The sequence below is a fragment of the Barbus barbus genome (genome assembly GCF_936440315.1).
Source record: "Barbus barbus genome assembly, chromosome: 15".
Taxonomy (NCBI): Eukaryota; Metazoa; Chordata; class Actinopteri; order Cypriniformes; family Cyprinidae; genus Barbus; species Barbus barbus.
This window is the reverse complement of record NC_136743.1, coordinates 4818554-4959853: the sequence shown is the minus strand read 5'-3', so window position 1 is coordinate 4959853 and position 141300 is coordinate 4818554. Positions and strand designations below refer to the sequence as shown.

Below are 141300 nucleotides of genomic sequence, written 5' to 3'. Positions count from 1 at the left end.
GTATGATTACCATCATACTAGAAGCTTTCAGAATTTGTCTTTTTAATGGATTTTTAATTTTTTTTAAATGATGTCAAATGGTGTCAAGTTAACACTTTTTGCAGTGTGTTTTTTTGGGCAAACAAAAAGGGTCAGTCTGCTTACATTAGTTAATGTTTTATTTTATTTTATTTTATTTTATCCAAGACAACACACATTAATTGTACATGTCAATATGTAAAATGTGCCAAAGATTTAGTCAAATTAGCTCATTTTCATCCATAGTCCTTAGGCAGGTTGATTAGAAATCATGAATTAACAATTATTTTCCTGCATTTATTAATAATGTTGTTTTTTTATATTTACTAATACATATTTAACATTTCAAGTTATAAATGAACACATGTATATTGTCAGTGTATTCTGAATAAACAATGAGACTGTTAATAAGAACTGTAAATCAGTTCATGCATTAAAACATTACAATAAATCATTATTTCATATTTTCTAATGGTACAATAGAGTTTCAGTTGTATGCCAACTATTATATATATATTATGAACAATCCGAGGCATTTAAAAAATAGTATTATTATTATTAATTATATTTAAGTACTACAAAAAGGACTAAACCAGCGATGTACAATATGCTGATGCTTGCTGAAACGATAAACAGGACCTAAAAAAAAACCGACAAATCTCTCCATGAGGCAGTATCTTCCTGAGAAAGACAGAATTGTTCTACACCAAGATGTTATAAAAACTAGCTGGCCTGTAACTGCCTGTTGTTTTTCTTTCTGCTGACGTGTTGTCTTTGCCCTCTTAGGCACTGCATGATTTATTTATATTATTTATTTATTTTTACCCATAGGTTCCATGACTTTGAAAAATAAATCATATGTAAGGACAGTCTGGAGACGTGCAGGGGAGAACAGAATGTTTAGATAGACGATAACATCTACAGATAACAGTGGAAACGTACACTAGATGCATGTTGTACAGATGACGTGAGCTAAAATGTTTGTGTTTGAATACAGTGCACAGTAAATAACAACTAGATTTATGCGTTTTGTTGCTTGTCTGTGCAAAACTCACCGCCACGATGCTAAAGTGTTCTGGGTGCTTGCCAAGGTGTAGATATACAGTTATGAAAGTTGCGTCCCCAATATACACTATGCACTTATACACTATATACTTATGCACAATGTACTCATATCTCATAAAATCGTAACTCTGATCACATAGAAAAGTAATACCACACCACTTATAGCAAAATGAAGGGCTGTATGAAAATGGTTACACTAATAATCACAATTATTTAGCTAAAAATGATTATTAATCACAATCATTTTTATTTGAAAAATTTCTATTATGTTTTATTAGAATTATTGCACTTTCACGTGAACACAAATTAAGAAAACGTCAACTCATATGCAGGGTTTATTTTACCTTATCTAGTTTCCAGATTTATTTTGTACATTAATGCACTCTTTCCATTAAGAAAACTGGTATAACCTTTCTCTCAAAAGCTAAAACAGTGAAATTCCTAATATTAATCGCAGTAATTCAAAATTGTTAATGTATTTCTTATAAAACACTAAAAAAGTCTTTTGCAGCCTTTATGCTACCATACAACAACTACAATCGCAAACAATATAGTCGAGATTTATGTTTGTGTATATCGCAAGTTTTGCAGAGGATTATGCCTAAATAATTGAGAGAAGCAGAAATCATGATCACAATTAAAATGCGATTAATCGTGCAGCAGTAATTGGTATCATTTATATCATAATGCATGACAAAGTTTAATGCTCAGAGTTGTTGGTTTTATTCAACGCTATCTCACGACCAATTCGTCGTGGTCACACCTCACTTGTACCATTTTGTATGATTTGCATAGACCCCAGTGACGGGTAGGTTTAGGGGCCGGTTAGGTGTAGGTCATTTGTACAAATTCATACGAATTGTGCAACTCGTAAAATACGTACGATTTAGCAAAAATCGTATGAATTTGTACAAGTGAGGTCGTACGAATTAGCCACCTCATAAAATATGTATGAATTGCTGTGAGATTAGATTGGCTGTTTTATAAAATCACTAACCCAATGGATGAGCAATATTAGTGTTAGTTCCCTCTAACAAGTATCACTAATGTAATTCTATAGTGCTGAGTGGAGTCTACAACAAATATAATTTTTGCGTTCCCATTTGCCCCAATAGCAACAGAAAACATCCACGAGTCATATATCAGAAGTCATATTTCTGTGACTTTTCAGAAGAGGAAAAAATGTCAAGAGATTGCATTGGTCAGAAGAGAGAAAAAGAGAAAGCGGTGTTAACTATTTTTTTTTTTTGGTAATTTAATGCCAAGATACCATAGTGCCATAAATGTACATTCATTTCTTTTTAAATGAAACCATAAAATGTGTGGGAATGTGGAAATGCACCATCAAGGTCTGTGAAAAGAGTCCATAGAGAAATAGAGTGAACAATGAACCCTAGAGAGACGTTGGATGTGGTCTATATATAATTTTGAATCCAATTACATGTTTGTTGCTTGCCGATTGCGAGATGTTTTGTTAGAGTGACTGTTATTCACAAAGCTGGAAATGATAACAAGATTTTCAGACAAAATGCTTTTCCAAGATCAGCAGACAGACTGAATGTGTGTGTGTGTGTGTGTTTGTGTGCGTTTATATATGTGTGTGTTTGCAAAAGTAAGATTGAGCCAGAATTGCTTGAGAAGGATTGATAGTGCATTTGTGTAAGAGTTGTGTCAGTATCTATGTGTTTGTTGGACAGAAAGGGAGGGTAAACAGAGCAGGTCTCGATGTGTGTGAGAGAGTAAGACACACACACACACACTCACACACACACACACACATAGTGAGACAGGGCTTGACTCTCTCCGACTGACTAGTTGTGAATAGCCCCCCTGTTATCTCTGCAGTGCACACAGACAGCAGCGCAGCAGGCCAGCCAGGCAGGTGCTGCACAAAAATAGCAGGTGTCTGTTCGGTTAATACACATCGTCCCCCCTTCCCGTCTCTCCCGGGGGCCAAGCACCCATCACTGGGGTGCGGCAGTGTCGAGGAGGCCCTCCTCCTCCTCTTCATGCATCGCAAGCTCGAGTGACCAAGGGTGACGTCTCGCCGTTGTCCGCAACTTGTTGCATGTGACGACCGGCCTTGTCCCCTTTCGTGGTCCGCGGACCGAAGGATTGCTCTCGTCTTTCAACAATAAGGGAGGATTTAGAGCTTGAGTTGTTATTGGAATGTGTGTGCATCTGTGTTTGTGTGTGTAACTCAGCCAGAGGATGTCTGTTTATTGCTCAATAAATTGCTGTTTCATCACTCAGAAGAGTTAATTGAGTTCTCAGTTATGTGTCGTTTAGGTTTCAAGTAGCTTTTGAAAGGAATCCCAATAGAAGTAGACACAAATGAGATGTCGTGTAATATTAACTGAGGTAGTATAGCTCAAATCATTTCATTTTAGAAGAATTAAAAAAAAATTGAGTTTTAATTGTTTAATCATCTCTTTTGAAAGTTTAGTTGAAAGTTGAGTTTTAATTGTACAACCTTTGTTATTCACTTTTCTTCTCACTATGAAGCCTATCTGATGACATGGCATTAAAAAATAATAAGTTAATAAATAATGGACATTCCAAAACACTCAAAGTGAAATGTTCTGTGAGTGGTCCAGTTGTATCTGAAACAGGTGAACGTGAATCTGGCAGTGTTTTATTATGTTGTTTGTTCTGTGTATCAAGGCAGTTTAGAAATTAAAAGTCTGGTCACTAAAAGTTTTGACAATATTGTATCACTTGCACTAAACCCTATACTAAACCCAAACAAACAAAACAAAAACAAACTTTTTTGCAACAAAGCATTTGTTGAAGCAGCCAATTCATTTTTGTTTGCTTCTACAAGTTTTTCAGCTCTTTTTTTCGTGACTTGTGTTGCACTAGCCGACTAGCAAATGCAATGCTTACCAGGTGAGCTACCTAGCAAGTTTACTGTGTCAGAAAAGCTATACATATGGAGTTTGTGACGCAAACATCAAAATGTATTGCACTGAAAAAAAAATGGTGTAGGATTTACTTTGAAAAAATTTTCACTGATAAATTGAACAAATAATTACAAAGAAATTGCTAATTGTTCATTGAGGACAATTGTACAAATGGTAAATTGAGTTAAATGTCCAATTTTGAAGTAGAAAGTTTGAAATAGTATTTTATTGTAAAGCATAGGCCAGTAATCTTTGTTTTGTTTACAACTTTTAAAACTAATTTTTTACAATTTAATTTACAAATCTACAAAAAATATTTTGAGGTGATAACAAAATATTGTGCAAAGAACCATGAGAAAATATGTCCATAGCCTTTCTCGTAATTATATTTTCTATGAACGGGGAATGTTGGTGTTCTACTGCCACTAGTGTTCATTTCACCTGGAAACTGCAGTAAAACGGCATGTTTTTGAAAATAAACTGCGTGTTTTTGAAGTTTTGCATAAATGTATATAGAGGCACATTGCAGATAGATGCTTTCCTGGAGAAGCCAACAAGATATTAAAGAGATGTCATATGTGGATAGATTCCTCTTTCTGAAAACTTCAGTATAGCAGTTTGAAGTCTCCATTTGCTCTCATTTATTCTCATTGCTGTCTAGCAGAAGTAGTAGGAGCAATATTAAAGGCAGGGTAAGAGATTTCAGGAAGCCAATGCTGATATTTGAAATCACCAAAACAAACACGCCCCTACCCCAAAAGGGTCTCGCCCCCTACTTTGATAGATCCGCCCCACATATATGTAGCCTACGCAACCAATGATTAGTTCTGTGAAACACAAGCCGCTTTTCCCCCGAAATTACCTTGAACAATATGTCCCAGGAAAGTTTTTCCCCCAGATAAAAACAGTAATATTGTGAAATATTATTGCGATTTAAAATAACAGTTTTCTAATTTAATAGATTTTAAAATGTAATTTATTCCTGAGATGCAAAGCTGAATTATCAGAATCCTTACTGCAGTCTTCAGTGTCACATGATCCTTCAGAAATTAGTCTAATATGCTGATTTGCTGCTCAAGAAACTTATTTTTTATAATAATTTCTTATCAATGTTGAAAACAGTGCTTAATGTTTTTTCAGGCTTATTTGATGAATTGAAAGTTCAAAAAAACAGCATTTATTAGAAATAGAAATGATGCGTCTTTAATGTCTCTTTTGATAAATTTCACATCTCCTTTCTGAATAAAATTGTAAATTTCTTAAAAAACAGTAGTGTAAATCTTAAAACAAGTGTATTTTTCTTACTTCAATGATAGAATGTTTTAAGCATAGATTTTACTACATTTAGTGAGGCTTATGTATATGCAGCAAGACAAGCTATTTACCAATGGTGTAAGAAAACCATTCTCTGAAAATACTACTCATCTTAATAAATCTTGAATTCAGCCCCCCCAAGATTGTGTGGGTTATATGACAGGCTATTAACACAGGAGATGAGAGGAAGCTTTTGAAACATATCATGTTGTGAGCGATGTGTATTCCCCAAAGCCCCACCACATAAAAGAGTGTGTGCAGGTCTGTGAAATCAAATAGACACAACTGGTCATAAGGGGCTCATTTAAAAGCAGTTAGCCTCCAATTAGCTCCTAAATTTCATCAGCGGTTAAATACAAAATGTTCCAGAATTAGCCTCCCAAAACTCTCGCAAACTCTTTATTTGTACTCTAGATAACCTTCAATGTAATATCACCCTGTAGGCCTGTGTTTTTCATTTAGTTCCAGAACCCACAATAATTTAGCATTTAGCACATCTTAGCTACGCTAGTTATGTACTATCATTTAGGAACATTGTGAGGGTTTTGCAGCGGTCTCATAATGTTTTGTGGTGAACAAGGAGACTGTAACAGCCTGTGCAACTCTCACCTCCCTCTTATTGGAATATAAATTCATGCCGTGCGGCTGGCGGGTGTTGGGTAAACAAATAAAATGCTGTTAAAAGTAACCGAGTGCTAGCACTGATGCGAAACAGAATATTAGTCTCTCACCCAACTTCCCAGCATGGCTCCATTGACATTGGCGTGTCCAAAACCGCAGGTTTCACCTATGAGGATGTTTCTTGGCTGTTTATATATGACTATTCATACTGTGTGTGTGGCATTTCTGAATGCATTTCACAGCTAAAAAGTTAAATGGAATGATTTCGTAGTCTATATCAGGGGTCACCAACGTGGTGCCCGCGAGCAGCTGGTAGCCCGCATGGAGTCTCTGAGTCGCCCGCCAGCCTGAATTAGCGCCGGGCGATAAACGATATCATATCGAGATTATGATAAAAATTATGTTAATAATGATGATAAGCTGGACATTTTTACTCAATATGGATTAATGTAACGTCATATCACACACCATAAATGAATGCTTCAGCAGCCAGTCAGTGCATGTCGCTAATAAGTCTGTTCTCTGTGTGAATGTGTGGAGTAGTTTCGTCTGATACACAAACTCAAACACACATGACTCGCGGTGTTTTCAGCATCTGTGTCTCAATATATGAGGACATGAACACACTTCATCTCCAGAGCTGCTCTGAGAATCACTTCACCAGCTTCATGCAGTTTCATTTGAGAAAAATTACCGTCAAATACATGCTGGAACTAAAACTGAAAGACCTTCACGACAATCCGCCAAAATAAAAGCCCAGTTTAACTTTTGTATAGATTATATATTATATATATATTTGACTTTTGTAATATATTTTGACCGATTATATTACTACTGTATACTAAAATGCAAGTAATAATAATAATATTAATAATATAATTTTAAGGAATATCATACAACCAAGTTATTTTTTTATTATTATTAATTTGAATAGTTGAAGTGTACCTATGATGAAAATTACAGGCCTCTCTCATCTTTTTAAGTGGGAGAACTTGCACAATTGGTGGCTGACTAAATACTTTTTTGCCCAACTGTATCTATAACCAATTTTTTTTTTATTTATGATGTAAATTATGTATATATATATATATATATATATACATATATGTAAATATATACATGTATGTGTGTGTATTTATATGTACATTATAAATATACACAGTTCAAACACATTATGTACACAAAAACTTCAATACAAAACAGAACAAAAGAAAAAATTATAATAATACTATTATCAACACATCAACAAACAGACAACAAACACCGTGACAATTAATAAAGACTTTGTAAGCACCAGATCATATATAGATAGCTATAGATATAGATAGATAATCTATAGATTATATGTGATTATGAAACATTATATATGTATGAAAAAATATATACATATATAACAATTTTTTTATTATTTTATTGAGAATAATAAAGGTGATAAATAGTTAATGTAGTCAATTTATCTGTTTCTATGGATTTTTTAGTACATACTTATCAGTTTTTTAATGTAAAAATAATATACACAAATACATTTTTATTAATGTTTTTATTTATAATAAATATGTTTTGTTTCAAACAACTTTCTAGTACATACTCATCAATTTTTAGATGCAAAAATTATATACACATGTACATTTGAATTTTTATGAACTTTTTATTCAAATTAAATAAATGCTTCATTTCTTTTGAAACTCTAGAGGAGACGTGAGATTAATGGGCTCATTTTCTAGGGAAAACTTTTTTGGAGATGCTGAGGACTTTGGCAGAAGTCTCCATTTGCTCTCTGTTTACACTCATTCCTATCTATGAAATCCAAGTTGTGATTTTTATTTCTTATGGACCATCAAAATGTTTAAATGTAAGACTGGGACAGTGTTCAATCATAGTATGATATATGATATGATGTTTTAATATTAAACATGCCACATGATTGGTTTCTCTGTCAAATAATGTAAAGTTCTTAAACATACTGAGTTGTTTTCCATGCAGTCGCTCATGATCTGTTAATGCACACTGGGAGGAGCTCCATCACCCAGTTATGACATGGACATGCGGAATGCTTTTAGAAAGCGGGTAATGCCCCTTTGAAAAGCGCCTGCAATGTGGCAGTATCTGCGAAGAAGTAGATCACACAAGCTCGGCTGGAGAGGGGCATCAATCCCCTGACCTGCTCCCCGAGACACCAGACATGCAGGCGGCGGGGGGTTATTCTTCAGAGCACACATGGCAGAGGAAAAGAAAGAGCCAAAAACTAACTTGGGTCTCTTTGATTCCAGTGTCAGTTGTGAAGCCATAACTTGATTAATGAGAGTTGGCTGAATGGGCCTTTGAAATGAAATGTCTTGAAATTCATCTTTGCGTTGTCAGATGTCGCAGGAGCGTTTAGCTTCGTGACCCCCCAAAGCGGAACAATAAAGTGAGAGGAATTAAGACTTTCAGAAGTCTGTGATGTTGTTTAAGTGGCGAGGAACACAGGAACATCTCTGAGGAAAAGTGCACAATGTGATTATGGAGATGACTGCCAAAATAACTATCTACCTTTCTCTCGCTCGCAGAATTTTTGTTCTCTTTCGCTATTCTTTTTTTTCTTGGGCATTTAGCGTTTTATTCTTTTCATTTCTCCCTGTGGTGCATGATGGGAAATCTGTCAAGGGCAGTCAACTTTGCAAACAGACTGCTTACAATTCATTCTCAGTTTAAATGGCAAAACCAATACTGTAGGACAAAGCAGAAGCATCCATAACATCCCGTCTCCTGTAAACATCAGGCAACAGAGCATATACATAAATGGCTATTTGATATTTTAAAGGGGTAATATGGTGCATTTTATTATTTTTAATGGACCTAAAAGTCATTTTATTACTAAAATGAATGTTAAATGGCAAAAATATTTATAATATACTGTATATAATATACAGTACTGTTCAACAGTTTGTGGTTGGTTTTGAAAGAAGTCTCTTATGCTCACCAAGGCTGCATTTATTATTTATTTGATAAAAAATACAGAAAAAAACATAATATTGTGAAATATTATTACAATTTAAAATGACTGCTTTTTATTTGAATATATTTTAAAATGTAATTTATTTCTGTGATGCAAAGCTGAATTTTCAGCATTATTATAGTGTCACATGATCCTACAGAAATCATTCTAATAGAAACATTTCTTATTATCATCATTGTTGAAAGCAATTTTGTGGTCTGTTATATATAAAAAATATATGTATATGCAATATCCCAACAGATACAGTAATAAAATCCCTCTTCATCACATTTCAGAAATAAAATAGGTTGCATATGGCTTTTCATGTTCACTTTAAATCCAGCAGAGCAGATGACATAAGTTGAAGCACTGCCATATACTGTGCAAGATGTTTTTTATCTGCTCATTTTAAGCAAGGTCAGCACAACGTTGCCCATATTCATCTGAAATTCACATAGGAACTAGACTTAACCTTGGAATTGCTAGATGGTTTTGCTGCAATCTTAAGCGTATCTCACAAAAGTCTTTGTGAATATGAGACCTCCATCTAATTGAAAGAGAAATGTCAGTGAAAGACCCCATACAGACCCATTCATTTCTTTTGAACCAAATTCATTAAAAGAAAAGCCGTTTATATGATTGAATCAGGCTTTTTGTGTAATCTGGTTCCGTTCGCTACCCGCCTGCTTGATGTAAAAAAGAAGCCTGTCTTCATCACATCACTTGCTGTGAGGCATCTTAGGCCACATGAACAGCTAATTATGCCGTATTTGATCATTTATCAATTAATATTTTATACACATCACTTTCATCATCCAGCTGCATTTACAGCATATCAAATTTCACTGAATTTAAAGAAATCATTCACCCAAAATGAAAATTTACTCACCCTCAGGCCATCCAAGATGTAGATGAGTTTGTTTCTTCTTCAGAGCAGATGACTTCTCACCAATGGATCCTCTGCAGTGAATGGGTGCCGTCAGAATGTCCAAACAGCTGATAAAAACATCACAATAATCCTCAAGTAATCCATCTACTCCAGTTCATCAATTAACATCGTGTGAAGCAAAAAAGCTGCGTGATTGTAAGTAACAAATCCATCAATAAGTCATTTTAACTTTAAACCATCACTTCTGGCGAAAATATGAGTCCATAATAATTCTGCAGTGAAAAAGTCACTCACATCAAAATCCAACCACTTATTTGTTTTAGAACTGTTTTGCAACACCCTAGAATCATGTCATTGACTTTGAGCAACCGCTCTTCATAAAATATAATATTCCCATAACCCCCTCCATCCAAGCTGCCATTTGATTGGCCGGTAATGTGTTTGGTATGTGCTCATTAATCATTTTCATGGGTCTGATGTGTTTTAATGTGCAGGTGGTTTGTAATCAGACCATTTAATCAAGTCTCTCTCGCTCTGTCTGTGTGTTTTTGAAGCTGTAATGCTAGTGCCTGCTGCATTGATTCAGCCTCCGTTCTGGTTACCAATTAATTTTGCCGATGGCAAGTCTCCTGGGGTTTGAAACCGCATCTACTCTGGTCATCAGTCTCCCCTCTCGAGCCCTGCGGTCTATGCTAATGTCGGCCTACTGAAGCCGGGGTCTCTGGAGAATTGCATAAGCTGACATCTGTACATTAACCTCTGATTTGAATTTCCTTTCCTGTCTTTTTGACGACTGATGGGGTGTCGGCTGCGTCTCATTACATCGCTTCATTTTTTATGTTGGCAATCAGTACAAATTTAGACACTGGTGTACTTGATAACACTGTTAAGGTCGTGCAATATACTGCTAGTATCATTTGTTTTGTGCATCGTGTAGCTTCATTGTAGCTGGTAAAAATACAGTGCTATTTGAAGTGTGCTTGTGACCCATTTTTGATGAATTTTTTATATTAATGGTAAGAATATCTTGTATTAGAAGTGTTATTTATGATTTAGATCCTGTTGTAGTTTTATATTGTTTTATGATATTTTTCATTTTTTTTTTCATTTTAATGTGTAGTTTTTGTTTCTTTTAAATGTAAGAATAGTTTTTATTTTTATATTATTTTTTATTCCAGTTATACTTGTTACATCAAGTTATACTAAATGAAATTGCCTCGTAAATTAGCTGAAATAAAAATAATTACCGTATATACACTCACTGGCCACTTTAATAGGTACAACTTGCTAGTACCGGGTTGGACCTCCTTATGTCTTCAGAACTGCCTTAATGCTTGGTGGCATAGATTCAACAAGGTGTTGGAAACATTCCTCAGACATTTTGGACCCTATTGACATGATAGCATCACGCAGTTGCTGCAGATTTGTCGGCTGCACATCCATGATGCGAATCTCCTGTTCCACCACATCCCAAAAGTGCTCTATTTGATTGAGATCTGGTGACTCTGGAGGCCATTTGAGTAAAGTGAACTCATTGTCATGTTCAAGAAACCAGTCTGAGATGATTTGAGCTTTGTGACATGGTGCATTATCCTGCTGGAAGTAGCCATCAGAAGATGGGTACACTGTAGTCATAAAGGGATGGACATGGTCAGCAACAATACTCAGGGGGGCTGTGGCGTTTAAACGATGCTCAATTGGTACTTAGGGGCCCAAAGTGTGCCAAGAAAATATCCCACACGCCATTACACCACCACCACCAGCCTGACCCATTGAGACAAGGTAGGATGGGTCCATGCTTTCATGTTCTTTACGTCACATTCTGACCCTACCATCTGAATGTCGCAGCAGAAATCGAGACTCATCAGACCAGGCAACGTTTTTTCCAATCTTCTATTTTCCAATTTTGGTGAGTCTGTGCAAATTGGGGCCTCCGTTTCCTGTTCTTAGCTGACAGGAGCGGCACCCGGTGTGGTCTTCTGCTGCTGTAGCCCATCTGCTTCAGGGTTCGACGTATTGTGCGTTCAGAGATGGTATTCTGCATACCTTGGTTATAACGAGTGGTTATTTGAGTTACTGTTGCCTTTCTATCATCTTTAACCAGTCTGCCCATTCTCCTCTGACCTCTGACATCAACAAGGCATTTTCGTTCACACAACTGCCGCTCACTGGATATTTTCTCTTTTTCGGACCATTCTCTGTAAACCCTAGAGATGGTTGTGCGTGAAAATCCCAGTAGATCAGCAGTTTTTGAAATACTCAGACCAGCCCGTCTGGCACCAACAACCATTCCACGTTCAAAGTCACTTAAATCCCCTTTCTTCCCCATTCTGATGCTCGGTTTGAACTTCAGCAAGTCGTCTTCACCACATCTAGATGCCTAAATGCATTGAGTTGCTGCCATGTGATTGGCTGATTAGCAATTTGTGTTACCAAGCAACTGAACAGGTGTACCTAATAAAGTGGCTGGTGAGTGTGTGTATATATATATATATATATATATATATATAAATATATATAAATAAATATATAAAATAGATTATAGAAAATACATTAAAATAGCATAGGGGAAAAAAGAAAATTAAAATGTACATACAGTATAAAAATAAAGGTAAAGTAATTTCCATGCTTCACTGACTTCATAAATTGTTCTTGGAAAGTCTTTGTTGAATTGATACTTATATATGTAAAGTTAAAATATTTTATATTAAATAAATATGCAAAATATTGTAAAAATATATATAAAATAATTCATGTAAAAAGCTTTTTTGTAGATTTACATAAAAACTTACAGTTGTAAATAAAAAATAAAATAAAAATGTTTTTGTCAACTTGACAGACTGAAGTAGAACTCATCAGAAATTGTTCTTGAAACTATTTTTTAATTATAATTTTTATTCATGAATGTAAAAAAATCAATAAAAACATATTTTATCACGGTGCATGTAACAGTTTTCTTATTTTATTGTTGAATATTATGATTTTTGTTCAAATATCTTTTTCATTTATTTGTAGCAAAGCATTTTATCTACAATAAATGAGAAAAACAGTTTACATAAATAAAAATACAACAAAAATGAGTTCACAGACTGCAGAAGAGACATTTCCAGTGAGCGAATACAGTGCCAATGCTTGCTTTTTTATGGCACATTTTCTCAGTACATTGAATGGATTTTGACAATGGGACCATCCTAAAAAAATATTCCCTGTGTATTTACTGCTAAACTAGAGAGTGAACTGACACCCAGCTCTTGTTGAAAGCCCTCTCTAGAAAGGTGCAGTGCTCGTGCATAGATGCACTAGCAGGAATCTGTTAGGAGTCAGGCTTTTTCCAGCATGTCTGTGTGTGCCAGCGAGCCATAGCTTAACCTCAGCCTCTATCTTCCATCCCTTTGCAAAGAGCAGCAGCGGTGCGTTTGTTGATAACACTGCCATTTTCAGCACTGCTGACCACACAAAGTTTCCCCAGTCCAGACATCATTCTCTCTCTCTCTTTGCCGTTCTTTGGGTTTACTTCTTTTTAACCTTTAAACGGATGCTCATGCTGCTGCTGTTGATTTGTGCTGTAAATGGAGCGTTTCAGACGCCACTGTTTGCTGTGCAATGACAAATGTGTCCTCCGCTCTCACCTCCAGAATTCAGCAGATTTTCCTTTCACACGGGAGTCTATAAATGCATTCGAGAAAATCATCAATCATTTTTACTCGTTGAGAGAGTTGGAACAAAACATGCAAGCATTATTGCCTGTTTAATGTGTTTTATTACTCAATTTGATTGTACGCTAGTGTTGCTGTTAAAAATTAGTGGCTTTTGAGTTTTTTTAGACTGTTATTGTTGTTGTTAATGTGCCATTGTGATTTTTCCTCCAGAATGTTGTTCACATTAGTAGCACAAATTATTCTTCTTTGTTTACACCGTGACTGGGTATTAGATATATTAAAGCCCAGTCACATTTTTTCAAACCAAACAGCTGGAAAATATAATTATGAACTTTTGTAACTTTCTAATATCAGACAGAGGAATACATCAGCACATGACCAACCATATTTACAAATGCCAATCCAGTGTTCAGAAATATGGTCTGCCACTAACAAAACACATTAAATGACCTCTTTAAAAGGGTGTCACGCGTCAGGGTGCCTTCCTGGCTCCCTCTGCTGTCTGTGTTGCCATGTCTTTTTCGGCGGCTCGTGACAGGTGCAGTCAACGCTGATCTGTCAGTGAGAGGGAGTAGGACTGCCGCTCTGTGCCTCGCTCCACTCTCAGGTGGTTGGTCCTGTGCAAGCGCTAGGTCTTGGGCAGTGATCATCTTATTGGATTCGCATCTCACTGCCAATGGTAGCTGGATTACCCCAGAGACTTGTTCACTGTTTTTGTTACCGTTTTATTTGTTTTGTTCACCTTTGGAGAATAAAACCTTCTGTTTGCATCTAATCCACTGCCTTTGAGTCCTCGTCTCGTCACAAAAGTTGCATTTATTTATTTAACACATATTTTTATGTATTTTCCAGTATTTATTTATTTCCAGTACTTATTTATTTAAAAATACAGTAAAACAGTAATATTGTAAAATGTTATTACAATTTAAAATGCCAACATTTCTGTTTGAGTATATATATATATATATATATATATATATATATATATATATATATATATATATACAGTCGTGGTCAGAATTATTGGCACCCTTGGTAAATATGACCAAAGAAGGCTCTGAAAATAAACCTGCATTATTAATCCTTTTGATCTTTAATTTAATAAAATCACAAAAATCTAACCTTTCATTGAACTAAAACAATTGAAAATGGGGGAAAATCTCTGGAAATTTTTATGAGTAAAATATCTCTGAAGTATATTCCCATTCATATTTACAATCCAGGGGATTATGAACATGAAATTATCCAGCCATGGCTTCCTGTTTCACAGAAATATAAATAGGAGGGAAAACAAAGCTCAAATTCCCTTAATCATCCATCACATTTAGAAAAAACAACAGCAAAAGATACGCTTCACAAATTAGTGAAGTGGCTTTGAGAAAAGAGCTAGAGCAGTGAAAATTCCCATTTCCACCATCAGGGCAATAATTAAGAATTTGCAATCAACAGAAAATGCCATGAATGTGCCTGGAAGAGGACGTGTGTCTATATCGTCCTAATGCACGATGAGGAGGAGAATTTGAATGGCCAAAGACCCTTCAAGGACCACAGCTGGAAAATTGTCTCAGGGTCAGAAAATCTTTAAAAAAAAAATTGTCAAACAACCCCTACATCACCACATGTTGTTTGGGAGGGTTTCAAGAAAAATTCTCCTAGCTCATCCAAAAACAGTCTCCAGCATATTCAGTTATCAGACATGACTGGAACTTCAAATGGGACTGGCTTCTATGGTCAGATGAAACTAAAAAATTTGCCTTTTGGCATCAAACACTCAAGATGGGTTTGGTGAACACATCAAAAGTACCCCATGTGTGCAATGAAATATACTGCTGTATTTTTGATGTTGTGGGCCTATATTTCTGCTGGAGGTCCTGGACATCTTGTTTAGACACACGGCATCACTGATTCTATCAAATACCAACAGATTAAAAAAAAATCAATAAGTGACTGACTCTGTTAGAAATCTTATAATGGGCCATGTTTGGATCTTCCAACGTACAATAATCCAAACACAAACCTCAAAAACCACACAAAAATGGGTCACTGGGCACAAAACCAAGCTTCTGCTATGGCCCTTCCAGTCCTCTGACCTGAACCCTGTAGAAAATGAGTGAGGTGAACTGAAGAGAAGAAGCACCAACATGGAGCTAGGAATCTGAAGGATCTGGAGTGATTCTGGATGAAGGAATGGTCTCTAATCTCTTGTCAAGTGTTCTCTAACCTCATCAGGCATTATAGGAGAAGATTTAGTGCTGTTAAACTGACAAATGGAGGTTTCAAAAAGTATTGAATAAAAGGGTGCCGTTAATTGTGGCCAATATGTATTAGAGAAAAACATTTATTTCATAATGATGTTTCCTCCCATTTTAAATTATTATTATCTAATGAAAGGTTAGATTTTTGTGAATTTTTAAAATAAAATTTCAAAAGGGTTAACAATACAGATAAATTTTCACAGCCTTCTTTGATCATATTTACCAAGGGTGCCAATAATTCTGACCATGACTGTGTGTGTGTGTGTGTGTGTGTGTGCATATATATATATATATATATATATATATATATATATATATATATATATATATATATATATATATATATATATAATACATGGACACACACACGCACGCACGCACACACACAGACACACACATATATATATATATATATAGTAATCAAAGTAATTATTAACTATTTATATTTATAAATATATATAATGTTTATTTATATAATATTATTTAGATTTATGAACATATCTAAACCTTTTAATTTATTTATTTATTAGTGTATTGCCAGTCAAGCGTTTGCGTACCATTTTCCAAGATCACTTTCACCATTAGAATGAAACAATCTGTGTCTGCAACTGTACCTTTAATACTCTTTTGTAAATTCCTCATGTTTTAATAGTTTTCTTTCTATCGATCCAATATAATGTGGTGACGCTTTCCCTTGATTCACCTATAGTTTGTTCACATATATTGAACTCTTGCTTCAAAAGTGCAAGGAAAGTTATGTTTTCCAAGATGTGACCTCTTTAAAGTCCAGCACAAAGTCAGATGAGTTTGAGGAAACTTTCAGGTCATGAAGAACATTATGCAGGAAAAGTGGTCAGTGTGTGAATGTACTACAGATTGTTCCCATCATCTGTAATGCTGTATTACAGCTCGCACTCTTCTTAAACAGCATATGATGGATTTGTTTACAGTGGTGTCTGGCTGTGATAAGACTGCAGTCAGTCTCAGTTATCCTGGCATTCACTCTCCATGTGTGTCGATGATCTCAGCTCCTTCTAGCTTTCCTTCATCTCCGGATCCTGACAGATCCTTTGAATGTCACCCTGTCTGTGGTTTATATCTCTGAAGAAGCAATCAGAGAAGTTAATTTGTTTTTTTGTTTTCTTGCCAAATGTTTTGGTTGTTTTTTTTTCTGAAACGAAAGACTCAATGTTTATCTTTCTATAAGATTAAAGCGTATTACACCCCTGACAGTCAGAGCGGGGAATGTTTTTCATGAAACAGACGTCTTTAAGACCTTTTCACTCTTCTGGAAAGAGACATGTTTCTGGAAAGTGACTGTTTTAACTAAGTCTAGATGAATGCAGCCTTTATGCAAGATTAATGGATGAAGTTTATTGATCCCACAGGGGAAATTCATAGACAGTCTAACTACGCTGATTCCTGCTTCGAGAGTCTGGAACGACATAGACATTCCCAGCAGATCTGAGAACAGCCTTACAAAGTTACCACATGCATTTAATATATGTATTTAGGATACATAAAAATAAATAAATAAATGAATAAGTGTGTGTGTGTTTACAATATATATATATATATATATATATATATATATATATGTGTGTGTGTGTGTGTGTGTGTATAGGATAGATTTATTTATAATATTTATTTATTCAAAAATACAGTAAAAACAGTAATACTATTAAATGGTATTGCAACTTAACAATTTTTTTTCTAACTTAATATATGTTGGAAATCCTGATCTAATATTTAATCTTTAATGGATTTTATGTTGTTGGTAAAGCATGGATTATAATTTATTTATCTTTTTATTTTGATATAAATATAAATTTTCACCCAATTAAACATAAAAATTCTGATAAGTCATCAACATTTAATTTTTTATTTATAAAAAATTATAAATTTCACATAAAATACATACATTTATTCACACATTTATTAATAAAAATTACAACAAAAACTTCCAAAAGTTCAGTTGCTGCCTTACAGTTTTAAGGATAATCAATTGGCTGTCATTTCAGCTTATTTATTAAAACATTTTTCTGATGTTGAAATTGGTCACATTAGTCAATTATTCATATGCCTTTCAAATCAAAATGTGATAAACAAGTTTGTGTTTACAAAAAACTAATCAAAAAAGTAGTCAGAATACATTACCTAAATAGATTGTAACTACAATTTTCATCATGTAATCTGTAATCAGTAACAGGCTACAAGTAATCTACCCAGAACTGATTGTGTTTTATATATGGGTAGATGGATCGTTTTGGATGAATGGATGGATGAAAGGACGGACAGATTGATGTAATGGATGGTGGATGACAGAGGGAGGGACAGACAGATTGATGAATGGATAGATGAATGAACCGATAAAGCTCATTACGTCAGTACAGTAAACACACAGGTGCCAGTAAAAGCAGCGTGTGTCTGGTCTCGGGGCTGGAGGGAGGTGATTGCTAAATGCAGTTCACCATCTGCTTCCTCCTTATTCTCCTGGCAAACTGCTGCGGCTGTGTGAAACTTCAGAATATCAAAAGCATTTAGCACCTTGTACTTCCTGTTTATTTTCTGCGTTTACGGTGTGAAATACTCATTGTAAATGCGCTATTGTTTGCAGCCAATATTTATGAAGTGTTGCGAAGTCGCTTCCACCTACCATTGTAATAATTAAAGCGGATTTTCCGCACACTCCGAATGGGCCGTGGGCACGACAGCTGTAAAAATCAATGTTATAGGTAAGAAATATTATAGGTGGAAACCTAATATGAACATCAGCCTATAAGCCATAAATGACAGCAGGGACACGCATTCGGTCCCCTCGCATGTTTTAAAGACCTCCTGTGGGGACTAGTCACCTTCACAGTGGAACACAACGGCTAAATTTAGCCTCATTAAACAGGATTAAACACGCAGAAATGTCAGTGTCTGAGGAGCTTTTTGTCCATAATGCTTTTCAGCCGCACCAGAGGACACTGGTTACAGAGGTGAGGCCGAACGTAGGAAACGGCGTCGCACAATTAAGGAATATTGCACCTAAAAATGAACATTTGCTGAAAAGTACTTTCAGGCAATCCAAGATGTAGATAAGTTTGTTTCTTCGTCAGAACAGATTTGGAGAAATGTAGCATTACATCACTTGCTCACCAGTGCATCCTTTGCAGTGAATGGGTGCCGTCAGAATGAGAGTCCAAACAGCTGATAAAAGCATAACAATAATTCACAAGTAATCCACACCAATCCATTCCATCAATTAACATTTTGTCAAGTGAAAATCTACGTTTGCAAAAAAACTAAACAAATCCATCAATAAATCCATCTTTTAACTTTAAACCGTCACTTCTATCCAAAATAAGTCCTTAATCTATAATAATGCTTCCTCCAGTGAAAACGTCAATCCCCTGTTGTCCTCTCTCATCAAAATTCACCAACATACCGTTTTTTCTTGTAATCAGTGTTTGATCTGTGCATATTTCTCACCTGATTCAGACAAGATGACTTTTTCACTGGAGACAGTAATATTAAGGATAAAGGCAATGGTTTGAAGTTAAAAACATCTTAATGATGGACTTATTTCTTACAAACATGCAGCTTTTTGCTTCACAAGATGTTAATTAATGAACTGCAGTGGTGTGGATTATTGTGATGTTTTCTCATTCTGACGGCACCCATTCACTGCAGAGGATCCGTTGATGAGCAAGTGATACAATGCTAAATTTCTCCAAATCTGTTCTGATGAAGAAACAAACTCATCTACATCCTGTCTGGCCTGAGAATGAGTCAATTTTCAGAAAATTTTCATTTTTGGGTGAACTATTCCTTGAAAGGTCTTTCAGTTGTTCTTTCATTTTCATCCCTTCTGCAACATGGGTGTTCCTCCATAGTTTTTGCTTTGATTAGCTTTTTCTATGTGAGGGATTATGGATGGATTAAGTTTAGCACTTCAAACGGTGGTGTACGGCTCAGAGAGCATATGTGTGCTGCTGCTGAGAAGAAGAGAGAGAGCGAGAGAAACCTGGCAAGGTGTCAGACTGTAAATGCCAGCTTGTTCATAATATCTGTTTGTAGGAAGGCTGTTTTAGTTGGAGCATGCACAGACAGCTTCTCTTTGATGATGTTTCTCAGGCCTCTGTGTTCATTAAAAAGCTGTTTCATTTAGGTCTGTGAAGCTTTTCATTCATCCCGGCTGTCGCAGAAATGTCACATACAGTTCTTGTCACTGCCTCCAATCTCACAACTGATGCAACCACTTTAAAATCAATGTATCATGGAAAAACAGCATTTTCCATTTTCTTGAGTTTGTAGTTTTGCAATATATTCAAATAGAAAACAGTTATTTTAATTTGTAAATTTGTACTGATTTAACTCTATTTTTGATCAAATAATTGCAGTCTTAAAAGAGACTTCTTTCAAAAACATCGAAAAAGATTTCCAACCCCAACCTTTCAAACAATAGTGTACTTCTTTATTGTATTTCAACTTTTTCTGTTTGCACTGCGGCAAATAAAAGAGTCATTATTTAATGATAATCTTTCCCTCGAGTATGTGTCTTATTCTTCAACCAGTTCATAGAATAGAACCAAATCAAAACAATGATTCTAGAATTCAACTCACTGTTTTCCTCACGCAAAACTATCACAAGACTTCAGAAGATTTGAAATATAGCACACAAGTCATATGAACTACTTTTATACTGATTTTTGGTGTTTTTCTTGTCATTTTTGGAGCTCAACAACTCAATAGGGATGTTGTTTGTAAAAAAGATCTTGAAAAATTCCCCTTTTTTGTTCCACAGAAAAATAGCAGGTTTAAAAACAACATGGCGGTGAGTAAATAATCTTAAATTCTCTTATGGTTGCTACCGCCATGTGTAGTGAACGCCAGGGGAAAACTATAAAACGATAGAGATATGTAGATTATGACTCTTTTAAACTGAATCACAAATATGCAAATGCATTTGAAGTTAATTCCCCCTTCTAGGATTAAAACAGGTTTAAAGAAAGTCCATGTTCTTCAATACCGCTGGGTGCATTCTAGCAAACACACACAGCAGCGCTGCATCCATTAACCAAAGCTGCCGTTTAATGGATGCTTTCAAGTTAGTTGTAGGAACTCAGAGCTGGGAAACAAGTTGAGGTTATGAGTCTCCAGTGGGACTGTGGCAGGCGGGAGAGAGTCATTATCAGGCAGTGAGTGAAATACAGTTATATTCTCTCGCATCGACTTTGAATGAGTCTCACTGTGAAGTTTAGCTGAGCGACTCGCTTCATTTCCAGCCCCTTACGGTGGGACATTTGCGACAAGGCTAGAGCAGTGCCCGGAGACTGCCAGATGGAAATGGGTCTGCGGATGTCGGAGTGGCTGTGACGGTGAAAAGGAGCAGTGGTGAGCTGATAGGCTCTGGAGAGGACCGGTCCCTGGAAAGCGGCAGAGCATCGCACCGTTGCCTGGAGACGGAGCAGATTTCCACTGGTGGTTTGAGCTCAGATCAGCTGCTGATGCTTTGCTTCTCTGAGGATTTTGAGGTCATAAAAGTGTGAGACAGAGATGCAAATGCAAGGGACGCTCTGCTTTATGGGTAAAATGTCACCATGCATCTGTCTGCAGGGTTGGAGTCTAATGCATTTCAATCCCAGCCCATCAAGATGCTAAATTGAGTTTGACAGGTCAGTTTAAGCATTGAAATATTAGTACATTTCAATCAAATAGTTCTCTGATGTTGACCTTCATATCTGTGCAAGTGTTATGAAAGGTTTGATGACTCAGTCTGTAATGGGCTGGAAACAGAAAACATTTAGAAAGAGAAAATGACTTCTGGTTTTGCTTGTATCTTGTTTTGATTTGAACAGAAATATGTTTTTTAGTATTTTGTGTGATGGCGCTTACGTACTAAATTAAAATAATAAGGTCACAAGGTTTTGAGAATAATCGCATAGTAGGACGTTTACGAGAATAAAGTCATAACATTAAAGTAATATTTTGTCAAAATTTTGAGAATGATGTCATAGCATTAAAGTTTAAGATTAAATTAGTAAGGAATGTAACATCAAATTTATGTGGAGCAAAGTCAACCTATTAATCAAAACATTTATATTTTATTTTTGTAATGCTATGACTTTATTCTCAATATTGTAGATTTTGATTTATTTTTATTTTAATGTCACATTAAAACACTGTCATAATTTTTGGGATGCTGTTCATATAAAAAAAGAGTGCATTAACCAAATCAAGAACCCCATTTGAAAGAGGAGGATAATAACTCCTCTTTCAAATGGGGTTCTTGAACTAACACTATATCAGTCTTTCTTCTTCGCAAAAGATGCAGAAAACCTGTATGCTTGTGAGGGCCGTTCAGGCCATTAACATTACAACTCAGAATATTAAGGTCAGTCATAGGTATCAAACAGAATTACTGCATAATAAGACAAAATACAAGTTTGAAAATAAAACCAGTTGATCAAATCAAGAACAAACCTTGATCTGCCAGCACCTCTTAATATGGGCCCATAGTCACATATTGACTAGGTAGTATCTTTATTTTAAAAAAAATTATAATAAAATAAATAAATAAATATATAAATAAAAAAGGGAGAGAGGGAATACAACTAGAAATTTACTAAGATGGCGCCGCTGATGGCAGCTATTGTGCGTTGCTCTTCAGTGTTTGTACTGTTTTTGTTTGTTTTTCCTATTTTTTGTTTTTCAAATACGATCAGTTTTACCAGGGATGACCTGCTGAACATTCGGCAGAACACACCACAAAATCTTTTACAGATTTTTCAGACGTTTTGCTGGACATTGTAGTTGGCGGAGCCGTAGCTCTGGTCAAACGCTACAGGAGGCGTAGGCGGGGGAAGCGAGCCGGAGCGCTCGTGAAGCTTCGACAGCGTGGATTTCGACTGCCATTATCCATCTAGCAAATCTCTGCTCTCTACCCAACAAAACGGATGAACTCCTTCTGCTCTCCCGGACAAACAAGGATTTTTCTAACTCTGCTGCCCTGTGTTTCACGGAAACCTGGCTAAATGGCGACATACCAGACAGCGCGATTCATCTACCTAATTTCACGCTGATCAGAGCAGATCGCGACGCAGAATCAACGGGGAAATCGCGCGGCGGCAGGACGTGCTTTTACATCAATGAGAGGTGGTGTACAGATGTAACTGTGTTAAAGAAGATGTGCTGTTTAGATCTAGAAATGCTCTTCATTAACTGTAAGCCGTTCTATTCGCCGCGAGAGTTCTGCTTGTTCATTCTCGTAAGTGTCTACATTCCACCGCAAGCGCACGTGAGCACAGCTTTACAGAAACTCGCTGAATAGAGAGTGAGCAACAGCACCCAGACTCTGTTTTAATCATTCTCTGAGACTTTAATAAAGCAAATCTCTCCTGTGAACTGCCAGCACATCACATGTCCCACCAGAGACAGTAATATATTGGATCACTGTTACACAGCAATAAACGCATATCACTCTGTCCCACGAGCAGCTTTAGGACTCTCTGATCACTGTTTGATTCATCTTATTCCTACCTACAGGCAGAAACTTAAATCTGCAAAGCCTGTATTAAGATCTGTTAAAAGATGGACTAATGAAACAGAGCGGGATCTACAAGCCTGTTTCTCTCTCACTGATTGGACTGTTTTTGAAGCCGCTGCCATCGATCTGGACGAGCTCACAGAGACTGTAACATCTTATATCAGTTTATGTGAGGATATGTGCATTCCTAACAGGACTCATCTAATCTACAACAATGACAAACCATGGTTCACTGCAAAACTCAAACAGCCCCGTCAGGCCAATGAAGATGCTCACAGAAAGGGGGATAAAGTCTTGTATAAACAGGCCAAATACACACTGGAATAGGAGATCAGAGTGGCAAAGAGGAATTATTCTGACAAGCTAAGGAACAAATTCTCTTCCAGTGATCCTGCTTCAGTTTGGAAAGGTATGAAAGACATCACCAGTTACAAGACACCATCCCCCAGCACTCTGGAGAATCAACAACTGGCAGACGACTTGAACGAGTTTTATTGTTGTTTTGAAAAATCACCCCACACCCGCCCTGAACACCTCTCCACACAACCATTAACACCTCCAGCAACCTGTCTCTCCCCCACACCTACAACTCAAATCAGTGAAGAAGATGTGTGCCAGGTCTTCAGAAAGAACAAAAGAAGGAAAGCACCAGGCCCAGACGGTGTGTCACCAGCCTGCCTAAAAATTTGTGCTAACCAGCTGGCCCCCTTCTTCACACAGATCTTCAATAGATCACTGGAGCTGTGTGAAGTCCCCTCATGCTTCAAACGCTCCACCATCATCCCCGTCCCAAAGAAACCCCAAATTACTGGACTTAATGACTACAGACCTGTGGCTCTAACGTCTGTAGCCATGAAATCATTTGAAAGACTGGTTTTGGCTTATCTGAAGGACATCACTGGTCCCTTACTGGACCCCCTGCAGTTTGCCTACAGAGCAAACAGGTCTGTGGATGATGCAGTCAACATGAGATTGCATTTCATCCTGAAGCATCTGGACAGACCAGGGACTTATGTGAGGTTCCTGTTTGTGGACTTCAGCTCCGCTTTTAACACCATCATCACGGAAACCTTTCAGAATAAACTAAACCAGCTCTCTGTCCCCACCTCTGTCTGTCAGTGGAACAACAGCTTCCTGACAGACAGACAGCAGTTAGTAAAGCTTGGTAAATTCACATACAGCACTCATCCACACATACCATCAGCACTGGAGCTCCTCAGGGCTGCGTACTCTCCCCACTGCTCTTCTCCCTCTACACCAACGACTTCACATCTAAAGACCCCTCTGTCAAGCTCCTGAAGTTTGCAGACGACACCACACTGATCGGACTGATCCAGGACGTGACGAGTCTTCTTACAGACAGGAGGTTAAGGAGCTGGCTGTCCGGTGCAATCTTAACAACCTGGAGCTTAACACGCTCAATTCTACTCTGCCATCATTGAATCCGTCCTCTGCACTTCAATAACTGTCTGGTTCAGCTCAGCTACCAAATCTGACCACAAACTACGGAGGGTAGTCCGGACTGCTGAGCGAATCATTGGTACAACCGTCTCCACTCTCCAAGAACTGTACTTATCCAGAGCGAGCAAAAGGGCTGGTAAGATCACTCTGGACCCCTCACATCCAGCACACTCCCTCTTTGAACTGTTACCGTCTGGTCGACGCTACAGAGCTCTGAGCACCAGAACAACCAGACACAGGAACAGTTTCTTCCCTCAGTCAATCCATCTCCTGAACACTCAACAATAAACGTGGAACCCACAACTATAATACATTATCCATTCACCACACTCACTTATTTATTTTTATTTTCTCATTTCTAATTTGCACATACTTGACCTGTATACATAATTGTCTGTATTATATATTGTGTTTTTGCTGCTTTGTACATTGCATATTTGGATATTATTCTTTTATTTTCTGTGTCCTGTCCTGTTGCTGTCTTTCTGTTGCACTGTGGAGCTTCTGTCACTACAACAAATTCCTTGTATGTGTAAACATACTTGGCCAATAAAGCTCATTCTGATTCTGATTCTAGAAACATAAATAAAATAACATCATAATCAGTAAGCGATACTGTATGCACAATGAAAGCTTCTAGTAACTATGAATTAAGAAGTGAACATTAAAGTGAACAGTGAAAGAGACAGTCACCCAACCATTTAGAGCATCTCTTCTCTGAATAGACAGCAAATGTCCAGCTGAAGCTCACTGAGAGTTGGTGGATGAATGGGATCTGAGAAAATCTCTTGCTTCTTCTGGGGAGAATAGCATTTTAGGTTCACCTTGATTGAGAATGACCTTCAGTGTTGCAGGATAAAGAAGACAATTCTGCGTCTATCATGATCTGCAACATCTTTCTTTTGTTCTCTCATTTCCCCTGTAAGAAGATCCAGTTTAGAGCATAGCGACTGAACAACTGACATGTGAGAAGCGAACTCGTTCCACATCGCCGTCAACTCGGTTCTTAGAATGTCCTCAAAGTGTGTAACAATGTTCGCCATCTTGTCCATCATATCGCTCGCGGACGGTGGCTTGGATTTCTTCTTAATCGGAGAAGCCGATGGAGACAACTCCTGCTTTTTCCGATTGTATGCCATCAGTGAAAGTATTATTAATGAATAAAACTTAAAATAAAACGGAAAAAAACTGCAAAAAGGGCCAAACGTACGGAGCTTAGTGAGAATAAAAGGGACTTTTTAAAAAAGTTTAAAACGTACTAACCTCATAGTAGTGTATTTTAAATTAAAATTAACAAAGTTAACAGAGAACATCTGTTTCTCCAGCAACTCAGTTTGAAGTTGTTCTAGTCAGATAAACAGAGACATGCACGCTAGTTTGTGAGCTATTAGTATTTTAGAGCACCATGTTGATTTCTAGCCATCCGGAACGCCAGACAACTGAGAGCTCGGTGGTTAATTAAGTGATTTTAAGCCCGCAAGATGCCAATCAGTGAGTCAGACGGTAACGATTCATTCGTCAGAGGGAGCATCAGCAGGAGATATTCTCAGCCTTTTTAAAGGATGGAAGTTTTGGATGGGGTTTGATTGAGTGTAGGAGCCCAGACTCATCTTTTACATCTGTTACTCTTACGTTTAGGATGTTGTGACTTCTATTACGCATAATGCTGTTTGAAGAATTTGAATATTGGGATGAAAATTTGGTGGTAATAATAACAAAACCCATCCCCATGTTGTACCAAACCTATGTGCATTATTTCTAATTCTTTTTTTTTTTGTGGAACAAAAAAGAAGATATTTTGGACAATGTTGGTAACCAAACAGTTTTGGAGACTATTGACTTTCATGTTGAGACATTTTTCAAAAGATCTTTTTTATATTTCACAGAGTAAATAAAATCATACCGGTTTGGAATGATTAAGATTTCTTGGGTGAACTATTCCTTTAAGTATTCTTTTTAGCTAAATTAGGTCTATGTTTATATAAATTGGCACCTGTATTTATATATATTTTCAGCTGCATATGCTGTATTTAAATTTTTTTCCAGGATATATATATATATATATATTGTGACGAGTCGGCTGCCTCCCCCCTGTCCATCATCACCACCCCGTCCCATATTCGCCGCCCTTCACCAGGCTCCCGACAGGAGTGGGTGGGTGAGAGAGGAGGGGCGCTGAAACAGCCAGGGCTGGCGGCGTGTGATGAGGCGCACCTGACGTGAATAGAGCCTCATCACCGCCGCCGTTAAATGCCGAACGCGCCTCTCCTCGAGAGACCGGTCTCTTCCCGTGCATGCACGCTGGTGTCCTCGTGGGTCCAGGAAAGGGAGCGTAGAGGGAACTACCTGCCGCCGCCAGAGACGCGAGCGGCCGGACCCGCAGTCCGGCCGACACTGCACCCGCGATACGGCCGTCGGGCAAGGACGCCGGGCCGTGGAATCCCGTCGAGCACCCGGGGATGAAGGAGTTGGACGAAGCCGCCACAGAAGCCACCGTCACCCGCGCCCCGGGACCTCCAGACGGGAGCGCGTGCGGCCGCCGGACTCCGCCCCTTACCTGGACCCTTCCCTCCTGAACACTGCCCTCCTTCACGAGCCCCGCAGCACAACGAGGACACCAGATCCCTGTTTATTTTGGACACTTTTCCCCCTTTGGACACTTTATTTTGAAATATTGTTTAATAAAAACCTCTCCGAGGCTTGACGCCACGCCCACTGTGTCTGTCGTTGGCTCCTCCCGCCACAATATATATATATATATACAATTTATTAATATATTCATTTTTTTCAGTTGTATTAACCACACTTAAAAATAGTGAAATATTCTGCAATCCTATTGCAAATACACATTTTGATTCAATTATGTTTTTTTTGTGCTACATTAAAATAATAATAGTATAATATGAATATAAAAAAAAAAATGTACGTAATAAAGTTATAATGTTTCAAGAATAATCTTATAGGCCTTTTACAAGAATGGAGTCATAACATTATTGAATTAGTGTTGTAATATTTTGTGAAAGTAACATTTTGAGAATGAGATTATTGCATTTTGTAAGGACAGTAAAGTGAAAGTTATGTGCTGTAAAGCTTCTAAACTGAGTATCGAGTCTGTAAAATGTTATTTTAGCTTGCATATAACAGCATATAGATGACAATGAAGCAAATAGACATGGGATTTTGATTTAATTTAGTTTTTAAATTGCAATAATTTTTTTTAGATAATTTTATCTGGTCTGCTTCATGTGTCATTGACTATCAGTAAATGCGATGACACTGTTATGTTTATTTTTATATATATAATTTGAGCTGTAATTAGAGAGCTGTTTGAATCTTCTCACCTGTCAGATCTGCTTTCTCTAAGGTGGGCCGTTTCTCACCAGCACTCAAAATTAGCTTGAGAACGCTACTATGATTATAGGTTCCATAACTTACATTAATACTCTTGCATCTCTCGCTCCCGGCTCGTCTCTGGCTGTCTCTGTCTCGCTGCTCTCCTGCTGTGATTGTGTATTCAGAAGCACAGCTCTGCGTTCATTCGTAATAACACGCTGATCCAAACAGATCAGGCAAAAACGGGCAGAGTGCAAGGAAAACAGCTGTTATGTTTCTTGCACTCAAAATCCATATGTCAACAAACAAACAAACAAAGTGTATGTTTAAAAGTTTAAACCTTGCAATCCATCAACTGGAAACTTTCACAGTGTGATGAGATATTGTGAACGGAGGCTTTATTTACTGTCAGTTGTCGGTTGCACAATTTACTTTTTTTGTTAATTTTTTAAAGGGATATTTATTTAATCCTTTAATCCTTATAATTTAAAGTTACACTGTCTTTATTGAGTAAGTGTCACAGCTACATGGCTACATTCCATAATTCCACTATGGAATGAAAAAATATAAAAGGTAATTGGGAATTTTTATCTCACAATTCTGAATTTTATTCTTGCAATTCTGAGTATATCTCTTAAACTCAAAATTTTGAGAGAAAATTCCAAATTCTAAAAATATAAAAAAACTCTAAAATATAAAATTGAGTTCTCACTTTTTTTCTCATAATTGCAAGTTTATATCTTGCAATTCTGACTTTTTTCTTATAATTATGAATTTACATCTCATAATTCTATTATGAGATGTAAATTATTATTTAGTCTGCTAAATGACTAAATAAATAAAAATAAATAAATAATTCAGTTTTTTTTCCAAAACAGAATAAAAAATAAAAAAGGTCATTGTGACTTTTCAATCTTAATTCTGATTTTTAACCTTAAATTATATCTCAGAATTCTGACATTTCTTCACAAAATTGCAAGTTTAAATCTTGTTTAAAGAATTGTGAAAAAATTCAGAATTGCAAAATATAAACTCTGAATTCTGACGTTTTTCTCACAATTCCGAGATCTGCCAATTTATATCTTGTTATTTTATATCTTGCAATTCTGACTTTTCTTCTCAAAATTCAGAGTTTTACAATTCTGTTCTATTTAATTGTTTTTGCCATGGAATAAAAAATTAAAAAGGTCATTACGACTTTTTAAATCTTAATGCTGATGCTTTTCCCGCAAATGTGAATGAATATCTCAGAATTCAGATTTTCCTTTGCAAAACTGCAATTTTATATCTCACAATTCTGAGTTTATATCTCACAATTCTGAGTTTATTCTGAGGTTAAAGAATTGTGAGAAAAAAGGTCAGAATTGCAAAATATAAACGTCTCACTCTTTTCTCACAACTCCGAGATTACATCTCATAATTTATATCTTATAAATATATTATTAGTTTATATCTTGCAATTCTGACATTTTTCTCAGAATTCTGAGTTTACATTTTACAATTCTGTTTTTTGTTTGTTTGTTTCTGCCACGGGGGAAAAAAAGGTAATTGCAATGTCTTTACAAAGTAATGTCTGAAAATTCTGACTTTTCTTTGCAAAATTGCGAGTTTTTTAAAATCCTGACTTTACATCTACAATTCTTAGTTTTTTCCTCAGAATTGTGGGAAAAAGCATAAATTGTGAGCTATAAAGTCAGAATTGAGAGATATAAACCTTTTGTTATCCTGTGTTGGAAACAGGCTTCCATAGTAATGAGCTTTATTGATTATTAGCCATTAGACTGAATATTAAGTTCTTTCATGAACAGTTCCTAGACATTCTCTTTGTGCTCGTCTCTGTGTGATTTGTGCAGCTGTAACAGTGTAGCACAGTGATGTGGATTAAGAGAGATCAGAAATATGAAGCCCTGCCAAGGATACCTTTAGATGGATAACATTTGCCAAATGGGTACATGTTACAGCTCTGAGCGATGAATTTGAGGATAGATATGCAAATAGAGTAATTAAGAGCGCAAATGTTATGTTAATAAAAAGTTAAGTGTTCTCATTGGCCCTTTGGAGGCCCCAGGGATCCCGCCATCATTGTATCAGAGAGCTTCAAACACACACAGCTGGACTGGAACACAAGGTACAGGAAGAGCTCTGAAGCTCTGGGCTTTATTTATTAAAAACAACACGCATGTGGAATAATTTGGTGATAAAAGGAGTGCTATACAGTTACTAAGGTGTTCTGAGTGCATGTTGCTATAGTTGTTTCGCAAGGTGTTGCCGCAGAGATTAATTATTATTATTTTATTTTAATAGGCATTTTGATCATCTGCCAGTTTTTTATTACTCAAAGTAATAGCTTATCTCCCCCAGAAGCTTCACGATTTAAGGTTTTTTTACAGAATCACATCACAGTTGTTTATTATAAGTCAACCTTCAAATCGCTAACTAGTTATTTTTGTACATTAAATAAAAGTAGAATTTTTTTCTTATTGTTTTGACATAAAAATGACATCAGCTTTAATTAACGTAAAAGATGACAGCATCTTCAAGAGTTTGTTAAATTGTGTTAAATTTAGTGTGAGATTAAAAAAAAAAAACATCGCAACTTCCTGATTGTTGTTAATTCATATTTCATTCAACACCTTCATTTAATTTTTTTTTTTAAATAAGTTTGCAAGTTTGAGTATCAGGTGATATCACTCTTATTATCACTTTAGTTCGATGTCAAGTGTGTCACATCTGTCAGAATGTCTCACCTTTTGAATCAAACTCGATATCTTGGAACTTCCTTTGGCTTAATTAGTCTGCTGTCACCTTTCTTTCTCTTTCTCTTTCTCTTTCTCTTTCTCTTTCTCTTTCTCTTTCTCTTTCTCTTTCTCTTTCTCTTTCTCTCCTTCCATCTTTCTTGCTTTCTCTTTGTCCATCTCTGTTTCCACTGTCTCATTGGTCTTTCTGCAGAGCTCATTTTAATGCTCAGTATTGTGTTTTGATGGAATATCACAGTGTTGTTTTCCCTGTGACACGGGCGGGATATTGCGAGGCCTTTACAATGCTGCGGAAATGTGTTTCTCTCGCGTTGGAATGACATTATTGTGACATTGCCATGCTGTTGAGGAGACTGATCTTATGGCACACTGTCAGTTTTTTCTAACGGCTGATTCTGATGATTTGCTGTCAACGGGGAAAGACAAAGTGCAAGCGTGTCTTATCTTTTGATGGCGACTGGATTGGGAACAGGCCGAACCGATATAAAAGAACATTATGTCAGGGAAGGTCTCAGTTTGTCGGATGCATATTGCACGCTGTAATTGCATACACATTTTTAAAATGACAAGCTCCAGCGTGATTGGCTGTTTTTTTTATGTCGCTTCAAAGATTCAGGGTGTCTTTATCAGCTTGCAAATGAAACAAATGATGTTTACGAGTATGCAGGCAAAAGTTGGACCTTAAAGATCAAGTGTGTACGCATACAGTTTTTATGTTAATTAGTTACTGTTTTTTATTCAGCAGTGATGCATGCAATTGTTTAAAAGTGACAGTTGAATTAGAAGTTTAATGCTGAAAAAACACGCAGTTTTACAGAATATTAAGCATCACAACTGTTTTCAACATTCAAGTCAGCATATTAGAATTATTCCTGAAGGATCTTGTGACACTGAAGACTGGAGTAATGATGCTGAAAATTCAGCTTTGTATCACATTTGTATGTTTTGAGTTTAGCATGCTGCTATGTAGTTGCTATAGAAAGTGTTTGCTAGATTGTTCTTTGTTTTGTTTTGTTTTTAGCGTGCTCTGGTGAACATTTCAGAGGAAAAAAATAGTTTTTGCTAAAGCTTGCAAGGATTATGGTAAGTTTTGTTTGAGACGCTTTTGTTTGAGTAGCAAATAAACATTATATCCTTGTAGATACTAGTACATCCCGCTTTGCTTTTAGAGTTATATTTGATTTCAGATTCAACATCCCTTATGGAAACACATCATCCGAAAACTAAATCCGATATGTGAGAGAAAACGGGTGAATTGGTGATAACCTGAATAGTGCGATTATTTCACATTGGATTTACAAAATTGTTAAAGGGATAGTTCACCCAAAAACCCATACACAAATGCACTGTATGTACAGTTCCATATATGAAATTATGCTAATATTGAATGAATGATATTGTCATATGATGTAAAAACATATATGAAACCTAATAGAAATTGGAACAGTTTCATATATTAACATATGTGTCTAATTAATACTAATTTATATGTGTATGTATGTGTAATACATTTTTGGACATATATGTCATGTACAAGCATATCCATCCTAAAACTCATCATTACATGTTGATTTTTATATAAATAAATTAGGGCCGGGACTCGATTAAAAAAATTAATCTAATTAATTAGAGGCTTTGTAATTAATTAATCGAAATTAATCGCATTTTAATCGCATATAAATATTTGACCTGAGAACAGTGAGAAGTAAGTTTTTTATATGGATTTTTAAATTTCCCATCCACAGGGCCAACCAAAGCGGTCTCATCAGCTTCTTTGTCCATGTTCACTGTGGTTTGTTTTTGGCTGTTTCTCAATATGCGTTCTTCAGCGATCTTGCGTCCTTGTGTTCTCGTTCTACGTCATCATTAACCGTCAAAGTTCAGTTCCGATTCTCAAGAACGCAAGTACAGAGGATGCATGAAAGCAGTTTCAAGAATATGTTCTTGAAACTGAGGATGCATCGAGTGCAGACTTGAGAGAATCAGCCTTTAGAAATCCCAGAAAACGCTGTGGGTGGCCGGTGTATGGAAGCCTGTAAGCTTTAAAGTCGCTCTCACAAATACTTAACGGCTCTTCAAGTTGAAAGTAAATATTTATCGTTTTGTTTTAGTTAATTTTAATAAAGTTATAAGGCCCGGAGAAAGTCTGCATTTTTATTGGCATATTAAAATGAATCTTAACAGTAAAACATATAACGCTCTAAAATAAAACAATACAATTATATGAAAGTAATATCTATAATAGTATGAAATGTTTTAATAAGTTATGACATTTTGTAATATTTATTGTTCATTGGTCGCTGCTTATGCTGAGACTATGCGTCAGTTAAGCAAGAACACAGTACATCTCAGTTCTCATAAGTGTGCGTTCTGTGTTCTCGCGTCCTTCCGAGTTCGTTCTTCCAAGGCATAGATATATATACTGACTAGATGTCGCCTTGGGCCTCTAAGCATACGTCAACATCGCCGCCATCTTGGGTCGGGGATCTGAAGGAAGCGCCAAAGTTTCTCGGCATTCAGATCAAGCCGGACTTTTGTGCTGTAGTAGATATTTTCATGAACTGGATGTTTTCAAAGAATGGTTAACCTGTTTTATACTGTAGCCTAATCATTTAATAAGCTGTTGTAAATACTGGAAGATGTTTTCACACTACGTACGCACGTTGTGTTTGTTTTTGTGTTATATAACCATTTTACGCTGGGTCATTGTATTGCGGCTTGCTGATGTACATAATAAACCAGTACAATTCAAATGTTTTAATTAACATGTATTTTTAAGTATGGATATCACACCATTGTAGCCATTTTGTGTGCAGTAGATTAGGCTAAGGTAAGTAATAGTTAATTTTAAGTTCACTGAAGTGGAAGAATAATAAACTTACACCTAGTTTTGAAGTAGATTAATATCAAAAGCTTCAATTTTCTCTGGACTCGATCATAAATACATGTCTGTCAGTTGTAACAAACCAAAAAACTAAGAAAAATCATTTGAGATTTGGACGATTTATGATGATTTAATTTCTGCCTAGATGCAGATGTTAGGTTCCCCATCCTAACATTCTGAGGTCTGTTGGTCAGGAAGTCCATAATTGTTTTTTTCCCGCTTTGTTTGTTTAACTCGTGCCTTTATTAATTTAAATTTTGCTCTATTATTTATTTATATTTTATATATACTTTATATTATTCATGTTTTTTTCATATCACGATCAGCATCCTTGTAATTGTTTTGTGCATTGTAGAACAAATTAATTAGTTATGTAGGTGTGTCTAAGTATTGTATTGTATATGATATATCACATATTTATGATAGAACATAGATTAATTATTTTACTTATATCATATAAGTAAAATAATTAATCTATGTTCTATCATAAATATATGTCTGACATTTATAATAAACCAAACGGCTTGAAAATCGGTTGAAAATTAAGCAAATTAAGGTGATTTTAATCGTTGATAGTTCTCTGCCAATGTTAACTAATGCAGAGTAGACGCGGCTTCCCCCGACCCAAGATGGCGGCCGCGCTGACGCATCGTTCCTATGGACAGCAGCGTCAGAGGTGACATCTAGTCAGTATATATATCTATGCTTCCAAGGAAGCTTGGCAAGACCGGTCTCCACGAGAACGCAAGTCCGTTCTTTCCGTTCTTGGAATTCTGAACGCTAGTTGGTGCTCCAGTATAATCGGTCCGCCGAAACTCATCCAGTGAGAAACGTTCCGCGGTGCAAAAATAAGTGCGATTAAAATGCGTTAAAAAAATTTAACGCGTTATTTTTGTGTAATTAATTAATCTAAATTAACGCGTTAAAGTCCCGGCCCTAAAATAAATATAAGAAATAGTGTTTAAAAATGTAATGTAAACATACAGATTTTTGTATATCTTACAGTAGCTTGCATATTTAAATACAATGTATATTTTGTTGATGTAAATGATTGTTAAACCATATAAAAAATCATTATATAGATATTATTAATATATGTACGTATACAAATTTTACTGTAGGTATTTTGTTTATGCTAAACTTATATCTTCATCTATCTTGAGAATGTATGAATTTGTGAAAATTATATATTGTCTTATAAATCATGAATATGGCAATATCACTATGTATCGAGCCACATATATCATATAATACATTTAAATTATATAAAGACTTACTCACCCGTATGACTGAAAAACGTTGAGTATGTTATATGTCCAAAATATTTCTGGACACCTTTGTCTTTTATTGTATGGACAGAACAACTCTGAGACATTTTTCAAAATATCTTAATTAAAAAGGAAAATTCTGTCAGCATTTTTCATAAAATGTAGATATTTTGAAGAATGTGGATAACCAGAGAGTTGACGGTAGCCATTGACTTACATAATATAGAAAAAAAAATACTATGGAAGTCAATGGCTACCGTCAACTGCTTGGTAACCAACATTCTTCAAATTATTTTCTTCAGTGTTCAGCAGAAAGAAAATCATACAGGAGTAACTTGAGGGTAAATAAATAATGACAGAATTTTCATTTATGGCTGAAATGTCTCTTTAATTGCCACACACTCACTTCACATGTCAGTCAGATGGTCTCTTCCTGTTTAAGTGGGCGGTTCTTGGCCAGAATAAGATGCAGTGTGGACCAGACTTGCTGATATGTCAAAGGTATCAGTGATGGCGTTCTTGTAGACATTCTGGGATGGTTTTATTTGCAATGTACCAGAGAGATAAAGAAGGTGAGAGGAGGCGAGAATACAATGTGTTACTCCGAGAAGGCTACAGATACTGAGCTCTCCTGCCCCCCGATAGCGATCCCATTCCAGCAGCCGTAAAAAGAGCGTCCAGACCCGTTAAATCCAGCAACATGCTCGCCATACCAAGCAGTTCTGTCCTATGAAATCGCCCTGGGAGAGAAGGAGAGCTGGAGAGAGGTGAAGGGGTGGGTTTGCGCAGCCATCTCGAGTTGTTCGTCGGCCCCTTTAATTACACAGAAGGAGAAAGAGAGCAGAAAATCACCTGATCACCCTGCCGTCTGCTAGCCAATCTAATGGAGATGCACCGTGCTCATTAGCATATAAATTGGCCAGAAAATTGAAAAGTGCATTACGACATTTAGCTTCCACCCCAATAAAAAAAATCCAGTATTGCCTTAAGTCTCTTTACAGAAAAACGGGCAGAAAGACAAGCTCTTAAGGAAAGAGCATATTATCCAATAAAGCTGTCTATGTGATAAAATAAAGATGTGATTCATTCATCAGCTGGTAATGCTGTTCGTGTGGGTATGCTCTGAATGGCACATACTACTCATACTATTTTAGCAGCATATTTATATATTAGTGCATAGTATGCATTTTTTCGTATGCATGGAATGAAAGGATGACATATTACAATTGTCAAAATGTGCAGTAAACACGTAGATTATACTGATTGGAATAGTATATCCCAGAATGCAATGTGCTCAACTTGATTTGAAGTGTTCTATTAGTTTTCTGATCTGATTTACAATCAGTGCTGGGGAAATGCATTACAGTATTGCGTTACGCCATAAAAAAGTTAGTAATTACGTTACTTAATTCCTTTTTATTGAAAGTAATGCGTTAATCATTTCTTTATGTAACGCATCTGTGGTTGTGGATGAAGGCGCAAGACGAAAGAGTAAACAAAAATAAATCTTTAATGAAATAGCTTCAACACACGTGAACACTTAGTTAACTTAAGATCAGACAAACACAAAGGCAGAACTGAGGACTTATAAAGGGAGAGGAATAAACGAGGAAACAAGGTAATTAATAGAACACAGGTGATGAATATAACTAATTAACAAAACTGGGTCATGAACTAAAACAGGAAAAACCAAATAAGGGCAGAAAGGAAACTAAACAGAAACAGATATGTTACAGTATCTCCCCCTCCCGGAAGGTGCGTCCCGCACCGTAACAGTAACATCGGGGAGGGGGGGCGGGCGTCCTGGAGGCTGGAGCAGGACCAGGATATGACAGGGAAGCCTCCAGGACGGATCAGGAGCCTTGGGATGCCATGGCAGGACTGGAGATTCGGGAGACCATGGTGGATCCGGAGCCTTGGGAGGCCATGGCAGGACTGGAGATTCGGGAGGCCATGGCGGATCCGGGGCCTTGGGAGGCCATGGCAGGACTGGAGATTCGGGAGGCCATGGCGGATCTGGAGCCTTGGGAGACCATGGCGGATCAGGAGCCTTGGGAGGCCATGGCAGATCGGGAGACACGGGAGGCCATGGCGTATCGGGGTCCTTGGGCGGCCTTGGCGGATCGGGGTGCTCCGTGGCCTTGGCCCTTGGCCTGGCCACACAGACTGAGACTATATGGCCCCCCCCCAAAATTTCTTTGGGAAAGTTCCCCTCTGGGGGCCACATTGGAGGAGAGGGTTCTTGGGGGCGCTCTGGAGGAGCGGACTCTTGGGGGCGCTCTGGAGGAGCGGGCACTTGAGGGCGCTCTGGAGGAGCGTGCACTTGAGGGCGCTCTGGAGGAGCGGGCACTTGAGGGCGCTCTGGAGGAGCGGGCACTTGAGGGCGCTCTGGAGGAGCGGGCACTGGGGGGCGCACGGGAGGTGCGGAGCTGGACGGAACCAGCGGAGACGAAGGAGAGCTGGACGGGACCAGCGTAGATGCAGGAGGGCGCTCTTGCAGCGCGGACTCCTGAGGGCGCTCTTGCAGCGCAGACACTTGAGGGCGCTCTTGCAGCTCAGACACTTGAGGGCGCACGGGAGGCGCGAAGCTGGATAGCACCAGCGGAGACGAAGGAGCGCTGGACGGGACCAGCGGAGACACAGGAGGGCGCTCTTGCGGCGCGGGGCTGGACGGGACCAGTGGGAACTCAGGTGGGCTGGACGGGACCAGCGGGAACTCAGGTGGGCTGGACGGGACCAGCGGGAACTCAGGTGGGCTGGACGGGACCAGCGGGAACTCAGGACGGCTGGACGGGACCAGCGGGAACTCAGGACGGCTGGACGGGACCAGCGGGAACTCAGGACGGCTGGACGGGACCAGCGGGAACTCAGGTGGGCTGGACGGGACCAGCGGGAACTCAGGTGGGCTGGACGGGACCAGCGGGAACTCAGGTGGGCTGGACGGGACCAGCGGGAACTCAGGTGGGCTGGACGGGACCAGCGGGAACTCAGGTGGGCTGGACGGGACCAGCGGGAACTCAGGTGGGCTGGACGGGACCAGCGGGAACTCAGGACGGCTGGACGGGACCAGCGGGAACTCAGGACGGCTGGACGGGACCAGCGGGAACTCAGGACGGCTGGACGGGACCAGCGGGAACTCAGGTGGGCTGGACGGGACCAGCGGGAACTCAGGTGGGCTGGACGGGACCAGCGGGAACTCAGGTGGGCTGGACGGGACCAGCGGGAACTCAGGACGGCTGGACGGGACCAGCGGGAACTCAGGACGGCTGGACGGGACCAGCGGGAACTCAGGTGGGCTGGACGGGACCAGCGGGAACTCAGGTGGGCTGGACGGGACCATCATCGCCACAACCGGCGCCACGTTCGTCGCCTGTTGCGGCGGTTTCCACATCGCCGCGGGCGGAACATACTTCGCCGGGGATAAGGCTCCGGCTCGGGGTCGGAGACTCTCCAGACACCGGATGATGGCTTCTCTCCAAGTGAGGTCGGAGGTGTCTGGGAGCTCTCGCTGCTGGTGGAGCGTGAGCCCGAGCCGGAGCAGCATCTTGAGGGTTCCGTCTTCCAGAGTGCTGGCGAGGGCGAGAGGCGCAAACGCCAACATAAAGCTCACTGGGTCCCGGTTGGCGTAAGCCAAATCAAAAAATCGCGCCGGTTCGCCCATCTTCGGTTGCGGTCTGATCTTCTGTAACGCGTCTGTGGTTGTGGATGAAGGCGCAAGACGAAAGAGTAAACAAAAATAAATCTCTAATGAAATAGCTTCAACACACGTGAACACTTAGTTAACTTAAGATCAGACAAACACAAAGGCAGAACTGAGGACTTATAAAGGGAGAGGAATAAACGAGGAAACAAGGTAATTAATAGAACACAGGTGATGAATATAACTAATTAACAAAACTGGGTCATGAACTAAAACAGGAAAAACCAAATAAGGGCAGAAAGGAAACTAAACAGAAACAGATATGTTACACTTTATTATTCATTGTATTTATGTATTTATTATTTATTTATTAATTGTTAATTTTTAGTTATTTATTATTTAGTTATTTGTTATTTATTATTATTTATTTATTGATTTTTTTGTTTCTTTCTGTATTTCTGTATTTATTTATTTATTCTTCCATTAAAAATGCATCATTTACTTCTCAATATTTTCTTCTGAGTTGATAATTGGATGCCAATCACTACAAATTAAATGTAGCACACTGCTATCTAAGATGTTTATTGTTGCATACTATGTACTGTTTCACATGCTATTTTTTAATTGCATGATCCGTTGTGCACCATTTTGAATTTAAATTCCTGTATTTGAGTTCGGTTTAAATAGAGGATATGCAGCATTGCATTTTGAATTTAGATCGATAGATGATAGATAGATGGATAGACTGCACACTGTGCAGTGCGCTAGTATCACAAAGGTAGCTGATGTCTCCGCAGAGGCACTTTATCTAAAGACCCATGTTTTCAGACAAACTAACAGAAACACTATTACAGCAGCTCAGAGCTTGGAAAGGGTTCTGGGTTTGTGTTTGCCACAAATCAATATGAAGAATTAGGAATATGATGAATGGGCCCAGAACACAAAGTCAAGAAGCCAAATAGAGCATGTGTGTGTGTGTGTGTGTGTGTGTGTGTGTGTGTGTTTGATTGAGGTGAAGGTGACCTAGATTATTACGCAGCTTTAGTCCCTCTTGTTTTATTCAATGGGTTTAACCTCTCATCTGAATATATATGGAGAAAGAGCTAGATTGAGTGAGTGAATATTTATGTTGGTGTGTGTTTGTGATGACAGTTTGCAGGTGAGAGGGAGGGCAGGATGGGAGAGCACAGTAAGCAGTAAGAAATGAATGTTTGTGTGTGTGTGTGTGTGTGTGTAGCAGCGCTGGCGTTCTTGAGGTGTCCTTAGCTGTCGCAGTCATAAGGCATGACTCTGGAATACTGATTTCCCGTACAGTCCCTGTCTCTATCCCTCTCTTCCTCTCTCTCTCTCTGGCACTCATCTGTCTGATTGCATCGCAGCTGGAGTGTGTGCTGTCCACCCTCTTAAATACAGCTGTGATCCAGGTGAATAGAGATGCATTCAAACTGACTGTTGCTTTTGAACGCTCACCAATGCTTCTTTGCTGTAAATAGCGGTCCATGTGGCCGGCAACCGTCAGTCGGCAGTGCTTACAGGATGTAACAAGTTCTGTCTCTGAAATGCACATCCTCTCCACAAGCAATTCTAGGTTAAACCCCAATTAATAGAAAGTAAAATAGTGTACTTTGGAGTATGTAGTAGGACAGTTTGCTAGTATATGGAAGTGACCAAAGGATTGTGTACGAATACGAAAAAAACCCTGAAAAAAACGACTCAGTGTGCAAGGACCTTTAGTCACAGAAAAAATGTTCGTTAATTAATATTTTTCGTTGTCGTCTTCGTTGACGAAATTAACACTGCTGCATTCATAATGCGAAAAAAAATCTGATCCAGCTGATTTATCTATCCTATGCAATATATGATTCGGCCTTTCTGAAACATAGTGTATGAAGGCTGTCGTTGCTTAGTTAGTTTGCAATAACACAATTAAATATGAAAGTAATATAAAGTATGTATTTTGTGCCTGTTTTCTTGGGACAACAAAGTAATTATGCAATTTCCCAAAAGCCAAAATAGAGACATACACACACAAAAAGAACAATATTTTCATAACTGATAAAGAAAATTAAAATGTGCTTTGCCTTTATGAATTCATTCATGAACAATGTATGAAATTCAAATGCCAGTGCATCAGTCATAAAAGCCCAAAATAATAGAAAATGTGTTTTAGCCCACTGATAAGAGTGATGTTATGAGGTGGGGAATGAAACTCTACAGGAAGCAGCTACATTGAGTTACATTTTATTTGTGTTACTGCTAACCCTAAGTATTAAACTTTAGCACATAACTCGTCTCACAGACATAAATGATGCCTCAAATCATGCAGCTTGTTCAGAAGAGGTGTGCTATTACTTTTCTAAGCAATTAAACTTTCCCGGGGAGATGATTGAACACCCTAGCAACTGCATAGACACCTTAGAAACATGCAGACACGTTTACCACATTTGCTGTTTGTTTGCTCTCCCCATCTTCTGTCCACTGAGTTACACATTTAATCTACAAGCTAATTAATACACAAATCACCTCACTTCCCTGCTCCTCAACATATGACAGCATGCACGTTCTCATCTGTCTCTGAGGATAAATAGAGCGCTGAACCCAAAAGTGTAATTTCAGCATTGAATTTCACATGATTTCCCTAATCACCAGAACTGAAGAGCACTATAGACACCACTGCTTCTGCCTAACAGCTTTTATTGTTACTAAAGACAGGCCTTATATTTTATTATGCCCGTCGTACAGCACAATATTGCCCATGATTCCCTGTAGGAGAGAGTTAATCCACTAACTGCTCGCTTACTGTGTCTGGAAACAGAAGCAGAAATCACTGCAGGGAACAATGAAGCGACACACACATACAAACAAACAACCGTGGCTCTTAACTAGGCAGTTCATCTGACAAGACTGTCAGAATGACACATACAGAGCGAAAGAGAGAGAAATGTCTTTGTTAAGAGGCAGAAAACACATCTATCGTGCGCAGGCTGCGCCTGTTGCACAGCTGATCGGTTCACAATTTATCTCACTTTGCGATTGTAATGTATGGAATATATATGTCGTCGTGTTAAAAACATGCTTAATATGAAGACAACTATAAGTAAGATATTTGTAGGCTGATTCTCTTGGGAAGTGTAAATGCTGTTATAAAAACCTTTTGGTTGGTCAGCCTGAAACAGCGACATTGATTCAGCCAATGGTGTGGGTTTAGGGCGGGGCTATGCGTTTGATGGCCAATGGCAGACAGAAAGAGTATTACAGTGAAACCTGTTAGTGTAATTACATTTGATGAGGTATAAATCACATCCCCTTTTTAAAATACAAGGGGAAAAGATGTTCTCAATGAGCACGTTTGCGGATATTCAAGCAGGTTTGTTTCATTAAAGTGTTCATAAGTAAATGAACAGTGCATATTATTTTTCCATGTTTCCTGTGCCAATATATCACCATTTATTTGTCAGCAAGTCCAGTGGATAATGTGTTTTTCATGTCTTTTGACAGCTCCAGGGCTTTTTTGAAAGCTACAGATCACATTTTTGTATCCCTGCTGATAGATCGTGCATTATGTGTGTTGAACTTTTTGCCACAGTCTTTTTCTCTGTTTTCTCTAGTCATGTAATACTGCATAGACAGCCGTGAAATACCTTTCATATATGAAAGAATACTTTCATATAGATATTCAAATACTAGGAATTACAAGTTTAAATTGCTTTATTAAGATTTGAGATTACTGTTAGGCCAAATTTATTTTTTAATTATTTATTTTTTATTGACCAATTACATGACACTTATTTCATTGTCTTTTTATTCAAAAGTACATTTAAATATATTTAAAATAAAAAAAGTCTGCAACAACATGTATGAATAATACCTCTTTTCAAATGACCAGGGTTTATTTTATTTTACTTGTGTAATTGTTTTTTTTTTAAATGTCATGTGGTGTTTACTTCCTAAACCTTAATGGTAATTATATATATATTGTGGCGGGAGGAGCAAACGACAGACACAGTGGGTGTGGCGTCAAGCCTCGGAGAGGTTTTTATTAAACAAAAATGGTAAAATAAAGTGTCCAAAGGGGGAAAAAAAGTGTCCAAAATAAACAGGGGGGTCTGGTGTCCTCATCGTGCTGCGGGGCTTGTGAAGGAGGGCAGTGTTCAGGAGGGAAGGGTCCAGGGAAGAGGCGGAGTCCGGTGGCCGCATGCGCTCCCATCTCGGGGGCCGGGGCGCGAGTGGCGGCGGCTACTTCTGAGCGGCGTAATCCCTCTGCTGGCCGCGGCTCCTCCGGGGGACTCGACGGCCCGGCATCCTGGCCCGTCAGCCGTCTAACGGGTGCTGGCTGTCTCCCAGACTGCGGGTCCGGCAACTCACGTCTCTGGAGGTGCGGGCGAATCCCTCGACGCTCCCTTCCTGGACCCACGAGGACACCAGCGTGCATGCACGGGGAAGAGACTGGTCTCTCGAGGAGAGGCGCGCTCTGTATTTAAACGGCGGCGGTGATGAGGCTCTATTCACATCAGGTGCGCCTCATCACACGCCGCCAGCCGTGGCTATTCAGCGCCCCTCCTCTCTCGCACACCCACAATTTGCACAAGCTCACCAAAATTGGACAGTTGAAGACTGGAAAAATGTTGCCTGGTCTGATGAGTCTCGATTTCTGTTGAGACATTCAGATGGTAGAGTCAGAATTTGGCGTAAACAGAATGAGAACATGGATCCATCATGCCTTGTTACCACTGTGCAGGCTGGTGGTGGTGGTGTAATGGTGTGGGGGATGTTTTCTTGGCACACTTTAGGCCCCTTAGTGCCAATTGGGCATCGTTTAAATGCCACGGCCTACCTGAGCATTGTTTCTGACCATGTCCATCCCTTTATGACCACCATGTTCCCATCCTCTGATGGCTACTTCCAGCAGGATAATGCACCATGTCACAAAGCTCGAATCATTTCAAATTGGTTTCTTGAACATGACAATGAGTTCACTGTACTAAAATGGCCCCCACAGTCACCAGATCTCAACCCAATAGAGCATCTTTGGGATGTGGTGGAACGGGAGCTTCGTTCCCTGGATGTGCATCCCACAAATCTCCATCAACTGCAAGATGCTATCCTATCAATATGGGCCAACATTTCTAAAGAATGCTTTCAGCACCTTGTTGAATCAATGCCACGTAGAATTGAGGCAGTTCTGAAGGCGAAAGGGGGTCAAACACAGTATTAGTATGGTGTTCCTAATAATCCTTTAGGTGAGTGTATATATACCTCAAAATCATCAAAATATCTTTAGCTTTTTATGTAATAAAATTAACATTACATGCAGTCATTATATAAATTATGTATTATATGAGTCATTAAATTTAAATTTTTCAAAATCACTGACGTGTTTTAAATTGCTTTTTTCCTTTGTTTCAAAAGATTTGTACTTTTCTTATCATTGACATTCTATGTCTATTCTAAGTCATCTACATTATAAGCCAATCAAATGTAGACAGGAAAATAGAGGTGAGAAAGGAAGAGTGGGATCAGGACATGAGGTAAAATTTAGTACATGTCTTTTCATTTGATTGTTTAGTAACACACTCACTGATTGAAGCATGAGGGAACTCAGCCAATCAGGTACTGAGTTAACTAATACAAATCAGGTTTACTAAGTGGCAAATGAGAAGCCCGGCGTCAGTGATCGATTTCACGCATTTGTGTTTGATCGTCTGATAAGCAAATGATCATTAAGCATCTCCGTATAACATAATTAAATCTCAGCACAGCCTCCCATGTAGCGGTTGGGCTGGATATCTATCTCGCTTAAGTACGGTTTGCTGTAATTGCTTTTTCACAGACGCAATATGAAGTGCGTGGTAACACGGTTCATTAATGAGTTGGTTAAGAGTGTTTTTAAATGGTTATCCCCAGTCGACGTTTATGATATGATTTGATTTGACTTCCCTCGCGGTTGCCGTGGGGGTCTCGTCGTGAGATAATGAGTTGACGGTTGCCAGGGTTTCGGCAGGCATCAGGGATCGTCAAGGATTGCATGGCCTCAGGAGTGGAACAGGAAGAAACCATCAACGTCTCAGCGGCCTTCATATGTAATTATGCAGAAGTGTAATTATTTGGTTGTAAGGAGGGGAGGAGTAAAAAAAAATGTGATTGTTTAGAAATGTGACTAGTTTAGGAGAAAGGAAATACCAAATGTGGAAGGAGACGATTCTTTTTGATGGTTGATTAGTCTTTGTGTGTGTTCTGGATTGAATTTAAACGAAATCTGAATCTAATTAAAGAGTCATTGTAGTCACTGCTGAATGTTTTTTCTATATATTTATGTATTACGGGCTGGCTGTGTCCAAAACTTAGGCAGCTGACTTGTTGCTTTGCTTTCCAATCAGGACTTTGTACTTTCAGAAAGTGATGGGCTTCTGAGGCAGCATAATAGTTTAAATATTTTTAAAGAAAATAGAGAGCGCTTTGGTGATGACTAAGCAAATATTTAATTACTATAATACAAATTTCTCTCTAGAAATGATATCAAAAGTGTATATATATATTAGGGGTGTAACAGTTCACAAAATGCACGGTTCGATGCGACACAGTGGTGTCACGGTTCGGTACGTTTTCGATACGGGAGGCGGGGCAATCGGTTATGTCGCAATGTTGGAAATATTTCTGTTTTAAACCATAAAGGCGAGCCAATGGATATTACACAAGCACGCGTTTGCACCAGGATTTGAACACGTGCAAACTTTGCGCAAGATTTATTCTGCTAAACGTCTTAATCTCAGTCAATTCCCTATAAGCAGAAAGTGAAAGTAAAAACGTAATGACGGAGTAATGATGGAGCTTTTGGCATCTGATGCCGCATATTCTCTCAGAGACAAAGAGAGACAAATCTACTTCAACAAATGCTGATAACGATATAGCCTATAGATGTTTTCATTTATTCCCTTAATATTTCTCTTGTGGGCCGTACATAGTAAAAAAAAAAAAATGAGAAGAAACGTATTTCGTGTTAAACAAGGTTGTTTTTGAAAGTCGGTGCTTGAAATAAAAGCTTTTTATTTCATTGATTTTTGTTGATGACTGCAGTGTTAATATTTTAATTATAGGACTATAATTCATTGTAGGTAGCCGTAGCCTATAGCCTAATAGACCTGTTTTAAAAGACCTTTTTAAAAAACATTTAAATTGAGGAGTAAATAGCCTAATCTTATCCTCGAAGCGCGTCAGTTATGCGGCAATTATTGCCGGGCAAATTAATTGTACTTTTAATTTAATAATAAAAGTAACTTCATAATAGGCCTAATAAAAATAAGAATGTAATAGGCCTACATTAATTGGAAATGCCAAATCCTCTGAAGATTGATAATAATTGATGTTTTTAATAATATCTCTGGCTAAAAGAGAAAATATCCAGTGAGCAGCAGTTGTGTGGACGAAAATGTCTTGTTGAGGTCAGAGGTCAGAGGAGAATGGGCAGACTGGTTAGAGATGATAGAAATGCAACAGTAACTCAAATAACCACTCGTTATAACCAAGGTATGCAGAATACTATCTCTGAACGCACAACACATCGAACCCTGAAGCAGATGGGCTACAGCAGCAGAAGACCACACCGGGTGCCGCTCCTGTCAGCTAAGAACAGGAAGCGGAGGCTACAATTCGCACAGGCTCTCCAAAATTGGACAATAGAATATTGGAAAAACGTTGCCTGGTCTGATGAGTCTCGATTTCTGCTGCGACATTCAGATGGTAGGGTCAGAATTTGGCGTAAAGAACATGAAAGCATGGATCCAACGATTCAGGCTGGTGGTGGTGGTGGTGTAATGGTGTGGGGGATATTTTCTTGGCACACTTTGGGCCCCTTAGTACCAATTGAGCATCGTTTTTACGCCACAGTCTACCTGAGTATTGTTGCTGACCATGTCCATCCCTTTATGACTACAGTGTACCCATCTTCTGATGGCTACTTCCAGCAGGATAATGCACCATGTCACAAAGCTCAAATCATCTCAGACTGGTTTCTTGAACATGACAATGAGTTCACTTTACTCAAATGGCCTCCAGAGTCACCAGATCTCAATCCAATGTGCAACCGACAAATCTGCAGCAACTGCGTGATGCTATCATGTCAATGTGGACCAAAATCTCTGAGGAATGTTTCCAACACCTTGTTGAATCTATGCCATGAAGAATTAAGGCAGTTCTGAAGACAAAAGGGGGTCCAACCCGGTACTAGCAAGTTGTACCTATTAAAGTGGCCAGTGAGTGTATATATATATATATATATATATATATATATATATATATATATATATATATATATATATATATATATATATATACACTCACTGGCTGATATATATTGTGCATGATAATGACAAAAGTTAAGTCAGTATGAATGCAGTTATGTCTTATATCTGGTGAAATTTCCTTGTAAAGAGATTTTGTGTAGTTCTCCAAAAAGAAAAAAAGAAAAAAAAGAAAACCCTCAGATATCAGATTTTCAAAACATTGGCAACCTTCAATCCCGCACTGAAGCTGTCCTTCACACCATTACCTTCTCAGCCCATTGGCTAGCGTATCCCAACACATATGTGTCAAACAAAAGTCAAATATTTGATCACACATATGCTCTCAGTGGGTGAGAATGAGACTGGCGGCGATATATTTCTCTTTTTCTCCTGCCCTGTTGAACATGGCTTACTGTTTCCACGGCAACAGAAGTGGAGGGGAAAAATCAGTAGGGAGAGCAGGGTAGTCGTGTTGAAAATTTTCATCTCTTTTTTCATTCTTATTATCTGTGCATGTGTGAAATAAAGAGAAAAAGGACTCTGATACCTGCGCTTGATGCTTTCCGAAATATCCTTTTTATTATACTAATAAACTAAAATCCCCACGTAACAGTTAGAGATCAGGATGGAATATCTCACTCGGTTATTTGCATATTTTGGTTAAGTGTCTTGCGAAGGCAGCAAAAGAGAGAGAGGAGAACGCAATTCGAGCCAAATTGAAAGCCGTTGATAGACTTAAGCAATTAAGCAGGACATTAATTGCCTGCGAGCAATCGATGACATTGAACTATCCTTTCATACGTCTCTCGCATCTGACAAGGATATAAGAAGAGCCAAAACGCATACATAACCTCTTTTTCATTTCCACCCCAAGTCATTGTTCTGTTTCCAAATGTAATTTCATCAGCGGCCATATAGTGGGAAATTTGCGAGTGCTGCCCATCGCAGTGTCAGAACACATTTCAGGGGGTTCAGTTGGACGTTTTAGCAGCGAGATCACTTGAACCTGTCCACACACCGTACGATTGGACCAAACTGTTGCCAGCTCACAGGCTCAATGACATGCGGGAGGCCTTCAAACTTTGGCAGGGCATCTGCGAAACAATGACTCTATAATGGCTTCCACTTCTGCTGGGAAATGGCTTTGATTGCATCCCAGCATGCAAAAGTATAAGTTTGTATGTGTGTGTTAATGTGGAGCCACATGTCAGGATTGGTTAAAATGTGAGTTTAAGGATAATTGTTCTGATATGAAGCACTAAGATTCAAAATAATGGGGTCAGTAAGAGTTTTTATTGAAATAAATTTATATTTTTTTCAGCAAGGACTTATTAAAGTGACAAAAAAAGACATTTATAATGTTACAGAAGATTTATATTTCAAATAGAAGTTCTTTTGAATCATGGTTTCAACAAAAATATGAAGCAGCACAACTGTTTTCAACATTGATGATGATAAGAAATGCTTCTTGAACAGCAAATCAGCATATTAGACTGATTTCTGAAGGACTATGTGACACTGACGAATGGAGTAGTGATGCTGAAAATTCAGCTTTGCCTCACAGGAATAAATTACATTTTAAAATATACTCAAATAGAAAACATTTTAAACTGTAATAATATTTCACAATTTTACAGATTTTTACTGTATTTTTGGTCAAATTAATGCAGCCTTTGTGAGTTTATAAACCATACAAAAATGTTACTGACCCCAAACTTTTGGACTGTACTGTATATTACTGTATATTACTTTCTTTTTTCATTGGAACACAAATGGAGATGTTTTCTGAATGTCCAGGCTGTCCTGTTCAATATAATGACAGTGAATGAGGTCTGGGATGTCAGGCTCCAAAAATTACAGTAAAACAATATTTAGGTATCATAAAAGTAGCCTTTGCGGCTCATACTTCAAGTCTTATGAAGTCATATGTAAGCTTTGTGTGAGAATCTTGGCAAATTTTCCCTAAAACGATCGTCTTCTGTCATAGCTCTCAAATATAATTTCAGCATATTTCTCTCACAGAGCCATTGTAAAGCTTCAGAAGACACATAGAATAATTGCAAGAGTCATATTAACACATTTTTATTAGCATAAAATTAAGCATACAAATGATGGTCACCATCTACTTTAATTGTCTGGAAAAATGCTATAACTTTGTATTCAGCTTTAAAAAGAATGTCATAGACCAACTGATGCAAAATTAAAATTCTGTCATAATTTACTAAACCTAATGACATTCCAAATCTCTATTAATATATCTGTTTTTCCATTTTGTTAAATGGAAAACAAAAGTCGGTAACACTTTATTTTAAGGTGTCTATAAAACAGAGTAATTGCCTTTAAGTACTTAGTAGTAGCCGTTGTACTTACATGACACAAAATGTACTTACCATGTAACTAAGTTATGGAACAGCCTGTAATTACAGTTTGTAATTATGTAGATGTAATAGGCAGCTACACATATATAACAGGCCGAGTCTGTTACACAGCTACTTATGTAACCACAAGATTGTTACATAGGTGTTGCAGACTTTATACAACGTAATTATAAATGTAAGTACACAGCATAAGCTACTTAAATGAAGTGTATCAAGATTGTACTTAAGTGTACTTCACGTGTATCTATACTGTACACCTTATCCAGCTGCACCTTAGTTTGATTTAACCCACCAGTACACAGCTGAAATACATGTAATACCTTTCTAATTACATTAAAATGACAGATTACGCAGGCATGAGCTACTTAAAATAAAGTGTATCAAGATTGTTCTTAAGTGTACTTCATGTTTATCTACTGTACACCTTATCTAGCTGCACCTTAGTTTGATTTAACCCACCAATACATAGCTTAAAAACATGTTATACTTTTCTATTTACATTAAAATTACAGAATATTACACAGGCATAAGTTATTTAAAATAAGTAATAAGCTGTGTAACAGACTCGGCCTGTTACATATGTGTAACAGTAGCTGCCTATTACATCTACATAATTACAAACTGTAATTACAGACTGTTCCATAATTTATTGAATTTATGTATTAGGATTAACACCTTGAGATGTACCATCTCGTTTTCGAGGGGGTCCCACAATGTATCACAATCACAACATAGTAACTTTCCGTGGAGGACATTGAAGACATCTACCTATTCAGAACCATGATAACGGGTTTTCTGCTGATTGGATTAGGCTTTTCCCTTGGTTATCAGAGAATTCAGAAGACGGGAACAGCTGTCCAAAGCCTCACAAGGCTGCCCGTCATGATTGAAGCAGTGGGCAGAGCGGTCAGCATTGAGACTGAAACCATCAACCGCAATATGGATTCTATCACGGAGAAGCTCACGGCTGTGCTGAGAAAAATTGATAGACTTGGAGACCAGAATGGACAAAGAGAGCTGTGAAATTGGTATGTAACCGCTCGCACCAAGACCAAACAATCTTATCATCTTTCGGCTTCCCAAAACAATAGAACTGCCTCGGACAAGGTCGTTCTAGAAACAACTCCCCCGGAAGGGCACTGCAGTGAGACGCTCTTGCTTCCTGACCCCTCCCACAGACACCTGGTGACTGTCGACTCCATCTGGGTCCCGATCAAGGCCGTTTCCATGGCAATGCAATTGCTGTGTCGCTATCACAATCTGCGGACTGAGACCACTTGTTTTGGATACCAGCGGGGTGGATTTCCAGGCCTACAAGTACACGAACTCACATCACACACATACCCATATATACAGACATTCCATTCACCCCCCCACCCTCGATCCCTCGCCTTCGCCGCTTTGTTCCGCCAGTCCGACAGGCGGGTCTGCGATCGGCGCTGATAATAGCTGCTGGACCGGATGGCTGTTTGTAGGAGCTGGATTACCCCCCCCCCACCTGTTGCAAGTCGTGTGTCTATGGTGTATTGATCATGTGCTTTTGTTGCTGGGGTGTTTTTTCTGTTCTCACACTGTACTCCCATAGGAGCATAGTCTGGGTTTTTTTTTTTCTCCCCTCCTTCCTCATGTTTAAGCTGTATTTCTTCCTCAAATTCCCTGTCTTCCTGTCCTGTCCACCCCCTTGTCATATTGTGTTGTATGTATGTTTGTGTATGTATGGACAGGTTGATGGCTAATTTCGCTGGCACTTGTGACTAGTGACAATAAAGGGCTACTACTACTACTAACAAAAAACAAAACAGAACACAAAATTAACATTACATCCATAAACAACACCAAACAACAAAACACAAACATTAATTGAAAAAAACAACAACAACAAAAAAACTTAGTTACATGGTAAGTACATTTTGTTTCATTTAAGTACAACGGCTACTACTAAGTACTTAATTAGGTAATTACTATGTATTATTACACCTTAAAATAAAGTATTACCCAAAAGTCAATATATGTCAAACTGTGGTCAGGTTTGTCAAATGTCAGAGTTCTCATTATGATCTCAATTATTTCTTATCTAAGACTAAATTATATGATCTATGACATCCATATTTGATTTTATAGCTCTAAACTCTTGCTGCATGTATGCAATTATCTCATGTGCATCAAATGTTGTTTCTCCAGAGGAACTATAGAGAAAAACATCTGAGTCAATGTTAATACTTCTATAAAATAACTGAGGAAAGAGGAAACTGAAAGAGTATTTGATATGGTCAGAATAACACAGACTGTCCAACTGTTAGCAGAAGAGTCTGTGCCTCAGACACTGCGGCAATCTCTCTCTCTATCTCTATCTCTATCTCTATCTCTATCTCTATCTCTATCTCTATCTCTATCACACAAACACACACACACACACACACACACACACACAGAGACATCTCATCTTATAGCTGCCCTCCGGCAAAGTACACCAGGAACAGAGTCGTCCAGCTCTGCTGTTGCTCTCTTCCCCTGTCTGTTTTCTGCACATTCATGCTTTCAGCTTTCACTGCAGCCATATTTCTGTATAGTCTGTCAGTGTTGTGTTTTTCTCTCGGCTTAGCTGTGGAAAATATTTGTTGTGTTGGATTCTCTACTGGTTTTCGCTTGAGGACCCAGATTTTACATGTTGAGAACCAGTGTTTTTTTAAGCTCTGCTTGAGGTTTTTTCTGAAGCTGAAACATTCTTAAACATCTGATTGCTGACTGTAATTGATATCTACTAACAGTCTTTGCACATTTGCTTAGTATTACAAATGGTTGGAGCTACAATGCAGTAGTTAATATTTACAGCATTTATTTAAAATATTAATTTTTATACCATTATGAATATCTTTACTGTGAGTTTTCATCAATTTGCATCCTTGCTGAAAAGAAGCATTAATTTCTTTAAAAATATACAAAAATGAAAAAGAGCTTACTATTTGAATGGTAGTATGCATAAATATTGCATGGTAAATTGTGTTAAATGTTTTAGGATCAGTGCTGAAATGGACCACAGGTGTGACTCAACTCAATTGAAAGAACAACAAGAACACAGAAGATGAGTGAATAGAGAAGAATAACGCAGGAGCTTCCACGTATTGATCACTTGAGATGAACAAAACAGCCGCCGATATACATTCAGAAAGAAACAAAGGAGCTGTTTAGTTTATTCACAATGAAGCAGTGAAGCAAGTGTCAGGTTGTGAGAACTGCATGATGTAAACACTGAAAACGAGCATAATATGTGCTTGACTAACAGGATACAGTAACGATTATCTGAAAACACTTACAACATTCAGCTGAAACGTTTCTTCTGGTGAGCGAGAACTACAGAAAATCATCTTATTAAGTACTTTTTTTGGTGCTGATTAGCTAATAATAGAATTATTATTTCATAAGCATAACTAAATTTGGTTTTCAATTAATTCCTAAATTACAAAGAAGAAAAATATTTTAGGAAAATGTGCTTTGTTTGGCATAAGTTCTCAAAGTTCACAAAGTACCAGATTGATACAATGGGCCTCATTTATTACATGTTAGCATTGCAAATTGTGTAAAATAACTGTGAAAAATAAGACAAAATGCACTTAAATTTACGATAGAATCTATGGAAACAAGCCTTAATGGCTCATGGGAGTGCTGCATGAATAAATGTATCTTGTTTAATTGATTTATTAAATCATTTTTTCTGGAAAACAAGTCTACAAAGCACTCATCAAAAAATTAGTAGATCTTTTTTTTCCCATTAAGTAAAAGAGAGATCCATTAACATGACTCATATAACATATTTATTCTCAGGGTTATACTTGACATAATATTTTTTATTAGAAGCAAAACATGCATATAAATGTGTCTTGTTTAAAGGACTTTTAGATATTTTAGCAAAATAAGACAAATATATTTGTTCAAAATAAGATTTTTGGGTTAAGACATTGTTTTCAGATAATGTATAATTACAGTGTATTTTGTCTTACCACACAAGCAGATTTAAAGTAAAGTTCAAAACAAGTGAAAATAAGACAAAATGCACTTAAATTTAAGATAGAGTCTGTGGAAACAAGCCTTACTAGTTTGTGCAGTGCTGTGTGAATAAATGTATCTTGTTTAATGGATTTTTAGATCATTTTTGCTATATTTAGTGATCTCCGACTGGCGAAGTCGAACATCATTAGCGCCGACGTGAATAACAATCTTACTGAATTTACATTTAGCATTAGCCAGCACTTTATATTTGCCAAGATGTCAGGTGCTCTGGCTCCCGGTAAACATTTCGACTATGGTGGCAGGTGTCTGTATTTTCACGTTCCGTACAATAGAATCGCCAATAACTAGAGCACTTTCATCAGGTTTCTCACTGAGTGGGGAGAACCTGTTTGATGTTTTGATCGGAACGGAAGAGCGGTGTTTTGACCCGCGACTAGGCCGCCTCACAGTCACCCAGTTGCCCTGCTGCACAGGCTCTACCGGAACCGAACAATGCACAGGACTCCCTGAGCTAGTCGCATCCAAAGTAGTATCTACAGCCCTCACATTCTTACTGTCCTCAACTAAAGTTTGGATGTGTGTCTCTTATTCTGAAATCTTCTCTGTCAGCCTAACTATTTCCCTGCATTTATCACATGTGAAACCCTCATCGCCGACAGAGAGAGATAAACTGTACATGTGGCAAACAACAATAGCAGGAGAAGAAGCCATTACTCACCGTGATTGAAGAATGATTCGCTTACCACTGTTGTTTGATGAACTCGTGAAAAACGGAGCGAGAAAAAAGAAAACAATAATAGGCGTGAATAGACACGTGAATGGAATCGCAAGTGACAAGCTAACCTGCTAACGGATGCTAAGGCGCTGCATGCACGCTGCACTCGCGGTTTTAAAAAGTGAACGATCAAATTAGTTTGATGGATAATACCAGAAATATGGTGGGAATTAAGTTATATATTATGGAGAGTGAAAGTAAGATAGAGATTCAACAGAAAAGAGAAGTTACACGGCACGGAGCTACAGTCGCAAACCTCTCAGCAGCACGACAGACAGAAGCAATCGATGATCAATCGATGGCAACTGGAGCTCAACTCTTATGTCTTAAGTAAAAAGACATATCCATTAACATGACTCATATTTGTTCTCAGAGTTACATTTAACGTCATATTTACCAGTATTTTGTTAGAAGCAAAACATTGCAAGAGTATTATTCTTTTGTTTTATTTTCCAGCTAAAATATCTAAAAATCCTTTTTACAACATGTATTTACATGCAGAAAATATTGTAAGACATATTCCAGGTAATGCATCTTTATGCAAGTGTATTGTGTTATTGCACAATTTTAAGTGACAACAAAAAAGTGACAAAATGCACTTAAATTTACTTCTATGGAAACAAGCCTTAAGGGCTCGCAGTGTTGCATGAGTAAATGCTTCTTATTTAATTGATTTTTAGATCATTTTTACTGGAAAACCAGTCAAAACAGACTAATCAAAAATGAAATAATTTCTTCAGTTAAGAGACATATCCATTCATATGACTCATATTTGTTCTCAGAGTAATATTTGATGTCATATTTAGTCACATTGACTGTGACAGGTCAGAATAAAGCGCAGTGTCTTTAGCGTAGTCTTTAGTGTTGAGACCTCATCCAGACCAGCTTCCCACGCAGCGGCCATCAGTGGGTGTTTCGGGGAAGCTCGATCTTTAATGGTTGCGGGGACACTGACACAGCTGTTGATTTTGTTGTCATTGTTTTGGCGTGATTTGGTGAAGTGCCCTGGCTGTGTACATTGTGCTGAGCTGCACTAATAGTCCTTGCAGTTTTTAGCCGAGAGGATTACAACAACACTGCGGTCTTCCTGTGCCATGATCGTAAATCAACAGGCATTAGACCACAGTAGACAAACGTGTGTATGTGTGTGTGAGAGAGAGAGAGAAAGAGCCAAAGTCTACACGGCCGATTCATCTGCAGCTCTTTCTCTCTCTTCCTCTGCTTATTGCATTAAAGCAGTGACACCCGGTCAGCTAAAGGTCTCTGGGTTTCATTGGGACCTGAGGGGGACACGAGCCTCTGTATTTATCACATTTAGGTGTCTGAGTGGAAAACTAAGTTTAAAGTTTGTTATAAGGTTATGTGAAATGGCCTCCTTACCGCAAAAATGATTAACCACAAAGAAACTTTTAAGAAACTAGCATTTTATACAGAAATACAACTAAGAATGAAACTAATAATTATTTATGCCAAAGGGAGAAAGTAAGATATTGTGTTTTTTAAACTGGCAGACAAAAAATGAAAGATATATTAAATATGTGTGTAATTTCTGTAAAACTAGTAGCACCAAATTTTAAATTTCCTGAAGAAATGTAACTTTTCTTGTCTGTGAACGACTTTTTTAATTTCAGTGTTCTAAGGGAAAACATTTATCATTGTAGATTTAAAAATGCTATTTGAATCATAATTGACACTTTCAGACATTCCCTAAGGTTTTTATTTAAATTTAGCTTACTTCTGAGAATTGTTTTTAATTCAGTTTATCAGTAAATGATGGAGGAAAGTCTTCTTTATGGCTAATTAATTTATAAATCAAATTCATCTGGGACTTTTTCATTTGCATTTTCATTTGCTGTCTTTGGTTGAAAAAAGTAATTACCATCAAGCAGATTTCCATTCACATGTTTTTATGCAAATGTCAGGATACAGCATACAAAAAATGCTGGATGGAAACACCAAATTTTACTTGGTTAAAGTTTGAGTTATAGTGTTTGCTAACTTATACTGTAGTTGTTTCTGGAAAAGGAGGAAGTATTTTCATATAAAAAATGTAGAAACGCAAAACTTTGAGGTTGCACACTTAAAATATAAATAAAATAAAAAAAAAAACTTTAGGAAAGTGTAAGTCTATTTTTAATTGGGTGAATTTACAGAGAGTGCCTGAGAAATGCATTAGCATGTGATAGATCACAGTTTAATCTTCTTTTCTTGAACAGCTTGCGATTTGAGTTGTGCACACAGTGTAATGTTAATGTAAAGCGTATTTATTTGAAGTCTCTTCCACCATCTACCAGTACACGCCGTTTATCGAGAGAACGTGCGATGAGACTCCATCCCGCTCTTCCTCTTGCACTCAGCTTGTGCTCTGGTAATTAGCCTCCGCTCATTAATTATTAAACGAAGTCACAGATCTGAACCCGTCTCATTATTTAAACATCACACTCACAACGACATTTACTGATGACACATAAATAGGAAATGGAAAAAACCAACAGGGAGCTTTTAAAATAAGGAGCGACAGCTCGCAGTATATACTCCTGTGCATGTGTGTGTGTCACACTAACAGATCTGAAAACTCTTGTGCACATGAAGTCTGTATACACAAGTTCAACACGAGAACAAACGCAAAACTTTAAGCTTCTTCTCCATGGTGACGGCGTGTTCGTGCCAAAGATAGATTGCCTTTCATCAGCGTGTCTAAATGTGATCTTGACTGATCATGTTTTTTATTTATTATATCTCATATTCATTTGAGTTTTATGTACGTGTGCATATTTACAGCCTGCTCCAGATATTAAGCTGTCATAAATGCAAATGTTGCTGCACTAATGCAGAGTCTTGGCTTTAGAAGCAGACTGGCTTCAGTATGATAAAATAAGCAGGGAGTATCACTGTAGGGCTGTGAATAGTACATTTGTATCTGCACAACATAAGTCATGTGGTTAATTCAACTTGTGTGGCTGTGTTCAAAATCTAATACCAATACACTTCCTACTGCAGTATTTACTTTGTACTATTTCAAAATAGTATGTGAAAAAGTACGTATGCTAAACATTTTAAAGTGCCCCTATTATGGATTATGAAAGGTTCATATTTTGGTTTTGGGAGTCCCGAACAACAGATTGACATGCATGCAAGATCAAAAAACACTTTCATTGTCTTAAAATATGGATTTATTTTTTTTACCTTTTTTTGCTCAGTGACTCCCAAACGATTCGCTCAACAATTCATTTTTCCAAACCCCTCCTTTGCAAGACACTAATCTGATTGGTCCAATCGGTCGATTTCATTTCCCATCATGCCTGTAATGCCTGATAAGGCAGCGTTTGTGAGTGCAGTGCTGCTTTGTGTACAGCCGTTAGTTACCGGGGAAACAGCTATTTTTACTAGTGGCAAAGAATGAATTTGCATTTTCATTCAGACCAATGCGAAAATCAAGTCGACTCTTTCTTTTGAGAGACAATAACTTAACACACGGTGCACTTTCAGATTTAAAACTTTGCAGGATGTTTTCATTTACTTAGAGCTGTGTTACACACTGCATGAAATTAAATTTTTAGTGCTGTCAAATGATTGATCGCAATTAATTGCATCCAAAATATGTTTTTATTTACATAATATATCTGTGTATATTTATTATGTATATATAAATACACACACATACAGTATATATTTTGAAAATATTTACAGGTATTTACATGTGTATATATTTATATTCATATAATTTATATTATATATAAATATATTTAATATATAAACGTAACACATTTTTCTTAAATATATACATGCATATATATACACACACACCCATATACTATGTAAACAAAAACTTCTATTTTGGATGCGATTAATCGCGATTAATCGTTTGACAGCACTAATCATTTTTAAAAATCCATAATAGGGGCACTTTAAACAATAGTATGCAATTTTTTTTACATCTTCTAAAGAAAATTGAAATTTTCTTGCCTGGGGAAAAACTCATCACAATAACAATACAGTATTGTTAGTGCTCACTATGGTGTTACTATGAGGTTTCATATATGTTTTGGGTTGTTTAGCAATGCTTATTATAATATTTCATTCTAATTTACTTTAGTTTCAGTTTTTGTCAACTATGGTTATTAGTTTAATTGGTAACATGATTTACTATTAACTTGCTTATTAGTGTGCATATTACCATATTTACTGTTTGTTAGTAATTATAAAGGTCATATTAATGCATGACCATATTCTAGATCTCGCAACCCTACCCAATATACTGTACATAAACATAGCTACTACAACTACTACCCTAGTTACTATCAATAAGCAGCAAATTAGGAGTGTATTAATGGAAAACTCTTGGCTAAAAGTGAATATGTGTTCCTTAATCCAAAAGTGTTACAGTTTAGTTTATCTAGTTTCTGTATGTTTAATTTTAATTTTAGTTTTCTAAAGTAAAACTTTTGGATTTTTGAATCATAAATCACAGACTCAGACATTCCCAAAGCGAGTTTTTAGTCAGATTTAACTCTTTTCTCAGAACAATCATTATTTTGAAAACCCACAAAACTACAAATCCTGAAGCTAAAAATTGTAAGATATAAACTCAAGATTGTGATATAAAAGTTGCGCTTTTATTTTATTTGTTTATGCTGTCACAGAAATGGGCTTCCACAAATAACTGGACATTCACTTAATTAATTATGTAAAGTAAGTGGCCGTTTGACAACAATGTAGCATACTACTGGTGTTTTAACGCTCTGGAGTCCATTTTTTTTTAAAGCCCCTAAAGGAATGTCTTAGGTTAGGTATGTAACCCCAGTTCCTCGAGGGAACGAGACTCTGCGTCTGGAGACGCTTTGGGGAACGCCTTCAGCGTAACCGGCTCTGAATACAAGTGAAATCTGTCCAAAGGATGGGTGAGACGTCACGGGTGAGGTGACTGCCTCGTGTGTATCCCTGCGGACGACATCTAGGGCAAGAGGACGGAAGAGTCTGGAGTGGCCCGCATGTCCAGGCCGTAGAACCTGACAAAGGTCAGGGGCGTAGACCATCCCGCAGCATAGCCATCCCGGCTGTAGAACGCAGACTCTCTTTTGTGAGGAGGAACCACCTTGATGGCCTCCTTCCTTAAGAGAGTATCTACCTCTTGTTCCATTACCAGAGTCTGCTCGGGGCCCACCAGAGTGGAATTCACCCCGTTGAATTGAGGCGGACGAGAACCGAACTGGATTCTGTAGCCTTTCGCTACAGTGCTCAGGACCCACTGAGACACATTTGGCAGTAGTTTCCACACTGCGAAATAGTCTACTAAGGGAACCAGTCTCTTGAGACTGGCCTCTGGTGTAATCAGAGTGGCTAGTTCAGTACCGTGGAATGGCACACCGGCAGGGAAAGGCCAAACTAGCTGCTCCAGAGACCCCCGAAGGGGTGGCGAGCATCTCAGCTCCACTACGCTTCCGGGCAGAAGAGACTGAGATATGAGCTTGCTGGAGATCGCTGCGCCCTGGAATGTACTTCCAGGTACCCTGGTACGTGGCAGGGTTAGCAGATCGATCTCCTGAGGGCACTGGGGCGAGACGGGCACCATGCACTGCGGAAATCACCGCTCTTCCCCAGTGGGGGCTACCCTCATGAGCCCTGGGCCACCAGCCTCAGGGCTTCTTGGCTGAAGACCTCTTCGCCTGTGGAACGGTTTAGGCTGCGAGGTCCTCGATTGCCCCGTTTTTTATGCGGGGGAGCACGGGCGGCGACACTCTCTTTTTGAGCCTGCCTATACGAGGAGCCAGCACGCGGCAGGGGCTGCTCTCGCCCAGCAGCCCCCTGAGCTAGAGACCGGCCTCCTGGTGCCTGTCGACAACGGAGTCAACAGCGTCACCGAAAAAGGCCAGAAGGCGATAGTGGGGTGTCCAGAAGGAACACCCTGTCGCGGTCTTTGATATCCGACAGGGTCAACCAGAGATGCCTCTCCGCCGCCACCAGAGCTGCCATAGATCGCCCAATGGCATGGGGGGTCTCCTTGGTGGAGCGGAGAGACAAATTAGCAGTTTAGCAGAAACGCCGTGGCCGCTGCCCGAGGGAACGTATCCGCCTGGCGGGCTTCCGATCTCGGGGAGCGGGCATGGGATCTGACAGGTGAGGACGGAGATAGAGACTCACTCGTCTCCGATCTCTCCATCAGATCCCATTGCGAACCCCACAAACGCCGATGCCAGTGCCGCAGGGAACGCTAATGAAAGAACCCTCGCTGGAGAAGAGGGCCTTTCGGGAGCGAAGCACACGCAGAGAGGGAGGCTCTCGCAGTGCGGGCAGTCAGCCCCCTCAAGAGCCGCCTCTGCATGCCTCGCTCCCAAGCAAACCACACACAAGCTGTGTGTATCACCTGCACACAAAAAGAGTTTGCAGAGAGGAACACACTGCTTGTACTGCTTTGATTTGCTCTGACTTTTTGGCATGTTTTTTTTTTTATTTGACAGACAGACAACACAAAATAAGACTCACAGAGACACAGAGCACTAGCAGAATGACAGAAAGCTGACGCCGGTTTCACAGCACATGCTTTTATACCAGCTGGTCATTACGTCACCTCGCCCGTGACGTCTCGCCCATCCTTTGGACAGATTTCACTTGTATTCAGAGCCGGTTATGCTGAAGGCGTTCCCCAAACTGTTTCCAGACGCAGCTCGAGTTCCTGAAGAGGAATTTAAATTACTCAGCGAGTTTTAATCGTACAGATAAGAGTAATACATCAATCGAATCTGTAAAGGATCTACTTTTATTTGTATTCATGCATAATAACAACAAAACTTTGTAATTTTATAAAATAAAGAAAACAAACTGCTGTTTTCCAAAGTACATTTTATTTTATTAGAAAAAGTGCCATCTGTATAAATGAACTGTCTAAATTAATAAGCCACAAAGAAGACAGTTTTCATGCATACAGAAAATTTGTGTAAAATAATATAGTACGTTATCCCAAGCATTATTCTTTTTTTTCCCTCTTTCTATCTCTCCTACCCTTCATTTCAGTCTGCAAATCCAGCATGCTTTTTCAGCTTCCTTTTGAGATGCTAAACAAGTAAAATAATAAGAGAGAGAAGGACTGAATCTCTTGTCGTTGAAGAGAAATAAATCTGAACAGGAATTTGATTGAAGGCTTGTCAAAATGAGCTGTTTCCATCTTACTGACTGGCTAATTTTTATTTGCAGAGATTAGAGGTCTAGACAAAAATTGCTTTCTGATTGCTTTATCCATTGTGATTGCCTTTGGGGAAGAATAGAGCAGCTTTATGTTTCACACTCCCTTTGCAATGTAGGCCACCTTTTGAAAATTTGTGTTGTGTGTGATATCAGATCGTCGTTCCTTGTTGCCATAACGCCCGAAAGATAGCTGTGTATTTTTACAGCTGCTCCACTTCTGCAATAAAAACTACAGAAATACACACACTTACACAAAACTGCATTCTTTCCTGTTATCCATCTACCAATACTTAATATTTTATGCATATCTTTACAATACTTTTTATGCTGTAAAATAATAAAGTGTATACTGTATACCTTTATACTGTATACCTTATCCGGCTGCACCTTAGTTTGATTTAACCCACCAGTACACAGCTAAAATACATGTAATACATTTCTAATTACATTGCAATTACAGAATATTACACAGGCATAAGCTACTTAAAATAAAGTGAATTAAGATTGTACTTAAGTGTTCTTCATGTGTATCTATACTATACGCCTTATCCAGCTGCACCTTAGTTTGATTTAACCCTGTGTATCATAATATATAGATATAAATATATAAAAATTAGTGCTGTCAAACGATTAATCGCGATTAATCGCATCCAAAATAAAAGTTTTTGTTTACGTAATATATATATGTGTGTACTGTGTATATTTATTATGTTCATATAAATACACACACATGCATGTATATATTTAAGAAAAATATGTTATGTTTATACATTTCAAAAGTGCAAAACGTTTTCGGGTATTTGCCCGGATATTAAAGCCTTTGAGCTGAATTTGGATGAGTGCGGATCTCCTTCATTCTTATACTTTATGTTTATACATTTAAAATATTTGTATATATAAAATATTTGTATATATAATATCAATTATATGAATATAAATATATACATGCAAATACATGGAAATATTTTCAAAATATATACTGTATGTGTGTGTATTTATATATACATAATAAATATACACAGTATACACACACATATTATGTAAACAAAAACTTTTATTGTGGATGCGATTAATCACAATTAATCGTTTGACAGCACTAATCAAAATATATAAATAATATATTTCTTTCGACCTGCATGAAGTTAACCAATTTTTGTCATGTCAGATAAATCTGTTTTATGAAACCGTGCATCATCCAACCTGAGCTCCTGGACTAAATTGTTGGAAGCACCATACAGTTTCCTTCCCCGTATAATGTCACGATCCCACAAATGTCTTTGTGAACCGACATACCCTCGCCGTTAACTTCAAAAGCCAACACTAGGCTACCGTTGCAGCTGTTGTTATTGCAACAAAAGACGCCCTCGGCTGCTATTTGTTACCAAAACGCTGCCAGCTTTTTGTTTTACTAAAAAAGCACTCTTGTCGACTTTTTCTAGTCAAAAAAGACGGCAAGTGTGAACACGCCCTTAAATACCTAATATGGCGTTAGCCATTTTGTTGTGATGTTCGGTATTAATAAAAGTTAGTTAGCAGCGGTAGCTAACGGTGACAGCTTCTGTCTCCAGGGCCTTCTGCCACCCCTTATGAAACATCCCTCTCGTAAAGCAGCCCCATAAACAGCTTTATTATCCTAGTCTCCACAGCAGAACACATTACTGCACTCACACTGCTAGCACCTCCAGCTGGAGCGGGAAATTTAAGTTTTTAACCCAGTGTAACCCTGTTTCCTGTAGTTATAATAGTCGGGTTTCTTGTTGGGGCGGGTGTTGAGAGTTCTTTGAATTTTTGCACAAGCAGCTTCAAATTTGTTATCTGCTCTTCAATTCCCATTTCCATATCTGTGTGTAAACTGCCAAGGTCATTGATGGAAAAATGACGTGTACTTTTCCTTTGCATAAACCACAGTACAGCAGCAATTTGTTATTTTGTGTTATTTTAGTATTATTTATGTACTATGTTCGTTTTTAGGGCAGTCGTGGCCTAATGGATAGAGCGTTGGACTTGTAACCCGAGGTTGCGGGTTCGTTGTATTTCCTGTGCCATGCCATGCCGGATGAGGTTGCATAATTGGTAAGCAGTGTTTTGTTTCCCTGAAATGAAACACTGCACATTCACACGATGTAGACATTGTTTGTGCAATGCTGTGGAACACTGAGATTGATCACACTTAAAATAGACAGTTTTTTTCCTGTTTTTACATAAGATGCAGTTACAACAGCTTCTGTGTTGGATCAATATAAGCGGTTTAGGTACCTTCTAAATCTGTAGCATTGATATCCCGTGTCTTGCTCTCTCTTATTCATCAGCTGTGCCCCCATGCCCTCAAAAACCAGCTGACTCCATCAAAACGTCCATGATTCATTTCAAGACCTTGGGCCGAGTGGGCTGTAAACCCGCGTTGCGGTGACCTACAGCGTTCAGATGGTGCTGCGTTCAACTGCATTGCTAAATTTGTAATAACACAGGTCAAGCTTGATGTTAGCATACTGGAAGGAGCACTGGATGACATCCCGTCTCACAGAGGACTCTGAAAAACCCATTAAAATGATGTTCCATCCCTATGTGTCTCTCAGAAAATTGCTAAAGCCTTACAAGTATCTTTAAAGCAGCTACAAACTCGTATTTCCTGGTCTCTTTCATTCTCTATTCCATTAGTTATATTGTGTGTCTTAGTATGATGGGTGGGAGTGCAGTGATTTGGTCGAGATCAAAGGCTGAACGCCGCAGAGATTAAAACCTTGAACTTCTTTCTAGGTTAAATGCGGACTGCTAAGAATCACCGGGGCCCCTGACTAGCACAGATGCTAATGCTAACCTTCACAGATTAGTCAATAAACATTCTAATGAGAACGTTGAATCGATGTGTTTTAGTAAGTCATGTAAGAGAGAGTCTGGGGTCTAATTAGAATGCCGTGTGAGGACGGAGTATATCATTAACTGAATCCTTATCTGAGTGTGTACTAGGATACTGTAAACTACCTACTGTTGATTGAAGCCAGAGCTATCTATCTATCTATCTATCTATCTATCTATCTATCTATCTATCTATCTATCTATCTATCTATCTATCTATCTATCTATCTATCTATCTATCTATCTATCTATCGTTCTATATATCATTCTGTCTTTATGTCATTTTACCGTTTTTATCATTCTGTCGTTCTTTCTGTCAGTCTTTCATTAGATGTGCACTGTACAAAAATAGTATATGCAGCTGGTCTGTGCATTTGCAGTTATGATTAATATCCACAATGTATTTATCATGAAGTTTGCGGTAGTCACTATGCTGTGAATGTTTTCTAGTTTATTGTGTTCTTCTCACATATGTGCTACATAAAATGACAGGCTAGTTATTACGATGTGCTTTGGGAGTTCAATATTACATAAAGTATATTAAAGAAGCTTGCATAAGAGATCATCTGTGATTTAGATTGTGAGCTGTGCTGTAATATGACTTCATACATCATATCTGTGCTACATTAAAGCCTGTATAGAGACTTGGGCTTCTCCTCTTGAATATAGAGGAGCATGCGTTGTATACATTTAGAGGAAGAGTTATGAATCATAACAGATGTGTGAAAGTAGCTGTATGGTGGGATCTTTATCAAGACTGACGCAAATCAGAAAGTGCTTAGCGTGTGTATGACCGTAAAATAGGCAACAATTGTTGCTCAATGTGTGTCTGTGTGTGTGTGAAGCTTACAGCTTGAAGTGGTTTTAATGGATTCCAACAGCAGTCAGAAGCTAAAGGTGAAACGCTGTGTTGTAGTATTCGTTTGGTGTATGCTAATGAGGAAACCAGTATTTGCATGTGCGTACGTGAGAGAGGGACATCATGTTCGGCAGGAAAACTGATGCGTTTGCCGCTGCCTCTTCCCCTTTATTTGATGAGGTGCCTCATTAGTGTCTTTCTGTATGAAAACATGAGCAATGGTGCACACGTTCATTTCACTTAAAACTACTGAGGAGGTACCATAGTACAGTGATGGTACTGGATGTTAATACCATGCTTAAGGTTGGGGGTTTGTTCAAATGACTAACCTAAAGTATGGCAGTATTATAGCCTTGCTTTAGCAAACGGCATTAAAAACATGATAAAAGCATTGCATTTTTTTGTGCTTTTATGTGAAGTGTTTTCTGAAAAATGCACTGCAGTTCCTCATGCTTTTCCCTTCTCTGTCCATCCATTCATCCTTCTGTGTTTATGGATGTATCACTCTGTATGACTCACCGTATTCAACTCTAATTTGAGAAGGTCCCGTTGGACTCCAGCTGTAGGTGACAGACCTGCGTTGGAAAGAATTCTAATGTGCTCATCACAATCAGTACATCGTATACACCGTTTAAAATTCTGAACACTGATGATTCATATTGGAAAATATATTACCGAATAAATCTGCTCCTAAAACACCCATAATGAATCCGTGGACACATTTAGAGGGCTATTACACCTAAAAGTGTAAATTAGTTTTATATGCAACTGTGCAAAGGAAGATGTTCAGCTATTTTATTTTAACTTTAAAAAAAGTTTTTTTATATATATTTAAAGGACAAAAGAAAGAGATTGTAGTTTCAGGTGAACTACTTTATAGTTCTAGTTTTCAGTTTTAATTTATATTTGTGTGTGTGTGAGAGTGAGTGCTTTCTCTTATATTATTGTTTTTATTTAGTTACCCTACAGTTCATTATTGTGAGATAATATTACAATTTAAAATAACTGTTTTCTATTTGAATATGCTTTAAAATGCAATATATTCCTGTGAAAGCTGAATTGTCAGCAGCCATTTCTCTAGTCTAGTCTTCAGTGTCACACGATCCTTCAGAAATGATTCTAATAAGCTGATTTTGTGTTTAAGAAACATTTCTTGTCATCAATGCTGAAAATAGTTGCGTTGCTTCAAACTGTTTTTTTGTGGAAACCGTGATACATTTTTTCAGGATTCTTTATGAATAGAAAGTTCAAACGAACAGAATTTATTTGAAATAGAAATCTTTGGTAACATACATGTCTTTATTGTCATTTTTTATCTATTTAATGCCCCATTGCTGAATAAAAGTATTATTTTTAAAATATATATATATAAAATGGCAGTGTATATAATGATAAATTAACATACAAATCTAATAACAGATTCTTTCACATTCCATAGTTGGTATATTAATATTAATCTAAAGATTGTATTACTAGGTGTATATGTACTATAAACATACAAGGATAGCATGATATAGATACAATGTTTACATTACACAAAGAATTATAATACAATTATATTATAGTTTAATTTTGCAGGTTATACCAGTAAGGTTGAACCGATTACATTATGTGATAAACAAATATCAAAGTACTTAAGAGAGTGATAAATTGACTATTATAAAATCTCGCCCGTTTCCATCAGCAATATTCCATCCATGCATGACAGGCATCTCATGGTTCATGGAGAGGCCTCGATATTTCTGATACTCCACTGGTTGAAACATATACGCATCTGCTATCAGCAATGATATACATCTTCTAATATATAGATTCATATTGGTAGAGAGAATGTAATGTATCAGAGCAGAGCAGCAGCATTGTGTATTCTTGTCTGTCATTTTTTGCTCCTCATCTGCGATGTCTCACCAGGTCATCTCACTCCATGCATTATTCCTTCATTAAAATAACAAGAACGAGGCCCTGTGCTTCTCTCTCCTGTCCTTCTCCATTAAGCACAGAGCTGCGGTTGTTTCCACAGCGTTAAACTTCACCTACCACAGACCATGTAAAGAGGTCACCGGCGAGAGATAGCACAGACCCTGCTGAGATATGACATCCTGTGTGTATTTATGGAGGCCGAAAGCAAGCCTCAAGAGACGATAGAAAAATATCAAGGTCTCCTGGTTTGTGTTTGAACGCTGTCCGAGTCTCGGCGGATTGTTTGCGGTGTCGCTGTGCCAGTCGCCGTGGTTTGTTTTATTTGTCTGACAAATGTTGAGGTTCGACTTTTTGACATGCGAGACGTGTTTTGGAAGATTTCAGACTTTTGATTGTAATTATCAACAGGGCACTGATAAAAAAATTGTTCTCATGTTTTTTTTGTTTGTTTGCTTTTTTCAACAAGTTTAGAGATAAAGTGATCAGATTAATCTGGTGATCTTTGGGTACACTAATGTAGCTGAACTGTTTGGACAGCACGGTCGCAACATTGTTTATCTATGCACCCTCTAAAATGTCTCTCCTAGGCTATATTTGGGTGTTATCGTGTTATAGGATGTAATATATAGAACAATATTGTAGTGAGATATTTTAATAGCTCTGGTCCAAAAATGGTGCCAGACTCCCAACATATAGACCTTAGTTAGGTTAAGGCTGGAATACACTACACGATTTTTGCCCGGATTGACAGTCTGGATAAGTCAACAATAGTTGCCTAAAGTCAGAGCCAGTCTGCAGATTTACATCAACAGATTCCATAGAAAATTTGCATGGTGTATAATAGTCATACACTCTGATTTTTTAGCTTTGGACTCCAATTCCATCCAGCCGGAGGAGCTCAAAGAGTAGTGTATAGTATTTCAGCCTTTAGACGCCATATTGAATGAAAACGAGGCTGTGAGGGACAGACTTACAGTCTTTATAATGGCATGTGCTGTATTAAGTGTAACAGAACTGTTTGTTTAGTTTCCTTTTTGTCCTTATTTGGTTCTTCCTGTTTTAGTTTCTGACCGAGTTCTGTTAATTAGTTATATGCATCACCTGTGTTTGATTCAATTATCTTGTTTTCTCGTTTGTTCCAGCCCCTTTATAAGTCCTCAGTTCTGCCTTTGTGTTTGTCTGATCTTGAGTTAACAATGTACCTAAGGTGTGTTTATGCTGTTTATTAAAGATTCCTACTTTCGTTTATGCTTTTGTCGAGCGCCTTTTCTCTACAACCACCGGACCGTTACAGAAGATCAGACCGACACAGAAGATGGGCGAGCTCGCACAGTTTTTTGAGCTGGCTCACGCCATCCAGGACCCAGCGAGTTTTGTGATGGCATTTGCGCCTCTCGCCCTCGCCAGCTCACTGGAAGGAGGAACCCTCAAGATGCTGCTCCGGCTCGGGCTCACTTACCACCAACAGCGAGAGCTCCCAGACACCTCCGAACTCGATTGGAGAGAAGCCACCATCCGTTGTCTGGAGAGCCTCCGACCCCGAGCTGGAGCCCTACCCACGGCGATGAATGTTCCGCCGGCGGCGAGAAGGATACCGCCGCAACAGGCGATGAACGTTACGCCGTTTACGGCGATGATGGTCCCGTCCAGCCCACCTGAGTTCCCGCTGGTTCCGTCCAGCCCAACTGAGTTCCCGCTGGTCCCGTCCAGCCCACCTGAGTTCCCACTGGTCCCGTCCAGCCCACCTGAGTTCCCGCTGGTCCCGTCCAGCCCACCTGAAGTCCCGCTGGTCCCGTCCAGCCCACCTGAGTTCCCGCTGGTCCCGTCCAGCCCCGCGCCTCCCGTGCGCCCTCTAATGTCCGCGCTGCAAGAGCGCCCTCTAATGTCCGCGCTGCAAGAGCGCCCTCTAATGTCCGCGCGGCAAGCGCGCCCTCTAATGTCCGCGCTGCAAGAGCGCCCTCTAATGTCCGCGCTGCAAGAGCGCCCTCTAATGTCCGCGCTGCAAGAGCGCCCTCTAATGTCCGCGCTACAAGAGCGCCCCTTTGAATCCGCGCTGCAAGAGCGCCCCCAAGTGTCCGCGCTGCAAGAGTGCCCTCCTGCGTCTCCGCTGGTCCCGTCCAGCTCTCCTTCGTCTCCGCTGGTTCTATCCAGCTTCGCGCCTCCCGTGCGCCCTCAAGTGTCTGCGCCGCAAGAGCGTCCTCAAGTGTCTGCGCCGCAAGAGCGCCCTCACGAGTCCGCGCTGCAAGAGCGCCCTCCTGCATCTACGCTGGTCCCGTCCAGCTCTCCTTCGTCTCCGCTGGTCCCGTCCAGCTCCGCTCCTCCAGAGCGCCCCCAAGTGCCCGCTCCTCCAGAGCGCCCTCAAGTGCCCGCTCCTCCCGAGCGCCCCCAAGAGTCCGCTCCTCCCGAGCGCCCCCAAGAGTCCGCTCCTCCAGAGCGCCCCCCCCGCAAGAGTCCGCTCCTCCAGAGCGCCCCCAAGCGCCCGCTCCTCCAGAGCGCCCCCAAGCGCCCGCTCCTCCAGAGCGCCCTCCAGCGCCCGCTCCTCCAGAGCGCCCCCAAGAACCCGCTCCTCCAATGTGGCCCCCAGAGGGGAACTTTCCCAAAGAAATTTTTTGGGGGGGGGGGCCATATAGCCGCAGTTTGTGTGGCCAGGCCAAAGGCCAAGGCCACAAAGGACCCAGATCCATCATGGCCTCCCGAGGACCCCGATCCGCCATGGCCGTCCGAGGATCCCGATCCGCCAAGACCGCCCGAGGACCCCGATCCGCCAAGGCCGCCCGAGGATCCAGATCCGCCAAGGCCGCCCGAGGACCCCGACCCGCCATGGCCGCCCGAGGATCCAGATCCGCCATGGTCGCCCGAGGACCCTGATCCGCCATGGTCGTCCAAGGACCCAGATCCATCATGGCCTTCCAAGGCCCCTGATCCGCCATGGACTCCCGAGTCTCCAGATCCGCCATGGTCTCCCGAATCTCCAGTCCTGCCATGGCCTCCTAAGGCTCCGGATCCGTCCTGGAGGCTTCCCTGTCCTAGCCTGGTTCTGCTCCAGCCTCCAGGACGTCCGCCCCCCCTCCCCGATGTTACTGTTACGGTGCGGGACGCACCTTCCGGGAGGGGGGCGATATCTGTAACAGAACTGTTTGTTTAGTTTCCTTTTTGTCCTTATTTGGTTCTTCCTGTTTTAGTTTCTGACCGAGTTCTGTTAATTAGTTATATGCATCACCTGTGTTTGATTCAATTATCTTGTTTTCTCGTTTGTTCCAGCCCCTTTATAAGTCCTCAGTTCTGCCTTTGTGTTTGTCTGATCTTGAGTTAACAATGTGCCTAAGGTGTGTTTATGCTGTTTATTAAAGATTCCTACTTTCGTTTATGCTTTTGTCGAGCGCCTTTTCTCTACAACCACCGGACCGTTACATTAAGTTTCTTTTGACAATTTTTAAAACTGTTTTATGAAGTTTTTTTTAGGGAAGACATTTAATCAGCTGAACAATTTGTTGTTATTAAACAACAGTATAATCTATTGAACGCACTGTACTTGAATTCCTCACAGCTTCGTTTTTGTTCCTGTCCAAAATTCAATATGGTGCTACCCCGATGAAGGTCTATAGACAGCTGTTTTCTAAGGCAGCCTAACTAAAATATAACCTCAAAAGTGACAGATTTAAAACTCTGTACACTACAAAGGGTGCTTGATGTAAACCCTCTAAAGGAAGCATGGCATTAGTGTCTCATTCTGTTTTTTAGATTTGCATGCATGCCCTTTTATAACAAATTTCCATCTAATTTAGCTAATTACTGAATTAACTGAATTTAAATTAATTAAATGCATGAATCCTTAATATGTTTTAATCAATACAGTTAAGTAAATCTGCTTAGAAAAATAATTAATATACACAACACTTCTATGGTCACTGAAACCTTCATTTATGGTAAAAACAGTAATATTTTGAAATATTGTTGCAATTTGAAGTAACCGTTTTCTATTTTAATTGTGAGGCAAAGCTGAATTACTCCAGTCTTCAGTGTCACATGATCCTTCAGAAATCAGTCTAATATGCTGATTTGCTGCTCAAGAAACTTCTTATCATCAGTGTTGAAAACAGTTGTGCTACCTAATGTTTTGTGGATCAGTAATACATTTTTAATGATTCTTTGGCGAGTCGATAGAAAAAGAACATAATTTATGTGAAACAGAATTACTTTACTTTTTGCTTTTGATTGATTTAATGCATCCTTGCTGAATAATAGTGAAAAAGAAAATCTTACTGACCCCAAACTTATACTGTCTAAATGGTAACACTTCAAGTTCATCACACATATACAGTATACATATATAAAGACAGTTCCTATATTATGTTTTGTGGTTCATTTTCAGGTTACTTTGACCAGATGCAGTGAATCCCAAGACACTATAGGGTTAGATGTTTCTCAGCATTGTGGAAAATAGGAAGGCTTGGCCTCAGTGACATTCCAGTCATTGTTTTCTGTAAATGTCTTGGACGTCATTTGCTTTGGACGGGCATCTGTGAGGGATTTCCATCCGCTGTGTCTCTGACCGCTGTTTAAAGCCTTTCATTTTAACGGCTGTTAGCGCCGTCAGCCTGCCAACAAAGTCTTGGACCATTCCTGTGTTATTCAGGCCTTGTTGCTTGAGTGTGTGAGAGAGGAAGGAAGTGAGAGAGTTTGTGAGGTGTGTGTGTGTTCTGTTAATAAGAAACAATTGAGCTGGTATCACTGCCTATTAGGTTTAATTTAGAGCTATCACAAAACTTAATGTGTCTGTAGCTCGGTCACGACCCCCTTAAACCAAATTACAGATGCGTTCTGTACTAGAGACGTGTTTTCTGCTGCGAAACCCTATAGGAGGATACCTATCCTGACCTCTGACCTTTCCTTCGGGCACAGGGGTTCATGCTGGAGTGGGACGGGGGGATGAAGGAGATTAGAGAGAGAGAAGGGGGGAGAGAGAGCAGTTTTGAAGGCTCTAGAGTCTAGACAATGAATGGTTTCTTTATGAAGCATTTAGAAGCTCTGTGTGCCCACCAGCCCTTTTGTCCTTTTAGTGCCCCTTATAAACAGCCTGGAAACACACACACACATAGACACACCATTTTGTTGAATACGATTTTGTTTTTCAATTTACAGGGGTCATAACATGGAATAAGGATTTCCTGGCTCTTTTGAAGTAAAAAAAAAAGGTAAATTGTTCCGTTCTAAAGTTTGGGGTCAGTAAGATTTTCATACTGAAAAAAATATGTACTGTATGTATGTGTGTATGTATGTATATATATATATATTTTTATATACACATCTACATATACTTATACATATATATGAATATTAATTTGCAAAAACAGATAACTCTCAGAAATCATGTTTTTTTCATTGTGCTTTCCAATTAATCTCAATCAAACTGCAGTTGGGTTATTTTGACTAGGTTAAAAAATGTGTGGTTTCTAGTACTTTGCTATGCAGTTGTGTTCTGTTATGTTCTAGATGGTTGCTTAAATGATTAGTTCATCCAAAAAAGAAAATTTGCTGAAAAGTTTCATCCTCGGGCCATCCAAGATGTAGTAGATGAGTTTATTTCTTCACTGGAGCAGATTTGGAAAAATGTTGCATTACATCACTTAACATCTTGTGAAGTGAAACGCTATGTGTTAATCAGAAACAAATACATCAAGACATTTTAACTTTAAACTGAAAAACAAGTCCATAATCCATAATAACGCTTCCTCCAGTGAAAAAGTCCATCCTCTGTTGTCCTCTCACATCAAAATCTACTGACATATATTTTAGAACAGTTTTGGACTGTTTTTATCTGTAAACAGTGCTTGATCTGTACATAGTTCTCCCCTGATTCAGACGACTAGATGACTTTTTCACTGGAGAAAGGATTATTATGGACAGAGGACTCGTATTTGAGCCAGAAGCAATGGTTTGAAGTCTTAATGATGGATTTGTTTCTTATAAACACACAGATTTTCACTTTACAATATGTTAATTGATGGACTGGAGTGGTGTGGATTATTGTGATGTTTTTTATCAGCTGTTTAGACTCTCATTCTGACGGCACCCATTCACTGCAGAGGATCCATTGGTGAGCAAGTGACGTAAAGCTGAATTTCTCCAAATCTGTTCTGATGTAAAAATAAACTCAACTACATTTTGGATGTCCTCAGGGTGAATGAATTTTCATTTTTGGGTGGACTATTCTGTCTGGTTGCTTAGAAAAGTAATAGCGCACTTCATTTCAACAAGCTGCATGGTTTGAGGCATCATTCATGACCGTAGCACAAACAATGCACAAACAACACTGAAGTTTACAACCTAGGGTTAGTGATTTGTTCAAATCCCTAACCTCAAATGTGAACAGCAGTAATTGTAATGTTTGTCTTTGCAGCGCCACTGTATTATTTATAAAAACGTGTACGATGTGGCCTCTTTCAAGCAAAGTGTTTGACAATGTTCTTTGTTTTATGTGTGCGGTGGATAAACATCGTGTCTGTGTGTGCGCGGTGTGCTAATGGACTAATAGAGTCGCTCGTCTCTCTCTGATGCCATTGAGATTCATTTCTGCCTTATGAATTTAAACCATCAAAAGACCTCTATTAATTTCAAAACTTTTCACCAGTGGCATCTAAAGTTCTTTCAATTAGTTTTTCATCTATTTCTGTCATCCTGAGGGATGCCTTAATTACATTATTCATTGTTTCATCTCATTTAAGTGTAATGCATGTATTGTTGGAGGCCTGTTGACAGCAGAAGAAGGGATAATTGAGAAAGGTCTCAAACTAATCCTTTGAGGCAAAACGCTCACCATCATTGTCATTAAAGCGCCTCAGATTTTTAGGTTTTAATTATGAAATTCATCATTACAAGGGAAATTTTCTTTTAAAATGAAAAGGATTCAAATTCAAAATATGAATAAATACACACAAAAATGTATATAATATAAATACAAAATAACACTGGCATGAATGCATTAAATTGATGAAAAGTGACAGTAAAGCCATTTGCAGTATTACAAAATATTTTTATTTCAAATAAAATCGCTATTTTAAAAATCTTGAAAAAATATGGTTATGGTTTCAACAAAAATATTAAGAAAACAATGATAATAAAATGAAATATTTCTTGAGAAGGAAATCCATATATTAGAATGATATCTGATGGATCGCGTGATACTGAAAACTGGAGTTGTGATACTGAAAATTTAGCTTTGCATCACAGGAATAAATTACATTTTAAAAAGTATTCAAATAGAAAGCAGGTATTTTGAATTATAATAATATTTCACAGTTTTTACTGTATTTTTAATCAAATCAAGCCCTGGTGAGCATAAAAATGTACAAACCCCAAATCTTTTGAATGGTAATGTATTCTAAACATGATTTCTTCAGCGTTCCCTCTTGATTTCAAATTGACTGGGATATTTCTGCACCTTCAACATGATTCTCATTGATATTCATCAACTACTAAAAAAATAAATTGGATTTGCTTTATGCGATAGTCAAAAGTCTGTGTGAGACTGTTCAGATTATGTGATGTATGAAGCTTGACCGTGGTTCACCCTGTCTCGTGTGTGTTTGTGTCAGTAATATACTGCAGGAGGAAGGCTTGACACGCTCTCATAAATTACCCAATTACGGCAATCACGCTGAGCGAAAAAAGAAAAGGACAGATGAAAAAGAGTGTGGAAAAGAAAAGAGCAGATGGTGGCATCTTTCTGGTTCTCCTGCTAAAGCCACTGGCCACTCCTTCCTCCACAGACTCAATGAAGAGGTGCTGAAGATGAATTACGGTGTGTGTGTGTGTGTGTGTGTGTGTGTGTGTGTGTGTGTGTGGTCTCGGGTCTCTTCGGTAATTGAGGGTTGTCCGTGAAAGAGAAGCCCTCACGACTCTCATCTGGTTTCTGTCTGAAGGAAGAACAGATGAAAGCTTTTGTTAAACAGTTTTATGCCCGACTTACACTCACTCATAGACAGACGGTTTCCTAACACCTGTTAAAATCGCGCAGGTCTGTTTTGCTTTACAGACAGGTATTGTGGTTTTTGAAAGTAGTCTGTTCCTCATAAAGTGCTTGAATAAATGTCAAATGTTAAATAACAAACAGCTTCTGTTTCGCCTCATGCCCTGTGCATTTAATTTCATTGAAGACACGAGGCATGTCTAACACCCAAGACGTCTAATGCTCCTTTGTATCATTAATCTTCCAATATCTTTACAGAGACTGTTTGTGTGTTATATTTTTAGCTGCTGATGTGCTGCCTACCTAGGCAACTTTTTAGGCATCATATAGTTGTGTGTCTGACATGAAGGTTGTTCCAGAAGTAAACTAAAAAGTTTTGTTACATAGATTTGGCAAAAATCAGTTCATGGCTCAGTTAGCTCCTGCTGGTCGATGTTGTAACTAGACAATTTTTCAGGACAGTTTCTGCGAAATACAGTTTTTTTGTGTGATTTAAGCTATTTAAAAAAAAAACAGTAAAATCTGTTATAAAAAAAATCTAATTTACTGTATTAAAAAAACAGTAATAATATATTATTACTGTTTTTTTAATACAGTAAATTTTATTTATTTTTATTTATTTGATTTCTGAGCTATATTAGTCTATATGTATTAGTCTATAAATATTAGTCTTTATGTATAAAGTATATGAGCTAAAAAAAAAATAATGTGCTTTAATAAGGTTCTTGTACAAGCTCAAGTTTTAAGCCAAAACTGTTATTTTGGTATTTTAATGTTATAGTTTTCATTAATATTTTGAATTAGCGTTTATTTTTTTTGTTTTAATGTAGCATTTCTGTCAAATTTAATTCAAATTGTTGTTATGCTTTCATATTTTTATATTACTATTAAGGTTTTATTTCTTTTTTTAATTAAGTTTAGTTTTAGATTAGTTTTATTTTTTATTGATTTCCAATGTATTGCTTCAACTTCAGTTTTTAATATTTTTTGATAACTTTTTCATCTAATATTTATATTTTATTATATTTTATTCCCCCCCCCCCCCCCCCACCCTCACAATTGCATGTAATATTTAAATGTGATATTGCAATTTGTTGGTTTTTAAAGCACTGATTTATTAGCTTAGCAACAATTATCTTATGCTTTCATGTGACAATGGCTTTTTGTGTAACTCTTAACTGAGTTGCCTATGCAGGTTGAATTCTGCATTACAAGGGAGTTGCCCATGCAGATAGTGAACGTTGACGCAGTTCACTAGTACTGTATTGTGTTCTTTTCACTGTTTTTCTAAGTTAACATAATTTCTCTATTCCTGTCTTCCCAGCTCTGGTGTGTCGCTGCCATGGCGACCCTGACCCCCTGCTTCTTACGAATCTTTGTCGTCCTCCAATTGGCTGCCTGCTCGTTTCCAGAGGAACCTGGCCCTTTAATCTCCGCCCCTGCTGAGGGTAAGAACACGCCCCCGAACCAATTACAGTGTATCAGTTAAGCAACATCAGCAGGTTATTTGTCAGTTAGACATAAACACCACGTTTATGATCTTTTATGCATATACATTTAGAGCATAACAGCACAGTCAGCAGTTTCTATTTTTGGCTCATAAATTAGCTTTAAGAAAAGGCACATCAGTTGAATTCCAAACTGTGCCAAGTTTCCATGATCAAAAGCATATAAGAATATTCATTTGCAAGTTACAATGATTGTATCAGTGATTTATTATTATTCAGTAATATTATTATGTATACATTTATTATTTTAGCTAAAGAAGCCAAATATATGATAACACTGATGTTATGTTGATAAAAATAAATACCATTACTTTGTTATGTTTAGTTTAAGTGTGTCGGCTGTGTATCAGTGTTGTTTTAGTATTATTTATATACTATCATAGTATTTATTATATTATATTATATTATATTATATTATATTATATTATATTATATTATATTATATTATATTATATTATATTATATTATATTATATATGTATAAAAAAAACTAAAAATATACTGGTAATTTTCTGCCAGGATATTCAGTAATTTTTTACGGACATTTTTTTGTCATGTTTGTGTGTTTGTGTTTTGTATGTGTGTGTATAAATATTTGTGTGTGTTTATATTTCTATTTAGCTTTGTATTTCTATTTACACATTATTGTATAGTTCACACTCAACCCTTAAAGGGAAAGTCCACCAAAATTGAAATTTCTATCATAATTTACTTACCCTCATGTATATGACTTTCTTTCTTTCTTCTGTTGAACACATAAAAGATATATTGAAGAATTCTGGTAACCATATATGTTGAGTCCCATTGACTTCCATAGTATTTTTGTCCATATGGAGACCAATGGCCAGAATTTATTTAATTTTTTTTGGGTGCACTCTCCCTTTAAATGTGGTAAAGTCAATGTAATGCCTGCTATCTCGGAATCAGAATCAGAATGAGCTTTATGGTCAGAATCAGAATGGTCTTTAGTTGTGCAGTCGTTGGTGTAGAGGGAGAAGAGCAATGGGGAGAGTACGCAGCCCTGAGGAGCTCCAGTGCTGATGGTACGAGTGCTGGATGTGAATTTACCAAGCTTTACTAACTGCTGTCTGTCTGTCAGGAAGCTGGTGATCCACTGACAGACGGAGGTGGGGACGGAGAGCTGGGTTAGTTTATTCTGAAGGGTTTCCGTGATGATGGAGTTAAAAGCGGAGCTGAAGTCCACAAACAGGGTATTCACATAGGCCCCTGGTCTGTCCAGATGCTGCAAGGTGAAGTGCAGTCCCATGTTGACTGAATCATCCACAGACCTGTTTGCTCTGTAGGAAAACTGCAGGGGTATCCAGTAAGGGTCCGGTGATGTCCTTCAGATAAGCCAAAACCAGTCTTTCAAATAATTTCACGGCCACAGACGTTAGGGCCACAGGCCTGTAGTCATTAAGTCCAGTAATTTTGGTATGTCGCCATTTAGCCAGGTTTCCGTGAAACACAGGGCAGCAGAGTTAGAAAAATCCTTATTTGTCCTGGAGAGCAGGAGTTCATCTGTTTTGTTGGGTAGAGAGCAGAGATTTGCAAGATGGATGCTAAGCAATGCCGTTCAAAATCCGCGCTGTCGAAGCTTCACAAGCACGTCAGCTCGCTTCCCCCGTCTGTGCCTCCTGTAGCGTTTGACCAGAGCTACGGCTCAGCCAACTACAATGTCCAGCAAAACGTCCGAAAAATCTAAATCCCGTAAAAGATTTTGTGGTGTGTTCTGCCGAATGTTCAGCAGGTCATCCCTGGTAAAACTGATCATATTTGAAAAACAAAAAACAGGAAAAACAAACAAAAACAATACAAACACTGAAGAGCAACGCACAATAGCTGCCATCAGCGGCGCCATCTTGTCAGCTTTTTTAAACATAATCTTGTGGTTATGTTAAAGCTTGTACACTTTATGTTGCACTACCGCTGTTGTAAATTACACTTTTAAATGTACATATGGTTGACAAACGAGGTGGACACGTCGCACTGTTTGTAAATAGTTTTGCACATTAGCGCTCATGAATGGATGAAATGCACCATATGGCTGTGATCATTTTAAAAGCCTTTTAACATAATGGTGTTGGAACAACTGAGACACAAAAACTGTGTGTGTGTTTGTGTGTGTGTGTATACGAGGGACCGTATTCCCTACAGATCCCACAAAGCAGAATCAGTGATATTGATGAACAACCACTCATGCACATCTAATGATTCAGTAGAGACCAGAGGTTAAAGGTCATCCAGCACAATGTAGTTGGTGTTTATGTGGGTCAGGTTTTGTCCCCACAAGGCTAGTAAAACCTGAAATCGCCTATGCTGTGAGGTCCTGCCAGTGTTCGCTCTCTGTGAAGGAAATGGCTTAGTAAACATACTAAATTATGTCTTAATGAGAACGTAAAACAGCAGAAAAGTTTATATGAGGGCTAGATTTAGAGGTAGAGGAAAGAAAATGTCATTATCTCAGTGTAAAAACAACAGAAGTCAGTGACGATTAAAACAAACATGGCGGCGCTTGTGTGTGTGTGAATCAAAGTGAATAACTTGACCTTTTTAAGTGTTTTCCACACTTAATTGCTTTTTCAAAAGCATTTAAACCCTTGTGAAATGTGTCCAAACAACTAGAGGCAAAGATCAAGCCAGCAACAACAACAGTATCTCTATGCTTCTCTCTTTATTACAGTGGAATTAATTAGTAGCAGAAACTGTAAGCAATATCATTAGCATTCACAGTAAATATGTGGGTGTCCTCAGGCTTCTCAGACCCAGAGTACAGATCCATCTGCGGTTGGAGGACACATTCCTGTTGGGTTTTTTCTGTGGTAATCTGTTTTCTAATTTTGTTGAACTTCTTTCCACAGCATTTGGAAAGCAATTTTCCTTATCTGAACGCTCTCTGTGTGAAAGCTCTCTGAACTGTTAGTGACTCTTTTCACAGCATTTTATACAGGAGGGACTCAATATAAAACTTATCAGCTTTGCTTATGAATATTAATTATGTTACAGGACATTGGACCAGGAGTCTGATTGTCAGGGCAGGCTGCATTAGACATAATAGGATTATTAATATTTTGAAATAACTTTTTTTATACTTTTAGTTTTTATTGTAATTATTAGTCATTTTAAATTAATTAATTCTAATTTAAATGTATTTTTATTTTAGTAAATATATTTTTATAAATTTTAGTACTTTAACTTATTAATAACTTAACTTGTCAAACTTCAGTTTTAACTTTTAGTGAGCTGCTAATTTTCACTTTTAAAGTTTAAGTATGTAATAATATTTATATTTTATTTTCATTCCGATGTATTTTAATTAACTTTTTTTTTATTAACATGTTTTAAACTTTTAGTTAACAATAACAATGTTGTGTGTGTGTTCATTCATTTGTTCGAAAAGAAACTGAGAAAGCACCATAAAAGTGCATATATCATATTAGTATATAACAACCATCTTGTGGTCTGCATGACGTATTCATAATGAGATCAAATCATTCTTTTCTTTGAATCATTCATATTTTTCAGTGAATCAGTTCAAAAACAGACTAAAAGATTAATTTATGAATTTAACTGGTTCAGTTCTTGAGTTCAACTCACTGATTCAATGATCCAGTCTAAGTGGTTAACTGTTCACTATAATGTTTTATCAGTGAGTAATGATGATGCATATTCCTGTTACACACAAAAAAATCTATCATATGATTTGGAATATAGCACACAAGTTGTACAGTCGTGGTCAGAATTATTGGCACCTTTGGTAAATATGATCAAAGAAGGCTGTGAAAATTAATCTGAATTGTTAATTCTTTTGCTCTTTCATTTAAAAAAATCACAAAAATTTAACCTTTCATTGGATTATAAGAATTTAAAATGGGAGGGAAATATCATTATGAAATAGTGATATTTCTCAGAAGCTTGGTTTTGTGCCCAGTGACCCATTTTTGTGTTGTTTTTGAGGTTTGTGTTTGGATTATTGTCCGGTTGGAAGATCCAAACATGGCCCATTATAAGATTTCTAACAGAGTCAGTCACTTGTTGATTTTTTTATCTGTTGGTATTTGATAGAATCCATGATGTCATGTGTCTAAATAAGATGTCCAGGACCTCCAGAAGAAATATAGGTCCACGACATCAAAAATACAGCAGTATATTTAATTGTACACATGGGGTACTTTTTTTATCCCTGTGTTCACCAAACCCATCTTGAGAGTTAGCTGCTAAAAAGCTATTTTTTTAGTTTCATCTGACCATAGAAGCCAGTCCCATTTGAAGTTCCAGTCGTGTCTGACAACTGAATATGCTGGAGTTTGTTTTTGGATGAACTAGGAGAATTGTTCTTGAAACCCTCCCAAACAACATGTGGTGATGTAAGTGCTGTTTGACTTGGAGAGTCTTTAGCCACTCAAACTCTCCTTCTCACCGTGCATTAGGACACACGTCATCTTCCAGGCAGTTTCGTAACATTTTATGTTGATTGGAAATTCTTAATTATTGCCCTGATGGTGGAAATGGGAATTCTCACTGCTCTAGCTCTTTTCCTAAAGCCACTTCACTAATTTGTGAGGCTCAGTTATCTTTTGCTGCACATCAGAAATATATTCTTTGTTTTTTCTCATTGTGATGGATGATTAAGGGAATTTGGGCTTTGTTTTCCCTCCTATTTATATTTCTGTGAAACAGGAAGCCATGGCTGGATAATTTTATGTTCATAATCACCCTTGAGTGCTCAAAATTGTGAATATGAATGGGAATACACTTCAGAGATATTTTACTCATAAGAATTTCTAGGGGTACCAATAATTATGTCCAACGTGTATTTGAGAAAAACATTTATTTTATAATGAGATTTTCCCCCATTTTCAATTGTTTTAGTTCAATGGAAGGTTAGATTTTTGTGATTTAAAAAAAAAAAAAAGATCAAAAGGGTTAATAATGCAGGTTTATTTTCAGAGCCTTCTTTGATCATATTTACCAAGGGTGCCAATAATTCTGACCACGACTGTATATACTAAGCTTGTGATGCTTTTGTGACCATTGGAAGCCTGAATCTTTATGTATTGTAATTGCTTTGAAAAGAGCAGGCAGAATATTTTAGAAGAAATAAAGTCATACAGGTTTGTAACAACATAAGGGTGGGTAAATATGACAGATTTATTATTTTTGAGTGAACTTTTTTGGACTCTGCATGGAGAAGACACAGTGGTGTATGTCTTTGTCCTTTCTTCATGTCTCAGAGGTCCTCTATCTCTAACTCTTCCGGGAAAGTGATGGACACATTCCTGCCTGTGTTTTAGTGTCTGTTTCATCCATCCATACTTCATAGTTTGGCTCTTTTGTTTGGGTGCCCCTAACGTCTCTGTCTTCCATTTCAGCTTGTCATTTTTCCACATTTTGACTTCTCTCTGTTTCTTTATTTGTCAGTGGTGAGGCGCTATCCAGTGTTTGTGGGCCGAGCGCATCGCTCTTACACCCGTCAGGAGCTGCTGTATATTCAGACCGTCCTGAAAGTCAACCGTACACTCTACATCGGAGCCAGGTAATGCCAAAAACTCAACAATATACACACTTCAGATTATAAATAATTTTTCATTATATTTTGCATAATGCACAATTTGTAAAGGCAAGCAAAATAAAGACGGTTTATTTTACATATTGCTGCACAGACTGTACTAAGGAAGAAGTTAATTATTCTCTGTTGTAATCATTGTTATTTTGGTATTATTAATATAATAGTCCAGTAATTATTTTAAATTAATTTTTAAGTTAGTAAAAATTATAATATTTTTTAAAAATTGTACTTAATAAAAACTGTTATTAAATAAAATATTGTTTTTTACATTATTTTATTTTATTATTTTAAATATTAAATATTATTTTATTTTTATATGAAATGTTTTACTTTTATATATATTTTTTCTTTTTATTAATATTTTTATTATTTTTTTCATCATTAGATTTAATATATTTTTATTGCTTTTATAGTTTTTATTTATTTCCAGTTATTAATTTTAGTGCTTTCACTTGCCATGGCAACATTTCTAATATTTTTAGATTTTATGTTTCTGCTTCACGTCAATTAACCAAAATCTTTTACTATAATTATCTCTAATAACCGTGGTGGTAACCGACAACATTTTAAGTCATCAAGATGTTAATTTGAGCTTTAATGCCACCCACTCTATTCACGCAGTAACATCACTGTTAGGTTTTACAGAAACCACCATTTGGTTTTACATTCTGAATTAATCTAACATGAATATAATATCCTCTCTGTTATTAAAACCTTTCTATTTTGCTACACCATCTCGGTACCTAATTGGTCTTAAACGGAAATGACAGGTTACACAATGAGAAAATGTCATTAGGTTTCAAAGCTCTGACATGAACACCTCGTCCTTATAGCTCAACACAATCAGCCAGATTCAAACAGCATATTCTCTCCTCACAGTCAGAGTGTTTGACGGGAAATCTGTGTCCAGTTTGACTGGTGTTACATTTAGCTACATCTTTGAAATCGGTCACATGGACAGGCCTTCAAAGGATTTGGACTCCCGTGGGAGTTGACATGTGGTGCTGGTTATGCGGTGGTTGAAAGTTAAACCGCTGTTCGCTGACCTTTAACCAGCCGCTTAAACACTTGCTTTCTCTGAAGCTAGAGAATAGACATAGTCTATCTTGAGTTTCTGAGCGCTCTTATAAACTCTCTTACACATTCTGGAAAGTTGAAACTCTTATAAACTGGTTACCGTCACCACAAAACTCTGAGGCTGACATCTCCAGAGCTGAGAACTCAAATTTAGACTGTTCTCATAGACAGGTTGATGGATATGTTTTATCAAAACCCTTTAGTGCTTCAGTGTATTATGTGCTGAAATATATCTTCACAGACTTTCTATCTTGTCTCAGTCACATGATTTAGGCTGTAATTTGATTTGCATACTTCTAATATTCTCTATGCTACACTATGTAATTCAATGCCAGTGGGAAAATATTCTTGAGTAGTAAGTATTGGGACTTGTAACATCTTGAAATTGTGTATTGATAGAAGTTTGTGTTTACATGACTGTTGTTTTGATATTATTTATATACTTATAAATATTACTTATATACTTACACTATATTATATATACAGTATATAATTTATTTTTTTATATTTATGTTTAGCTTTCATTTATATTTATTAAAGTTTTAGTAATTTTAGTACTTCAAACATATTATTTCAGCTCAGTTCAACATTTATAATTTTCATCAATATAGTTTTTCATCCAATCTTTATATTTTATTTTATTTCAGCTTTATTAACAAAACAATTATTAATATGTTTTAGTTAATCAGAATCAGAATTAGCTTTATTGCCAGGTATGTTTGCACATACGAGGAATTTGTTTTGGTGACAGAAGCTCCACAGTGTGACAGAATGACAGTAACAAGACAAGACAAAGATAATAAAAATAATAATATACAAATATACAAAACAAACAATGTGCAAAATAGACAATTTAGTATGTACAGGTATGTTAGGTGCAAATTTGAAATGTAATAAGTATGTGTGTTAAATAAATAAATGTATGATAGTGTTGTGTGTTTCATGTTTATTGTTAAGTGTTTAAATGTTCAGGATTGCCTGAGGGAAGAAACTGTTCCTGTGCCTGGCTGTTCTGGTGCTCAGAGCTCTGTAGCGTCGACCAGATGGCAACAGTTCAAAGAGGGAGTGAGCTGGATGTGAGGGGTCTAGAGTGATTTTGCAAGCCCTTTTTCTCACTGTGGATAAATACAGTTCTTGGAGAGGGGGGAGGGTTGTACCAATGATTCGCTCAGCAGTCTGGACTTCCCTCTGTAGTCTTCTGAGGTCAGATTTGTTTCAGCAGCTCCTGTGGCAGGTTGAACTTCCTCAGCTGGCGAAGGAAGCAGTAGCGTGTTTAGGCACCACGCAACCCACGCAATAACGTGGGGCCCTGCAGTCCAGGGGGGCCCCCGCGGAACGTGGTTTTTACCAATGGGAACCAGCATTTTTTTTGGACCGGTGCGTAATTGGGTCACGATAAGCTTGAGGACAAACAATATTGTTATCGATACGTGCGTTGTTTTATCTCCCTACTTATGAGATAATGGCGAATTAGAAGCTGTTCTCATAAACCGATCTCAAGCTGTCTTCCGTCAGAAGTTTGGCACTACATGCAGCGGCACAGTCTCAAACTCTGTCCGGCGCGTCTAAAATAACTACAATGCTGAAGGTGAGGTACAATTCATATTTCCTTATTAAAGAACTTATAAAATAATTTGAAAAATTTCTGTGAGGCGTAATTTTACAAACAGCATGAGTTCTCCGCAAGCTCTCTGTCTTTCCCTCTCAAAATGTGCAAATGGCTTCATATCACCACATCGCGTCTGCACTATAAACGAGCTGCACACTGCACGATTGACACAGGAATTGTCACAGTTTACATGCATCATCACTAAAGTTTATAATTTGCATTTCTTTTTTAAGTTTGCCAGTATTTAAACTATTGAGCACTCGTGCACTCTCCAGTGTGCACTCTCAACAATTGCCCCATTGTAAAAACAAAAATACTGAGCATGATCAAACATTTAATTACATATTTTTTAGGGGGAAAAAGCCTAAAAATTCCCCCCTCCACCACTCAAATTAATTAAAAAAAAATCCTCCCTCCCACAAGAGTCATCTAAGAGGGGCATTCACCCCATTTTCAAAAATGAAACTCAGGACCTGAATGAATGTCTGTAAAAATCCTGATTGGAGAATCACAATAAATAAGTATAGATGTTAAAAAGAAGCCTTTTTATCATGTAGATAAAAACACAGATAAAAAAGTCCCTCTAAAACATAGAGGGACACTCTCTGTTAGGAGAAATCACGCCCGCTCCATGAGAAAGTCAATATTTGAATTCTCTTTAATGAAAATAGCTAGAGACGCCAGAATTCTCTATTACATTCTGTTGTGCTCCTATGCACACGATGTTCAAATATGTTGTGCTATGGTATGCTGAGTAAATCTCTCTCTCTCTCTTTGAAGGGCCTTTTTATTTTAAAAATGTGCTTTATGTGCCTTTTTCTGTTTGCTTGGAGGCATTTGTAAACTGCAGTAATAAAATAACTTGAAATTTTCAACATCTTTTTACATAATTTATTTTTGCACCAAATTACAGAGAGTAGTATGGATAACTGTATTGATAAGTATCGTATCAGTATCGAAAAAATGTAAACGATACCCATCCCTACCCCAGAATCGATCGCAAAATCCACCGAGGGGGGCCCCTCCGGGAACACTTGCTGAGGGCCCCCAAAACACTAAACACGCCCTTGGAAGGAAGTACAACCTCTGCTGGGCCTTTTTGACAATAGAGTCTATGTGAATGTCCCACTTCAGGTCTGAGAGATGGTGCTGCCCAGGAATCTGAATGACTCCACTGCAGTCACAGTGCTGTTCATGATGGTGAGTGGGGGGAGTGCAGGGGGGTTTCTCCTGAAGTCCACTATCATCTCCACTGTTTTGAGCATGTTGAGCTCCAGGTTAAAACTGCACCAGACAGCCAGCTTTTTAATCTCCTGTCTGTAAGCAGACTCATCACCGCCCTGAATGAGGCGATCAGTGTGGTATCGTCTGCAAACTTCAAGAGCTTGACAGAGGGGTCTTTAGATGTGCAGTCATTGGTGTAGAGGGAGAAGAGCAGTGGGTAGAGACCACAGCCCTGAGTAGCTCCAGTGCTGATCGTACGGGTGTTGGATGTGTATTTTCCCAGCCTCACTAGCTGCTGACTGTCTGTCAGGAAGCTGCTGATCCACTGACAGACAGAGGTGGGCATGGAGAGCTGAGTTAGTTTGGGCTGGAGGGGTGATGGGATGATGGTGTTAAAAGCTGAAGTCCACAAACAGGATCCTCACATAATAAGTCCCTGGTCTGTCCAGATGCTGCAGGATGAAGTGCAGTCCCATGTTGACTGCATCATCCACAGACCTGTTTGCTCTGTAGGCAAACTGCAGGGGGTCCAGTAAGGGTCCGGTGATGTCCTTCAGATAAGCCAAAATCAGTTTTTCGAATGACTTGATGACCACAGACGTTAGAGCCACAGGTCTGTAGTCATTAAGTCCTGTTATTTTGGGGTTTTTTGGGACGGTGATGATGGTGGAGAGTTTGAAGCATGAGGGGACTTCACACAGCTCCAGTGATCTGTTGAAGATCTGTGTGAAGATGGGGGCCAGCTGGTCAGCGCAGGATTTCAGACAGGCTGGTGTCATACCGTCTGGGCCTGGTGCCTTTCTTCTGTTATTCTTTCTGAAGACCTGACGCACATCATCTTCACTGATCTCGAGTGCAGGAGGGGGGGAGATGGGGGTTGCTGGAGGTGTTAATGGTGTTTTTCAAACCTGCAGTAGAACTCATTCAGATCGTCTGCCAGTTGTTGATTCTCCACAGTGATGGGGGATGGTGTCTTGTAATTGGTGATGTCTTTCAGACCTTTCCACACTGAAGCAGGATTGCTGGAAGAGAATTGGTTCCTTAGCTTACCAGAATAATTCCTCTTTGCCACTCTGATCTCTTTTTCCAGTGTGTATTTGGCCTGTTTATACAAGACTCTGTTCCCATTCCTGTAAGCATCTTCTTTGGCCTAACGGAGCTGTCTGAGTTTTGCAGTGAACCACGGTTTGTCGTTGTTAGATGAGTCCTGGTAGGAATGCACATATCTTCACAGAAACTGATATAAGATGTTACAGTCTCTGTGAGCTCGTCCAGATCGTTTGCAGCAGCTTAAAAATCAGTCCAATCAGTGAGGTCAAAACAGGCTTTTAAATCTTGCTCTGTTTCATTAGTCCATCTCTTTACAGTCCTTAATACAGTTTTACCTGATTTCAGTTTTTGCCTGTAGGTCGGTATAAGATGAACCAAACAGTGATCAGAGAGTCCTAAAGCTGCCCGTGGGACAGAGTGATAAGCATATTTTATTGCTGTGTAACAGTGATCCAGTATATTACTGTCTCTGGTGGGACATGTAACATGCTGTCTGTATTTTGGCAATTCACAGGAGAAATTTGCTTCATTAAAGTCTCCTGGAATGATTACAACAGAGTCCAGGTGTTGTTTAGTCTCTGTGATCAGATCAGCGGGTTTCTGTAAAGCTGAGCTCACGTGCGCTTGCGGTGGAATGTAAACACTCAGGAGAATGAACGAGCAAAACTCCCGCGGCGAGCAGAAGGGCTTACAGTTGATGAAGAGCACTTCCAGTACGGGACAGCACATCTTCCTTAACACAGTTACATCTGTAGACCACCTTTTGCTGATGTAAAAGCATGTCCCACCACCGCACGATTTCCCCATTGATTCTGCGTCGCAGTCTGTGCTAAACAGCTGAAAGTTCGGCAGATGGAGCACACTGTATGGAATGGCGTCATTCAGCCAGGTTTCTGTGAAACACAGAGCAGCAGAGTTTGAAAAGTCCTTGTTTAACCGGGAAAGCAGAAGGAGTTTGTCTGTTTTGTTGGGTAGAGAGCGGAGATTCACCAGATGGATACTGGGTAGCAGCTTTCGAAATCCATGTTGTCTGAGCTTCACGAGCGCGCCGGCTTGATTCCCCCGTCTGCATATCCTGAAGTGTTTGATCAGCGCCACAGCTCTGCCGACTACTATGTTCAGCAAAACATCAGAATAATCGAAAACCGGTAGGAGATTTTGTGGTGTGTTCTGCCGAATGTTCAGCAGTTCATCCCTGGTGAAACTGATCGTGTTTGACAAACAAAAAACAGGAAAAACTAACAAAAACACTAAAACAACTGGGTGAGCCAAGCACCATGGCTGCCATGTGCGGTGCCATAATAATAACAAGCAGTACATGGCAGTTGTGGGTGCATAAGATTGTTTGAAGATATCTTCAGTTAATTAAAAATGTTTTAGTAGATTTATGCTAAAAACAAAAAATGGGATAAACCGAATATATTTAATAAATAGTAGGTATGTTTACTGAAAACAACTCTCATAACCTTTTCTAAAGTAAATTTCAGGGATGTTTAGAGTTTTTTTTTACTGAATATAATGTTTTTTTTATTTTTTATGTTTGTGTGTGTTGTGTAATGATTTTATATTGTAATGTTAAAATTAAGGCCCATTTTCATAGTTACTGCTAATGCTGGTCTTCGGTGTGTGTGTGTGTGTGTGTTGCTGCAGGGATGACCTTTATCGAGTGGAACTGGACCATGTATCTGGAGATGAAATGTTCTACAGCAAGGTGAGCCCTTGTACCGCTGTCTCTCTCTCTCTCTCTTACACACACACACACACACACACACACACACACATAATTGCATGTATGAACACCTTGTTTATTTTACCTTGAATGTAGGTAATGATTTTACTCCCTTGTTGTTTCACAGAAAAGGACGTGGGAATCCAATAAGAATGACATCCGCATCTGTAGAATGAAGGGCAAACACGAAGTGAGTGTTCAGTGCCAAATAACAACGTTTTTTTTCACATTTCACGGCCCTTTTAGCACCGTCTTAGCGAGGAAATTCATTCACAGTACTTTGAGTGATTTACTGTTGCCAGGAGCTCAATGTTTCAAACCTGTGGCAGAGCTGGATACAGTCTCATACAAATAAATTCTCCCGGAGAGTAAATGTACAATATAAGGATTTGGCTTATTTCTGCAGTTTGACAAGGAAACGTCCCTCTGGCCTCTCAACGGATGCTTTTAGCCTTATTGCGGATGATTACTTACAGCCTTGGTTAGTCTTGGATGTTATTGAGGGATGTGGATTTTCCTGTTATTTGCTTGTGTTTTCAACTTCTGTGATTAGTTCACTTTTATGACTCTCATTGTTTTATCAAATACACTACCTTTCCTACAGCTGATGTGTGTCTAATGTAACTTGATGCGTAAACAGCAATCAAACACTTACAGTTGCATTTATGTATTTAGCAAACACTTTTATTTAATGTGTCTTACAATAGAGAACAATAGAGCCAACAATATTCATAGTATGCAATGCCAACTTACAGCTCTTAAATGAGGTGTATTGCTCTTCTTTAGCATGCCGTATTTCAGTGCAGTTCACATTAATCTGGGTCTATGTACTTTTATATCAACATGCAATTTCAGTTATGCATTTAAATTCATTCCTAGGCAAAGTTAATGAGGCTCTTTGTAGATTTTTTTCTTAATGCAATTACCGTAGTGATACACTTCACTGAAAGCTGGTGGTAAATGTAATTTTATTGAAAGGCAATATTGGAGTACTTTTTGCTATAGCGGGTTGGGTGTATCACCGAAGGACGGTGCTTTTTTACAGTATAGTGTCCCCGTCACTATGCTGGGGTGTTAGGACCCACCCAGAACGCAGGGTGAGCACCCCCTGCTGGCCTCACTAACACCTCTTCCAGCAGCAGCCTAGTTTTCCTGGTAGGTCTCCCATCCAGGTACTGACCAGGCTCAACCATGCTAAGCTTCAGTGGGCAACCAGTCTTGGGCTACAGGGTGATATGGCTGCTAATGAGCCATCTACATGCTGGTTTGGTAAAAACAGGTGATACTCTAGCATTACATAATGAACAGCAGAAGTTAAGATGATTTTAAGAGGGCGATTTGCCTCGTTAACAGGAAACATGGCCTTTATTACAAGAGATCTCTACTGAGGGATGGATCACGATGACCTAACAACTGACGAGTCATTTAGTGTGGCACGGTTCATTTAAATAAAACTGAAACGCTCTTCCTATACTTGTAACGATAATGCTTAAAACAAATAAAAAAAATATATATATTTTATAATCATATACCGTATATAATCACAACATTTTGGCCAAATTGTGCTGCCTTACAAACAAGCATAGCAAACCTGGAGTTGATTTTTAATCACTTTTTCACGAGTTCACACTTACATATATTTAGCACGAGTTACGTAATGCATATTTGGCGAGTATGGTAAACGTAGTTTACCAAGGGCTCTGAGCTCGGGAATGCCTCGAACCCAGAGTATCCCCCCATAGTATGGTGAGAACTTAGTGATATTGGTGGAGAAGGGGTGGTGGAGGGATGCTGATAGACCATCAAATGAGTGGAGGTATGTCAGCTGTATTTATATCCGTGAGTTGATTGACTTGATTACATGCCACTTGTGTTTAATTAGGCTAAGTATCTGACGTGCTCCTCCCGAACTGTGTTAATAAAACATCATTTAAATGGCAGTTGCCATTTTTATCAGAAAAATAGCAATTATATTTTTTCCCAAAGCGATTACTGATTGTTCTTTTTTAAAATATTTATATTTTTATTAGCGTATTATATTTTAATTAGCATTATGACATCATGATTTTAGCCATAGGTAATTTGAAAAACTTAGAACTATAAAAAGCAAATGAAAATGAGAAATGTTGCCTTTGCAAAAACTGAAATATAATAAGTTGAAGTTTTACTAAAACGTGTAAAATGAAAACTGAAATGAGTAATTAAATCTAAATAGAAATAAATATAATAAAATGACAAAATCACATAAAATTACAAGATAATTCAAAATATTATTAGATACTATAATAGTATTTATAATACTACTAAAATTGTGCCAAATTGTGCAGCCCTACAAACAAGCATAGCAAACCTTACGTTTTTTTTTTTATCACATTTTAAATGGCAATTGCTGTTTTTATCAGGAAAAAACTGCAGTTGGTTTCCCTAAAGCGATTAGTGATTTTCTCTTTTTTTATTGATTGTGTTATTAGCATATTATATGAAGTGAAAGTGACATACAGCCAAGTATGGTGACCCATACTCGGAATTTGTGCTCTGCATTTAACCCATCCAACATGCACACACACACCGTGAACACACACCCGGAGCAGTGGGCAGCCATTTATGCTGCCCACATACAGCTGGGGGTTCAGTGCCTTGCTCAAGGGCACCTCAGTCATGGTATTGAGGGTGGAGAGAGCAGTTGGAGAGAGCGCTGTACATTCACTCCCCCCACCTACAATCCCTGCCGGCCCGAGACTCGAACCCGCAACCCGCCACGACTTCCAACTTCCCACATATTTGAATTAGTATAATGACATCATGCTTTTAGCCATAGATAGTTTGATTAGGTGATTACTCTTCAAATCACCACTGCTGCAGCCATACAGTTTCAGACATCTTTGGACTTTGTGTCGGTTCTTGCGCTGGTTTTTTGAGCATCCCGCTACGAGTATTGCATTTTTAAGTCACCATGAATGGAAAAATACTTTAACTTTTAAAAGCACATCTCAAGTCCCATGTATTCTGTAACTTAACTAGTTGATTTTGAAAAATTATATTTTTTCACATCCCTTGATCTGCCCTGCCCAAATAATTATCCTGAACTCTTTGTTCAATATTCTCTTTAACTTGAGAAGATTTGAGAGTTTGCAAAGGCCTGTTTTGCGAGCCGCAGTCGGTTCTCACGTCTGAACCTCAGACTCGATTGTGTCTCTCTTTGATGTTTTTGTGATAAATCTGTTCATATTCTTCAGTTCAGAGGCTAATTACCTTCTGCCTTCTGCCCACCTTCATAATGTAAGAAGTCGTGCTTTCCCGCTCTTTCGCAAACTAGGCCGTTTTAATAGATGTGTATGACTGCAGGGGAGAGAACTTCAAGGGACTGAGTGTCAAACCTGGACAAGGATTATTGTTTGGCAAGAGGGAGCTTACAAATTAGACCTGTCTGCCACCCACCCACATGTTCGCAGAAATCTGAGACATCAAACACTCACCTGCAAATCTCTGCCTCCGGCAACTTCTGCAACAGGCTCTCATGCTCTCTGCTTCTCGCTTTCTATTTCTTGCTCTTTCCGTGTTGTTTTTGTTCGTGATCGCTAATAAACTATAAACTATAAACCGTTTTTTCACAGCATGCACTTCTAATTGTGTGAGATTGACAGAATATTAACGCAGACGGCCAGAAATAAGTCAGTTTGAGACACACGTCCAATTATCCGTCCTTCTGTCAGAGATCTGACCGCACACTTCCACACACCACTGATAGCAGACCTAAAACTGAGACCGGGTTTTGAACTTCATGTGCTCTGGAATAAGATTAGATGGACTTTAGAAAGTGCTGTCAGATGAAATGTGTTTGATCTGACGTAGCATGTGTTCCTGCAGTAATTGTGTTCTTGCTGCTTGATTTAAGCTGACATGATTTCATAATGAGGGAGGAAATTCAGTATCCTTAATCTGACTCCTCACACACACACACACACACACACACACTTACTACAGTGAGGATCTGTAAAATAGCATTGTGTTCATGCGAAGAGAATTGTTAAAACAGACAATTAAAAACTATTTTTGTTAATTGAAATAAAGCTGAAATTAATAAGGAATATCAAATGTATATTAAATATATACTGTATATAAAACAAAATGAGAAATGTTTCCTTGGCAGTTAACTGAAAAGTAATAAATTGAAGTAGAACTCCTAATATTACTAAAATGACAACTGAAATAAATGCATTAAATCTAAATAGAAATATTTAAAAAGAAACTAATAAAAATAAAAATAAAATAATGAAATGTTAGAATAAAACATTTAAACTTTTACTTAAATCAGTCTATCCATTAGGCAGTCGTGGCCTAATGGATAGAGTGTCGGACTTGTAACCCGAGGTTGCGGGTTCGAATCTTGGGTCCGGCAGGAGTTGTTGATGGTGGTAGTGAATAACAACTGCTCTCTCCACCTTCAATACCATGACTGAGGTGAGACCCTTGAGCAAGGCACCGAACCCCCAACTACTCCCCGGGCGCCGCAGCATTGGCTGCCCACTGCTCCAGGTGTGTGTTCACTACTGTGTGTGTGTGTGCACTTGGATGGGTTAAATGCAGAGCACAAATTCTAAGTATGAGTCACCATACTTGGCCACACGTCACTTCAAAAATTAAAATACAAATATAACAAACAAAAATTACAATTAACTTAAATATAATATGTTGAAGTTGAAGTGTTAAAATAAATTAAATTAAATACAACCCGAATTCCGGAAATGTTGGGTTGTTTTTTAAATTTGAAAAAAATGAAAACTAAAAGACTTTCAAATCACATGAGCCAATATTTTATTCACAATAGAACATACAGTAGATAACATAACAAATGTTTAAACTGAGAAATTTTACAATTTTATGCACAATGAGCTCATTTCAAATTTGATGCCTGCTACAGGCCTCAAAACAGTTGGGATGGGGGCATGTATACCATGGTGTAGCATCTCCTCTTCTTTTCAAAACAGTTTGAAGATGTCTGGGCATTGAGGTTATGAGTTTCTGGAGTTGTTTTTGGAATTTGGTCCCATTCTTGGCTGATATTGGTTTCCAGCTGCTGAAGAGTTTGTGGTTGTCTTTGACATATTTTTTGTTTAATGATGTGCCAAATGTTCTCTATAAGTGAAAGATTTGGACTGCAGGCAGGCCAATTCAGCACCCGGACTCTTCTACTACAAAGCCATGCTGTTTTAATAGCTGCAGTATGTGGTTTTGTATTGTCCTGCTGAAATACACGTCGTCTGGAGGGGAGCATATGTTGCTCTAAAACCTTTATATACCTTTCAGCATTCATAGTGCCTTCCAAAACATGCAAGCTGCCCATACCGTATGCACTTATGCACCCCCATACCATCAGAGATGCTGGCATCCGTGATTTCCAACAAGAATGTCAAATTTGGACTCGTCTGACCATAGAACACTTTTCCACTTTAAAACAGTCCATTTTAAATGAGCCTTGGCCCACAGGATACGATGGCGCTTCTGGACCATGTTCACATATGGCTTCCTTTTTGCATAATAAAGCTTTAGTTGGCATCTGCAGATGGCAAGGCGGATTGTGTTTACCGACAGTGGTTTCTGGAAGTACTCCTGGGCCCATTTAGTAATGTCAATGACAGAATCAAGCCGATGAGTTATGCAGAGTCGTCTGAGGGCCTAAGGCCACAGGCATCCAACAAAGGTCTTCGGCCTGGTCCCTTATGCACAGAGATTTCGACAGTTTCTGTGAAACTTTTGATGATGTTATGCACAGTGGATGATGAGATTTGAAAAGCCTTTGCAATTTGACGTTGAGAAATGTTGTTTTTAAAGAATTCCACAATCGTTTTACGTACACTTTTTTTTTTACGACCCATCTTTACTTCTGAGAGACTCTGCCTCTCTAAGACATCCCTTTTATGTTACAGACCTGATGTCAATAAACTTAATTAGTTGCTAGATGTTCTCCCAGCTGAATCTTTTCAAAATTTCTTGCTTTTTCAGCCCTTTTTTGCCCTTGTGCCAACTTTTTTTGAGACCTGTAGCAGGCATCACATTTGAAATTAATTCATTTAGTGGATAAAAGTGTAAAATGTCTCTGTTTAAACATTTGTTAAGTTATCTATATTCTATTGTGAATACAATTTTGGCTCGTGTGAAAGTCTTTTAGTTTTCATTTTATTCAAATTTGAAAAACAGCCCAACATTTCCGGAATTCGGGTTGTATAAATATTTTTAAAGTAAGAACAATGACAAAATAATGTAACAAATTTACAAAACTTTTAAGTCAAATTTAAATGAAAACTGAAATATTAGATGAGAAATTAATATAAGAAATGTTGCCTTGGCAGTTAACAGAAATATAATATGAAGTGCTAAAAGTACTAAAATGGAAACTGAAATAAGTCAATCTAAATAAAAACAAAAAAATTGCATAATCACAACCAATTTGCTAAAACATTTTTTTCCATCACTGAAACATGATGGAAAAATGTGGCTTTGCAAACAACTGAAATATAATAAGTTAAAGTTTAAGTACTTAAATTAGTAAAATGAAAACTGAAATAAATGTATTAAATCTAAATAGAAATAAAAAAATAATAAAAATCACAAAATTACTAAAACTTAAACCAAAATTACAATAAAAATAATAATAGTATTATATAATAATAATAATATTTAAAATGTATTGCTTTGTGCAGCATTTTGCTTTCTGGATGCACAGATAAACAACTTCAAAACAGTTTAAGCGTAAGCGTTGGCGGTAGTGCATTAAATCACAATAACATCTTCAGAGGTGGATAAATGGATCATTCATAATTCAAATGAAGATGCAGGAGTTGAATTACTGCGTTTGGCTGTCATTCGTGCAGTTTTGATTGGCTTTTATGAAGTGCAAGATAAACAGATTTCAACAGTAATAACTACAGCAAGATCACATCTGCTGCCGGTGATACTCCTATAGGGAGTATAGAAACGTACGGGTGTGTGTGTGTGTGTGTGTGTGTGTGTGTGAGAGAGATGGAATAGATACACTCACATCCTCTTGAATATCTGTTCTCTCTCTCGATGAGTTCCAATTGTCATTTTTATTAGCTTGAAGGGCACTGAAGGAAGAGAACTTCATTTGTGGGGTCGTTCTGAATGAAAAAAAGCAATGGCGTCCATTCATGAGCGATTCACTGAATATCTTTCCTGAAGAAAATTGTATTGCTCTGATATTGCTGTTTTACAGCTCAAGGCACTTGAGCAGGTTTGGCCCAAATGTTTTGTCAAAAATGTTTTAGGAGAAATAAAATAGGCACAGTGAGATAATTGTTAAGAGCTATAAAACTGCAGGAAAAAGTATGTGAACCCCCCCTATTTTTATTTTTTTTTTTCATGCATTTAAATTTGATCTAAATTTCAGCTAGTTGTGTGTAAACATTCACATTTAATCTATTCCCGTTTACACATTTTACAGTTTATGATTTCTCTTTTGGGTATGTTCCTTTATGTATCTTAAAGAGACTGTGACAGCAATGGTGACATTACACTTTTATTATTTGTTTTGTAATGGAACAGTTTATTAAACCTTCAGGCAAAATATTGCATATGTGTTTTTTTGATGAATATCATATTTAATGTATTAGACTTATAGCTTGAATAGTATGATATAGTGGGAATATGAAACTCCCTATATGCAAATTTACATATATTAAATGTCCATATATGAAATATATTGTCATGTAAAGTAAATATATAGTAAAAACATATATGAAACATATTATAAATTAGAACAATTTCATGTATCACAATTTCAATCCAATACAAATATGTATGTGTAATACATTTTTAGATATAAATTACATGTACATGTTTATCCATCTTAAACCCTCTCAATAAATCTTCATATTATATGCCAGTAAGTTAATATGAAATATAGACATTTAAAAAATATTTCAAAGCAGATTTTTTGTGTATGTCATTTTAATAAATGTGCATATGTAAATAAAATATAATATATTGTTGACATATATGGTTGCTACAAATAATACCATATAAAAATCATTATATAGACATTATTAACAATTATTAATTAATCATTATTAACAAGGGCAAAAACACCTTTATGGTCCTCAGAGGCCCAAACTGAGCAAAAGTATGCAATTTGATGGAGTTGCTGATATTTATATGCCAAAAGTAAGATCAAATTCGTATAACTTTATATCAGTATAACAGAAAAATAGCATAATATACATATACATATAAATGTAATCTTATGCATATTAATATCACTTTATATATCCAAATAGTATGTCTTAGTAAGATAAGATTTAAATGCTTATTTTATCTTTACAATCCTCTGTAGTTTTCGTTCTGGGACAAAACATATAATTCTATGAAACATGATGATGATTGAGAGATGAACAAATAAATGTTTCTTAGAAGCCCGATGATCATATTTGATATTGATCATTTTTAAAATGAATTTTCTCAAATTCTCCATTATACTGTATGTAGGCAATGAAGTAAACCCAAGTTGCTTCAGTCTAGTAAGTGTTCATCTTGAAATATTGCCAACAATATAAAAGTTATTACTCTTACTTTATAAAAATCGGTAAATATTTCACAGTAAAAAGGAAAGTAAACCATGAACTGAAGGTGGATGTTTTACTAAAAGTTTTACTAAAAGGCTTTTTACTTGCTAAAACATCTAAACTATCAATCAGACAACAGAATGCATGCAGAAGATGGTGTACGATAAGCTTTTCAGCAAAATTTTTTATCCTTTAGACGAATCTTTTGTACAAATGTTTTTATGGTTAAGTACTAAATGTGCCGTAATCTGACAGCGAGTGATTTTGGTGCAGAAATAAGTGAAAAGCAATTGGAGTGGGAGGAACTGGAGCGAAAGGAGACATGCAGAGAGAGAACAAGGAGTGGTGGAGAGTGAGGAAGGTGAGAAGAAAGAAAGGAGTGTGAGGGAGTAAGGGAGGAGAAGTCAGACTTTGATCAGAGCAGAAAGGAGTCTGCCGGGGTACGGGATCGTATACTGACTTGTCACACGCTCTAATCTGAAGGATACATTTTGACACTTTCTTGATGGTGTTTCACAGAGACCTGAAGCACAGAGCGAAACCTGCTTTTTACACCTCTGACGGGCGTACGGATCGACCCGCTCGCAAGCCTGCATCTCTGATGAATTCAATTTTACAGTTTATGAAGCGGAACGTAAGATCTCCCCACCACTGCAGAGAGTTTACAGCATACTCACACAGCTGGGCCGTTCTGCTCACGTTCAGCTGGATGTTTATGATTTTCTTTCTTAATAAATGTCCTTAGTCTAAATTTAGTTTTCATTAGTGTACATTATACTAATGAAAAAATGTCCATCAAAAATTCTATTTACTCAACTAAAACAGATTTCCTATCCTGATGATGTAAGCAAGGCCTTATGGGCAGGAAAACATAATGTTAATCAACTATACTGAGTGTTGCTTGTCTGTGCAAAACATCGAATGAAAGGGGGTCTGGGTGTTTTCTTGGGCTTTGCTTTAAAGTGATGTTCCTAGGAATTTTCCAGGGGGTTACTAGGACTTTGCTAGGAGTTTGCTAGGGCCAAATGTTGCCACAGCTTTCCAGCAAAATTGGGCTACTTTTTTTCTATTATTGTTGCCGCAGGTTGTTTTTTAGTCCACTGGATGAAGCAAACCACCCCGTCCCCTGGAATGCAATTTCGAATCCCCCACCCCACCTGGAGTGTGATTTTGACAGCCAATTGCCCCTGGGCTAGTTTTGGTCCAGATTGGGCTACTTTTGAGTAGCAGTTGGGCCGTTTTTTTAAGCAGACCTGGCAACTACGGCTAGGGCTTGACCAGAGCTGGGGACACACTATACAACTTCTAAAATTTAATTCAACACTTAAAGTTAAATTGTTTCCATCGACTGGAGCAGATTCTAGTCTTTGACAGTCAGAGAGAGGAGCACAAACCTAATGACTGAGTCAGTCCACTACACGACTGGTGCAAGTCACGACTGGGCAAATTCTGCCGAAAATAAAAAAAATCTCACGATAATTTTAAGTGCATACCAAAACAGACATGGATGTCCTCAACAGACTGCTAGCAGTTTTTATTTGCTCTGCAATTTGTGCAGAAAAAGTAAAAAAGTAAAAAAAGGGGTCTCGCTGCAGACATGCACTTGCATTCTCAGATACCTGCACTTCCGTAAGTGGCGTCACTTGCAGTTTTTTTTATTTTATTTTATTTAAGTATTTTTTCAATTGAATCTCTCAACATTTTACACAAGTAGCATTTTACACAAGTCACTTGCAATCGCTACTTGCACTCTTCACTGCCTGCGACGTCACTTGCAATCCACACAAATCATGCGTGGCGCTGTGGTGGCTAAACGATTAAAACGAATTTAATATCATAACATACAGGGACTTAATATGGCTTAATGTTTTAAGATATTAATGTGCTATTAAAAGATCAAATTCAATATATAGGGTGAAGTCAGCTAAAATGGGCCACGTTTTGGTAAATGACTTATAATCAAATAAGCTATGCAAGAGATCTAATGATATTCTTATAAATTAGGTCTCTTATATATATATTTTTTAAATGTGAAAAAGTATAAAAGTTTTAAAATTATGAGAGTTAGAGTATCAGCAGGTACCTTCTTGAGCCACGGCACAACATTCAGGTGAAATGGGTCAATAGAAAAAGAGAACAACACAGGTCATTTCATCTTAAATCATTTTATTTTTAACAGTAAATTGACACTATTATCTTTAGTGTGCCGTAGCAACACCACAAATGTATTTCATTAAATAGAAAGTTGAATGAATGTTTAATTAAATGACGCAATTAAAAATGAACTGATCATGTCGTATAGGTGTGTGTTTCTGCACATTGGTGTCTTTTGTGTGCATGTATGTGTGTATGCTTGTATTTTTTTTAAAGACAGTTAAGATTCTGTATGGATACATATTTTCACCCTCAATTTATGTTTAAAAGTGTGTGTGTGTGTGTGTATGCAGCCCATTTTACTGACATCTTCCTTTCTTTGCCTTTCTCTTCTCGTGTCTCTGTTTCCTTTCTTTGCTTTCTGTTTCCTTTCAATGCAATTTTTTTAAAAGACTGTTAAGATTTTGTATGGATACATATCAAGGCCTATAAACCTATTTTCCCCCTCAATTTCTGTCTAAAGGTGTATGTGTGTATGCAGCCCATTTTAGCTTAACCAGCCATTTATACCTAAAATGTGTCTTTTGTAAATTAAACTTTTTTTTTTTAAAGAACATGTCAAAACATTGTTCATAAACCTTTGCTTTGTTGGTAAGCTTCCTTATAAATGCTTTAGTACCCTTATTAGTGATTAATGAAATGTACTACGTCAGGCTCAATTACCTTACAATTTCTCTGACAAGCTTCATGTAACACTCTGCCCTGCCCACCTTAAAAAAACTCAGATCAATCAGAATTATTGTTACATGTCAACAAGTGTTGAAGCAACAATGCAAGATCAGTTATTATGATTTTCTGTAAAACTTTAAGATATATGATGCCACATCTTTATTTGGCCCATTTCACCTGATAGCCCAATTTAGCTGACTTCACCCTAGTTTATTCAATTTATGTACTACAAGGCAAGCATATGGCCATGAACACAACGAGTAAACTTTCACTTTTCCTCCCTTACAGCAAAATGCGTAAGGTGGCATAATAACGGACTAAGATGATAAAGACCAAATTCAGTATTTCTTATTGTTAATGCAAACTATACAGACCATATGAACGCGCATTAAGAAGTGCATTAAGTGATATTAAATGGACCAACTCCATACAGGCAAGCAGACAAGCCCAGAACGCAATGCGTTATGTTGCACATTAAACGTTTTCCTCCCGTAGAAAATCATTATAAATAAAACACGTAATAATGGACAAAGACAATGATACAAAAGGTCTGTAGACATTTTATTCAAAATGGGAAACCGTGAAACTTTGCACGTTGTGTTTATTCTGGGGTCACCTGCTTATCTGTACATATTATGTTTTAATAATAAAGAAGAGAATATTGAGTATGGTTTTTATAATCTCAGTCCGTTATGCCACATTATGCCATGTTTTGCAGTATGGGAGGAAATCTTTTTTCTTGTCTTCACCACCTGGCTACTTGTGTAAAATGTTGAGAGATTCAATTAAAAAAATAATTAATAAATTAAATTAAATTTAAAAAGACTGCAAGTGACGTCACTTGCGGAAGTGAAGGTGTCTGAGAGTGCAAGTCTGAAAATGCAAGTGCCTGACCCTATTGAAAAATTCTGATTATATGGTCTACCCGCAAAACTGCTCCCATCCCACTGCAGACAGCGGTGCTTTTATTGAATTATTGAAACATTCGAGGTTTGTTTTTCTCAGTTCGTGCTTAACCTGTTAACCCGCATCGGCCCGCGGGCGGGCCGGAAGGGCGTGGTCGGGCGTGGTCGGACTTTTTATTACCTTTGTTTTAGAACAATATTCAATCAATTATCATTAACTATATATCATTTGAAAGCTAAAACACTCAAGATTAACGATGTGAGCTTGTTTTTGAAATCAATACACCAGAGAGGAAAGGGTTAACAGAAATGCTGAAAGACCGGCCATTTAAAATGAACAAAGCGAACCGCAGTACTCACGTTTGATCGCCAATAGCGCTGGTCAGCTCAGACTATTCCAAGACACACCAGCATACATTTCAAGAGAAGGGTCCACTCTTCAAAATGCATCCACTTTTTAATCCAAAACAACGAAAAAATAGGGGAAAACACGATAGATCCTCCTTTGTTTACATAAGCGATTCGAGTTATAGTTATCGATAGCGTCCATTTTCCAATAAATATCGATTATAATTCGTATTCCAGCTTTGAAACGCCATCTATTTCCAGCAGAATCGTCTCTTCCGAGTAAGAATAGCCCTCCCTCGTCTCTCTCCTTCAATCGCAGGAGCTGTTATAACCCGGGACAGTAAGCGCGTCCGTGAATGGGTCAGCGAGGTGTCAATCCGGACACATCACAATAGGGGTGTTTGAACCCAGCCAATGCCTCGCCAGCACAGTTTTGATGGATGGAAGTGTTAGCCAACCACAAGGACGTTTACAGTGATTGACAGTTTGAATAGTTTACGTAAGATTGTTTAGAGAATAGCTCGGCGTATTGTCCGTGTGTTTTCGTGCGCTCTCGGGTTACGCATGAAGCGTACACATAATGGCGTCGCAGCGCTACACAGACTGGCTATCAGCGAACAGATGTTGTCCAAAGCTCACATCTGAATCTCTCCATCGTGGATCTTCGACTTGAGAAGTGTTTCTGTGGCGTTTGGTGGTGTTTTGGAGGACGTGGGGAGAAAAATGGCTAATTTAGTAGCCGAATACGCGCTGAGATCGCTGGGAAGCGTGGATAGCATTAGCACGTAAGTGTCTCCACCCTCCTCTTGAATGTTTATGTGTCTTTATCATGTATTTGCAGCTTTTGTTTCATGTTAGCTGTTTTAGATTCTAAAAATGACAACGGAGAGGGATAATATGAGGGGATTACATGAGTTTTGTTCGTGTGGGTGGGTGGGTGTGTTTGTTTGTGGGTATGTCCCGGTTATTGTGTGTGTGTGCGTGCGCGCGTGTGTGTGTGTGTGTGTACAAAATGTAAACAGTGTTGCAAGTTTGATTTGTTTTGCTTACACACTTTCTCACTCTTTTTCTCTCACTCTTCCCGGTCTTTTCAGAGGTCTGGTGAATCCAGATGGTCAGAAAAAAAACCATTTTAGTGGCTGCTAGAGCGTCTTCCTCCACTGTAAATACTGTAAATAGTTGTTTTTTTTTATTATTTAGTAATATTAGTAATAGTAATCTATTACTATATTAGTAAAATAGTAATATTCATAATATTCACCATATAAAATAAATAAAAAATACAAATGTTGTAAAAACAATGTATTTTGCATGTTTTGTGTTTTCACTAGTTCAAAAATGATCAAATCTGTTTTGGTTCACTGTTTTCATTATTGGAATTGTTCAGAATAAAGACTGTTTAGTTATGTTCAAATTCTGAAATAGTTTTGTGTTTTTTTGTGGTTTCATTGGTAGAGCAGTTCTGAATTGATATACATATGTAGTATGCAGTGTCTTATGGAGTCTCTAAATAGCATTTTTGAAAGGATTCCTAGACTTTTCTTGAAATAAAATATCCAAATGACTTTTCCAAAGCTTTTCTTGAAATGAAATACCATAAAGATGTACTTTCTGTAAGTCTTTACCTATAAAAAATTTATTATTTCATATTTTATTTCAGGAAATATTTAGGCGTTTTTTTTCAAAAATGCCATTTGTAGACTAACCAAATGACTAAATGAGTCAGCACTACAAATGCTGTTCAGAAATAGTTTTTTATTGTGTGTTTTGGTGGGCAGAGCAGTTCTGAATTGATATACATATATGTATTATGTAGTTTTGACTCATTTGGACATTTGTTTACAAAGTGTCTATTTGGGGTCTCCAAATGGCTTTTTTGAAAGGACGCCTAGATTTTTTTTAAATAAAAGCTTACAGAAACTACATTTTTGGGAGTATCATCCTCAAATTTGAATCAAAACATGGTCAGATGTTCAGCTTTATCTTTATGGTGTTTTCAGGCCTTTGGCATGAAAGTCTCATCCATTTTTCCCTTAGTGAGCTTCATTAAAACATATCGCGAGTCAATTTCATGTATATTTTACCTTGTTTTACTCTATTGCTATACTAATTTTGAGTTATTATGACTCTAGAGTAACAAAGGATCAAGTGTCTAGTTTCAAACAACACCAGATTTTTAAATATAGACCTTAGGGTTCAAGAGCTACAGACATTTTTATTTGGTTATATCGTTTTTTACAAAATGCTCAAAAATAGGGGCGCAGGGTAACAGGTTAACATTATCTATCCTCTTATGTTGGTGTTGATAATAAATATCACAGCAATGTGTCTTGAATATTTTTTTCATTATTGCCAAAGTAGACGTGTCTTTCATGTCTTTTCAGATATATTTAATTTTCTTCATTACATCGTGTATTAAAATGAATTGGTTCTAAGTAAAAATGGTAGGCTTTTTTGTTACAGTTCCAGAATTACCGGTTAGAATTAAATAATTACTGCTCCATTTATTCAGACACAACAGTCATTTCAAAATGCTATTTGTCAGTTTAATTTGTTTAGTAGTCTACAGCAAACGTTAATGCTTCCAGTGCTATTCAATTGTGCTGTCAACACTAGAGATATTCAATGCACTGTAATTTCCTCATTTATTTGACACAAAACTATATTATTATATAATTAAATTATTTTATTTACGTGTCATGTTTTTTTAAGTCGTTATGAAGAATATTTTAGACTGCAGATCGAAATTCTTTGTTTTTGAAATGATAGAAATCACTAACATCAAAATGAAAGAAACATCAAAACAAGATGTGTAATCAAGAAATAATATTAGACAAAATTAATGAATTATCTTTTACACCGATTGCATGTCCATTGTATGAAAATGACTGGCAACAGCTTTTTCTTGAATATTTAAGATTTTATTATTTTTCAACAACACACACAATACAATTTCATCTGCCGACCAAGCCCAATTGAAAGAGACCCGGTCCGTCTGGGAACGATCAGTCGTCTACTCTAGCCCATTACATTCATTCAGTTATATTCAGTTACATTCATAATAGTTAGAAAAATAGTAGTAAATCTCTCCTCATCAAAGAATGAACAATAGTTTCTAGTTGGCTTCTGTAAAACAGCAATAGCTGCCTTATCAAGCACCAGCAATATCATTGCCATACATTACAATCCAATCAAGACAATAAAATCAAGACATCCTGCCAGACAGTACATTATTCAGAGCTAAATATTCAGTTGCACTTGAAAATATCACATGACAGAAGTTAAATTTATTGTGAATGCTGTTTAATGTTCTTCTCAACACACTTTTCTGGCTGGGTTCAGTTTAGGGTGAAGATCAACCGTATTGTCTTCTAATTGATGGGTAATTATGGGCAAATTGTTGCTGCCTTTATTTGCATTGTATCCTGATGATCACCCAGAAAAACACACAGAGGGAAGAAGCTGGCAGTGTTTATGTGGGAATGTTAGAGCATACCTCAACATATCTTTCACAGCATCCAGGTGGAAATACTCACGATAATAAGAGGTGAAAGGTTGTCATTTTATATGCTCTCACTCTCACACACACACTACAGCTTATCAAAAATGAAAAGATCCCTGTCCTTCTTGCTATTCAAACACATGCACACACGCTGCAAGTTGATCTGTCGCTAGGGAGTGTGTGTTTAACGCTGTGAGCAGCTTGAATGCATTTGTAACGACATCTCTTGTGCAAACACACGCACACAGTGAACGGTGGACCTGCATCTGTAACAACACATAGACCCTCGGCAGTCCTGCTAATCACCTCAAAGAGCCTGACCTCAGTGTCGGCCCCCTCAGGTTTCAGCTCCACCAGGAGGCCCAGTCAAACTCAATGGGCAGACCGGTGAATGGGCCCCACGGTGGAGCTGCGTGGTGGGGTCCACATGCAGAGGTTTCAGCAAAATACTCAAAACCTCTTCAAAACGTTTTATTGATGTCCGTCAGGGAACAAAGGCATTCCTGATGCATGAGTGTTCGCAGCTGGCTATCCAGTAGCTTTCAGGACTTCTTTTATAGCTGGACTCACGTCGTGATGCATTCAAGTCCAGCTACTTCCTGTTTCTGTGCTACACAAAGACGTGCAGCAATATTGTGCAAATCTAGTCCAAATACAATGGAAAAACCTGAAGAAAATGTATGTTTTTGGGTGATGCCCACAGTGCGGGCTCTGTGGTGGAGCTGCAAGCTGGGACCTACGTATCTGCTGTCTGTCTTCCAAAACAAACACAGCTCTCAAAATAATGATGTCTGGGGGAAAATGACTTGTGAAGCTGTGTCAATATTTACAGCCTTATTCTTTTGTCCGTCTTACCCTACCCTTTCATGTCTGACCCAACACACACACACACACACACACACACATTGTTTTTGTTCATCTCTCTCTCCTTCACTCAAATTTTAATTAGGATTCAAATGACTTTGTTAAATGACATGAAAGTCAAAAGCAGCCAAGTCATTGTGATTCAAAGAGGATCACCCTGGCAAAATAAATACAGAGAGTCTGATATCCAGTGGTGGCTGGTGAAAAAATTGAGGTGGGGCTGTGGCACAGCAAACAATTTCACAATAACAATTCACAATAAATCAAAGAAATATGATTTATTGCAATGCAGACAGTTAACGAACATCTGGTTACCTGTTTATTCATTAAATCATCTCCGATCAGTTATTTTACTATAGTCTCAGTTCAATTTTGGATACTTCCATGACTGATACAAATCTGAGGATAACCATGTACAAGAAAATCAATGTGGTGAAAAAAACCTGCATGTTTTTTTTTTTGGGGGGGGGGGGGGGGGGGGGTTATTTGCTTATTTGTACAGGAATTCCTTCTGATTGACAAACTTCTCAACTACTTTCTTAATGAAGTCAGGAATGTCTTTGACCAGTTTCTTCTCAATAGAAAGCATTGCCAGAGCATTAAGGCGATCCTGGGTCATTGTATTTCTTAGGAAAGTTTTGATCCTCTTCAAAGTAGAAAAGCACCTCTCTGACTCTGCTGTTGTCATAGGTGTGGTGATTATGATCTTGAGGAGACTGACAGTCTCTGTGAAAGTACTTTGAAGATTGTTCTCAATGAAAAACTGGTACAGAGGAACTGCACCACTACCAACCCTAAACTCAGGGTTCTCATATATGAGGGACACTTCTGTTTTGAGCTTGGCCTTGTTCAGCATGAGGTATGCCTCCACTGACGTTTCAAGTACACTGCGTTGTGGAAACAAATCTCCATGCAGCAATGTTGCACTAACGAGGTGCTGGGTGAAGGAAAACCGCTCCTTGGAATGAATCAGGATGGTATCACATACCTGTAAAACATTATCAAAGTGATTCTGAGTGAACATAACATGCACATTATATTATAACTAATGTTTAAACTTCAGTATTCCTCATTGCACTTTACTTCTCCTGATCTTGAACTTGCTATTGGTTTCCTAAACAAAACAAGGTCTACAGTAGCATTTCAATAAATAAACCTATTTTCTGCTACATGTAAGGATATTATGTACTCAATTATTTTCCGATTTGTATGGATGACAGAAACGTCATCATGCTACTTGTGACTGATCAGATTTTCTAATTCATCACATCATACAAATATACATTTAAATAATTTATATAATTATTCTTTTGTGTTTGTGGTTCAGGGAGGGCGGCGCCTAGCGCCCTCTATTGGCCAGCAGCCACTGCTGATATCATCACCGCTGTTTCAACACAATAATTAATAAGAATAGTAATTTCTAGTGTTTATTTATTTTGAGATAACATAATTATACAAACTCTCTCTCTCTTTCTCTCTCTTTCCCTCAGTTTTAATCCTAAAACATTTTGTTTATTTGCAGGTTTAAATTATGATTTTAATCCCAGATTTTCAATGTGCTCTCAGACCTTTGGACCCTGCTGTAATATTAATAAAATACAAACAAGGCAAATTAGATTGACAAGCAATGCTAATAAATGTATTTTATTTTTAATTCATATTTTCTAATGTTATTTTATGTTTATTAATCATTTATTTTATTACATTACATGGTAATTCGGGCATGAAATCATCAAAATGCCACAGACTCTTGGATATGTATCTTGTTATTCCTTCAAAGTACTTTGGAAAATGCTATAATGAAAACACTGTAGTATAAGAATATGGTAATCATTCACTCCCATGGTAAAATACTGACCTTAAAATACTGAATACCAAAATATATCTGATGCAACCTCAATCCTCAAATTTGACAAGAAGAATGATTATATAATAAGTTTAAATCAAGAGTAATTTATGTCTTTTTCTCTGTGTTTCCTTCAGGAGGAGTGTCGTAATTATATCAAGGTGTTGTTGAGCCATGATGGAGGGCTGTTTGTGTGCGGGACAAACGCTTTCAACCCGCTGTGTGCCAATTACACGGTGAGTGTTCCTCGATGCCTGCAGATTTCACCGTCCCCCCTGTGTTTACCCTCAGCAAACATGTAGAGCGTGTAAAGCGCAATTCTACACAAACAACACAAGGTACAATTCTGTTCATCCATTCAGTTACATATTCTGTGTTGTTTGTAACATGCCACCCACCTCACAGTTTTGCTGCTAAGCTAAATTTCCTCTTACAGTCCAGTCATTAAGAAATGCTTTGTGAGTCACTGAATCATTAGAAAGAATTGGTTCAGTTTAACTCATACAGTATGCATGTTTACAATGGATTGACAATAATGAAAGTGGATCAGCATTGATGGAAGGCCAATCGACTCAATGATTAAAACTCAATAAATGGATGCACATAATTACATTGGAGGCTTCTGATGATATGATGCTCATTTGAGTAGAATCGAAAGTGTGAATACGTATGTAAATTGTTTTGTGAGTGAATCTTTTAGGAACATGTCTGAATTATATCAAAGGGAAAAAATAAAAAAAAGATTTTGCATAAAGGCAATTAAGCATTAATATGGAAACCTATTTCCGCCGAATGGAATAATAAAATAAAAACTTAAAACAATTGTGACTTCTTATCTTACAATTCGTAGTTTGTTTCTCGCAATTATGAGTTCTGACTTTTTATCTTGCAATTCTGACTTATTTTCAGAATTTGTGAGATAAAAAGTTATTTATTTATTTATTTGGCATACATACATACATACATGTGTACTGTGTATATTTATTATATATATATATATAAATACACACACGCATGTGTATATTTAAGACAAATATGTTATATTTATATATTAAATATCTTTATATATGATATAAATTATATGAATATAAATATATACACATGTAAATATTTTCAAAATATATGCTGTATGTGTGTGTATTTATATATACATAATAAATATACACAATAAATATTTTGGATGCGATTAATTGCGATTAATCATTTGGCAGCACTAGTTTTTTTTTTTTTTTTTTTTTTATGTTCAGTTGGTCGTATGGTATTTAATGTTTCATCTTAATGCAAAATATATTTTCTTTTTTTCTTTTGTATTTGTGGTGAAATTTCACATGACTTCCTAATGAGAATCACCCTTTTGTTGCGAGCAGATTTTCAGGCCACATCTTACATTTTGTGGTTAAATCTTCAAATCTTTGTTTTTACAGTATATTGCAACATCAGAGCTGATTTATTGCTTCATATAAAACTGAGAAAGCCTTTCTGGAGTTGTGTTTGAAGTCTCTCTCACACATGCACACGCTCACTAACACTCTTGACTGTTGCTGGAAGCATGTAGAAATGATAGCAGCACTTGTGAATGTGTTTGGAGGTATGTGTGGTTTACAACAGCTATCATCCTCTCAGAGTGTCATATCCTGTCCTCACAAACAGTATGTGTGTGTGTTTGTTCAGAGAGACACTCTGGAATTGGTTGGCGAGCCCATCAGTGGAATGGCCCGGTGTCCTTATGATCCCAAACACGCTAACGTGGCTCTGTTTGCAGGTAACTGACTGTCTTTTGTGGCTATGTAATGACTCTACCTTTTAATGGCTCTATTTACATAATGGACTGATTTGTTTAGAGCCGTACACCCAGTGGATGCACAACATAATAATATTTAATATCGCCTCATTTATAGGTGTTTTATTTTCCTCCATAAATGTGTTTAACCACCTCTTCTTAACATCGCTAAGCTCAAGGACTTTCCGTTCGAACCCTTTGCCACATATATCATCATGGCACAATGTCGATGCTCACTTCTGGTTATTGACCGCTGACCTCTGCCGTTTGACCTCAGAGGGCAGCTTGTTCACGGGGACAGTGACTGACTTCCTGGCCATCGACGCTGTCATTTACCGCAGTTTGGGAGAGAGTCCGGCTCTGCGCACGATCAAGCATGATTCCAAATGGTTCAGAGGTACTGTTTCATGCATAAAATAAAACCATGAATGTTTGGCAATATACATTGTTTGTTTGTTTTGTATATGTGATCTGTTTTGTTCTAGATTTTATTTATCTTAAAGGAATTGTCTTGGTCGTTTGTGGCATAATAAAACAAAAATAAATTACAAATTTTGTGGCAGAAAATGTTTTATTTATTTATTTATTTATGAATAAAAAATTGTTGAAACATTCCTAATGCACTAACAGTTAGGTTTTCTGCGTTTTTATCTATCGCAATAATGTACAGTATATATGATTCAGAAGATTTGGGGTTAGTAATATAAATAAATAAATACTTTTATTCCGCAAGAATTGATCAAAAGTTACAGCAAATATATTTGTGAACAAATAATAAAAAATTTAAATAAATGCTGTTCTGGACTTTCTGTTCATCAAAGAATCCTGAAAACAATTATTCCACAAAAATATTAAATATTTTCTACATATATAATAAGAAGAAATGTTTCTTGGGCTGCAAATTAGCATATTAGAATGATTTCTGAAGAATCATGTGACACCGAAGACTGGAGTAATGATGCCAAACTTTGTACTTTGCATAACAGGAATAAATTACACTTTAAAATAAGTTCAAATATAAAACATCTACTTGAAAACTGTAGTAATATTTCACAATATTACTGTTTCATTTAGTAAAGCATTCATGAGCATTTTTCAAAAACATTAACATGATGCCAAAATGTTGCCAACACCATTACTAGTGACTTTTCTCATCAAAACATTTATATATGCAATTAATTGTGACTAGATTATTTTTATTTTATATAAAAAATAAAATAAAAAAAAACTACTTATGACTTGGCATTACAAAAGTAATTCCTTTAGGAGTTATCAAAGCTTATCCCATTTAAACTGAGGTTTATGAATGTGCAAAACTACATACATTTCAACATCAACTAGTTGGTGGGTTGTCTGATTTTTTTGAAAGCCCTGTATAATTAGGCTGTTTCATGTCTATTAACTAGACACGATCAGAAGTGGTTTTAACATCATGATATTTTGGACACTAAATATGGCCTTTCAATAGGACAACTGACAGATATTCAACACAGAAATAAGCTAAATAACTATGTTTTACAATAAAAAAGGGAACTTTTTGTTCTAGTTGACTAGCTGACCATCCTCAGACATTCTTACTGTAGCTACACTCTTAAAAATAAAGCTTCTTTATTGGTATTGATGGTTCCATGAGCAACCTTTAACATCCATGGAAATGTTCAATTCCACAACTGGTCCTTTATTATGGAAAAATGTACTTTATAATTTCAAAATGTTCTTCAAACTAAGAAAAAACTGTTATTTTAGGAATTGAGTTTGAGAAACCAAAATTGGCCCTTCTATGGTATCACTGGTTTACTTAAAGGTTCTTTATTGGCATTGATGGTTCCTTTAAGAACATCCAAAGAACCTTTCCGTCACACAAAAGGCTCTTCAGATAATAACAATGTTCTACACACTAAAAAGAACTGTTCACTGTAAGGTTCTTCTGTGGCATCACTGTGAAAAAACTTCTTTAGAATATTTGTTTTTAAAAGTGTTATTTAGTTGGTCATAACATAAGTTAAAACACTATATTTGTATATTTTAAACATTATTTTAGTGATACAGCAACAGATTTAAACAAGTCAAACTTATTTTCTGTTCATCAGAATAGAGCAAAAGCTGCACTTAACCTGTATTATTCCTTTTAAAGTCTGTTTTTTTCAGTTTAGTGAAAATGAATCGCATTCGTGTCACTCTGCAATCTACCTGTCAGCCTGAAGTAGGGTTTGTTTTGTAGATTTTAAAATAGTTTCAGGAAGCAGCTCACAGCACTGAATTCTGAGTGTGATTTCACACCAGACACACCGAGAGCGCTAACAAAACCAAATAGGATTTTTTTTTTTTTTTTTACCTGAGTTGTTTTTCACAAATATGCGAGACCTTGTAACCATAGGAAACTGCACAGAGCTCTTGGAGCCTCATTCAGATGAGACTAGGTGGATGTGTGTATAATTTAGAGCTCTGTGTTTGAACTTTGAATACTGGAGAGCTATGAGTTGAACATCTCTATAAAAGAATCACTGAGAGAGTGAGACCAACATACCGTTCAGAGCCGCAAAGACCTGTGTCTGCTTTCTAAAACACACACCGTTCAAGGAGAGAGAGAGAGAGAGAGAGGAGAGGCCAAGACCGAATGTCCTCTCTTCACTCTCTTTGCTTTATTTAAGAGGACATGCATGTTTTATTAGGACTATCTCTGCCTCATTCAGTTCTCTCGCTGTATATCTATTTATCTCCCCGCCTCCATCTGGGACTGTGCATATGTTGTTTGTTCAGATGAAATGTCTTTATAATGAATGATGAGTGTTTACTTATTTGAGCTGCAATTTCTCCATAGGACGCCCTCAGACTGTAAAATTAAAGCCTGTGTTTGTGTGTGTCTTACAGAGCCTTATTTTGTGAGCGCCGTGGAATGGGGGCCTCATATCTACTTCTTCTTCAGGGAGATGGCCATGGAGTTCAACTACCTGGAGAAGGTAAGACAGAAAAATACAGGCGGAGATTTACACTGCTGTTCAAAAGTTTGGGGTAGGTAAAATGTATTGTTTTTGAAAGAAGTTTCTTCTGCTCACCAAGGCTGCATTTATTTGATAAAAATACAGAAAAATAGAAATATTATGAGATATTATTACAATTTAAAATGACTAATGACTTTCTATTCGAACACATTTTAAAATATCATTTATTTCTGTGATCAAACTGAATTTTGCAGTGAATGGGTGCCGTCAGAATGAAAGTCCCAACAACTGATAAAAACATCACAATAATCCACAAGTAATCCACACAGCTCCAGTCCATCAGTTAACATCTTATGAAGTGAAAAACTGCATGTTTGTAATAAACAAATCCATTATTAAAACGTTTTCTTCAAACTGGCTAAAATACCAATCCTAAGGCTGTCATAATTTAGTTTTACCCAACCATTTTCTCACTTCTGTTTGACTTATACTAAATTATGACAGCCTTTGGCACAAGAAGCACTGACCAACTTTATAATTGGACTGTTAAAAAAAAATACAGTAGAGCAGAGCATGGCCCGTTTAAGTTTTACACTATTGTCAAACAACTGAATTATCACGATTGAAGTGTGAGGTTGAAAAGCAGTTCTCCAGTGAATAGTCACTTTGATTGCAGCACTGAATAGAGGCTGTGTGGAATAAAAACTAAACTGTCTTCTTTTTGAATGTGTGTGTGTGTATTAGGTGATGGTGTCCCGTGTGGCACGTGTGTGTAAAGGTGATTTGGGGGGCTCTCAGCGGGTGTTGGAGCGCCAGTGGACATCGTTTCTGAAAGCGCGTCTGAACTGCTCGATCCCGGGAGACTCGCACTTCTACTTCAACCTGCTGCAGTCCACCAGCCCCATCATACGCATGCAGGGCAGAGACGTCATCCTGGGGGTCTTCTCAACACCCTCCAACAGGTACACACACTCATACAGGATGAATCCTAAAGAGGACGTGTGATCATTTGCATTATAGTGGAACAATCTGTGTGAGTGAATGATGAATGCAGATGAGACCGTAATGTGATTCAACAGCCCTGATGCAAATAAGGACAAAAACCTTTGAGAAGATTATTTCCTCAAATCATATTGGCACCATTTATTGTCTTATCAGTTTCCATTCCCAGATCTGTCTGGTTACTATTATTTGTAAGGCACTGTAAAGGTGAATTTCTCAAGAACTTACCTATTTATATTTCATATTTTATTTTATTTTAATGATAATGATATAAATATAATGACTATATAATTAATTTATATCCCGCAGCAGAAAAAAAGTATTTTTTTTATTTATTGCTGTATGATATTATTTTCATGACAGTTAACTATATATTTCCCACCAAATTCTTATAATTATGATAAAAAATTATTATAATTACAGTAATTAAAATAATGACAATTAATGATATTGTATATTTTTTATTTTTATATATTTTTTATTTTTAATCCAAAGGTTGTGGGTTCGAGTCTCGGGCCGGCAGGGATTGTAGGTGGGGGGAGTGAATGTCCAGCGCTCTCTCCACCCTCAATACCACGACTGAGGTGCCCTTGAGCAAGGCACCGAACCCCCAACTGCTCCCCGGGCGCTGCAGCATAAATGGCTGCCCACTGCTCCGGGTGTGTGTGTGTGTGTGTGCACTCTGGATGGGTTAAATGCAGAGCACGAATTCCGAGTATAGGTCAATGGGTTACTTGGCCGTATGTCACTTTCACTTAATAATTTTGAAAAAAAAATAATAATTATAAGTAGAGTAATTAAATGACAAATAATTATATGCAATGATATATATTGATGATTTTAAAATATGTGCTGGTTAAAATGTAATTGATATATAATTATAATAATATAATATAATATATAATAATAAAAATAAAAATAAATATAATATATAATATATAATTGACTATATATATATATATAAGTATTGGAACAGTAAAGACAAAATTGCTCTGTTGGCTGTGGAGTTAAGACATTTACAAATATGAGACAAGGATGAATATAAGACAAAACTACAGAATGTCACATTTTATTATTGGGTGATTCAACACACAGATGTTTTATCAGCTAAGAAGTTCAGCACTTTTAGAGGTTCATCCCTCTATCTGATGTGATCATAAGTATTGGAACAGTTGCCTCACAGGTCTTTCTAAGTGATCAGCTGTGTCCTGTTGCATTAATTCTTCAGATATTAAAAGCAGGGAATGTGTCGTATCAGTTATAGCCATTACTTCTGCATTCTGAATCTTGCATTCGATGATGACACACACAAACCAGGATGAAGACGAGGGAGCAGACTTTGAGAGAAAAGCAAGCAATTTGGATGCTAAAAGAAAAGAGGAAGTCAGTTAGAGCTCTAGCAAAAACAAAGGGCATGGAGAAATCAAGAGATTGGAATCCACCAGCGACACCAGCAACCAACAACGACCTGATCGGCTGAGAAAACAACAGTAGTTGATGACAGACAAATCACAAAAGCTGTGAAAATGAACCCTAAAATACATGTCTGTAAAATCACCAACAACTTCCAGAAAGCTGGGGTGATGCTCTGACAATCTACTGTCCTCAGGAGACTTTGACACAGAATTACAGATGCTACACAGCAAGATGCAAACCTCTGACCAGCACCAAAAATAGAAAGGCAAGATTAGAGTTTGCAAAAAAGCACAAAGGTGAGCCAGAAGAGTTTTGGAACGGTGTTTATGGACCGATGAGACAAAGATGAACCTTTATCTAAGTGATGGGAAAGCAAAAATGTGGAGAAAAAAGGGAACAATGATCCCAAGCATACAGCCTCATCTGTAAAGCATGGTGGAGGTGGTGTCATGGCATGGGCATGCATGGCTGCCTCTGGAACAGGCCCTCTCAACTTTACTGATGACTTAATGCAGTGCTTGAAGTGGGCCGGTACACAGTACCGCCACTTCTATGTTTTAGCCTTTAGAGTACCTGCACTTTTTTGTGCGTACCGGCACTTCTGACATGTTGCCGGTACTCAGAGTAAAATCGTCAGGGTCTGGGTGATTAGGCTATATGATCCCATATATGATTAGAAATTATATAGGAACTATGTAAATCACACTACCCAGGCGGGATCACCTCTCATCTCGACCAATCACATGGATCACCTCTCATCTCGACCAATCACGTGAATGAACGGAAACAGAGTTGGTCTACTTCATTGTGTGGTGCACGAGAGCATGTCAGGGGAGGCGCGCGGAGTAGTAGAATAATTAATTAATTATTGATTACTAATCTGAATCAGTACTTTATAACGAAAATCATATCTTAAAATGAAAAGAAGCAGGCTTCTTCAATCACATCATTTTAAACCGTAAACTTCTGGAAAGTCCAAAGATCCAGTGAACGAATTCAAACAGTAAGCTCAAAACAGCGTTAATACAGAGAAAACACGATTTCATCAGAGATTACGGAGAGAATAGTGATTTGCGTGAGTACCGGCACTTCTTTTTTTCCACTTCAAGCACTGACTTAATGTATGATGACAGTAGCAGAATGAATTTGGAAGGGTACAAAACCATCTTGCCTACCAATATTCAAGAAAATGCCACCAGATTCATTGGGAAGTGCTTCATATTGCATCAGGACAATGACCCAAAACACCCTGCCAGTTCAGTCAAGGAATTTATAAGAGCAAAGAAATGGAAAGTCTTAGATTGCCCAAGTCAATCTCCAGATTTAAATCTGATTGAACATGAATTTCACCAGCTGGAGAGGAGAGTAAAGGCAGAAACTCCCCAAAACAAGCAACAATTGGAATTGGCTGCATTAAAGGCTGGGAAAAGCATTTCAAAGGATGAGACCAAGAGTCTGGTGATGTCTATGGGTCACAGACTCACTGCTGTGATTGTGTGCAAGGGATCTGAGCTAAATAATAGCTTTTAATCTTTTATATCTGCCTTATGTTCAACTGTCCCAATACTTATACTCACATCAATGAGTGGGATGAACTCTAAAAGTGCTGTTCTTTTTATTTGGTAAAACATGTATGTGTTGAAACGGCTAATAATAAAATGTGACATTCTGTAGTTTTGTCTCATATTCATCTTTTAATCATATTTGCAAATGTCTTGACTCCACAGCCAACAGAGCAATTTTGTCTTTACTGTTCCAATACTTATGGAGGGCACTGTATATACAGATACATATAAATAGATAGATAGATAGATAGATAGATAGATAGATAGATAGATAGATAGATAGATAGATAGATAGATATAGATAGATAGATAGAACGATAGATAGATAGATAGATAGATAGATAGATAGATAGATAGATAGATAGATAGATAGATAGATAGATAGATAGATAGATAGATAGATAGATAGATAGATAGATAGATAGATAGATAGATAGATAGATAGATATACACAATCTGTATTGTTAAAAGCGCTATATAAATAAAGGTGACTTGACTATATTGTACTACAATGTAAAAAAAATAACTTTACTATGTTAAAGTAAAGTGAGACTAATGAGAAACACCATTTACAATAATGAGAATTTCACAAAAATGAGTGAATCATCCATGCACAGTTATGAGAATGGGATTTTTTCCATTAAGGTGATGAGGGAGAAAGTTCTTAACTGTCATTAAAATAATGTCCTAAAATAGAGTTGTTTTTCTGTAAGTAAAATATAATTTCCTCTGGGGCTGGTGGTGAAATATGATGTGGGCATGTTTTTGTGACATTCGCCCCATAAATGTGTAAAGATTACGAAACGTAACTAAATTGAAGGGAAATGGAAAGCGGTTCTACACATGTACATACGCACGTTCCTCTGTGATTTCGCTTCTTATTAGTCTGTTTTGAACCCGAGCAGCACGAATGAATCCAATTTCAAGGCAATTTGGATTTTGTTCTTTTGATATTCTGCCTAAAATGCCTGTTTTTTTTTCTCCAGAAGTGAAGAGTTTGATTGTCTCGGGAGAAAGACTGTTTAAAATTCTGTTATCGTTGATGTTAAGAAACGCCATGAACACATTTTAACAATGAAAAAAACACTGATCTGCTTTCCTCAGAAGTATAAATGGCCAGCTCACATTATGCTGTAGTTTACAGTAGCAGTTGTGACATCTGTCAAAATGTGCAAAGAGAGCGAGTCAGACAACTATACATTTAGAGAAATGTGCTTCTGCCTGGGAAGCCTGTACAAAATGTACCATAGTGGTGGTTTTAGACACTATTATCATGATGGAAATCCATGGTATTCTATGAGGTACTTTACAGTTCCATTTATATTGCATGGTTTCTTTACACTTCTGCATTTGCCAGACACTTCTATCTAAACGGATTTTATATATTTGGTTTTTGTAAATAAATTAACACTTTTATTTTTTAAAGGATGCGTCAAATTAGTTAATTTTACAAACGTTCTATTCACAATTACTTTCTTTTCAACATTTTTTTTTTAATTATACTTTTTATTCATAAAAGTGCCCTGAAAAATAAAATTCGAGTTTGTTTTTTTGCCACAAAATTATTAAAAAGCACAACTGTTTTCAACATTGATAATAATAAATATTTCATGAGCAGCATATCATCTCTTAAAAATTTAGCTTGGCATCACAGAAATAAATTACATTTTAAAATATATTCAAATAGAAATCAGCTATTTTAGATTGTAATAATATTTCCCAATATTACTGTTTTTACAGAATTTTTGTAAACAAATAAATACAGCCTTTTTGAGCATAAGAGACTTAAAAAAAAAAAAAAACATTATAAAACAGTTGTGTGTATTAATATGGTATTGGACAGTACCGTTGTAATTAGGTGATGCAACATTAGTCCGAACTCATTTGCTGATTCATTATGATGATTATTTTACAATGATTATCTCACAAAGTATCATGGTATTACCATCACCAAAGTGCCGCCACAGGCTGATTTGCACGGGAAGGTAAGAGATGAAACACTCTCACTGGAGGTTTATACACTGACATTTTATCTCCCTGTGGAAACTGAACCCCCTCCGAGCAAATGTGGCATAACATTTCGAAATGGGTGCCAGATACTCCATGATTGATACATGCAGTAAATGTAAAATGTCTTATTGTCATATCACAGAGCGGCTTTACAGTGGCACAGCATACCTGGGAGTATAAATGATCACTGGAACAAGCTAAAAAACTAAAGATTTGACGTTGAATTCCACACTGAATTTGGGCTTTGGTGCAGCACGACTCCTGAAACAACAGGGCTTGAAATAACTCCCAATAGAGAATATACATTTACATACTGTAGACCCAAAATAAAGGGCTACGGAGACAAAGAGAGGAAAAGAGATGGCAGAAGATACTGTAGCAGCCGATAATCTGAGCTCATAGGCTTATGAAGCGAATGAATCGTTGTGTTCTGTGCTGAGCTAACTGGATAAACAGTCAAGTACATCATAAAACCAGCCCAAATGTCGTTCTGTCAGCTCTCTGTGTGGGTCCCGAGAGCTCGTAACACACTGTAAGAGCCCTCACTAGTCTACAGGCTCCCCGGGTAAGCACACGATGAGTGTGTGTTCAGAATGATATACTGCAGTCCATCAGGCGGATGATGAGGGCCGTTTTCACTAGATTACCTCTCATTGTGTTCGTATGATTAGAATAAAAATGAGCTTCGTCATCAGCTTCCAAGGGAATGTTTTTGGTGTTGTATCTGCTCTGCTAGATATGCTATTTTTTTTTTACAGGAAAGAGCATATCATAGGACAGCTGCTGAGAAAGGAAAGGGATAGAGATGAATGAGAGGTTGGACATCATTTAAGGGGACAATGTGTTCAGCGTGTGAAATATGCACTTATTTATGTGTGTATTGTGATCGCTTTTGGTTTATGTTTTGTTCTCTGCATGTGAATGAAGAATAACCCAATAAACCACGAGTTGCTGTCAATAACAGTGATTTTACCTTTACCTTTATCTCTCTTCACCATATAATAAATCACTCTAACACACAGCCTTGATTGGCATGCTACCTTTTTAATAATAATAATAATATTATTATTATTATTGTCATTATTATTATTATTCAACAGTAACCAGATTATTTATTTATTATTATTATTATTAATAATAAAAAATAATAATAATTATTATTATTATGATTACTATTATTATTATATTGTATGTTGTATAATAAGTATATTGTTTGGCTCAGAAAATATTAAATCTGATTGTTATTAGTAGCAGTAGAAGTTGTTGTATTGAACGGTCTCTCAATGCTTTTATTATTATTATAATTAATAATTATATTCATTAATAATAATTTATAAGCCATATATTAATATATAACCCTAATAAATTATATTTTAGTGGAAAAAAGTGTATTATAATTATTATTGCTGTTGTTATTACTGAACAGTTAATTTCTTTAGTAATATTTTTGTATGTTACTTGATATATTTATTATTATTATTATTATTATTATTATTATTATTATTATTAGTATATGACAATATATAAGCCATATGTGACCCTGGACCACAAAACCAGTCATAAGTGTAAATTTTTCAAAATTGATTAAGCTTTCCACTGATGTATGGTTTGTTATGATCGGACAATATTTGGCCGAGATACAACTATTTGAAAATCTGGAATCTGAGGATGCAAAAAACTGGAAATATTGAGAAAATCGCCTTTAAAGTTGTCCAAATGAAGTTCTTAGCAATGCATATTACTAATAATTAATTTTTGATATATTTACAGTAGGAAATTGACAAAATATCTTCATGGAACATGATCTTTACTTAATGTCCTAATGATTTTTGGCATAAAAGAAAAATCAATAATTTTGACTCTTACAATGTATTTTTGGCTATTGCTACAAATATACCCCAGCGACTTAAGACTGCTTTTGTACTCCAGGGTCACATATGTTAATAATATAACCATGCATAGGATAATAAATTATATTATCTGTATTAATATTTTGTATGTTTGTTTGCAACCATCAACAACAGCCTACAGTTAGGCTAATGAACTGTGTGATTTGGTGCAAGAATCGTTCATTATTATTGTTGTATTAATAATAATAATAATAATAATCCAAATTATATTTTAGTTATGATTAGTATTATTTTACAAATATGAATAATAATAGTAATAATCATAATAAAAAATACAATTTATTAAGTTTGCAAGTAATATAGTTCTTTAGCTTAATTTAAGTTGTTTACTGTTGCCAAGCAATCTGTTTTTTGTTTGTTTGTTTGTTTTTAAATGTGTTTCTTAAATATCTTACCTTAAATACCATAAATGCTTCATTTTTCGCAGTAGTTCGCAGTAACATCTGAAGGGAGAGTTATTGTGTGTTGTGGTCTGGCTGTGTTACTCGCTCTAGAGTTATGGCTGAGCTTTTATACCAAAGTACAAACAGCATGAGACGCCTCCTGCTTTGCGCCGTGTCCATTTTTCTCGTTTAGTCTTCATTTCTCAGCCCCCCGTCGTGTCCTGTCTCAAACAGCTGCGAGAGGCTTTGTCGCAGAGCTTTGTGTGATGAGGTGATCTTGGCCCGTTCACCTCAAGCCCACTGGGCTGGGCAGTTACCCAGGCACGGCGCCAGAAAGCCTTTAAAGTAGTGGACGATAGCTGACCAGGGCCGAGAGCCAGAGAGAACAGGGGGAAAGTAGAGCTCGTTTGTCTAGCTTGAGCTTTACAAGGCTGTACATCACTAAATCTGACACCTCATTGGCTGGATTAGAGTTGGAGGCCACTGACAGTTTATTGGCTTAAGAGGTGTTCTGAAAATGGCTCCTATTCGGACCCCGTCTGCCTGTCTCAGTTTCTGCAATGGCAACACGCATACAAAACTCTTTTGTGAAGGAAAAGTTTGGGTTTCATAAGGTATTTTTCTCTTATGCTCACAAGGCTGCATTTATTTGATCAAATAACAATAAAATAAAGTAATATTGTGAAATATTATTACAATTGAAAATAAACGCTTTCAGTTTGAATGTATTTTAAGTTATTCCTGTGATGCAAATTCATCATTACTCCAGTCTTCAGTGTCATATGATATTTCAGAAATCATTCTAATATTCTGCTTTGTTGCTCAAGAAATATTTCTGATTATTAGCAATGTTGGAAACAGTTTTGCTGCATCATTTTATTTTGTTTAATTTTGTATTATTTTAAAATAATTGTTGGTAGTTATACAATAAAATACAATGCAAAAATAGAATAATAAAAAAAAAAATGATGCAGCAAAACTGTTTCCAACATTGCTAATAATCAGAAATATTTCTTGAGCAGCAAAGCAGCATATTTAAAGGATTTCTGAAAGATCATATGACACTGAAGACTGGAGTAATGATGAATTTGCATCACAGGAATAACTTTAAAAATAATAATAATAATAAAATAATTGCTAAAATTAAAATTAAAAGGAAAACTGGAAATATGAAAATAAAAGCTTATTCAAAAAAAGTAGTAAGTACTATAATAGTACGGAAAAATAGTCAAATAACACTGAAATAGCATGCAAAAATATTGAGTAAAATGGTGAATTCTTAAACCTTTTGAATTAAAAATAATAATAAATAAAGACAGCAAAACTTTTGAAAGGTAGTGCACAAACGATTCCTTTCTTTATATGTGGGAAACACAAAAGGTAGCACTTAAAAAAAACACAACTCAATGATTTTTGCCCGTATAATTACAGTTAATGGGATCCAGTAATGTTTCTAAAATAACATTCATCAAGATATCTTCATTTGTATTCTGCAGAAGAAAATCAGTGATGCAGGTTTGAAACAACATGAGGGAGAATAAATGAAGACAGTGTTTTCATTTTTGGTTGAACAATCCTGATTATGAGCAATAACTAGCAAACACTACTAATGAAGCCACAGTGTCGGAACATTGCGTTATTCTTTTAATCACCTTCATTTCTAGTGACCTGCTGAGGTAAAATGAGAGAGGTGTCAGTGCCCTAATAGCACTTGTAGAACATTATTGTTTTTCCCTTTATTCTTTTTAAATAGCTGAGGTAATTATAAGGTTGTGCTTCTCAGGGAAGCACAGTAAAGAGACGAAGAGGAAGGTGCCATCCAGTGACATCTCTGTTAATTTGGTGTAATCTTTGGCACAGATGTCCTCCATAAGCGCTGCAGGCGGCCGGCTCAGGCCCGTCTCCAAATCAGTCCATTAACACCAAGCCCACTGCGTCATTTCTGTCCATCAATCTGCACGCATTTTCCAAATTTTCCAAATGAGACCCTTCATTCCCAAAGCCCTTCAATTACCAATAGCCCATGTATTTTCCATGTATCTATTAGTGGGGGATATTAGAGCGGAATTGAGCAGAAATGGAATGATTAGAATTGAATGAGCAGACCTCATGATATCCGAATGCAATGATTGCTCTGGAGCTGTCTTATCTGCTTCAGTTTTATTTAGTCACCGTGTGGAAGGTGCAAGGACTCATTTGCACTCTCATTGTCATCAGGATAATGTAGCTATTGTCTCAAATTCAAGCTTGCATCAAAATTATTTTCCCTAAATGATTCCATTGGGATGAGTAACATTTTCTTTTCAGTGTCTGCTTAAAAACTATAACTTGTTAATTTGTATAATCAATTTATATATAAGTGAGCTTTCTCGCTGCATGGTTTACACAAAAATTAATCATCAATTCACCATAATGTTGTTCCAAACCTCTGTGATTTTCTTTTTACTGTGGAACACAAAAGAATATATATTTTGAAAAATATCGTTTCATTTCCCTTTGATTTTGACATTGTTTTTTTTTTTTGTTCATATAACAGAAGTTAATGAGAACCGAAACTGTTTGGTTACAAACATTCTTCAAAATATCTTCTTTTATGTTCCACAGAAGAAATAAAGTCAGATTTTTGGTAATTGAAGTAAGATCAAATATAAATATTAGATGAAAAACTTTAACTTAAAAGAGCTAAGTTGAAGTAAAATTACTAAAACTAAAATGAATGAAAGCTATATAGAAATATAAAAACGAATAAAACCCAGAAAAGCACATTAAATTCAAATGAAAACTGAAAATATGCAAATAAAAGCTAATTCAAAAAGTAATACATTTTTCATTTTACTTTTTAATTAACTTTTTATCTATGCTTTTTAGTCATTGTTAAATGAAATATATTTATTTATATTGATCTATTTATATAAACTTCCACAAGTCGTTGTTCAGAAGTTACTTTAGACTACCAGAAAACAAAATTGTGTTTAAAAGTAACCTTCCTGCTGAAAACCTGCATACTGTATGCTGATTGGCCGGGTTTAGGTGGTTTAAGCTGGTCAAGCCTGTCTCCCAGCCTGACCAGCTAAAGAAGTGTTCAAAACCCCTCTAAAACCAGCCTGCTAAACCAGCTATGACCAAACTGAAAGATCAGCTAAAACCAGCCAACCAGCTTCTTTTTTTTGGATGTTGATTCAGTGGATTCACTAAAGTTGGCAGGGTTTGTTGGATTGAGTCTATGAAGTTTGTTTCATTTGAGGCTCTTTTTGAGTTTTGTTGGAGGTGCGAGGGCTTGGATTTGCCACAGCACTATCATTTCAGATAAAGGACCATGAGGTTTGGCTCATCTTTGGCACAGCATTGGCTCAGTTTTGGCCAAATGTTGTCCAGCGTTGGCTCAGCAGGTCTGGTGTCAGGTGAGGGGTGCAGACAAGCCCTCTCTCTCTCTCCAGCTCCAGCGGGACACCACACAGAACTCGCCAAATCTGTCACCGCGTTCCAAACACACATGTTCTGAGAGCAGCTGATGGGGCCATGTGTGACCGCAGACACAGACCAACAGCCTGCTCATGTTTTACAACTCACACAGCATCACAAGAATCAACTCCATTGTTAATATTTACACGTTTGTTGTCCCAACACAAATTATAACACGTCCTGAAGGAAAATGTCATGGATTTATTACAAAATGAAAGTGATTTTGCAAAAGAATAAGAGGATGGAAATTGAAATTGAGAACAAGTAAAAACCTACATTCATTTAGTCATTCATTTATTCATTTATACGTTTAATATAAACAATATTCCCAAGAGAATGAGAGGGAGAATTATTATAATTTTGCATAACTTAATTGTGTTAAAAGAAAACTAACAATGATTATCATCTTTTAAAATGTATAAAACTTCATCTAATATATTAAGACATTTAAATGTATTACTAATTTTTTATATAGTTTTACTAGATTATGTTTAGATCATTTTTATTTGGATTACTGTTCAAAATGTTTAGGGTTGGTGAGATTTTTTTATTGTAGTTTTTAAGAGAAGTCTCTTATGCTCACCAAGGGTGCATTTATTTAATCAAAAATACTGTGAACACAGTAATATTGTGAAATATTATTACAATTGAAAAATAACTGTTTTATATTTTAATATATATTATGAAATGTAATTCAGTTCTGTGATGCAAAGCTGAATTTTCAGCATTTCTCCAGTCTTCATGATCCCTCAGAAATCATTCTAATATGCTGATTTGGTGCTTATTATTAATACTGAAAACAATTGTGTTGCTTCATATTTTTGTTGGAAACTGATACTTTTTTCAGGATCATCAGATCAATTAAAAAGTTGAAAGAACAGCATTTATTTTATTTGTAAAATGATAAATGTCTTTACAAGACTTCAGTTCACAACAAGCCTTCGATAAGATTTGTTGTCTTGTTGTGGCCAAAAGCTGAAATCTGGACAGATAAAGAGGATCCAAGTTTCCTCAACAGTCCATCTGACCTCCCACCGCTTGGAAGTGGAGGAGAGAGAGAGACAAGCTGCCCTGGAACACATGGTGAACACCTGCAGACCAGAACACACACACACACACACACACCATCGGGCTGTACACTTGCCCATCCTGGCAGTTCATTTTACAGCTTCCTTCTGTGTCTGATTGATCTATGATTTTCTTTTTGTTTCATGTACATCAAGCTATAATATTTTGCTTTAAAAGGAAGAATTCACCCAAAAAATAAAACTGTCATCATTTATTAATCCTCATATCTTTTCAAAGAGGTTTTTCTTTCTTTTATGAAACACAGAAGATGTTTTTCATTTATTTTTTCATGTATTGAAAGCACACAGTGACCAAAAAGCACCACGACAAGGCAAAAAAAACAAAAATAGTCCATATATATATTGTATTGTTATATGTATAATGGTTATGTGCACTTGAATTTGCTCTGGAGTTTTTAACAATCTGATGTGAGTGGCTGTGGAGACACTCTCTAATGAGAGCTCTAGAAAAACGAATGGTCTTGTTGTGACGTCACTTTGGCTTCGGGTAACAGTGTGTGTGTGTGCTTGAGAAAATGTGTCAGACTGCGAGTGTGTGTGTGTGTGTGCTTGAGAAAATGTGTCAGACTGCGAGTGTGTGTGTGTGTGTGTTTGACGTATGGATTGGATCAGTGATGTGTCTTGACCCTCTTGCTGCTCTGTGTCTTCCCAGCATCCCCGGCTCGGCGGTGTGTGCGTTTGACATGCAGCAGCTGGCACGTGTGTTTGAGGGCAGATTCAAGGAGCAGAAATCACCAGAATCCATATGGACACCTGTACCTGATGAACTAGTACCTAAACCCAGGTATCTATCTGTCTGTCTGTCTGTCTGTCTGTCTGTCTGTCTGTCTGCCTGTCTGTCTGTCGATCCATTCATCCACCCATCATTCTATGCATCCATCCATTCATCTATCTAGCCATCTATTATTTATCTATCTATCATTATAGTGTTCTGGTTTGTAGCTTGAAATGCACTAATGAAGTGTTCAGTTTGGATATTTATATCGTGAATGTGGCTCTTTCACTTTCTTTTACTTTCCTAGGCCTGGAGGATGTGCTGTCCAGGGGTCAAGGTTCAGCTCCTCCAACTCCCTTCCTGACGAAGTGCTGAATTTCATCAAAACTCATCCTCTGATGGATGAAGCAGTTCCTTTGCTTGGACACAGACCGTGGATAGTCAAGACTATGGTCCGGTAAGATGAGGACACTACTCAACACGGGTGTTGTGGAAAAATATCAATAAACCCCAAGATGCTTGTTATATGAAGTGTGTTGCAGAGAGTTGAAAAGGTGAAACGTCATTCTCAAGGTCTGCTAAAAGTCGTGCTGCTTAAACTGAAATTGGCTGAGATATCAGGAATCAAAGTACGAGCTTTGATGTAGTGTGGTTAGTTTTAGCAGCACCTACACTCAAAGGACATCATTCTGTGAGCATTCCTATTAAGAGCGTTCCTATAGTGTCTATAGTGTTCCTATAGTGTCTCTCAAGGTTAGTGGGGAAAAAAAACCCTAGTTAAAATATAAATCTGAACTCCAGAAGTGCTTCTGCAGAGAGTAAATTGCCTGAGGCCTTCCGACTCGAAGCAAAGCTTCTGTGCAAAGAGGAAAAATAAAGCTATGAAACATCTCGCTTTTAAAAATTTGATTGAAATGGCCACTGGGTTCCTTCAAGATAACTAGAGGTAAATTGACACAAAGGAGAGTGGTACTCCGGTGTACATTTGATTCAGAGACGCTGGTGAAACTCCTCTGTGTTTGCTGAATTTAATCCAAATAAGCCTTTATACACCTAATCTTCTCAAGTCTCAACAGAGAGAATACAATTTGCAAATCTTAAATCCCTTTTCATTTATTTCATAAGCTGTATTAAGAATAATACACCAAGAATGGTTTAAAGCAGATAGCAGCAGCACTAAAATCTGATTTATGTTTGAAGCTATTAAATGACAAACTGTGACCATCTGCTTGAACTCAACGGATCAAAATGAACCCTATTTACTTTCTTAATGTTTCAGTGCACAATTCATCAGTGAATGCTATTCTAAAGACAATATCTCTTTGCAAAGTTTATTCTAATTGTAATAACTTGATTTACCTTTGAAAGGACTGTTTTATTCCTCCTGTTATATTGTAAGTAGGCCATGTGGGTGGGGAAAATAATATAGTGTTACATTGTTTTTTCTTATTCAGTATTCTGTTTCTTTTGGAAATATAGCACATTATTGTTGCAAAATGGCTTTCAAATGCAGTTTTGTGCACTATTTTATTTGGCTACTGTAAACAGCTTACATTTAGCATGATGAAATATATTCTTGGCTGACAATTTCTCTTTTATTATCTTTCATCATATTGATGTTGCAACTGTTTTCTAAAAGCAATAAGCTTCTGTAATGGTGTGCATATTGTTCTATTTCCCTCACTTTTAAGGTACCAGCTGAACACTATGGTGGTGGACACTGAGGCAGGCCCACATCGCAATCGGACCGTGGTGTTCCTCGGATCCACCAGAGGAACCGTTCTCAAGTTCCTCATCACACCCAGCCCAGAGAACCCGTACTCCAACACCAATACTTTTCTGGAAGAACTGGAGGGCTACAACCCAGAAAGGTGAAGGGATATTGTGTTTGAAACCAGTTTGAGGCAAGACCATTGTTTTTACACTGGTCAGTTTTGAGATTTTGGCACATTTTGCGTCTTCTGACAGAATAGTAGAAAGAAAACATCCAAAATATACATTTAAATATTTATTTTATTACACTTCATTAATTTGCATGTGTAGATTTGAATTACAATACACATTTAAAGGCTGTTTTCCCAAAACCTCCATTTCAGTAAACAATGTAGTCATCATCATCATCAGCTCAGTTCAGTTCTTATCCAATAGTGTCAGCCAATTTAATAATGCCGTAAATGTTAAATATGGTGATTTTTTTTTTCTAATTGTTGATAGTGTTTTCTGATTTATGGAGTGATAAAAGGAGATATCCTGCAAAAACCTTAATTCTGATATGTTAACAAAATGAATTTTGAACCTTGCTTTATCCAATGTTCGTATTTCATTTCTGGAATTATATGCAAATGAGTGCATATTTAATTAGACATTGCCTCATTTGCTGCCTCATTTGCATATTTAAACATAACTTTTCAGAAAAATTAGATTGAAAAACAATTGCCTTAATTAAAAATATGACAACCCGAGAGAGATATGCTGCCTCCAAAAATATTAAAGCGTCTTAGTAGACAAGAGGTTACATTGGTTTTACATGCCTTGATGACTTCCTGCCTTCTAGATAAGGCAGCTTGTTGCAGGATTCGGACACAGAGTATGTCTTTGAAAAGTCAGGAGCTGAGATCAAGTCTTTTTGGTTTAGTTTTTTTGTACTTAGCATCCTTTCATTTCAATTCAATTCAATTTTCACTTTATTGTTGGAATTTCTTCCAAAAATTGTCTCGCATCCCATAGCGTTTACTGTCTAACATTAATTCACAGCAGTACACATTACACAATACAATACATACACATACAAAAGTACACATTGGTACACATCCATCTGCAGTGCAAAAAGCTTAAGTACCTTCCATTCCTCAGAATCTTGCTGCCTACTTAGATCCCGTATTCTGATTAATTATTTTTACTGACTGATGAACAAAATGTTTACGTAATCTGTTCAATCTGGCATATGGTACTCTCAGTCTAATATTCGATGGCAAAAGTTGATATTCCTCATACAGAATATGGAAGAATCAGACATAATTTTACCTGTCAGGGACAACATTTTGTTCTTGTCCAACTCATGAAAACTTGGCTCAAGCATTTGACCCACAATCTTAGAACAGTTAGATATTAATCTCGCCAGTCCAAGGATAATTTCCTTTGTCTTCTTTTCATTTATAACAAGTGAATTCCTCTCACACCACTCCACTAATCTATCTGTACAATACTGATGCATACTGAGATCATCTTCACTCCCCCTATGTGTCATCTGAGGACTTCAATATATATGTGTTTACACTGTCAGATTTACAATCATCTGTATACAAAGTAAAAAGAAAAGGTGAACTCTCACACCCCTGAGGCGCTCCTGAATAAGTATTGAATTTGAATATGTCTGATTAACTTTAACTAGCTGTGTTCTACCTATCAAAAATGAATAATACCAATGCATCAAATAAGGATTTACTTTAATTTGAATCATTTTTGTCAGTAGAAGCTCTGGCTGTATTGTATTGAATGCAGGCGTAAAGTCCAAAAAGAGGGCCCGAGCTATAGTTTTAGGCTTATCCAGATGTTTCAGGATCAAATGTAACAATGCTACAACTGCATCTTCAGTGCTATGATTTTGCTTATTTGCAAACTGACAAGTGTCTAAATTACCCTCTACTGACTTTAGGAGTTGTTTTACCACGATTTTCTCTAAAGTTTTCATAATAATAGGCGTTAAGGCTATGGGCTGAAAATCACCTAATTCCTCTGCCCCAGATTTCTTTGTAAGAGGTATTACATGTGAAGTCTTCCACATATCAGCGATAACATGAGCATCTAAGGACCTCTGAAAAATAGGCTGCCATACAGGTGCAAGCTCATCTGCAATTTTGTTCAGAATGAATGCACTAAGATTATCTGGTCCTGTAGCCTTCCTCTGGTTTTAATTGTTTAAAAGTATTCCTCACCTGTTCAACTGTAAAATCAATTCTGTCTGAACACTCTGGTCTGACCGAATTAAAAATACTCATTCTCCGATCTAAAATATTCCCTTTTTTTAAACCTGGAGAAAAATGTATTCAACTGATTTGCAAACTCAATCTCATCACCTACTACTAATGACTTCTGTGTAGCTGATAATCCAGTCATTCCCTTCATGGTATCCCATACCTGTCTCGTACGATTACTTTTAAAAGCCTTTTCCAGTTTTGACCTATATGCCATCTTTGCCTCTTGTATTTTCCCCTTTAACTTCTTTTCTAGACACTGTTTCTTATCTGTTTCCAGACTTCATTTATTTCCGATAATTCTTTTTTATCAAGCAGTTTCCCACAGCTGTTTACTGTTGTTGACGTTTAGCCCTGGATTAAAACCTTTAGCACTGTCAAAGAGTAAAAGATATTCAGTATCAAATACAACTGAAGAAATAAATCCATGCTTTTTATCCACAAACAAACAAACACACAGCACCTCTGAAAATGTCCTCAAAAGCAAAAGGAGGAAAAACGATTCAACAGGGTTTCTGATTATTTTGTGTGTGTGTGTGTGTGTGTGTGTGCACGCGCTCTGATGGATGAAAACATGGCTGGGGTTTTGAAGATGAAAGGCAATACCTGTCTGGAGGAAGAACAGTAAGGTTCAGAGAGATGCATGCTGGGAGATGAAGGCGAGTTGTGTGGTGGTTGAGATAAGGTTCTCAGCAGGACGCAGCGCTCGCTGAGAAACACACACACACACCTGAAACAAAGAGATCACTTTGTCTGCTTGACCTTCTGTCCTGCCTCAGGTGTTCTCTGGATACCATCCAAAACTCTCACACAACTTCCTGTAATATGTCTCATTTGTCTTCCAGCTATTTATCAGTGTTTAAATTACATGTCTGATATATGTAGAGCTACTGCTGGGGAGTTTCTCTGAGACACCGGTGTTGTTGCGGCAATTTAATGCCTTATTAGCGCTTGGCGGTTAATGTGAGTTGGAAACAGACCAACTCTGACTGAATCTCTTTTAGTGTGTATTTTTTGGGCTGTTTGCCACTTTTTTTTATAGTCACAGACAGTAGAAAGAGGAAAGGAGATTGCTGAAGAAAAAGGGAGAGTGAGGAAATTGGATTGAGAACAAAGCTGGACGAAATTCAGATTTTAAGAATTTGTTCACAAATTGGAGAGTTGGCCACACCCCACAGGACGTTAAAGTTAAATTTACTAAATTACAAGTCATAAATTTAATAGGTAGTGCATTCTGGAGAAATTAAGTCTTGGTGCATAAATTAACTGTTCATTATTTATTTATTATACTTTTATTCAGCAATGATACATTAAATTGATTTAAAGTGACAGCAAAGTCATTTACATTGTGATGCAAAAATTCTGTTTCAAATAAATGCTGTTCTGATCATCAAAAATTATCAACACTGACAATAATTAAATCATAAATAAATGTTTCTTGAGCAGCAAATTAGCATATTAGTGACACTGACGACTGGAGTAATGATACTGAAAATTCAGCTTTGCATTACAGGAATAAATTACATTTTAAAATATTTTCAGATCAAGTTATTTTACTGTAAATTGTAACAATATATCACAATATTACTGTTTTTACTGTATTTTTCAACCCATGTGTGCATAAAAGACTACTTTTATGCTTCATCCATTCATAAAAAGTACTATCTAAACATAATCTAGTAAAATTATATACTAAATAGATAAAATGATCTAAATCTAAATTTTTTAACTATATACCATTTTATACATTTTTAAGATGGAAATCATATTGGTTAACTTTCTTCATCACAATATCCCAATTAAGTATAAAAGGGTGAATTTTGAATAATTCATTACTTTGGTTTGAGTGAATGTTTGAAATTTATTAAAAACAAATTAAATTCCTCCTTCCTTTTCATGGGAATATTGTTTTAATTCATAATAAACACTTTCACTTTCCATCCTATTGGTCTTTTGGAAAATCTCTTTAGGTTTACCTTCTCTCTGACACCATTTTGCTACCATTAAGACTAGGTAAATGACATATACTGCATGTTCTATACATAAATAACCTCTGTTGTGATTGGCTAACCTCTTTGCATGTGAAATGAGTTCAAATATCTCCGCCCTGCTGCTGAGTGCGGGTGGTCACACTGTATGTTAATGTGTTCATGACTCATGGAGACGCTGATGTGAAGTTTTAACGGTTTTAATGAGTGTGTGTATCCGTGTTCTAGGAAATGTTTGGTTGTAAAAGTGCACAAGGGGTTGTATTGATGACTTCAATGTGTGTGTGTGTGTAGGTGCGGTGATGACTCTGTGCAGGCGAGGCAGCCTCTCTCTCTGACCCTAGACAAACCCAGTCACACACTCCTGCTGGCCTTCCACTCCTGCGTGGTGAGAGTGCCTGTCGCACGCTGCCAACTGCACTCCAGATGCATGAAGTAAGAACACACACACACTTTCAGTCTGTACACTGATTAAACACACTGTCATTAACATGCATTCTCGTTTTACATCTTGAAGTAAATTGTGCCACCCAAACGCACACTGCTTCATCAGCGGCTTTGAAATTACTGTGACCCAGCTTTTACAGTTTCCTTCAGACACACACACACACACACACATGCACACACTCCTGGCCCGTCTCCCGGACGGCACATTTGGAACGGTCTCTTCCTGTGAAGCAGTAAAGTTCTGATGTAATTCAGCCGTGATTAATAGAAGAGGCTTTGATTGAGTCTGCTGATGTTCTCTCTCATCTTGCGGGATGCAGTACAGTACCATCTGCACCAGTTCAAGTCTCTCCTATCCACTTTGTACGTCTGCAGCACCATGTGCCACTCAAATGACTCTTGCACCAGCAGTCTGTGTTGCTATGGGTGGTACACTCATGGAAGCAATGTGTAGGATTTACTTGTTCACTCAGAAATTGCTACACTGGAAAAAAAATGGATTAGAAACAGTTTTGCTAGCAAATTTTACAAATAATTACAAAGAAGCCACAAGTAACACATTGAATTTAACATGAAAATTTGAAGTAGAAAGTATTTTCTTGCAAAATATTCTCAAATAATCTTTTTTTATTTGCAACTTAAAAAAATTTTTTTTTTACACTATACATAACTTTAAAACTTCCTTTTCCTCAATGCGCAAGCTCACATAGATGCTAAACAAAGAATACAGTACTAAACGTAAATGCATTGTTTTAAATATTATAAATTTATATGGCAAATTGTGATTGAAAAATGGTAAGGCTATTAAAAAAATAATTAAAGTTAATTATATTTATTGCTGTCTGGAATGTAAATCTGCTCACTTTAAAGTTTTCTTTTTTTATAACACTTTGCTACAATGTAAAGTAGTGAGTGTACAGCTTGTATAACAGTGTAAATTTGCTGTCTCCTCAAAATAACTCAACACACAGCCATTAATGTCTAAACCACTGGCCACAAAAGTGAGTACATCCCTAAGTGAAAATGTCCAAATTGGGCCCAAAGTGTCAATATTTTGTGTGGCCACCATTATTTTCCAGCACTGCCTTAAGCCTCTTGGGCATGGAGTTCACCAGAGCTTCACAGGTTGCCACTGGAGTCCTCTTCCACACCTCCATGATGATATCATGGAGCTGGTGGATGTTAGAGACATTGCGCTCCTCCACCTTCCGTTTGAGGATGCCCCACAGATGCTCAATAGGGTTTAGGCCTGGAGACATGCTTGGCCAGTCCATCACCTTTACCCTCAGTTTCTTTAGCAAGACAGTGGTCGTCTTGGAGGTGTGTTTGAGGTCGTTATCATGTTGGAATACTGCCCTGTGGTCCAGTCTCTGCTTCAGTATGTCACCGTACATGTTGGCATTCAGGGTTCCCTCAATGAACTGTAGCTCCCCAGTGCCGGCAGTACTCATGCAGCCCCAGACCATGACACCCCCACCACCATGCTTGACTGTAGGCAAGACACACTTGTCTTTGTACTCCTCACCTGGTTGCCGCCATACACACTTGACACCATCTGAATCAAATAAGTTTATCTTGGTATCAGACCACAGGACATGGTTCCAGTAATCCATTTCCTTAGTCTGCTTGTCTTCAGCAAACTGTTTGCATGTCTGTCTCTCTCTCTGTTTCAGTCTCTATAAATCATAATTTCTGTTCTCCAGTTTTGTTTTCTGTATTCGTTATAGAGGAGTTCAGTATTGTCCTCTGTAATAACATTGACAAACATTGTTTGTTTGTGTGTGTGTGTGTGTGTGTGTGTGTGTGTGTGTGTGTGTGTGTTTAGAAACTGCATTGCGTCCAGAGATCCATACTGTGGCTGGACCAGAGGAAGTACCTGCTCACTCCTGAGGCCAGGCACCAGGTTAGAAAGAAAACCAGAAACATACTCTACACAAATATAAATGCTTGCTGTTGCATGCATGCTGCCCTGTTGTCCATTACATGACTCTAAGCCTCAACTCAAGGTGGCGATAGAGTTACCCTCAAATTTTTATGCAGTTAAAGGTGTGCAATTTCAGCACCACTACTGTCACCAGATGTAAATGTTTTTACACAGGTTTCCAAAACACTCTGCACATCTGCCATTGGCCAGTCAAACATATAGTCCCGCCCTCACACTCATGTCTTTGCTTGAGCCAATGCTGATGTGTTAACCCAAATAACTGTAATTAGAAGGATCTATTAAAGTTTTGAACAAATGTTCTTCCAGTTACATTCATTATTCAAAGCTATGTGATCTTTAATAATAATGATCTCAAAGTTACCACAAAAACATTAAAAATGGAATGTGCCCTTAGCCAAGAAAAACATTTAAAATATTTGTTGAAACATTTTTAAAAACTAGACTTTTGAATGTTCAGATAACATTCAGAAATAACATTCAGAGGACATTCAAACAATGTTTTCATGACTTAATTGGAAAACAAATGTTCCAATTGGAACAAACTGGATGGGAATGTTTTGGTAGTTCAAAGTACAGTGTTTGAATATTTGCATATTCCTTTAAAAAAAGTACTTTAATATAAAGAATATATACTGTTCACCTTTAAACCAGATGTATTATTATTCACCTAAAAAAAACAGACAAAAAAAAAACAGCTGTCAAATGTGTTTTGAATTGTGTTCAGACACATTTCTAAATGCAATGACGCATGAAATTGAGTTTGCATAACTAGAAGTGCATGCATTCACGTACTTGCATAGAATGTGTGTCGTGTATCTAATCGGTGAATTTGCAGTTAATGTTCAAATCCTTTTTTCTCCTGTTTTGCAGATTACCTTTTGTGCAGGACGTTGAATATGGAAACACCACACATCTCGGAGACTGTGACGGTGAGTTTGTGAAACTGTTTGGGATGTGACCTTTAGCTTCCCGCTCTACCTTCAGCGCATCTCCCCTTCCTCGAGAGAATTCTCTTGCAGCTCTTCAACAATACAGAAAAGATCCAGTCTGGTCTGGTTTGAAAGTTTTGCTCAAGCAGTCAAAGTCACGAGAAAGTCACAGGTTGCATCGGGAGAGATGGAGGAAGATAATGAGTCTTTTCTTTTTAGAAATTCATTGATTTCTTTAAAGTACGAGGTGTCTGGGTGCGCGTTAGCGACTGTGTTTACATTGTCAAAAAGACAAAAGATGGTTTATATTTTCAAACAATGAGAAGCTTAGATTCGCTTTCCGCTCTTTATGGCGTTTTGCAAATCTGGCACCATATGAAACACTCTCTGTCAATCTCTGCAGTTTTCATGGCTCAAAACGCTTAAATTTGTTCCAAAGTTCAGATTTAGCAGAATGTGGAACAGCAGTGAGGTTCTCAAGTCTCATCTTCAGGAGTTCTTGACATAACAGACTGCCACAGATACTCAGACAGAAGAGGCTATATCTCACTGCAGCCATGTAGATTCAGCTGAGTCACACAGAAGAGAGAGAGAGAAAGCGCACAGAATCAAATAGATTAAAGTTCAATGGTTTAGTAAGTGTGTACTTTCAATGAATCTGTTTCTGTGTGATAGTTTCAGGATAAAAATGGGGAACAGCAGCTGAATATGGGTGTCTTTTTTGGATTGCTAATCTTTACACAGTTTGATTTAGGAAAAGAATGATGGAGTGAGCTTAAAACAGTGGTTCTCAAACTTTTTGAGTCAAAGGCCCCCCGTTGTCCAAAAGGTATTTCCAAAATTGACTGGTATTTCTGCTGTAATTATGACTGCTTGTTTTCTTTTTTTATTAACATGAAAAAAATTTTTTATTGACATGACATTGATATATTAAACTATTTACCTGTGATTAATTTTTACAGGTAATTTTTTTTTAAAGGTTCATGAATCATATGTCCTTCAATAAAATAATTATTGGGGGGGGGATTGACTGACTGTGGTAATACACAGTACTCAACCCACTCATGTTTGCTGCGATACACTTGTCACAATGGTATGGTAAATGTGGGTGTATGAATATAGCCGAGGGGTCAGACTTCTAAACCTCAGAAAAACTGTACAATGTGCAGATCCTTGTATAATGACCACAGGAAGCAGATGAGTGCTTTGCACAATCTGACTCTGCTTTAGCCTAGATTTAAACTGCTGATTTTGTCTGGCCAGAGGAGAATGGCACTATTTCGACACACTATTTCCCCATCTAAATACCATAAAGCTGATATAAAGCCACCCAGCTTTACATCAAGCTGATGTAAAGCTGCTTTGACACAATTTGCATTGTTAAAAGCGCTATACAAAAAATAGTGACTTGGCTTGACTTACTGTACAGTGAGAGCATGTTTATTCGCTTTAACATTCAACATAAAGCTGGAGGCTGAAGGATGTATTTACAGACAGAGGAAAGGGAGGGACGGAATTAACATGGAGAACAAAATGAACCCCAACATCATGAGGCAAATGGGAACTAATTAAAGAGATCCTTGAAAAGAAATTTAGGCACATTCATAATATAATGAGCCCATAGAAATGCGTCTGTAAAATAGCTGCCGTCTGGCCAGTCTAATATGATTTGGTTTTGGGATATATGAAGCAGAGTCACAGGCTCATTAAACTCAGCACTCCTGCTGAAACGGCTCCAGTCTGCCGGTCAGCCATCCTCTCATCTACATCAAACACTTGTCTTCCTCTGTCCTCGCTCGCTCCATCCATCACATAGAATTCAGACATATTTTAAAGAGCCTAAGACGAGTGAAACAGTGAATTCCAAAAAAGATCAGAACAGAGAGAGAGAGAGAGAGAGAGAAATGAGTTTGTTCAGAGCTTTGTTTGATGCTTGACAGAAGCAGGCAAGCAGAGTTGTGCAAGTTACTTCCAAACTGTAATACATTACTGATTACTTGTTACTGTTATTTAAAAGTAATGCCTTACCTTACAATATTACTGTCTCAGAATTGTAATGCGTTACATGACTCCTCTATTACTTTTGAGTTACTTTCACCAAAATAACTACAGAAGTAGAACTTAACATACTAAAATGACAAAATGTACCAGAGCCCTGCATGGGCCTCAAATTTAGGCCCGAGACGTTGAGGCCCTAGCCTGGCCCAGCCCGTGTCCAACAGCTTATCAGAATTACCGACACTACTGCGTTACATCAAAAAAGTAATCCATTACTGTAATACATTACTTTTGTAATGCGTTACTCCCAACACTGCAGGCAAGTACATTAAAATTAGCCAAATAGTCATGTTAATGTTAATTTTAGATGACGTTTTAAAGCTATTAAATTTATCCAGCCAAGCACAGTGAGTTGTTTTCTCTTTGTCTTGTCAGTATTGCATAAATATATTAATTTGCTTTAAATACAGTACAGTTACACTTATTAAAATTATTAAAATATTTTTTTCTATTTTAATATATTTTAAAATAGAATGTATTACTGTTATGGCAAAGCTGAATTTTCAGCTGAAAATATACTACAAATACAAATAATACAAAGATGTTAGAGAAATCTATCAATGGTCAGGAGGTTTCTGTCTCTTGAAATGATTGCTACACCCCTGAGGACACACACACACACACACACACATTACAAGCAATCTTGTAGCAGTATTTTAGTCTTTAGGAATGTTCAAAGGAAACAAAATATTAACAAAAGGGTTGAATTGTTGAGTGTGTTGTGTGCATCAGACTCCTGCTGTTACAATAAACAAATGCAATGAGAGTTGCGATTCCCAGCTGAGACCACAACAGTTTTAATGGCAGAAAACAGAAAGGGAATATGAGAGAGAGAATACAAGAAGAGATCAGAAAATGAGTTTGTGTATGAATGTTTGTGTGTATGCCTATGTGTCAATCTCTATCTACAGTATGCGTGTTGGGGAATAGAAATGTGCTTTGTCAAAGAGTGTATGCATTGTTTTGTTTTTGGTAATGCCATTTTCTGGACACTACCACAATGGCAGTACCACAGTATTCTTTGAAGGGCTGCACACAATATTCATTTATGACTGAAAGAGTGAGTGACCAAACAATGAACAGTTCACCCAAAAATGATCATTTACTCCTTTTCATGTCATTCCAAACTGGTTTGTCTCCTTTTGTGGCCTACAGTAGAAGGAAAATCATTTGGACTGACGTGTGGGTGAGTAAATGATGACAGAATTTTCCTATTTGGGTGAACTATTCTTTTAAAAGTCCTCTTACTGTCAAGACATTTACTAGTTTGGATAATGAAGTAGACACAGAGTCTGACAGCTTCTCATTTCTGAGACGGCTAACAGCCCACACATAAACGGCACCGCTAGAGGAGAGATAGTCAGCGAGAAGAAAGCCAAAAGAGGAGATAATAGAGGAAAAGAAGTAGACTCAGAAAACAGAGGTTAAAACCAAGGACATCTCACAAGGAACAGCAGAAGAAAGAGTACAAGAAATGCTGTTAAAAGAAAGAAAGAAAGGCCAGGATTACACAAACACCAATTCCAAGAGAAACTATTAGAAAGCAGAGTATGAAAAGCATGAGTCATCAACTCCAAAAACTGCTGCGTCCTTACATCTACTCACACTTCCAGTATGAATCTCAATTGCACAGGTTGCTCATGGTCAGTGACTGACAGTGGTGTTTGCATGTTCATGGTTCTTGAGGCAGGACTTTTAAGTGAAAGGTTTCTAAGGTCATATTCCATCTCTGGAAGGTCACAGCCTTAGCCTCCTGAAACACACACTGTATCAAGTTCACCGAATTAGAAGTGACTGTAGTCAACAGTCTCTTGTTTTCTGATCGATTGCTGGGGCTGTAATGTACAGAAACTCAATAGATCAATTGCACACCGCTTCATAAGTCATGAGGAGCTTCTTTGATGTTTTTGTAAGCCATTCAAGTGTCAGTTTTTAAATGATTAGTCCTCTTGAGCTTAATCGTGTCAATCATTGTAGATGTTACAGTGTTTTTTTAGTAGTCCCAAAACTGCATTTTGGCCTTCAAGGGACAGTTTTATTAAACAGGGCAAATTAGCGGGAGAGCGCAATTCCAAAACAGCACCGATTGGCGTGGGAATTTCTGCAGGTGATTTACTAACAACGCGCAAACTAAAGAACACAGATGCAACATCTCATTTATATATTGACCAACGCAATATACCAAGCGCAGCACAAATTAGCATAGTCACAAGTAAAGAATAAAGAAATAAGCCACATTATGTTGAAAAGAACTGGAGGCCAAAAACTGAAGTTTTGATAGACCTGGTATTGCGTGACTCCTAGTTGAGGGTTCCAAGTCATCTTTTATTTGCTGAAGCAAATTAAAAATAGCATGGCTTGGCAAATTATATGTTCATATAATGTGTTCTGGCATTCCAAATACATTATTATGTGTGGGAAAAAATCCTCTCCCTTCTACCACGAGCTCTCTGTTCTCTGCGGTGCCTCCTCCTAGCAACAACAATTGCCGCCATTTCAAGCATAAAATAGTTTAAGACGTGCTTTTTGGAAGCGTTAAATGATGGAGCAAATACCAGTAATTTGACGAGCACAAATGTTAGTAAATCGGGTTGCATGATTCATTTGAATACTCTCCTCCCATAAATTTTGCGTCTGAAATGGAAACTCTTAAATACATATTCAATAAGGTCAGGCACAAAAGTAACTGTGTTCATGCCTTTTCAGCTTTTCAGTGCGTCTTTAATAAATCCCGACAGTAATATTTTAACGCCAAAAGAAGGTTTGCACTGGCGCAAACTGTTAGTAAAACTGGCTCCAAGTTCCTTGTTGTTTTTGGATTGTAACATATTTTGCTCTCTTTCTTGCAGGCCTGTTACGTGAGAGTTTTATGGATGAGCCAGAAAGTCTTGTTACTTTGAACCTGCTGGTTGTCGCTGCAGTCTCTGCATTCTCCACCGGGGCAGCCCTCTCAGGCCTGGCAGTGTGCTGGATCATGGGTCAAAAACACCGCCACCGTTCGCACAGCAACACTCCTTCGTCCAGTAGTCAGCGGAAGAGCGAGAAGGAACGGTGCATGATGGGACAAAGCAGGAGCGGCTCCGTGATGAGCGTATCCCGGCACAGCGGCACGGACCGGCCACGTTCGCAGGGAGAGACACTCTTCGTAATGCCGAATGGTTGGGTCAAAGCGGGCGACTTGGATCCAGGTCTGCTTCCCACACCCGAGCAAACTCCCCTGCAGCAGAAACGTGGGCTACGCCTGTCCGATTCCGGATCCAGTTGGGACCAAAGCCAGACCTTCTTGAGCTCGGTGGGAACCCAGTGTCCACCTCCACCATCCACCTTGTTTCTTAGCTCTAAACTCCTGCAAGGGTCCGGTCGACGCCATGAGGAAGCCATTGAAACTTGTATCGACCGCCAACGCTACGTATCTCTCTCCAAGTACCGGGATCAGGGAATATGCCCAGGCACTCTTCTTCGCAAGTCGGCAGGCGAATACAACTACCCCATGACTCCCCAAGACTCCCCCGACCGGCGGAGAGTGGTGTCAGCGCCCAGCACCCAGATAGAGTACAGCGGAGAGCCGCTACGCTGGACCCACGAAGGCTACATCTTCAGCAGTCACGGCATACCTCCAACGGGCCATCACTACACCCCGGCCTCGCAGCATCCTGCAGGACTGACGCGCTCTGTGCTCCATGGGTCCCGGGGGCTCATCGACCTGGCGGACTTCAGCCACCTGCTCGGGAAGGGAGGAAGCGATCGGACACCAACAGGCCAGTGAACAGAGAGGAACCAAGATGCGAGGAGTGGGAAATTGTAGAAACGTGAGCGGCTGAAACCTCATGTGGACTGCGGAGCGCAACCTGGCTAATCACAGCAGCTCTCTGTGTCTCTCTCTCTCTCTCTGTTTCTTTCCTCACCTGCTTGTCATCCTTTTCCTCATTTGTCTGGAACTGCTTGCATGAGGAAAAGCCAAAACGGACCTCGCTGAGAAGAGCAGCAATTTCTACTGGAAAACACCTCTTTCTTCTCTCTATTTATCACTCACAATCACACAAATGTGTAGACAGAGATGTGCTTTTCCCTGTAGCTCTCATTCTTGCTGACTGACTATGAGTGCAGCTTACCAAACTTTATTGAGCCTTTATCAGATGGAGGAAAGAACCGTAGACATCTTGAAGATTATCTATCCCTGAATCTGTTCAGACCTTGACTCTCTTTAGCAGGTTACCCTTTCAGCAGATTTGTAAGTTTGATATAATGACA

General features: G+C 37.6%; 1 protein-coding gene across 1 annotated transcript; it reads left to right on the top strand.

The window, feature by feature from the left end:
* Nucleotides 1-76145: 76145 nt before the first annotated feature.
* Nucleotides 76146-140815, top strand: LOC306880721 (semaphorin-6B-like; the record flags this gene model as incomplete). The annotated part of the gene is made up of 16 exons (XM_079434449.1): nucleotides 76146-76251; nucleotides 81732-81846; nucleotides 88490-88550; nucleotides 88696-88758; nucleotides 107573-107671; nucleotides 109107-109197; nucleotides 109493-109612; nucleotides 112087-112175; nucleotides 112902-113119; nucleotides 125646-125777; nucleotides 126016-126165; nucleotides 127400-127579; nucleotides 131965-132105; nucleotides 133943-134020; nucleotides 134933-134991; nucleotides 139899-140815. 16 exons carry the CDS (start codon nucleotides 76146-76148, stop codon nucleotides 140813-140815), a joined length of 2619 nt encoding a protein of 872 aa, XP_079290575.1.
* Nucleotides 140816-141300: the final 485 nt, after the last annotated feature.